Consider the following 144179-nt stretch of genomic DNA (forward strand, 5'->3'; position numbering starts at 1 on the left):
GAGCAGTTCATTGTTGTAATAACTAAATATAACAACTCTGTAACGAGCCACCGAGCACCACGAATAAAATGTCCCTGTACAAACTCCGCGACTATTTCGGTGTTCTCGTTCATCCCGTACACTTTCTCAAAGTTGAAATACGTCTGCGTTACACGTTACAGCAACCTTTGGTAATGAAAATGTCGAGAAGTTAATTTATTTTCTTTGTTTTCATTTGTCAAAGGATAACATGAATTGTCGGTTACCAGACTTGTTGTAGACAACTACAAGTGTAACATTTCTGACTTTACATCCATCATATTCAGGTACAAGAACAACTTCTTAGAGCAGTTGAGAAGGCAGTAGTGGCAAGATGACGTAATCTGGTGTGACGTACCGATAAGAGATGGTTTGTTCAACACGGGCATCGTGAGAAAGACCACCTAAACTGTTGTCCTCTCCGCGACTGGCTGCTGCATTCGGAAGTTGTGCACCAAAATGATAGTCTTCTGTTGTTAATATTAGACAAATTAAACAGTGTAGTTACTTGTATTTCAAATGAAAGCGTCTCACAACAGCGTCCTGTCATTCCATTATCTCACAAGAATTAATAATCACCAGAATAATGAACAACTGCTAAATGAAAAGGTAGACAAAGCACTTTGGTGATCTTCGGATCGCGCCTGATTTGGATGGCGGTGAAGTAGTTCGGCTGTAATCTCAGAGATGGTTTGGCAGTGTCGGAGAACAGACATGGTTGTCTGCTGCGGTATCAGTTAAAACTTAAGACTTAATTTGTAATGTCTACGGTTCGTAAATGTGAGAGCTGGTTGGATGGCTCGGAGGACAGAGACGTTGCGTGCCGCAGTCGGTGTTAAGACTTTGTTAAACTCTGGTTATTTGGAACATATAGTTGAGAACAATGTGACAGTAATTGCGGAAATACGCAGTTCATTATTTTGTTGAAGAATGACAATTATTTGTGGAACGTAATTGTGCAGTTTCTCGCGTTCTGCTAATACAAAACGGTTGTCATTCCGTTTAAACTTATTGGAAATCTAATTATTCATATGATATTAGTTCCTCGGTAAGACTCAAGATAACGGATTCAAGACCTACATGCTGTTTTCTGCATAGGAGACAACATCTGTAGAAGGTTGGAGATTGGTGATCATTTATTAGAACTTATGGATTCCACTCAGGACGGTGAATTGGTAGCATATAGGTAGAGGTCTGCGCGGATGCGGATATCCGCGGTATTTGTTACTTTGCGGATAAAATCGCAACCGGCGCGGATATCCGCGGGTCATCTGCGGATAATGAGCAAGGCATCTGCCCAGTACGTATGTTGCAATGTTAGTTGAAAACTTCAGTCTGATGAAATTCTTGGAATCTTGCAGGGCCCGGGTAGAGCGGATGTCTGTTGTTCTCAGCTCCTGGCTACGACCGACGTAGCTGTACCCAAGAGACCTGCGCCTAATCAGTTTCCGCGACCGCATCTTTCGTGTGGCCTGTGAAGTGCCCTCTGGGTGGCAAACCTGCCCACTGTCTACCAGACAGGTGCCCGTTGCAATTTTCCGCTGCCTTCAGTTGGCACTTTGTAGTGACCGAGTGACAACGTGCATCGTAGCAAATATCAGTGAGAGTTCTTTCTTCAAATGAACACCATATCGATGGATACAATTTCGTGTAAGGTGGAAAAAGGTGATTTCACATTAGTGAAGGAAAACTAATTGAAATCGCCAATTTGGGAAAAATTTGGATACGTATTTGATGGCAACAAAAAGATAAAAGATATAGTGGCTTGTTTTACATGTAAAAAAGTATATTCCTACACTGGACACAAAAGTGGAACTTAAAATTTGCCAAAACATTCGTGTGAGGCTGGACAAAGTAGCATAATTACTTATTTAAACACCAAGAGAGACGTGAAAGTTCCTGAAGTTCCGCCAAATTTGAAGACAGCCGCGACAGAAAAACTTATCAATCTTGTCAGAAAAGACATTTTACCATTCGAAGTTGAGTGTGGTTCTGGGTTTCTCGAGGCGGCACAGTTTCTTATTGATGTGGGGGCCAAGTACGTTGCAGTGAGTGCTAAGGAACTCCTACCTCATCCAACCACTATACCCAGAAATTCGAAGGAAACGGCCGATCGTCTGCTTGAAACTGTCTCCGCAGAAGTGAAGAATATATTCAGAGATATAGGTGGAGCACTAACTGTCGATTTATGGACTGATTCGAACCGTAATATAAATTATATGGGAGTGACTGCAAGTTATGTTAATTATGAAGACGTGAAACTTGAGGATCGAGTGTTGTGTACCAGAAATTTTGAGAGTGAGATTAAAAAAAAAAAAAACAGGAGAAAACATTAAACTTGAATTAATTAAGATACTACGGTCGTTCAATTTATTCAGTGCTGTGAATAACATCGTGTTCGTTACGGATAGAGGTCCAAATATCGTGGCAGCACTTCGCCAATACAGGAGGCTCTAGTGCTCAGCACACATTCTTAATACTGTGCTGGAGCACACGACTCGAGGAGACGCGAATGATGAGAAGAGTGAAGTGCAGCGACTAATTCCTGTCGAGCTGTCACAACTTTCTTTAAAAGATCTAGTCTTCAGAATCGCCTTCAGAAGCCATTGAAAGGAGGTATAGGCACACGATGCAACAGTAAATTGGATATATTTGAGTCTATTAATTCACAATGGTTTGAAGTTATGTCAGTTTTGTCAGAGAAAAATCAAGGTAATTTGATTGATTCTATAGACAAGAGGATGTTGGAAGATATAATAACCTTTCTGACACCATTTAAAATAGTTTCTTGTGACCTTGAAGTCTCCGAAACCCCTACGCTTTATTTATGTGTGTTGTGGAAGTAAAAACTTCTCTCCTTCCTTGAAAAACATGATGGCGACAGCCATTTCTGATAGATTTAAAGAGTACAGCCCAATCTATTTTAATCAGCAAATGGAACATAACAGTAACCCATAAACTTGCAACGCTTTTGAATCCAAAATATAAAAACCTAAAATTTCTTAGCAGTGCCGAAAAAGATGAAGTTGTAAAGGAAGCGAAAAATTATGTTGCGAGAAATTGTCCACAGTTAAAAGATAAGGAGGAAACAACATCTGGAATTCCTGCAAAAAAACAGAAGTCTAACGTACTTTTTAATGAATTTGAAGATTCCTCAGAAGATGAATCGACGAGAGACCCTGACTTTGCGTCAGATGAAATTCTCAGATATACGAATGATAAAGTCCAATTTTCGGAAGGCATCAACCTGATAGCTTGGTGGCATGGACATGAAAACATCTATCCGCGTCTTTCCAAACTCGCATACTTCGTGCACTGCATTCCAGCGTCCAGCGCGCCATCTGAGAGACGCTTCTCTACTGTGGGACAAATAATGAAGGACCGATGCACGTCTTTGAAGCCACAGACGATTGATGACATCATGTTCCTATATAGTAATCTTCCAAAATAAAAAGGTACTTGTACAGCTTCTCTTACTTCACTGTATTTTTTGGGCTTTTCTGAATTAGTTACAATTTTTTTTCATCTGATTCTTTCTTTTACAGAATTTGAATCAGAAGCAAGCAGAAGATGAAAATATTTAATCTGGAGCCTGTGAGTTTTTAATGTAATGCTTATAGTAAAGAATTTCATCGATATATTGTTAGTATTTTTACTATTACTAACAAGGAAATTTAAGTAGCATTAGGTAAAAGAAGGAAATATTTAACAAGCAATTTGTTTTGTTGTAATTTTCATATTAAGGAGCTCAATTTTAAGTTTTTACTCTTCGCAACAAGAACATTCAACAGCTAACACGCCAATATTATTAAGCTAGGTAATGATGATCTTATAAGTGCCTACCTAAATTTTAGCGTGCACTACAGTAACATTTGCAGCCGCCGAGCATTGTCGTACTTTGTGAACAGTGAAACAAACCGGCCGGAGCGGTGGCACGGCGGGCCTTGTAATTAATTACAAGTGGGACTTCAAACTACGGCTCATAATCACCAACAGGCTGTGACTGCGATAGCCCGTGAAAGATTATTCTGATCGCATTGAAAACTTACAAAATATTCAAATCATCCAAAATAATAGTGTGTGTTTTAATTTACCAGCCAATTAGTAAAGATAAGGGCTGAAATTCGTAACAAAATTGAACATTTTAACTGTACTCGGTATTCTTTAACAGGGAACAGTGCCTAACATTTCAAGTTATGGGACAGTGGTTTTTATATAGACATCTTGAAATCGTTTGAAGTTCCATTAAACTCTGAAAAAAATTATTTTTTAATATGGAAAGTATTAACTGCAAAATCTACTGCAAATTTTGTCTTAGTAATTTAGACCAATGTTGAGGATGTTTTAAAGTGTGAAAATCTTTGTTTAGTTGAGAATGAAACAGACATTTCATTTGTCGCTAGGTCTTAATTCGATAAATCAGCCAAAAGGTGAAGTTCGAGATTTCAATCGTATTTTTAGCTAAAGCTAAATGGCCTCCTAATTTCTATAACCACTAATTTTGTTGTCACTCTTCGGAAGACGAGTTCTTTCTTCCAGACAACGTCAATTGTTGCTGGCAGTTTAACTTTTTCACAGGTGCGCCACCGTTTTGCAGTGTAGGGCTAATACTGTAAATATTTTCATCTGGAAATGACGAGGACTGAACGCATAAGCTATAATATAATCATCAGCTGACATGAATGGCTTCAAAATTTGTCACATCCAAGCAGTGAGTACAAAAAAACTATCGGTAAATGATGCAATGTGCTAGTAACAGTTTAAAACCATCGTCATTTTCAGCTGCCTTGGCACAAGAGCAGCGAAATATAATTGTTTCTATACACGTATTTTCATCATTTAATACTATTACATTCAATTTTATTTTTTTAAATAGCGTTTCCAATCTCACGAGATCCGAGCGGCTACTGTATGTGCTCCGGAGCGCCAATGCTTTCCTGTTTGGAATGGTCTGCTTTAGAGAAGGTATAGAGCATTTCCTGTGATTTAAGAAGTCAAAAGCAGTTAAGTTATCGCAGAAATGGCACCCTAACAATAACAATGTCATTACATGCCATAATTCTAAGTACTGCTGTCTGTTACTATTAATTACTCGTTCAAAACTCAAATATATGCGGATGCGGATAAGGAACTTGCAGATACGATGCGGATTGCACTTTTCTTATCCGCGCAGACCTCTACATGTAGGCACCTCGTGTGCACTGCAGTCTTAGTAAAACTGAGATCAGTGACACATCATCTCTGGTAATACAGAGGAGGTATGAAGGAGAGAATTAATTGTCGAGGGAAGGGGTTTATCATACGCACACATAAATATCACTCCATCTCCCTACCTCTGTTTTTCAACTTGCCATACAAGGTGTCGCAGAAGGAAAGAATGATCAATATTCAGTGATATGACGAGAACGATCATTTGAAGCAAAGAGTGTTTAGTAAACATGGTTTCTAAAATGCATACCTTAAGAGCTGTCAGCACTAGTTCATCTTTGCTACCGTAGGTTTGCCATATGAGGGACGTCCAACATTGTCGATTGTGATCGTTTTGATGGTTCAGGGGCTGCTGTGTGTGGAGGCACGGGCGTACTGACTTCCAAATCTATGAACACAGTACTCTCACTGGTCAACGCTATTTTGACCCTGTGTTGTACTCCTCCCACATTAACGTCTTTCCAGGGATACATTCGGCCATGACTTCATTTTTATGGATGACACTGTGTGACCACGTTGAACGGCGCAAGTAGAATCTTGGAATGAGGATTATTTGGCGAATGGACTCGCCTGCCCAGTCCACTGACTTAAAATCGTATTGAGCACGTCTGTGATGCATTTGGTAGATGCATTGCAGCACATCCACATGCATGAACGTCTATCCAGCAGTTATCAGTCACTCTGGAGAAGGACTGGAATGCCTTAGCACAAGAACTCCTTACCAGCCATAGAAGCACTGTGCAGAGCAGGCACTGCCATCCGTGGTGATCATATGCCTATTAAGAACCATGTCTCACCTCCTGTAATGCTCAGCGCCTACCATTAAATCATGGTGACTTCGGTGTAATTATTGTCTTTGATTAAAGGTGTCATTTCCATTCGTCTCATTGCGATATCTTTCAATTATGGTCTGTACTGTACTGGAGTAATTATTTCTACACATGGTCCAAGATTTGTGGAGCGCACCAGTGTAGTTGACTCCTCTCTCTCTCTCACACACACACACACAGAAAGAGAGAGAGGGGGGAGGGAGGGAGGGAGGGAACGAGAGAGAGAGAGAGAGAGAGAGAGAGAGAGAGAGAGAGAGGCGGGGAGGGAAGGGGGGAGAGAAAGAGAGAGAGAGAGAGAGAGAGAGAGAGAGAGAGAGAGAGAGAGAGTAGCCTGCGACACATACATTGTCAGAGTGATACCACGACTCCATTGAATTCACTGTGACGTCAGAGCAGTGGTCATCATTTATGCTGCAGAGCCAAACCTGATATTATGGGGCGGCACGTCGGTCCGCCTATGTACCGAACTTAGCCAAGTACGCACCACGTTGGAAGGCCACCCAATTTTCAACCATTCTGCGCATCCCCCTCCGCTAGCCACTGGCAGCCAGTACCTTTCATTCTCTTTCCGAACGGTTAGCAGCGAGTTACAGCTAGACAGCAAGAATATCCCTCCTACATGCTGCACTGTTGCCGTACTTCACGACAATCGAATTATTTATTCAACTGTCAGTCTTATTTTTTCATTTCCTTTTTTTTTCTCGGAGCAGTATAGGTGTGTATGTGTATCAGTAAATGTTTAAGTGCGATTTTTTTTAAAAAAAGCTAAGTGACAGCAATAAATGTGAAGTGCTTCACATGCAGTCGGGGGGGGGATTATTTATAGCTTTTTCAAACGTGAATCTGAAATCAGGCCTCCTACTATTGACATTTGAAGACACATGAACGGACTCCAGAACCTTGTGGTGTTGGCAAGAGAGCTGTAAAGAGAATTGTAAGCAAAAGTGTCAGAGCTGTAGGAACCGTAGAAAAAGTAGGTTTCGTGTCGCCTGGAAAGCTTCGACGAGTAGACTTGCATTTATGTGTAAGAAAAACAGGAGTGACTACCATTCGGAAATGACGTTTCGTGACGTGATTCACAATTCTTGTCATAACTTGCTTCGAAGTCGGCCATTGCCACTTATTATTCAACTGCTACAGAGAAAACACCAAGTATAAACGCCAGAAAAGCGATATTTTTCCCTGGCTTAAAACTAAAAATATGAAGCACATTATAAACCAGGGTCGTACCGATCTCATGCAGCTCGTTAATTTATACAAGTCATGTGACAGAACGTACAAACTTAACTTCCTTGCATGTGAATGAGATCACACAGTTTTGCGTTTACCCGTGTGTCACTGTTAATGTAGCCCTATGGAATTAATTAGGTCAAAGGATAAGGCTATATGGGAGAAAAAAATTCTACAGTAACATTCATTGAATTGCTTGTGCATCAGGCAATAGACACCACCCCACCTGTAGCATGGTCATAGTCTGTGCAGAGTGCTGAAAAGCTTCAGAAAGAATAATTTGACGGGGAAGTGATGATGGATATACGCCTTGAACCTATCATCGTATATTTACAATCAGATTGTTCAGAAAACACTCAAATAGAAGTGATGGTGGTATTATGATGCAGACTTTGGAACAAAATAATAATATTTCTTAGTTATAAAGATTCGTGGTTTAAAAATTTGTTTGTCAACATATCAGCTGCACACATAATATTGAGAACTTCCTAACTTTTTTAATTGGGACTTAGTACCCTTTGAATTGAAACTAAGAGATGAATATACTAAGCAGATTCAGAAGGATGTAGGTTGCAGTAGGTACGGGGAGATAAGGAGCTTGCACACGATAGATTAGCATGGAGAGCTGCATCAAACCAGTCTCAGGACTGAAGACCATAACAACAACAACCCTTTCAATTATGCAGACTATAATGTTCAACATATTGCTCAAGGATAGGGTGACCAGACGTCCGGATTAATCCGGACATGTCCTCCATTTTAGCTCTTTGTCCAGGGTCCGGGCGGATTTTTACAGTGTCCGGCTTTTTCGCAAAGTTGAGCGTAATACGGTTAAATTTTCAAATCGTCCCGTTCTATTGCTCTTTTCTTCAATAGTTTAACTATTGGCACAGCCTTCGTGATAAACAAGCACGATGGCGGTGTTAATAGGTGGCACCAGGAGCGTCGATGTTATCGTTGATCGACCTACAAGCGAATGCCAATATCGATTATTTAAAATTTTCGTTTCGTATCTTCGCTTTGTATTGGCTTGATGAGCTAAACTGCAATTTTCCGATATCAGTGATTTCTGTGAATGCTACTTTTCAGTATCTGTTATTCTTAACTGTGATTTGTCGCAGTTAAGAGTTGCAGTTAAGGAACGCAGGTCGTGTAACCCTCCGCCACTGCTATTTCTGCTACTTCCACGATTTCTGTGACTTCTGCTACTTCTGTGATTTCTGTGACTTCTGCGATTTCTGCTACTTCTGTGACTTCTGCTGCATCTGCGATTTCTGTGACTCCTGCGATTTCTGCGACTTACCACCATATGAAAAAGTTACATCTGCCCACACAGAAAATTGCATCTCAACAAACCTGTCATTGGTAAGTAAGTTTTACGTTTGTTCTTCTGTTGGCTTTAATTATGTATTAAAGAAACAACTGTGAAAATATTAATAGTGTAATTAATATGTAAGTAGCCATACAGTAGCGTAATAGTTCGTGTTTAGAAAATGAATTCTAACATATTGTTATGTTCACAGGTACCCGAACGACATTTCAGTCACTCAGTAAATTGATAACTCAAAATATCATTGTCAACAGATCTGGAGAAATTGCCACTGCGTCTTTAGACTGTTTTTGTTAAACGAGAGGTTAGTTTCTAAGTGTTTCGATGGACTTAATCACTTCAGTAAGATCGTTCTTGCAAACGTGAAATATACACCATTGAGTGGCTTTCATTACAGCAAATATTTGCAATCTACTCTGTCAATTATATTGGTTGTAATTAGTGACAGCAAAAATTGTTGATAATCTTTGCGATTTTGCAGACACAATTCTGACTCTTGATTACTGGTTGCTGCACGTATCTATCCACATCAAGGCCATTGAGAGAGACTCGTGAAGATTCAAGACAGCTCTTAGAGGACTTGCAGTGACATAATTGTGAAATAAGTGTGCAGATGAGTGATTAAACTGTGTTTTATTGAAGCTGTTATGCGATTTTAAAGGAATAATAAATGTTAAATACAGTGAATGAATAATGAAAATCTCATTTTCCACATGTTAAGCCTTCCTATACCTGTAATTTTCCGCCACTTATTTATTGGTAAACACTTGTCGGAGCGTGACATGTCCCTTTTCCCCCCCCCCCCCTTTCTCCACGATCTTGATGTGACACTGACCTGTAACACTATGCATTTTGAGGCTGTTAATGTGAAAGTGGGAATTACAGATCTTCCAGTTAAATCAGGAATAGCTTAAGTGCAGTACTTGAAAGTAACACAGGAAAAGCTTACTTATGTAGGTGGTAGTAGTGTCGGCAAAAATTTCGTGTGTGTGAAGTTGCCATGTTGGACACCAGGTGCAAAACTTTCATCCCGAGACTTGAACTGTGTCGGAATAAAATTGAGGCATTCATATGACTCAATAATGCTGTTTGCGTTTCACTGCACTTATACAGATGTCTGAGTTCTGCTGTGTTAACATTGCAAAGTCCTGTAGGCATGTGGAGTATTAACCAAAACTGTCATATTGGAAGCAGAATCACATTTGTTACGTTACTTGATATTTTCAGGAGAAAAAGGCAATGTTGCTTCTTATTAATATAATACATTCAGAGCCACAGCTGTCTTTGACCAACCATAACTGATGCTGAATGTGCATGCCGTCATATAATGTCAAGGGCTTATTTCAATAGAGGTACAAGTCCATTACCTCCACTTTTCTGTCTATAATGCTTCTGAAATTAATGATCCAAACAAACATAAATAAAGGTTCACCTCTAGCAAGAAGCCAATGCTTGAATATTTCAGGTATCTGGACTGCAGATTTTTCAGCGCTCATTTAACTTTACGACTCTGTATCTCAAAATGAACAAAAATGGACTTGTACCACTAATGAAATACGTCCTTCATATGCACACACAGCACACCGATCTCGTGAGGCACAAGGCTCTCATAGCGAAGTACGTACGTCGTTCAACAGATGGCACTAGGAAAAGAATGTTAACTGCGCTTTTTAGTTGCGATTTGTTACGGAAATCGCAGTTTTACTCGGTAGCGAATAGCATAGTATGAGCTTTGCTCAACAGATGGCACTGCTAACTGCGCTTTTTAGTTGCGACTTGTCACGGAAATCGCAGTTAGACTCGATAGCGTGTCGCAGAGATGAGCGTAGTACGAACTTTGGCCAACAGATGGCACTGTTAACTGCGCTTTTTAGTTGCTACTTGCGACTTCTAGCCGCGACTTGTCACTGAAATCGCAGAAACCAGTACGGAATTCGGCCAACAGAAGGCTCACGGCGTTGAATGTGAAATGCTACTTGCGACTGCTAACTGTGACTGAAATAGCAGTTAGAGTTTGTAAAGTTGTTATTGTGATATCTGTGACTTCTCAATCACTGTGATTTCTAACATACACGATTTCCTGCCCACTACTAACAACTTTACAAACTCTAACTGCGATTTCAGTCAGAACAAACGTAAAACTTACTTCCCAATGGCAGATTTGTTGAGATGCAATTTTCTGTGTGGGCAGATGTAACTTTCTCATACGGTTGTAAGTCGCAGAAATCGCAGGAGTCACAGATATTGCAGAAGTAGCAGAAGTCACAGAAATAGCCGTGGCGGAAAGATACACGACCTGCGTTCCTTAACTGTGACAAATCACAGTTAAGAATAACAGATACTGAAAAGTAGCATTCACAGAAATCACTGATATCGGAAAATCGCAGTATAGCCCATCACTAAAAGTTGTTATCGTGATATCTGTGACTTCTGAATCACTGTAATTTCTAACAGATACGCAATTTCCTGCCCACCACTATTTGCAAATGATGATTAGTTGTTTGCGTGTTCAATGGAGTATAAATGCTGTCTCTCATTGTAATGTCGAACAAGTTAGTTTATACTCATAATGCCCATTAACAGAGAAAAATATGAGAACTTACTGACAATTTTTACGATAGTCTTTTCATTAGTTTTTTTCTACGACTAATTCTTTTTTACGCGCAGTGATTACACTTAACTACGTCAAACACATCAACACACACACACCTTATACACATTTATAAAAATTCTATTGAGCAGAAGCAGTTGTCAAGTAAATATGATGATTTCGGTTTGTGCTCTAATTTAATTTTGTTGTGTATTAAATTTTTAGTTATGAAACAGTTAAAGTCGAAGTAAAAGATAATTATTGCCAGTAGTTTCAATGATCTTGTTAGACTATTGTCATTTTGATAAAAATTGTACTTCACGTCTAAACAAAACTGTGTCAGATGCTGTTTCCTTCCAATGTCACACAGAGTAAATCTGTGGAGCAGTGGACTCAACATCGTTAAGACGTGAATTATTATTTTTCTCGTGACAACTGATCGAAATTGGTTTTAATATTTAATATTCCTCTGATAGATTTGAACATTAATACGATGTACTGTAGGCAAATGAGCCTGTCGCCCGCGGCGACGCATTTCGGCAATGTGGACTTCTTTGGCCACTCCCTGCTGCCGTACATGCGCAGTTCTTATCTATATTAGTGTTCTGTGGTTCTCATCCTTCCACCGCTCCACCTCTGTGCGCGAAAGCTTCGTCCTACGTGACGCAAGCTATAGCTAATGGCCGGCATGTGGTGTTATGTCTCTTTCAATGGTTTTGTATTTATTGGAAGTTGATACACATAAAATAAGCAGACATTTGTATATGTAGAAAACAAATGGAAGCCTAATTTCTTCGCCATTGCGTTGTATGTGAGTAAGTTTATTCAAGTGTTTTGGGATGTACAATGTTTTTGGTCTTAAATGTTGTGCAAAAACAAATTCTCTTTTTGTCCCACTGCGGAGCATGCAACATATAACAGACTCCACAGCATGCGATCGAGCAGCTCGTAAATGATGTGATTTGTTGCTTCCTTGGCGATCCTCGCTACCTTCGGAAGCACGCAATAGCTTTGCTTCTCCCGCCTGGCTGGTAGAACTATAAATTGATGTGTGTTACGGGGGCGTGATTATTTAATTCCCAGAGAAAGCAGCAACTGCACAAAGTTTCAGCTCAATCTGATGAATTAACTAGTTTGCGTGTATATAAAATTAGTGCACTGGCTACTCACTTTTGTTAAACAGAAGACTACCAACATCTAAGAGATCACAGAAGTCGCATCATATAGAAAATGCAATGTCGAAAATTGCAGCATTGTCTCTCTCAATCGGTTTTATAAGAAAACTGGTACATTGTTCCTTGTAAATTTATTTAGTCATGTACCTTCTCCTTACAATGGTGACTATTTTGCAAAACCGTGTGTAAATTGAGCCAATTCTTTTTCAGATGGGACGTTCTGAACAGATAGACAAACATTCATTTTTACTTAGACAGGGATTCATAACCTATATAAATTAGTACATTACAAGACCCCAACAGATTAGCTATACTAAAAGAATGGTAAGTTGGTTGCTGGCCCACAAGTACATTCGGAACACTTCGTGTCGACTTTCCTCTGTTTCAGATTGGCGATCCCAAAGTTGTGACACTGGAATTGCCTAACGAAGTATTGTAGTGTTGTCTGTACAAGCAGATGATTAATTGATTAATAACAATAACTGTACTTATATTTAAATGCATCATGTAATATGATACATGATCACAGATGTTCACTAAATGTTTTGAATAACAGGTTTCTTCTACTCACTGCATTGTATTACAACAGCCTTCACTAATTAAATATTCCTTGCTACAAATAAGTACCACATTTGAAGATGACATCTCTGTAAAATACATTTCATGAATGCATTTTACTTCTGTGTGGAAATTTATATCGTAGAGGCCGATCAGTACGAGTGACACATGCCGTTACATTGTCAGTATCGAAAGGCAAACAATAAAACACCCCTCACCCCCTACCACTTATATCCTTGAACTCCCCCACCCCTCCCAGTGGTCTACTACTGACTCCTCTGTCCCTGAGGTAAGTGGTCAACTTTTTTTTTAGCTCACGGACAAATTCAACAATGTCAATCAAAATCAAGCAAATCTTTAAATATTGCAGTCTTTCTAAGTAGTTTTGTTTCTTGCTGAGCATGAAAGATACACTCTTGAGAAGCTGTTAATGTTAGTTGACATTTTCGGATTCAGCTGTTAGTAGCTAGAAGCATATCATTATAAAATACAGCTGAGATCTGCAAACCACATGAATACTTGATTCAAACCGCATGCCTGTGGGCCGCAGTTTGATGACCACTGCGCTAGAGTCTAGCTGCACATGGTCCAAAGTATAACATTCGTATTACACCTCTGTTTGACAATGAGCCTGCAGTGGCTCAAAAAAAAAAAATAGTTAATGGTATAGAAGACAAATAATATCAAAATTCACAAAAGTGACTGGTTGCATATCATACCAACACAAATCGCCAATTACAAAGGGGGTCATTTTCACTCTGCAGCCGAGTGTATGCTGATTTTGAAACTTCCTGGCAGATTAAAATTGTGTGCTGGACCAAGAATCGAACTCCGGACCATTGCCAGTTTTCATCATATATATATATATATATATATATATATATATATATATATATATATATATTTTCTGAAAGCAGGTTGGTTGTATTCGGGATACTAACACGCCATATTATTCCCCACTCTTTTGGCTACCAAGCCCCATTCTTCAACATAATCTCTGTTCAATGCAGTAGCCTCACGCCACTTTACTGCAAGGGCCTGTACACCTGCATGGTACTACTATATTGGTCAACATCAGAGACAAAGTCTTGCTGCATCAATAACCTCCTTATCAACCACGTCCTGCTTCCTACAGAGTGCGTCCTTCAGTGGACCATAGAGATGGAAATTCGATTGTGTGAGATGTGTTTTGTAGGGTGAATCAGGAAGAACAGTCCAATCAAGTTTGGTGAGCTTCTCCCAGGTGCACATACTTGTGTAAGGCCTTGTACTGTGATGGCTAAGGAGAAGTTCGTTTGCATTTTTGTAGCGATGAACACGCTGAAGTTTCTTCATTTTTTTCAAAGTGTGAGAAATGGAGAGCATATTGCTCAAAAGCAGTAAGCGTCTCAACTTGAATGTCATTAGCATTTATGTTGGCAGGCAGTAACGTAGGAGTTAAGATGTGGGGGGTAGGATGTCTGGATTCTCAGTATGGCCATGGAATAAGGATGTGGTGATATTGGCATTGGAGAAATGTGACATGATGGACAGCATATGCCAACACACATGCAAATTAAAAATAATTGGACAACATTGCGTGTGAACATGGGCACAGGACTGCAGAGGGTGTGTCGCCCTCACTTCCCCACTACATGGACTTGGCATATGGCCATATGCGATCCTCAGGGTGTGACTACGCTGACATCAGTGGAAGTGCTTATTCCCACCAGAAACTGAGGAGACTCACTACTTACCTCTTCTATTAAACTGCCCTGGAAAGGAACCAACACTGATGAGTAAAACTCAAGAACTGGTTCAAGAAGTGTTCTGTAAGCTACATCAACTGTGGATGAATTACATTTTCTTAAGGTACTTCCAACGAATCTCAGCCCTGTGTCTGCTTTACCTCTAGTTTGTTTTATGCTGTTATTCACTTTAGGTCACTCTACATTGTTACTCATAAATATTTTAGGATAGTCACAGTTTCCAGTGATTCATCACCAATTGTGTAATTGTAGAGCAGAGAATTTCTTCATGTATTTATGCACAATGTGATACATTTGGTTACATTCAGAGTCAACTGTCAGCCCCTGCACCAATCATCGATCCTCTGCAGGTTTTCCTGCAGCTATACACATCATCATCATCATCCTCATCATCATCATCACCCATCATCATCCATTATATCATTTACACTTACTGTAAACCATAGTATCCCCCAAACATTCTCATGAGGTACGCCATAAATTTCCTATACATCTGTCAATTTCGTTGGATTAAGAATAACATATTGAATTCCATCTGCAAGAAAGTCCTGAATCCAGATAAAAATCTGGTCCAATACCTGGTAAGCTCGTACTCTGTTCAGTAAGTGACAGCGCCCGTGAGACTTCGAAAGACCATGCTTCTTATTATACAGTAGTTGATTCTAATGCTGAATAGACCTATTGGTCCCCAAGGTAAAGCAGATGATTATGATGACTAACTACATGATACAAATACTTCGAAGAGCAATATTTATCAATGATACAAGCATACACAGGCAATCATCTGAAGAAAGTGAAGTGATCGGACCAAGTGAATATCAAAGAGTCTGTTGTGCCAGAACTATGCTGATTGCAGTGAAGTTACCCCATGAAGCAGTGTTCCCATAGAGCCTCCTCCCCTAGTACAGAGCATGGTGAGAGAGGCTGTGTGGATTGCTGAGGTGGTGCTATGACACAGAGGCAAGTAGGCTAAGTCACCTGCAGTGTGAAGGGTGTTGAGTGGCGAGGTACACTGGATGGCACGCAAGTGAAAATCGTGGATGTGGGCTGGCATGTGAGTGTGCTGCAGCATCAATAGTAGTGAGTGCAGGCAGTGTGTCATGAGATGTGGGTGAGGTGATGTCAGTGGCATGTAGTGGCTGTGTGGGTGTCATGTGATCAGCAGTGTTCTGGACAGGCACAGTCAGGTGAAGGTATGTTAATGTCATCTCTCCAGCTGAGTGCAGCGATGTCAGATTCAGTGAGAGTCATCTGAGCTTGTGGTTGGCAGGCCGCTGCCTAAGCTGATGTGGAAGCTGTGTGTTTGCCTGCTGCCATTATTAACACACAGTTTTTGATGTACGATCAAATGAATTCAATCTGCAGGTTTAACATGACTGTCTCTGAGTTCACTTTTGTGATCGACCATTGCCAGTCATACTTGCACATGGAGTTCCACGAACCACAGAGTCCATAACATATGGTCTGTCATATGATGGATGTCATCTGTGCAAAAAGTCAGTGCCATAATTGTGATAAGGCTTTGTCACTTAAAACTTTATGATAAGTGATGTGGTGAATTTGCTGTTCCATCGACTGGGAGAGACAGTGGAGTATAGCATCTTCCGCAGTCTCGTATTTACTGTCTTTTTGGGAGGAGAGAGTATGTATCTCTTATTGCATATGTATTCTACCCCCCCTCCCCTCCCCAAGTGACACAGTAGAATGACAAACTTGGTGGCTTCACTGATTGTGTCACTCAGTGTGAAGATATTATCCACAATGGCAAACCACAAAGCAGAGTGGTCTGGCCAGAAAGTTGGTAGTTTGAGATGAGTCCTGTAGTTGAAAGATTACGATTGTGATGTTTGCAGTGGAAATTCAACCAGGCACATATTGTCTGTAATTGGGATGACATGATATGCAGAGGATGGCACAGTAGGCGATGCAGCCAGTTGCACGAGTTCCAGAGCAACTGTTTTTACATACAGTGCGGTTATCTGATCGAAATCAATTAAACGTACATCCAACTGGGTGGATTGCCGTGGCTTGGGTATAGCTTGGTCTGCAAAAGAAACAGTATTCAGAGCAAAATCATGGAGTAGATTGTTTGCTACATTCCATTGTTAGCACAGTTGCACAATAATGAAGCGCTACCTGACAGAGTGGCATGGTCCCCTTTTGTCACTCCAGTTGCATGTGAGTTGTTATGTGTGGAGTCGTGGGTGGAGAAACATTGACTACGAGTGAAAACTGTGCAGCACAACATGGACACATCGGCAGCATTGTTGTCATGCAGTAGTCAGATTTGTCAGAGGTAAACACTGTAGATCCACAGGAGACAGGGGATGATTACAGTGTATAACCACACAATCGTAATGCTCTCAAATGGCGTTAACATGGGGCTTGAGAAGGTACTAATGGAAGCAAGCATGGGTCACATTCCAGTGTTACCAGTTGAGTCTATCAGTAGATCAGGTTTCACTAGGCAAGGCCTGCACCTAAATAGGTGTGGGAAGAGGAGTCTGGCAAAGCGTATAGGTGACATTGTAGTGGGGGTTGGTGGGATCACTTATCGAGTGGTGTTAGAGCTGCACCTCTTTAGACTGAAATCAGCTGATAGGTACACCTGCTTAAAGGAAGTCTCTCTAAGTGAGGAATCACCTTCAGATGTTATGTTTCCAAGTAGAGAAGGCATTAGCATATTTCATCAAAATGTAAGAGGTATGAGAGATAAAGTTAGTGCACTGCTTACAGATTTGACTCTGAAATTACTGGTATATCGGAGCACCATTTATTTAATTCGACAATTCAAAGGGTTCCTTTACCAGGATATAGATTAGCTGGCTGTTTCTCAAGGAGTTCCTTGCTGGGTGGCAGAGTCATCATGTACTAAAAAAACAGTATTCCATTTGAGTTGATAGACATACTATGGCACTGCACTGAACTGATATTTTATTGTTGTGAGGGGGCAGTTGAATTTAATCAAACTAAACTTCTAATTTTTGTTGTTTATAGGTCCCCTCACTGATTTCAGAGAACTTTTGCTCAAGCTAGAGAGGGTTCTTGATTCACTTTATGGGAAGTACCAGAAATTAGTTATGTGTGGTGACTTATAAATTAATTTTGTATATGATTGTGTAAGAAAAAGGATGTTGGTAGATTTAAATTCATATGAACTGATGCAGTTTTTTTTTTTCCCAACAAGGACGCAGGGGAACAACAGTAGCACAGCCAGACAATATTTTTATTCATTCATAATTTCTAGATGGGTATTCTGTTAGTAAAATGGTGAATGGCCTTTCAGACCATGACACACAAATTAACACTAAAAGACTTTTGTAATCAAACATATGTCACATATAGTCACAAACTATGTAGGAAATTTAATCCAATGACAATAGAGATTTTTTTTAAAACTCTCCAAGGAACAAGACTGGCGGGAAGTTTATAGTGTCGATAACATAGATGACAAATATAATGCTTTCTTTAAAACATTTCTCATGCTCTTTGAGAGCTGAATTCCATTATAATGTTGTAAATGGGGTACTAGCAGTAAAAGGCAGCCTGGGGGACTGACTAGTGGGATGAGGATATCATGTAGAACAAAGCAGAAATTCTATCAACATGTTAGAAGTAGTCACAAGCAAGCTACAGTTGCACATTACAAACAGTATTGTATGGTGCTTAGAAATGTAACTAGGAAGGGAAAAGAGTATGTGGTACCCAGATAGAATAGCTAATTCACAGGGAAAAATTAAAACCGTATTCTCAGTTGTGAAGGAAGTGTCGTATTCTCAGTTGTGAAGGAAGTGTCTGGTCAACAGCACAAGATCAATGATATAAAGTCAGTTCATATTTAAAATATTTCTGTTACTGATAAATCAGATATATGTACAGTATTTAACATTCCTATTCTGAGTGCTGCTGATGAATTAAATAAAATTTAGTTTCTACAGGGAATCATAACTCTCTTGAAAAATGCATTTCCGAGACCGATGTCTGAAATATGCCTCTGTGACACTGACAATAGGGAAGATTGAGCCAATACTTAAATCACTGAAGCCTAAGCACTCTCATGGACATGATGGAGTGCCTAGCAGAATATTAAAGTACTGTGCTGCACATGTTAGGCCTGTACTTAGCCATATGTTTCCTTTAGAAATGGTCAGTTTCCTGAATGATTAAAGTACTCACTAGTAAAGCCACTTTATGAAACGGGAGAAAGGGATAATGTAGAAATTTTTAGGTCTATTTCTATGCCATCAGTGTTTGCTAAAGTTAACGAAAAGGCTGTGTATGCAAGGATAATTGATCATTTTATATTATATAATTTGCTATCAAATATACAATTCAGCTTTAGAAGTCTTAACAATTGAAAATGCTATATTCTCTTTTCGCTGTGGGGTACTGGATGGGTTAAACAAAAGGTTTCGAACACTAGGCATATTTTGATTTAACTAAATCATTTGATTGTGTTCATCATGCAATATTTCTCCAGAAGTTGGACCACTACAGAATACGGGAGTAGCCCACAACAGGTTCACCTCTTACTTTAACAACACTCATCAAAAGGTCACTATTCACAGTGTGATGTGGGGGTCTGAGTGGGGTACGGTCAAATGGGGGTGTGCCCTATGGATCAGTGTTGGTGCCACTCCTGTTCTTTATTTATATAAATGATATGCCCTCTAATATTATGGGTATCTCTAAGATATTTCTGTTTGCTGATAGCACTAGGTGGGTAGTAAAGAATGTTGTGTGCAACATTGGCTCAGTTTCAAACAGTGCAGTTCATGACATAAGTTCACGGCTTGTAGAAAATAAACTGTTAAGACTCAGTTTTTACAGTTTCTAACACGCAATTGAAACTGAAGAGTTTCCTCATGGGTCACTCCTATTCTGTTGTGGAGTTCCTTGAAAAATTAAGCTAATTCTTATGTTATATTGTTGACGGTGTTTACTAAAACTTATGGCGTGACCTTTTTTTTGTTCATAAACATTTTATCTATTATTACTTTTATGTTGTAATTTCATGTATTGGCACATTACATGACCTTGGAGGTTTGCTCCTCAATTTGGTCCTATGGAACTTTATGTGTAAATAAATAAAGACAATATTTATTAATGATAAGAGCACATACAGACAAACAGTTGAAGAAATTGCACAGAGAAGTCATCAGGCCAACTGTCTATCGAAGAGGCTGTTGCACTGGAGCTAAGTCGACTGCCAGCATATGTTACCTTCCAAAGCGGTGTTCCCACAGTCCCTAAGCATTTGGTGTTTTCTTTTAATCAGTATCACACAATAATGGATATACATTTAAAAATGCAACTGAAAAACAAACAATATTTATTTGGATGATTGTTGTTATTTTCACCAATATGGTTAATCTACTAAAACCTTGCTGAAATGATCCTGCTTTCAATACCATCTCTTACTATACAACACAAGAATGTAATACATTTCTATGTCTTCCGAGGTACAACTTAATTCTCCTTTTCTGTTCCAACTACTTTCATAAAACCAGTACCATTTTATCCTGTGTGTCAATGACTCCACTCTAGGAGTACGTAATGTACCCAAACTTTGCTGTGATAATATTATCACCATTGAATCAAAGAATGGTAAATTCAGGATGAAATTTAACAACATTATGAAAAGGATCCTTTCCATAATATTATTATCACTGGGTGCACTGCACCTGTACCACGTGGAATATAAGTGTGGAAACTCTCATGCTTCACAACAGTGCACTCTCGGTAAGACAATAAAAGTACGATCTGAACAGTGACTCTGGCCAGCCTAACCAGCTCACAAGGAATGTTAAAGTCACATCATAGATCATAAAAAACTAGCCTCCTCACTATACTTTCACCACGTAATGGTACACAGCACAGCATTGGGGAGGTGCTGTGTGTGTTTATTTTACTTTCTCATGCTTCTTCATATTTGCATATTCCTTCATCTCTCTTAAACGTACCTCCGTTTTACAAATTAGCTGTCCTGGATCTACTTGCTTAAACCCATCAGTATGGCTGAGCACATTAAAGCAAACACTTCCCAGACAAGGAGGAAGACACAAGCCCCAGAACAAATCTGCCAGTCAGATTGGTGGTGTGCTGGCCAACCTGGATGTGGTTCTTTGGCAGTTTCCCACATCTGACAGGGTTAATACAGGCCTGGTACCCACTTCCTGTTTGATACAAGGTATGCAAACGTTTTGAAAATGTTTTTGCACTTGAACATGAGGTTAATGTAGATATCAACAGATAGGGTATGTGAATTCCACCCTGGGAAGAGTAGCGGCATCAGGTAAGGCATCTGGCCAACATCGACAGCTAACATTGTGTCGAATTTATAACAGTGCCGATCTGGCAGAGAATGGGAACAAATGAAGAAGAAGAAGAAGACAATCCGCATGCATGAAGTTGACCAGCATGTTTCCTCTCCCCGAGTTGTGGTTTACAAACCTCATGGTTGTGCTTCCCACCTTGATTTGGTAATGGTGTGGTGTTACTCCAGATTATTGCCTCGTTTTGCTCATTGTTTCCACACTGTTAACAGCTGAAGGTGTTTGGGATTGGCCACTGTTGAAGTCTTCTCATAGAAGGCACAGACTGTGTCTGTGTCGTCAGGCGCAAAGACTGGACTCCTACCGTGTCATGTATCTGTACTTGCAGCCATCTAACCAGTCTCTAAACATGAGGGAGGCCCAGATTTAAGCACAGGCAACATAAGATACATCCAATGGGTCTGCACCATATGAACTTAGTTTCTCATTTTTAAGCCTGTGGTGCGGGCCCATTTTATAACTGTAAATGACTTACCTTGTAATTCCTCATGCCAAATTCGCAGTGGGACGCAACTAAACATGTGGCACTAATAGCGGGGTTGTGTATGTTCTAGGGCAATCTAATTTGTTGCCAGATCTCAGGACAGCCTGCACTTATGCCAGATCTCAGGACAACCTGCATTCTTGGCAGATCTGCCTCAAGATCAAGGTCACACCGTCCCTTCTAGGCCAACTAGGTAATGTACAAATGGTGAGAAAAAAAGGGGGGGGGGACACTACGGTGTTGTCTTGTTGGCTGGGGCACTGCCACAGCCCTCACAGTTGCCATATTTCCAAGATCCTTATTACTATAATTTATGACCTGGATTTATTACCCAATTAGTATAATTTGCAATTCAATATGACCACTAAAGATTTTTGCACCACTACCACCCCCACACCAAAAGGTGTGTGTTCCAATTAATGTGACACTGCAGTCACCTACCTACCCACCCACCCACCCACAGCACTCATATGGGAATGCTAAAAATCTGATGGACTTGTCACTCACACTCCATATGCTATAGTGAAAGGCTAATCATCATCAACCATCAGCATAAATCTGCAGTCACGTAAAGAAAGAATAAAAAGAAATGACTTGCACAGCCGAATGAAAGTTATTAATTGTTTGTCATGTATGTGTGTGTTTTTGCAAATACTTACAGGTTTCTTTTAATTCTCCCCGAGTGCAATGGCTCCCTGGTGCATTGGAGCAGAAATCAACAAATGGACTACGTGATATACTTAAGCAGGACACACAGGTGTTCTCGAACATTGTATTTCCATTGCGTGCACACACAACACCTAGTTGATAAACAGCTAAGTGTATCTACTGCACTGCTCTTTGCCACCACTTATCAAGTAACTGCCAGTGAATCGAAACATGTGAATGTAGTCATAGGACCAGCTAGTTATGTTGACACAGTAAATGCAAGTGAGACAATGGAAAATCCTGGATGGAATGTAATAATATAATGAAAAGGGAAGTTGCTACTCACCACATAGCGGAGATCCTGAGTCACAGATAGGCACGACAAGACTCACAATTATAGCTTTACGTATGCACACACACACACACACACACACACACACACACACACACACACACACACACACACACACTACCACAAACGCAACTCTCACACGACTGCAGTGGTGGTGGTGGAATGACAGCTGTGTAGTGGTGGAATGGGACCAGGGAAGAAGCTGTATGGGTGAGGAAAGTGACTATCAAAGGATGAGGACAGTGACTAATGCAGGATGAGGCCATGAAGGTTACGGGAATGTAGGACATATTGCAGGGCAGGGAAAATACCCATTTGCGCAATCCAGAAAAGCTGGTGTTGGTGGGAAGGATCCATATGGCACAGGCTGTCAAGCAGTCATTATAATGAAGGATATCATGTTTGGCAGCATGTTCAGCAACAGGGTAGTTCACTTGTTTGTCGGTGGCCATTCATGCATACAAACAACTTCTTGGTAGTCATGCCTACATAGAATGCAGCACATTGGTTGCAGATTAGCTTGTAGACCACATGACTGGTGTCACAGGTAGCCCTGCCTTTGATGGGATAGGTGATGTTAGTGACTGGACTGGAGTAGGAGGTGGTGGAAGGATGTATGGGGCAGGTCTTGCATCTAGGTTTATTACAGGGGTATGAGCCATGAGGTAAGGGATTTGGAATACGGGTTGTGTAAGGATGGTTGAATACATTGTGTAGGTTCAGTGGATGGTGGAATACCACTGTGGGTGGGGTGGGAAGGATAGTGGGCACGACATTTCTTATTTCAGGTATCGAAACCCTTCCCTGTTCCCATTCCACACTACACAGCCATCACTGCACCACCACATCCAGTCTTTTTATTTGTCTCCTTTTTTGCTACTCCCCCACTTCCCCGTTCCCTCAGTCGGGCATGCAGCACTTCAATGCCTGCCGCCCCCACCATACTATCCATCACCCATCCCTGCTCCAGTCTCCTCAACTGCACACAGCTCACAGCTGCCACTCCCATCAAGCACTACTGCTGCTGCTTGCAGTGTGGTTTCAGTTGCCTGAGAGTGCAGTCATGTGTTGAGTTGCCTGTGTGTGTGTGTGTGTGTGTGTGTGTGTGTGTGTGTGTGTGTGTGTGTGGTGTTGACGAAGGCCTTAATGGCCGAAAGCTTTAATTGTGTGTGTCTTGTTGTTGTGTCTATCTGCACCTCAGTGTCTCTGCTATATGGTGAGTAGCAACTTTCCTTCTCATAATATTGTTACATTTCATCCTGGATTTTCCATTGTTTGATTTTTGCCTGACATCTCTTCTTCAGTCCAACCCAATACTATTTACCTTCGTTACTCTTTTCATATGCATTTCTTCTTTCTCTTCTTTCCTTTGTTTCTCTTGTCATCTTACAAACCGCACTGCATGCTATACTTACGAGCCACACTGTATCGACCGTGCACAACAAATTGGCTACAAGACCATGCTGATTGTTGGTGCAGCATCTTATATCCCACATTAGTCCCATCAATTTAACTAATCCTATACTTTCAAATTGATCACTCACCCTGCCCATTTATATATATTAGTAATCCTTGTGACTTCTCACCAGTTCTAGTGAGTTTTCACCTTTCACTATCGTCGACTCCACAGATTTCATATCGTTTCCCCCGTTTGCATCCATTCATCAATTTTGTGAATTTTCGTACGTATTTGGGTGTATTTTTGTGAAATTTTTCCAACGTAATTCTACATTAGTTACATAATTTTAAGCATTTTTCCATCACCATGGTTTCTTGCTTCTTGCATCTGCGTCAATACAGAAAAGTTTCCTTATCCCTAGCCAGATCCCAGTCCTGCATACTGTTCCTGCATTGTTGCTTGGCTCAAGGAATCCCACCTAATGGCCTTACCATCAAAATATCTATCTCTAGCTGTCACCCCTTCTTCAATGACCTCCACCAGTTCAGATTCTGCCAATTCTTAGCCCTCACCAACATAGACCTGTAAAACTATATCAACCAAGCCCAAACCTCCTTTCAGTACCTTCTCTCCATCTGCAAAATTCTCCTGCTTTGCAATCCCAAATTCCTGGAACCCATAACACACACAAACCCTTGCCCTGCAGAAACTTGAGCAATGTGCACAACGCCACCTCAAGAAGCTATCCATGCTTCTCAATTCCTACTCCCACCTTGGAGTACCACTGTCCACCACCTCTACAACAACTTCCAAACCTCTCCAACATCCCCTCATAGCAGACAAACCCTGTCTCATAGACCTACAACACTTACCTCACCCTCCAAAACTGCCTCCCATCACCACAGATAATTCAGAACCTAAACAGACCCTCAACAGTGTCATGAACCTTTTCTCCAGAAGCCTTAGCCCCACAGAAATATCAGTCTTCCCAAAGGGCTCGCCTTTTGCTCCGTTCCCAAATTCAATCATGCAGGATTTGTTAAAGACCTTCTCTCTTTCTCCTAGTCCCTACAGTGGAAACACTTTTTGCTACCAACCCTATCAATCAGACTCAACCAAAGACCAATACTGAACCTTGCCTAACTCATTTCACTCCTCCATCCAACTGTGATCCACCCCTACTGCCTCCAAACCACCCCCTGTTAACTTCCCAGAATTTTTTAACCTCGAACCTTGCCTCACCATCATTCCCCAGTCTGTCAACATGCAAACCAACCTCACATCTGCAGAAAGAACCATAGTGCACCATCTAAAAACTGATCCTGATCCTACCTGCGGACAGAGACTACACCACTGTTGTTTTAAACGGCAAGCTTTACCTGGCGGAAGGATTCTGCCAGCTGTCAGATACTTCTACCTACAAACCTTACCATGGTGATGCCATTCCAGTAAGCCAGCAACATCTCCACTCACTACTCAAATTCTTAGGCCCATCCCAGAACCTCTCGCTGGAGTCCATCTCTCTACACACCCCTACCACCCCGCGCACTCCAGCCTTCTACATGCTTCCTGAAGTCCATAAACCTAACCACTCAGGACACCCCATTGTGGCCAGTTACTGTGCCCACACAGAGAGAATCTCTGCTCTCGTGGACCAACACCTCCAACCTTTTACCCAGAACCTACCCTTCTAAATAAAATATACCACTTATTTCCTCCCCCAACTCTCCACAGTTCACGTCCCTTTACCTCATGTTGCCCTACTTATCACTGTTGATGTCACTTCCATGTACACTAATGTTCCTAATGCCCATGGCCTTACCGCTATTGAACACTACCTTTCCCTATGCCCAATGCATTCCTAATCAACAACCTCTATCCTAGTCACCATGACCAACTATATACTCACCCACAATTACTTCTCCTTTGAAGGGATTACCTACAAAGAAATCCAGATACAGCTATAGACACCCGCATGGCACCAACCTATTCACGGGCCATCTAGAGAAATCCTTCCTAAAAATGCAGATTCCTAAATGCCTTACATGGTTCAAATTCACTGATGACATCTTGCTATCTGGATCAAAGGCGAGGACACCCTATCTGTGCCATGCCCATGCATTTAATTTCATGTAATTCCCTGCAGATTTGCAATCCATCTGGTCACAAGAGCACTTGGAGCGTTCCTGTCACCAATAGAGGGCGGGTCAGAGGAGAGGGTAGTTACAGGCTGCGGTGACCTGGAGAAGAGTGTAGTCTGACACGGATGGAAAGTGCGGCAAGTGAGGTGGCGTGTTGTGGCCAAGTGTCTGCCGTGGTCCATTGACAAGAGTGGTGCCTTTGCTCCCTGCGGGTTTGGCAGGGCCGAGTGTTGGTCACAGCTGAGAACATGGCTCTTAAAAAGTTACTTCGGCGTGTCCTCTGCTATTGAAGCTGCAAGTAGTTTGTATCCACTGTGGTGCCGGGTTGGAGTCCAGTGTGACCTCTGAAAGTTCTGGATGAGGCCGTGGGTAGCCAACTATGAGTAATCTTTGTTACATCCTTCTCTCGGTGCTCTATAAGCAAGCGTTTGTCAATGGGCACTGGATTTTACGAGAAATCACGGTGAGCATCTGATTAGTGTGCACATCACTTGCTGTCATGTGGTGGCTATTTTGACTCCATATCGTGTTTGCCCAGTGTTTTGTGTATGAATGTGTTATTTTGGTACTACTTGAGTCCAGTCCTGTCAATGTCTGTGGGCTTGTGACTGTCACTGTTCCAAACTGATTTTAGAATCTAAGGGTATAGAATGCTGATGTAATTCTTCTGATTTACGAATTGTACTTTATAGTGAGTGAAAATTGTTGAATCTAGCTAACTTATTTCTGAGGCATGTCTATAGTTACCTGTTAGCTAGTAACACGAGCTCAAACTGTTTACTAAATTGTTTGTCTCCACAAAAAGAACTAAAGAAGAATTTCTGCATTTGTAGCATGTTAATTTTTACTAAATAATTAATGAGTTGTCTCTGTTACAGGCTAGGCGATTGTATCTCTTGCTAACTGTGATCTGACTACCATGACTGAAATTTTTAATGAAGGTTTCTAGTACTGTGGTAGCTGCAACCAGTGCAATGGAGTTTTGATAATTACTGGCAATAGCCAATGGTTGATATTTGTGATATAATCATTTGATTATATGTTTCGCAATTTGTGAAGTAAATGCACTTTTTTGGTTCATTTAACATTCTTTACAAAAAGGAAAAGATTTTATACTGTTGCCTTTTCGAGGTGTTTGCCGTAAGTTTGTTATTGAAATTTTCAGTTAATGTTGTTCTTGGGTGTCTGCTTTTGGAAACAAATTCACTAGTGTTTTTGGAGACATTAATAAATTTATTATGGATTAGTACCTTTCCACTCAGCACCGGCCTCTTACTGCAATTCACTATGCATATTCCTCCAGAACCTCAACAACTTTTCCCCCATTTACTTTACCTTGTCTTACTCAACCCAACAAGCCACCTTCTGAGATGTTAACCTCCACCTCCACCGCTACATCAGTACCTTCGTCCATATCAAACCTACTAACCACTAGCAATACCTTCACTTTGACAGGTGCCACCTGTTCCATACCAGGAAGTCCCTTCCATACAGCCTAACCACCCTTGGTCATCACATTTGCAGTGACAAGCAGTCTCTCTCAGAATATACCAAGGGTCTCACTGAAGCCTTCACTGACCATAATTATCTTCCCAACCTTGTACAAAAATAAATCTCCCGTGCCTTATCTTTCCAGTCTCTGACCACCTCCCAAAGTCCCACCATCCGGACACAAAGCAGCATTTCCCTTGTAACTCAGTACCACCCAGGACTGGAGCAACTGGATTACATCTGCCAGGGATTCGACCACCTCTTGTCATGCCCTGAAATGAGAAATGTCCTGCCCACTATCCTCCCCACTCCACCCACGGTGGTATTCTATTGCCCACCGAACCTGCACAATATACTCGTCCATCCTTACACAACCCCTGCTCCCAATCTGTCACCTCACGGCTCATACCCCTGTAATAAACCTCGATGTGAGACCTGTCCCATAGATCCTCGCACCACCACCTACTCCAGTCCAGTCACTACAATCACCTGTCCCATCAAAGTCAGGGCTACCTGTGAATCCAGTCATGCTGCAACCACTGTGCTGCATTCTATGTAGGCATGAATGCCATCGACGAACTGTGGCCAAGAATCAAGTGAACCACCCTGTTGCTGAACAGGCTGCCAAACATTATATCCTTCATTTCAATGACTGCTTCACAGTCTGTGCCATACGGATCCTTCCCAACAACACCAGCTTTTCTGAATTCCTCAGGGGGAACTTTCTCTGTAATACATCCTATGTACCTGTAACCCTCCTGGCCTCAAGCTTTGTTAGTTGCAGTCCTCACCCATCCAGTCCCTTCCCTGTTCCCATTCCAGCACTACACAGCCGTCATTGGACTGTCATATCCAGTATTTTTATTTCTCTCCTTTTCCACTACTCCCCCCCCCCCCCCCAAAACCCACCTCCCCCTCCCTGACCTGCAGCACTTCAATGTCTGCTAACACCACCATACTATCCCTCCCCCTCCCGCCCCAGCCTCCTACTTACACCCACCCAGTTGCCACTCCAATCATGTACTGGTGCTGCTGCTCCTCGCTGTGTGGTTTCAGATGCCTAAAACTGCAGTCGTATGTGTCTAGTGTTGATGAAGGCCTTAATGACTGAAAGCTTTAATTGTGAGAGTCTTGTTATTGTGCCTATCTGCGACTCAGCATCTCCGCTATATGATGAGTTGCAACTTTCCTTCTCATAATATTGTTACATTTTTATCCTGGATTTTCCATTGTTTGATTTTTGCCCGACGTCTTTTCTTTGATCCGACCCAGTGCTGTTTTCCTTCATTACTATTTTCCTTTGCATTCTTTCTTTCTCTTCTTACCTTTGTTTCTCTTGTCACCTTACAAACCGCACAGCACGCTCTACTTACGTCTTGGCTGCACAATAGATGGCTACAAGAACACACTGACTGTTGGTACAGCATCTCATATACCCCCTATTAGTCCCATCAATATAATTAATCCTATACTTTCAAATTGATCACTCACCCTGCATCATTTCCCGTATTTTTGTGTGTTAACTCCCCCTCCTTGTTAGTGCCACATGATCTTGTATCACATCTTACAAACCACTCCCCACCCCCCACACTTTCTCCTTTCTATCCCAGTTCACACCCACTAATTCCACCATCCAGTCACATCTACCGTCCCCCTTCTTCACACTCATCCACCCTCAGACCTGCTATCCACAGTAATATATATATATATATATATATATATATATATATATATATATATATATATATAACAGAAAGAAACTTCCACATGGGAAAAATATATTAAAAACAAAGATTCCAAGACTTACCAAGCGGGAAAGCGCCGGCAGACAGGCACATGAACAAAACACACAAACACACACACAGAATTACGAGCTTTCGCAACTGGCAGTTGCTTCGTCAGGAAAGAGGGAAGGAGAGGGAAAAATGAAAGGATGTGGGTTTTAAGGGAGAGGGTAAGGAGTCATTCCAATCCCGGGAGCGGAAAGACTTCCCTTAGGGGAAAAAAAGGACAGGTGTACACTTGCACACACACACACACACACACACACACACACACACACACACACACACACACACACACACACATCCATCCATCCGCGTGTGTGGATATGTGCGTGCGCGCGTGCGAGCGCACACCCGTCCCCTCCCTCCCCCAAGGGAAGCCCCCCCGCCCCCGGGACCGGAACGACTCCCCACCCCCCCCAAAACCCACATCCCCCCCCCCCCCCCCCGCCGAAGCAACCGCCAGCCGCGAAAGCTCGCAACTCCGCGCGTGTGCCCGTGTGCCCCGCTCACGCGCCCGCCCGCCGGCGCCCGCCCGCCCGGCAAGTCCTGCCAAATTAGCGGAGGTTGAGGCCTGGCGGATATCGAGAAGAGAGGATATACTGAAGGGCGAGTTCCCATCTCCGGAGTTCGGATAGGTTGGTGTTGGTGGGAAGTATCCAGATAACTCGGACGGTTTAACACTGTGCCAAGATGTGCTGGCCGTGCATCAAGGCATGTTTAGCCACAGGGTGATCCTCATTACCAACAAACACTGTCTGCCTGTGTCCATTCATGCGAATGGACAGTTTGTTGCTGGTCATTCCCACATAGAAAGCATCACAGTGCAGGCAGGTCAGTTGGTAAATCACGTGGGTGCTTTCACATGTGGCTCTCCCTTTGATCGTGTACACCTTCCGGGTTACAGGACTGGAGTAGGTGGTGGTGGGAGGGTGCATAGGACAGGTTTTACACCGGGGGCGGTTGCAAGGGTAGGAGCCAGAGGGTGGGGGAGGTGGTTTGGGGATTTCATAGGGATGAACCAAGAGGTTACGAAGGTTAGGTGGACGGCGGAAAGACACTCTTGGTGGAGTGGGGAGGATTTCATGAAGGATGGATCTCATTTCGGGGCAGGATTTTAGGAAGTCGTATCCCTGGTGGAGAGCCACATTCAAGGTCTGATCCAGTCCCGGGAAGTATTCTGTTACAAGTGGGGCACTTTTGGGGTTCTTCTGTGAGAGGTTCTGGGTTTGAGGGGATGAGGAAGTAGCTCTGGTTATCTGCTTCTGTACCAGTTTGGGAGGGTAGTTGCGGGATGCGAAAGCTGTTTTCAGGTTGTTGGTGTAATGGTCGAGGGATTCAGGACTGGAGCAGATTCGTTTGCCACGAAGGCCTAGGCTGTAGGGAAGGGACCGTTTGATATGGAATGGGTGGCAGCTGTCATAATGGAGGTACTGTTGCTTGTTGGTGAGTTTGATGTGGACGGATGTGTGCAGCTGGCCATTGGACAGATGGAGGTCAACGTCTAGGAAAGTGGCATGGGATTTGGAGTAGGACCAGGTGAATCTGATGGAACCAAAGGAGTTGAGGTTGGAGAGGAAATTCTGGAGTTGTTCTTCACTGTGAGTCCAGATCATGAAGATGTCATCAATAAATCTGTACCAAACTTTGGGTTGGCAGGCTTGGGTAACCAAGAAGGCTTCCTCTAAGCGACCCATAAATAGGTTGGCATACGAGGGGGCCATCCTGGTACCCATGGCTGTTCCCTTTAATTGTTGGTATGTCTGGCCTTCAAAAGTGAAGAAGTTGTGGGTCAGGATGAAGCTGGCTAAGGTGACGAGGAAAGAGGTTTTAGGTAGGGTGGCAGGTGATCGGCGTGAAAGGAAGTGCTCCATTGCAGCGAGGCCCTGGACGTGCGGGATATTTGTGTATAGGGAAGTGGCATCAATGGTTACAAGGATGGTTTCCGGGGGTAACAGACTGGGTACGGATTCCAGGCGTTCGAGAAAGTGGTTGGTGTCTTTGATGAAGGATGGGAGACTGCATGTAATGGGTTGAAGGTGTTGATCTACGTAGGCAGAGATACGTTCTGTGGGGGCTTGGTAACCAGCTACAATGGGGCGGCCAGGATGTTTGGATTTGTGAATTTTAGGAAGTAGGTAGAAGGTAGGAGTGCGAGGTGTCGGTGGGGTGAGGAGTTTGATGGAGTCAGGTGAAAGGTTTTGTAGGGGGCCTAAGGTTCTGAGGATTCCTTGAAGCTCCGCCTGGACATCAGGAATGGGATTACCTCGGCAAACTTTGTATGTAGAGTTGTCTGAAAGCTGACGCAGTCCCTCAGCCACATACTCCCGACGATCAAGCACCACTGTCGTGGAACCCTTGTCAGCCGGAAGAATGATGATGGATCGGTCAGCTTTCAGATCACGGATAGCCTGGGATTCGGCTGTGGTGATGTTGGGAGTAGGATTAAGGTTTTTCAAGAAAGATTGAGAGGCAAGGCTGGAAGTGAGAAATTCCTGGAAGGTTTGGAGAGGGTGATTTTGAGGAAGAGGAGGTGGGTCCCGCTGTGATGGAGGACGGAACTGTTGCAGGCAGGGTTCAATTTGGATAGTGTCTTGGGGAGTTGGATCATTAGGAGTGGGATCAGGATTGTTTTTCTTCGTGGCAAAGTGATATTTCCAGCAGAGACTACGAGTGTAGGACAGTAAATCCTTGACAAGGGCAGTTTGGTTGAACCTGGGAGTGGGGCTGAAGGTGAGGCCTTTGGATAGGACAGAGGTTTCGGATTGGGAGAGGGGTTTGGAGGAAAGGTTAACTACTGAATTGGGGTGTTGTGGTTCCAGATTGTGTTGACTGGAATTTTGAGATGTTGGGGGGAGTGGAGCTGGAAGTGGGAGATTGAGTAGATGGGAGAGACTGGGTCTGTGTGCAATGAGAGGAGGTTGAGGTTTGTTGGAAAGGTTGTGGAGGGTGAGTGAGTTGCCTTTCCGGAGGTGGGAAACCAGGAGATTGGATAGTTTTTTGAGGTGGAGGGTGGCATGTTGTTCTAATTTGCGGTTGGCCTGTAGGAGGATGCTATGTACAGCCGGTGTGGATGTGGGAGAGGAAAGATTGAGGACTTTGATTTGGGATAGGAGTTGACGGGTGTGTTCATTGGCCGAGTCGATGTATAGGTGAAGGATTAGGCGGGTGAGGGCTATGGATTGTGCTGCTTGGAACTGGTATAAGGACTGATGGAAAGAAGGATTGCAGCCAGAGATGGGAACTTTAAGTGTGAGGCCTTTGGGAGTAATGCCAAATGTCAGACAAGCCTGAGTAAATAAAATATGGGAGCGTAATCTGGCTAGGGTGAAGGCATGTTTGCGGAGGGAATGTAAATAAAATTTAATGGGGTCGTTGTAGGGATGTTGTGAGGTTGACATGGTATTAGTAGGTGGAAAGGGTAATATGAGGTTAAAGTGAAAGTAAAGAGAGATTTGTATAGGGAGAGATAAAGGTGTGAAAAAAGTCGAAAAAGTGTTGGTTTGAGATGAGCTATGTTGATCATGTGCTGAACTTAGGTTGGTGAACAACAATGGGTGCAAAGGTTGGGTAGTTAAGTTGTCTCCAGATCACGTTAAAGGGTGGGGAAATTCAAGAAAATTTCGAAAAAAAAATTTTTTTTGTTTCGAAAAAATAATTTGCGGAAAAATAAAAATAAAATTCAAAAAAAAAATTCGAATAAAATCTCGAAGAATATGTGTGTAAATGTATTCAAAGGACTGGTTATGTACTGGCAGGTTATGATAATGAGGCTAACAATTGTTTGATGAAGAAATAATAGCGTGTAAACCGGTGGGAAGCTGCTAAAAAATGATCGGTTTTGTGGGAAAAACGGGAATGGAAATAAAACGAAAGTTGTTGGAAAAAAACTGAGATGGTTGTGTAATGGGTGAAAGGAACTGAAGCTGTGAAATAGTATTCACGAGTTTACACGAAATGTTTGTAAACTTGGAACAATGGATTTTATAGCAGCGGTTATGTTGAAAGCGTTGAAAATTAATTACGTTTGTTATTGTCTCTGTTGCATTTCGAAATCTTCTCTATCGTCTTAGTTTCTCTTTTCGTTTGTACAAGAAGTTCCACTTTGTATTCATCTTCCATTTTTCCGTAATCTACCATACATTTTATCCTGCCTAATTATACTCAATAATACGTAATTTACTTCCAAACCATAACCTAAAATTTTCATGAACAAAACACACAAACACACACACAGAATTACGAGCTTTCGCAACTGGCAGTTGCTTCGTCAGGAAAGAGGGAAGGAGAGGGAAAAATGAAAGGATGTGGGTTTTAAGGGAGAGGGTAAGGAGTCATTCCAATCCCGGGAGCGGAAAGACTTCCCTTAGGGGAAAAAAAGGAAAGGTGTACACTCGCACACACACACGCACACACACACACACACACACACACACACACACACACACACACACACACATCCATCCGCGTGTGTGGATATGTGCGTGTGCCCCGCTCACGCGCCCGCCCGCCGGCGCCCCCCCCGCCCGGCAAGTCCCGGAATCTTTGTTTTTAATATATATATATAAAACAAGCAACAGTACCTCCATTATGACAGCTGCCACCCATTCCATATCAAACGGTCCCTTCCCTACAGCCTAGGCCTTCGTGGCAAACGAATCTGCTCCAGTCCTGAATCCCTCGACCATTACACCAACAACCTGAAAACAGCTTTCGCATCCCGCAACTACCCTCCCAAACTGGTACAGAAGCAGATAACCAGAGCTACTTCCTCATCCCCTCAAACCCAGAACCTCTCACAGAAGAACCCCAAAAGTGCCCCACTTGTAACAGAATACTTCCCGGGACTGGATCAGACCTTGAATGTGGCTCTCCACCAGGGATACGACTTCCTAAAATCCTGCCCCGAAATGAGATCCATCCTTCATGAAATCCTCCCCACTCCACCAAGAGTGTCTTTCCGCCGTCCACCTAACCTTCGTAACCTCTTGGTTCATCCCTATGAAATCCCCAAACCACCTCCCCCACCCTCTGGCTCCTACCCTTGCAACCGCCCCCAGTGTAAAACCTGTCCTATGCACCCTCCCACCACCACCTACTCCAGTCCTGTAACCCGGAAGGTGTACACGATCAAAGGGAGAGCCACATGTGAAAGCACCCACGTGATTTACCAACTGACCTGCCTGCACTGTGATGCTTTCTATGTGGGAATGACCAGCAACAAACTGTCCATTCGCATGAATGGACACAGGCAGACAGTGTTTGTTGGTAATGAGGATCACCCTGTGGCTAAACATGCCTTGATGCACGGCCAGCACATCTTGGCACAGTGTTACACCGTCCGAGTTATCTGGATACTTCCCACCAACACCAACCTATCCGAACTCCGGAGATGGGAACTCGCCCTTCAGTATATCCTCTCTTCTCGATATCCGCCAGGCCTCAACCACCGCTAATTTCAAGTTGCCGCCACTCATACCTCACCTGTCTTTCAACAACTTCTTTGCCTCTGTACTTCCGCCTCGACTGACATCTCTGCCCTTACTCTTTGCCTTTAAATATGTCTGCTTGTGTCTGTGTATGTGCAGATGGATATGTGTGTGTGTGTGTGTGTGTGTGTGTGTGTGTGTGTGTGTGTGTGTGTGCGCGAGTGTGCACCTGTCCTTTTTTTCCCCTAGGGGGGGTCTTTCCGCTCCCGGGATTGGGGTGGCTCCTTGCCCTCTCCCTTGGAACCCACATCCTTTCATTTTTCCCTCTCCTTCCTTCCTTCCTGGCGGGGCGGCTGCCGGTTGCGGGGGCTCGTGGTTCTGTGTGTGTGTTTTGTTCGTGTGCCTGTCTGCCGGCGCTTTCCCGCTTGGTGAGTCTTGGAATATATATATATATATATATATATATATATATATATATATATTAAAAACAAAGATTCCGGGACTTGCCGGGCGGGGGGGCGCCGGCGGGCGGGCGCGTGAGCGGGGCACACGCACATATCCACACACGCGGATGTGCGGATGGATGTGTGTGTGTGTGTGTGTGTGTGTGTGTGTGTGTGTGTGTGTGTGCGAGTGTACACCTGTCCTTTTTTTCCCCTAAGGGAAGTCTTTCCGCTCCCGGGATTGGAATGACTCCTTACCCTCTCCCTTAAAACCCACATCCTTTCATTTTTCCCTCTCCTTCCCTCTTTCCTGACGAAGCAACTGCCAGTTGCGAAAGCTCGTAATTCTGTGTGTGTGTTTGTGTGTTTTGTTCATGTGCCTGTCTGCCGGCGCTTTCCCGCTTGGTAAGTCATATATATATATATATATATATATATATATATATATATATATATATATATATATATATATATATAATTTTATTAGTAATTCTTTACTTTGGTCCTTGTGACTCCTCACCAATTCTAGTGAGTTTTCACCTTTCACTATTGTCAACTCCACAGATTTCATCTTGTTTCCTCCGTTTGCATCCATTCATCAATTTTGTGAATTTTCGTATGTATTTGAGTGTATTTTGTGAAATTTTTCCAACGTAATTCTACATTAGTTACATAATTTTAAGCATTTTTCCATTACCATGGATCCTTGCTCCTTCCATCTGCATCAATACAGAAACGTTTCCTTCTCCCTAGCAAGATCCCAGATCCACATACTGTTCCTATCCCAGATCCACATACTGTTCCTGCATTGTTGCTGACTCATGGAATCCCCTCTAATGGCCTTATCATCAAATTACCCATATCTGGCAGCCACCCCTCCTTTCAAAATGACCTCCACCTGCTCAGATTCTGCCAATACTTAGCCCTCACCAACACAGACCTGCAAAACCATATCAATCAAGCCCAAACCTCCTTTTAAGTCCCTTCTCTCCACCCACAAAATTCTCCTGCTATGCAATCCCAAATTCCTGGAACCCATAACACACACAAACTCTTGCCCTGCAGAAACTTTGCAACATGCACAAGGCCACCTCAAAAAGTTCTCCATCCTGTTCACTTCCTACTCCTGCCTTGGAGTACCACTGTCCACCACCCCTACAACTTCCAAACCTATCCCAAATCCACTCATAGCTGACAAACCCTGTCTCATAGACCTACTACACTTACACCACCCTCCTAAACTGCCTCCCACCACCACACAGAATCAAGAACCTAAACAAACCTGCAACAATGTCATGAACCTTTCCTACAGAAGCCTTAGCCCCACATAAATATAAGTCCCTTTCCAAAGGCCCACCTTTTGCCCCACTCCCAAATTCAATCATGCAGGAATTGTTAAAGACCTTCTCTCCTTCTCTTGGTCCCTACAGTGGAAACACTTTTTTGCTACCTTTGAACCTTGCTAACTCAGTTCACTCCTCCATCCAACCGTGATCCACCACAACTGCCCCCAAACCACGCCCTGTTAACTTCCCAGAATTTCTTAAGCTCAAACCTTGCCTTACCATCATTCCTCAATCCCTCAACATCCAAACATCCACCATGTTAAGCTGTGCTGCTTTCTATGTAGGCATGCCAATCAACAAGCTGTCTATCCACATGAATGGCCACTGAAAAACTATGGCAAAGAAACAAGTGGACCACCCTGTTGCTGAACACGCTGCCAAACACGATATCCTTTGTTTCAGTGACTGCTTCACAGCCTGTGTCATATGGATCCTTCACACCAACACCAGCTTTTCTGAATTGCCCAAGTGGGAACCTTCCCTGCAATACATCCTACGTCCAAAAATCCTCCTGGTCTCAACCTTCATTAGTCACTGTCATTACCCATCCAGCCCCTTCCATGTTCCCATTCCAGCACGACACAGCCATCATTCCACCACCACACCCAGTCTTTTTATTTCTCTCCTTTTCTGCTACTTCCATGCCTCTCCATCTGGTTGCAGCACTTCAGTGTCTGCCATCCCCACCATACTATTCCTCACCCTCTTTGCCCCAGCCTCCTCCTCACCCCCACCTAGTCACCACCCCAATGATGCACTGGTGCTGCTGCTCAGTGTGGTTTCAGTTGCCTGAGACTGCAGTTCTGCATATGTGTGTGTGTGTGTGTGTGTGTGTGTAAGCTTTATTGTGAGAGTCTTTATGCTGTGCCTATCGGCAACTCAGGATCTCCGCTATATGGTGAGTAGCAACTTTTCTTCTCATAATATTTTAGCCGCAAATTAGTGTGTCCAGTGTGGAGCTATAGTGTGGGTTACATAGATTCAATGGGCTATGTATATTATGGAATATTGTAAGAGTCATATGATGGGTGGGTATAACTCATCTCATATTCCTGTAGACACCCACATTCAGCAGGAAAGAATCCATCATTGACATATATGACACTCCAACAATGAGGTTAATATTTGGAGACCTTCTGCAGTGCATTTGTCTACAACATTTGAGTGTTGTGGATTAAACAGTAAGTTATGGACTGTGACAGACAGGGGTGTGTGTGTGTGTGTGTGTGTGTGTGTGTGTGTGTGTAGTGCAAGTGAGGAGGACTTACAAGATTGTACAAGTTCTGTAGTCAAGGTGTCTTGCAGCCTTCATATAGTTGACAAAAGATATTTTTATTTCTGTATATAATGACAAGCCTCCTGGGTTTTAATATTTTTTCAATTTACAATTTGTTGACAAAGATGCTAACAAAATATGTCACTCATATTTGAAAGCACGATTTGCCTCATTTATAATTATATGAGAGTGTATTAGTAAATACAGAAAGTTAATAGAATATCTGCAAAAAAAATATGACAACTTAAAAGTAAAATATAAGAACACTGATGATGAGAATGTGCTCGATACCAGAACAATAAATTAGAAAAAAATAAAAACCAGCACCCTATTCTTATACATACATATAAAACTGTCTCATCAAAAAATGTACAAGTTCCTGAATCATTGCAGTTCTAAAATGTGTTACTATTATTCCCATAGGTATTAAATCCATACAAGTGGAATTTGCAGATGTATTTTGATGTTCTTATTAGTTTGAATGTAATATAGGGTGAATTTAAGGTGAAAAAAAAAATATATTGCTGTGGACGATGGCTATATCCCTTTCAGTCTGAAAAAGAAATTAGTACAAACGCTTATACTCCCAATCATTGACTACAGCGATATTATCCTACAAGGCCTCTCTCAGGAAAATTCCTGGCGTCTATAACTGGTCATGAATGCCTGCGTCCGATATATCTGTGACGTTCGACTTTTTGATCACATTTCACCATCATATGCAAAATTGTCCTGGCTGCGTGCAGACAAACACAGATTTCCATACACACTGCCTCATCTACTGCCTTATAAATGTAAACTGTCCCTCATATTTCTCCTCATCCCTAACGCTCATGTTGGAACAACATGACAGAAACACACGTTCCCATTATAATAAAATCCTCTCCGTTCTACTGCATCGCTCAGTCACCTTCTCCAAGTCCTTTACAGTACCGGGAACCCGACTCTGGAATAACCTCCCTTGTTATGTTAGAGAACTTGAAAACATGTCCAGCTTCAAAAAACAGTTAATGACGTATCTACTTAAGCAACAGTAATGCCTTCCTCTGTACATGAATGCACTTCACCTCATTACTTCCCTCTTTCCCCCCTCCTTAAATCTCCATTCCCCAAAACACGCTAAACTAGTAAACATCTACTTTACACACCAAGATATTATGTACATCTGCACAAAACCTTCTTTACTATTGCCAATCCTTCTCATGTTTGCCATTATTATTTGATTTTTTTACTGTTATTATTATTGCTTTTATCATAATCTGTATGTATAGCACCTGCTGTAAAAATACTACCAGCATTTAATTTATTAGGTCTTAGTCATGTTTATCATTACATTTTTTTTACTGTTATTATTATTATTGCTTTTATCAGAATCTGTATGTATAGCACCTGTTGTAAAAATACTGCCGCATTTACTTTATTAGGTCTTAGTCACTACTCTTTATTCATGTTGTCACTAGAGTAAGCTAATATTCTCATTTAAACTATGGTCATGATGTAACTCTGATGTGTGAAATGCTGCATGTGTGGAACACTGGTCCGATGTAAGAGAGGGCCTGATGGCCCTAATCTGATCAGGTTAAATCAATAAATAAATACTGATAATTGTATAAAAATACATAATAAAATAATAATTTCATGCAAAATTGTTTTATTCACCTCCCCCCCTCCCCCATCTTGCTCCACCCTCTCAGTCTTTACTTCTAATGTGATTCAAAAGTTTATAGTGATGTGCACTCATTGTAGGTCAGTCAGTAAGGAAATTGCAGACATTTATACAATATTAGAGTATAGTCCCATTACTATTGTTCCCCTAACTGGCTAAACTGTAATGGCTGTGTATTTTTGTACTGATTTTTTTTAAAGAAAGGATGAATATAACACATTGAAAAAAAAAAACCAGATTATTATTTTCCTTTTACAGCTCTCACATTGTGGTTTAACAGAAGATAATCTATCAGTCTGACACTCACCATCCAAATCAAAATGCTTATTACCATAACCATAACTATAAATAAATGTATCATTCTAAAACTCTTGAGGTACCTCATGAAATCTCTGTGAAATATTATATCAAATGGGAATCAGTTGTTTAGAATCAAATAATAGTCAGTCCTGTTCAGATTGTGGCTTTCTTTTGTAAGTTTTGTTATAAATTTCAATAAGCAGCATTTACACAGTTTTACATTTAAGCCAATTGAACAACAAGTAATAAGCATAAACACTCTTCTCTTTCTCATTGAATTCATATCTTCCAGTTGCAGTATCTGGACATATTCATGAATAATTTGTTCCAGAATACTTGGGACAACTGGGAATAATAGATTTCTTCAAAACAGCAGTGTCTTACAGTCATCATACTCATTCAGCAGTGACTTGATGGATGAGTTCAAAGTACTGAGAAATGCCCCAGTGTTCAGAATTTGCCATATATATTCGTTGCTATCACTTAAATAAACAGCTACTAATATTACTCTGTTTTTATCAAATTTAATGTAAAGTAACATAACCTTATTCACTTTTTCAAGAGCACTTATGCCTATGACATAAGTGACAGCAATGTACGGGCTGTAGAGCTTCTTTTATACCCCAAAGCAGAGATGATATACATTAATGAGCCACAACATTATGACCACCTACTTAATAGCTGGTTTGTCCATCTTCGGAATGAAATTCATAACTGAATCCGCATATCAGAGATCTGACAGATTGTTGGTAGGTTCAAATGTTTACACACAAGTCATGTAATTCGCGTACATAATGGTTTAGTGATTTGCGTACAAGGTGATGGTGCCAAATGGAGACCCAGATAGGCTCCATAGGATTTACATCAGGCAAATTTGGTTGCCAAGATATTAATGTGAGTTAACTATAATGCTCCTCAAAACCACTGTAGCACAGCTCTGGCTCCAAGACACGGATAATTATACAGCTGAAAAATGACATCACTGTTGGGGAAGACATCAAGCACGAAGGAACGTAGAAGGTTTGCAGCTGTCACTGTTTCTTTGATTATTATCATAGATCCTATGCAAGCACAGAAGAATATCTCCCATAGCATAATACTGCTCCCACTAGCCTGCATGTAGTGTGTGCTGCACGTTTCGAGCCACCATTCACCTCAATGACAACGTTTGTGGAGATGACCACTGAACTAGTGCAGCAAAAACGTGATTCATCCAACGAGCCAATAAGTTCCCTTTGATTGATGATAAAATCCTGATGATCCTGTGCTCACTCTGATTGTAATTGAAGATGTCATTGGGTGAATATGTGAACATATAGGGTTGGTCTGCTGCACAGCTCCATTATCAACAATGCATGATGAACAGTGCACTCAAGCATTTGTGTGTGCACCAGCATTGTACTCTCTTGGTAGAGATGCCACAGATCACCATCTAGCACACTTTACCAAGCAGACAAGCCTCTGAATCCAACATTCTGTGAAGAGTCGTGGATGTCCAATTATGTAGCACCTAGTGGTTGTTTCACTGTCCTCCTACCTCTTTCCCAGTTGCTCACAACAGTAACATGTGAACATTAGACCAGCTTTGCCCTTTCTTAGATACTCTTTCACGGGCTCTGTGTAATAATAATCTGCGGTGGGTCAAAATTGCTTATCTCTATGTATTTCCCTACTTGCAGCCCATACCTTCGCTAGGGTCACCCCCATCCATGTCTGCTCCACTCACATACTTTTGCTATCACATCATGTGCCCACTCCACCACCTGTTGGCATCCAATATCACAATGGGCAGTGGTCATAATGTTTTGACATATCAGTGTAGCTATACATGGTTTTGTGTTGTTAAAGTTGCATACACTTCTGCGAATGCTACATATTAAAAACTGCCCAAAAGGCACTTTTCCTGGTCGTATATGAACTCTCAAAGGGTGAACATCTCAAAATGTACAACACAGCTGACTTCCCCAGTGCTGCCAACATGTAACTATTAGATAATGATAGTGGTAGTGGTAGTAGAATGTTTAAATCATTATCAGCATTTTTTCATCCACAACACCATATGTGAAAATTAATGTTGTTTAATTCAACGTACAGTTTTAACAGTAGTGACTTAACACATTACTGTGGGGATGATATTGTGTCATGAGTTCTATCTGGCACAGGCTTTCAAATATCCTCCATATAAAGATATGAAAGTCATATTATCCCTGGGTGAGTAGATTCAACTAAGTGATACTTCAATGCAAATTTCTACAATGTTCAGCCCACATTTACAAACCTCCACCATGATATTTGGTGGCCATATGATCTTACAGCGGACTTTCCATGAACAGTTAAACTTTTTACAAGAAAAAGTGCACTCATCTGCAAGAGCAGACACTTAAAAATTTAATGTATGGCAGTTACACACCCTGGCATGCTCTAGACAACCATTAGGCCGGTATCCAGATGGTTACAGATGCTACATGAAAATACTGATCAATTTTATGGAGTTTTTACACCAAACTTTGCAACTATCAGAGGACATAATCACTCAGCTTTATGATGTATACTGTGTATCATTATTTGGACATATATATGAACCTGTCATGCCAGATGTACGCACAGAACTACGTGCTTATTTACTGATGGATATACAGGGTGTTCCAGCCATCTTGTCCACCCAAAATATCTCTGGAACAACAACAGCTATTGGAAAACGACTTTCACCGGACCTCTTGATAAGTATGGAGGTGTGATTACACATGTCAATCACATTGCGATTATGGGCAGCATGGGGTTCATGCCTGAGCCTCAGGACGTGCGTTAGCAGCGCATGTCGGGTGTTTCAAGTGTCGACTTCGCATTTTAATATCTCGATATGTAATGGGAATATTGCGATGCAATCAACGCCATTGTGTATGTGCTTTGTCATGCTATGGATTGCTGAAGAAAAAATATAGGAGGCCCATTAAAAAAAAAAACCACATAAGTTTGTGTTAAAAAACACATATGCTTTCGTTTTAGAATGTTTCCAAATATGTACATTCATGGGCCCCAGCCCTACATTGATACCGGTGAAAGTCGTTTTCCAATAGCTGTTATTGTTCCAGAGATATTTTGGGTGGGCAAGATAGCTGGGGCACCCTGTATATATAACTATAGGTAGGAGTTTATAAATAAAATAGTGTAAAAGTTATATGTGTACTTTTTTGTCTACAGAGTCCCTTGTATGCTAATATACATGTATAGTCATCACTATGGCTGAGTTCACGAAACACCATTGTCACCATGACTTCATAGTGATTGCCTGGTTCTGAAATACTACTAAAAATCAGAAGGAGAAGAACAAGAATGGAATGCTCATGCCCAATAACATGCAAGTGGTAATTCTTGGTTCATCACATTGCATCAAGACGAATGTTATTATGCAATTGCAAACATACCCCAATGGGTTCGAACAGTCAACGGGTATACTGCCGATTCATAGTGTCCAACAGGCATAATATTTCGGTGACCAGACATGTCGCCATCATCAGGTGTGCTGACGAACTGAGCTCCTGAGGGCGGGCGGCCGATTTAAATCCCCTTGCCCCGCGTGCCACTCTCTTCGCCTTCGCAGAGACGTGGGCGTCAGAATCTGCCGTAGCGTCGATGTGCTTGCTACGTCCACCCTGATCGACAGTTCGTACTTCTTGCGGAAAGTCTTTTTAATTACATTCAATGGAGTCTTCTTAGTTACATTCAATGCTGGGTACCAAGCCTTGCTGAGATTGTAGCCGCAATCTCAGTTGATAAGATCTCCCCTGGTGCGAATTTTGATTGCCTCCCTTATAACGCTGTCCCAACATTTAGAAGTCTGAGCCAGGACCTTGGTACACTCATAATCCATCTTGTGTTTCTCAGACAAACAGTGCTCTGCTACTGCCGACTTATTTGGATATTTCAGTCGAATGTGCCTTTGATGTTCTCAGCAATGATTTTTGATGGTGCGTACTGTTTGTCCGATATAAATCTTCCCAAACTCGCAGGGAATTTGGTATATGAGGGGCGACCCAAAAGAAACCGGATTGTTGTCATAAAAAATTTATTGATGAACCTTTTCACAAAATTACTTTAGTCACCTTCAAAATACTCTCCATTACATGCAATGCACTTGTCAAGTCTCTTTTCCCACTGTTGGAAGCATGTTTGAAACTCTTCAAGTTTGATATTGTCCAGTGCCCTTTGCGAAGCTGTTTTTTCCGCCTCCACATCATCATAACACTCCCCTTTTAGCTTTTTTCTTCATTCGTGAAAATAGGAGAAAGTTGCACGGGGCTAGGTCCGGTGAATACGGAGCGTGGGGAACGACAGACCACCCCTGAGATGCTAAATAGAGGGTCACTCGTAAGGCCGTGTGCACTGGAGCATTGTCATGGTGCAGAAACCAGTCACCAAATCGCCAAAGTTCCGGGCGCTTCCTCCTCACATCCTCTTGCAGACGCCTTAAAACATCCAAGTAAAAGTGCTGGTTAGTTAACAGTCGGGCCAGAGGGTACGAATTCCCGATGCACAATTCCACGAACATCAAGAAGGACAATGATAATCGTCTTCACATTTGACCTCACTTGCCTTGCTTTTTTTGGTCTGGGAGAGTTGGGAGTTCTCCACTGGCTTGACGCTTGCTTGCCCTTAACATAAACTCTCATCCCCTGTAATGACTTTGTTCAAGAAATTTGGATGACGTGCAATCTCTGTTTTCAAGTCCTGCAGACGGTTTTTTGCTCCTGTGTGAGAAGGCGCCGAACAAATTTAACAGCAACACGTCTCATGTGCAAATCCTCACTCAAAATCCGCTGGCACAAGCTCCACCTGATTCACACACTCTTTGTTCTTTTAAAGTTGCCATAACGACTTTGCAGAGGTAACCCGCCAACAGTCAGAGAAACACAATACCACACTTGCACGTTCAGCTCTACACTGACGTTGTCTGCACAGCTGTTCCATGAAGGTCTCTACTAACACCATCTAGAATGAGAACCCTGCACTACATCTACGAGTTGCAGAGCCCTCAGAGTCCGGTTTCTTTTGGGTCCCCCCCTCGTATGCCGGCTTTCCTCAAACTGAGGTCATCTTTCACACTTCCCACTAATGCCCGTGTTTTATTGGGCGGGCAAAAGACGGTTTTAACTCGGCGTTTCTTTAATATACAGCTGATTTTTCCTGATAGTGCGCCATTGTACGGAATAAAGGCAGTGGCTACCTCTTCTTCCGTGACTTCATACGTTTCCACAGGTTATTGCAGTCGTGGTGGGACAGAGAGCGCGTCTTATCTGCCATTCCGAGTACCCAGGTGTTCCAAATCCTGGGGCAAATTCTCTGCATCTGAGATGCAGCGCACCCTGTCTACTAGTGATTTTAGTACTCCATTCCTCTAAGAAGGGCGGCAAAGAGAGCGCCCCGCAGGGGGAGGGGATTTATATCGGACGCCTGCCCACAGGAGCTCATTTCGTCAGCGCTCTTGACGATGGCGACATGTCTCATCACCGAAATATTGTGCCCATTGGACACTATGAACCGGCAGTATACCTGTGGACTGTTCGAGCAATAAATACACCGGGAGAAACTGAAGAATCACATACCCCAATGAGATTCACTTTGTGCATGTGCACATATTTTCAAAAACACTATTTCAAGCCAAATACGAGCTATTACAGGAAATATCATCTGGAATTGGTGTGAGATACATAATACTCAGGGAAAGCAACAATACGCAACCACCGAAAAAAGTAAAGTCGAACACTGAGTTTATATTTGATGATGTTACTGTCAGGATCAAATATGGAAATATTTCTGTTTTGGTTTTCATATGGGGATTGACATCCTTTGAGTCAAATATATTCTAGGATTGTGAAGCAGTAACTAAGGCATAAAGCAAATCTTATTCTCACTTTCAGACAAGACAACATGAATTTAAAATATGTTCATCGAGCACATACGGGAACTGACATGACATTCAAAGAAATTATAACCAGATCCAGGGATTGCTGGAGTCATACACAATACAGGTTTTTGGTTATTGGTAGAACAAGAAAATTGAATGATGGATGATATAAAGAAAATTTCCAAGAGTTCTTTGTAAGATAGCATACCAGTATGTAACTATCACTATATTTGGCACAGAGAAATTCTGCAAGACTGTGGCAGTGTCTTTTAAATCCTGATGTTATAACACTGATAAATTCTTTAGTTTTATAAACTCTCTCAATGACCCCTGATCTACAGTCTGCTGCTGTTATTGTGCATTACAAAATTGTGCACACAATAATAGTTTTAATTCTGAGACATGCACAGGACTTTGTCAGGCAATAATAATACACCAATTGCTGCTTTTGTTCAGAATTCCCAATTAACTGAGCAACATGTGTCTATGAATATCCCCAGTTTAACTGTGTAATGTGCCTTGGAAGAGAAAAACAAGCTGCTACAGGAAACATTCCATGCACCAACAGTAGATGACTATCCTCTGTAATTATAGTTTTCTTTCCCACTATGACAGAGCAACTATTCTAACTTATGCACTTTCTTGTTCTGAATAATGCCAATTGTAAACTACAACTGTAATGGAGTTGATAAGGACAACTGATTCACTTACTGTGTTTGATTTTGTGTATATAACCCCATTAAAATATGCAAAAATCAAACAATGGAAAATCCAAGATGGAACGTAACAATATTATGAAAAGGAAAGTTACCACTCACCCTATTATGGAGATACTGAGTCGCAGATAGGCACAACAAAAAGATTGTCACAAATAAAGGCTTTCACCCAGTAAGGCCTTCGTCAAAAATACAACACACACACACACACACACACACACACACACACACACACACACACAAAGTTAAACAAAATTCTGTAGAAAACTGTCTTAAAATAAAGTATGGTAGTACCAGACATAACTTCCACACATATCCTTCAGTTACTTGCACAATAAAGATGTAGACATATCTCGGTGTATGATATCTTGAAAACTGATTACAATGTAATAAACTGTACCAACTTTTTCAACTGAAACTCAATTTTTCTCTCTCAATCATTGTTAATGTTGCAAAAATTGTGAAAAAGTTCACATTTTATGTAAAATAGATGAAACATCTTTCAGCAAAGATCTAAATACGCTACAGATGTCCCGAGATTAAGAAGATTCCTCACTAGGTATTATAAGAGTCTTAAAACATTCTGCAAAGTTTTTGCAAAGGTTTTAGTCAATAAATTGTCTTTTTTATTACATTATTTAAAATTTATCAATGGCTGCTTTTGGATACACCCATACAGCCAGCCTCCAAAAAATTTTTTAACATTTAAGTGTGTAACAGCCTGAAAGCATTAAAAAATGACAATTATCAATTAAATTCACTGAACCTGAAATTATATCCATGATCAAAGAAAATTTCATTAGCATCAAATGTAAGTTAACAACACAAATCATATTTATCCATTACTATATTACATTGTAACAAAAAATCAATTTCCTCTATTTTTTTTTTGTCCATCTGCTATAAAATCACAAAATAATTGATACACTTATGTCGTCTGAAACTAAAAGAGCTTGAATGTTTGCTGGTACTTTATTGTCAGAGGGCATCAGATGCTGCATTGGGATCATAGTTTCTTGATATGTCACAACGGAAGAAATTTTAGTTAACAACTTCCTTACTGTGGCATTCACTTGAAGAAAATGGGTCCATGTCGAGGCAGTAGATATGATGTTGGAATCTACAGTGATTAAATTGAAGACATGCTACTGTTGAGCTGTATTTGCCTTTCTGGTTGCCCAGGACGTGATGGAGTAGGTACCACTGTGGCATAGTATCTCCTTTCAATTCAATAATATCTGCATTCCATCGGGCCGTGTTGCTAATCCTTTTGGAGGAGATCACTAGTGGCACTATACTGCTTTTCACTAAGCCAGTGCACACAGCTTCCTTGGCCAGGGTAGCTACATCTTCATTTCCCTTTATTCTGCTGTGCACCTTCATCCAGAACACAATGATACTATTATCTAGGTAGAACACTCCTCAGTTGCTTCTACGATGTTGTATCTACATCTATATGACTCTGTTACATTCCACACTTAAGTTCTTGACAGACTGCAATACTAGATAAGTTTAGGTATTGTCAGCATTGTAGCAATACTAGATAATTTTAGGTATTGTTAGCACTGTAGAATTTTAACAGCAACAATTTTGATTGTGGATCTGATAAAATAAGAATTGTTTCTTACACAACTATTTTTGCTTTTATTCAAGTCCCTCTAAGATTACTGGAAATTCTGCAGTGAGAATAGATACTACCTCAGGGAGCTAGACTTTCCTCCCTTGATCAGTTTTGCCATTATGAATGCATTCCCTGCTCTGTCTTTGTGTTTAGACTCACCACCGTAAATCTATCTTGTGGGTGTCTATGTTGCTAAACAATCTGTCAGCTAAACTTTTCTCATTCATTACACCTTGGGTGTATGGAATATGTTTCGCTAAGATGATAGCATAGGGTGCGCTGAAGTAGCTCAAATTTGTGGAAGTGATAACGCATTCGCACAAACAAAAGGCGTGTCTCTAAAAATCTGGCAAGGGCTGTAGTTTCTTGTTATGCCAAGACCTGTCTGCATACCACTTAGTTGTGAGTTCTCTAACCTTTGTTAGTAAACTGTCATGTAAGAAGTGAAAAAGTTCAAACAGGAATTTGGCACTGATGTATTTCCTGCATAGCTCTAACAGCATTTCATTTGGTTCAACTAGCAAAGTATTAATTAGAGTAGATTTGAAGGCTCCAAAACAGATTCTGATGGCTTTGTACTGTCACTTATCTCATTTTTCTAGGCTTTTTTGTGTTGCTGATCCACATCAGATGCATCCATACTCCACATAAAGTCTTATTAGATCATATATATGTCAATGAAGATTCTCAGGTCTGCATCCAACAAAAGCCTGTCACAGCATGAGGATATTTGTGGCGCCTTCACATTATATACTTATGTAAAACACACACACACACACACACACACACACACACACACACACACACACAGAGAGAGAGAGAGAGAGAGAGAGAGAGAGAGAGAGAGAGAGAGAGAGAGAGAGAGTTGATTTATAAGGAAGTTGTCAAGTTAGTTCTTAGTCCGCCACTCATTAAACATTATCATGGCATTATTCATCTGCTGCTGACTCAGTAAAACTAACCCTTCATTTATAAACACATAATTCAGCTACACAATATGATACTCGAACACTTGTGGTTAACACTGAAAATTAGGGCCAATGAACCTAGATTTAATAACATGGTGACAACACCAAAGGCTTGCGATAACCCTTTACTTGTTCTCCTTGACCCTGCTGCTTCACTGTTCCTTATGATGCTCATGCTTCTGTCTATCAACAGACAGGGCATCACTAGTGGATGAATTATGATGGAGTGTCATGATTTTTCAACTTATTCACCAATAGGGGGCATAAGGACACTATCATAAGCATTTGCGATATCTTTATATACTGTGTTGTGGTATGGATGGAGGACTGCGAAGCCAAGGAAATTCAAGACACAGAGTTCCACTTACCACCCTGAAGCATGTGGCTGATGACACAGCTGATTTCCAAAACATTCCACATGCTACGTCACAGTGTGACAAGATGCTCATAATCATGCATTGATGTAGCACTGCAACAATCATCGGTGGATGCCTCCACTGCAAGACAGCCAAAGCAGTCACCAGGACATCATTTATATACATCAAAGAAATCGTTGGGCAACTGTAGTCAGGAGATATCTGTACTGCAGGATGCTCCAGCACCCATTGAACAGCTGTTATCATCGGCCTGCAAATTCAAACGCCGAAGTCCAGAATTCCGGTTTCTGCACCACCCTACCTCCACACCACAATCTATGGTTACACACCAAGCACAATCGTCCTAGGTTGTAGGAATGTAGCACTGGCACCAGCTGTTTGTTGATGACATCACTCAGTGCCTGGTCATCATGCTGTTTCCTAGCAGAATGCATTACCTTCAGGGGTGTCGACTGCCTCAACACCAATATGAAGAAGACGTGGTTTGATGCCAGGCAGTGTCACTGCATGAGAGCATGTACTATTATCTGACCTAGCTGAGTTGTCCTAAATGCCGCCTGTCCTCTGACAGATTCCTGTTACCTTTGCCAACCCATTCAGTCCACAATGTTGAAGTGGAAGAGTCTAATGCCATCCTGACAAACCAGAAGAATGGGTCCTTTACCACACACCATAAAGGCCAAAACGTCTGACATCTGTACAAGTGACACCACAAATGGGACTGGCAGAGGTGCTACTGTCATTACCAACACTGTCAGCAGCAAGTGGCACCATGTGTATATTATAATTGCTCGAGGGTTCCTTGTTTCTAGTTCTGTGTGTGTCTCTTTCCTTGTATAAATACACCATAGGTAGTATAATAGGAATTGAGATGGATTTTTGTTGAGAAAGTACAAGCAAGTTTAAATAGTAGATAAGTGTAGACTTAATTAATTAAAAGTAGCACTGTCATGCAGATTTTTAAATTTTGAAGTTCTCCAGGAATCTATGCTAGCAGGTATTTGGTTTGATGTCCACAGAGTGAGAGTTGTCATGCAGAACATTTTCTCTTCCTTTCTGTTTCTGTGCCACGTTCCTAATTCCAGCAGTGATTTTATTCTCTAGTGAGGTAGTTGAAAGCCGTGATACAGTGCTCACGGGATTAAAAATATAACACCATATTACCGCCCCACAAAACAATGTTGTGAAGCACTTCAGTGTTGCATATTTCAGGCCAGTAAATCATTTCAGAATCACCTTAAGATAGGCCCATTTCCGTTTTTCTGTAAATATAAAGTACATTTATTAAGCACATAATAAAACACTCTTGAGGTCTAAAGACTGTGCAGATACTAGAAAGAAACAGATTTCCTGAAAACCACATGGCCTGTAACAATATGGCAAGACAATCACAGGGGTTCAGAAATCTTCATATGGTATTGTTAGTGAAAAATGTAATCATGTAACAGGATCAATAAATTTAATTTTTTCACGTATACACAACACATTCTAATATTTTTTTTTAAACAGAATAAATGAGGTAGAAATAAGCTAGATGTCAATCGTAAGATACTCTGACAACATTTTATGTGCAGTGTAAATGGTAAGAACACACAGTTTTTCGTAATGCAGTAAAATGAGAAAGTATGTACTTGCTCTTAATTAAGCTGTTAAATCGTATATATACAGACTTCTTCCAATGGTTAATGTTGTGCATCTGCAATAAAGTTACCTGTGTATAAATTTTCTCTCTTCTTGGAGGTAAAACGTAAGAACTTCTGTGCCCATGATCATGATTCCTGTGACATTATCCTATGGTCCCAAAAATTGTAGGCAGCATTCAAAATTTCACTTCCCTTCTCTTCATGTTGCCCACCTTTAAGATATGGTGGAGTGAACTCCCGATAAGCAATACACACCCTTCTTTCTGAAATGTCTTCACGTAAAACACAGTGTTCCCAACCATACCGTGCTGGACCATAAATCACCAAGAGAGATCGCCTTGGCATGGGTACACGAACTACACAATCTTCTTGTTCACAACAGTCTAGAGGACCAAGGACAACTGGACGATACTCAAATGCGCAGCTCAAATTATATCGCTTAATATCTCCTCTGTATTTTGTAAATGTCAACATACTGTCTGACAGAAGATTAACAGTAACAATACGCTCACCCCATATCCAGCAGTCATCAATATGAGGATCAATTGCTGCACCACGTATTGGATCATATTCCAAGGAGCACTGTTCAATTGTTCTATACCCTGATAATAATGGTACAGTCTCAAAACGCTCTTGCACAAACTTTGTGAATTCTGGGAAACCATTAAACTCACTCAACTGCAGACGCTTCTTCTTAAAATTACACTTTGGTCCAAAATTCTGTAAAATAAAAGTAAAATCAGTATAAGTATGGAGCAATGAGCATCTTATATCTAAAAAATAAATAATTCTGATGAGTGACTAGGTATTTATTAGAGATAAAAGAGAATCTATAGTTTATACTAATTCAATGAAGAAAACTCAACAATACAATGTCACTATGAGACAAAGTCTGGTATGTCATTATAAATATATTCTCTCAACAAACAGAACTTTGATAACCTGTATATGCAGTTAATCACATAAGCTATTAATATTAAATATTTGTGGAACCACTGCACACATTAAACCTCTTAACAAGTGATAGTTTACAAAGAGTATGTTTTATTGTTTGGTTAACATTCATAACTTTGTATTTTACAAAATATGAAAGTAGTTATGATGCTTTGAGTAGAGTTAGGTAATTTTAGTAGCCTTTGAGAAATCTTGAAACCATGGGTTTAGCGATATGACACCTTTTACAGTTAACTGAGAAACTGTTTTCAAAAAGAAATAAGAACGTCACTACACACCAGAACTTTCAACTTATGGACTACCAGAAATGTACTTTGGACCCCAGCCCACACAAATAAAGACTACTTAACAGTTTCATGACAATGAGAAGATAGCCAGGCCATCATTATGAGAACACTGGCAGATTTATTGGCTGCTGTTGGTGTGAACAATACATGATGTACTTTGTTGGCTTTGTCATAATATCATAGTGGCTGGTCATGCACCGTAGCTTTACAGCCCAAACATTCTTTATAGAATTGTTCCCATTATGTAAATAGACAAGTCAATGAATAATACATTTTGACACTGTAACCAGAATCAAGTCCAAATCTGAAAACAGGGTCTTCAAATTAAGTACAACTTAGCATTGTAAGTATATTTATTATGAACACAAAAGCACATTCACAACAGATGGAGAGAAAAGCTATTAGCATGAAACATTATTTTCCAGAATGCAAACACCGCAAACATAAGAAATTTTGAGAACCTTCCAGAATTGAGAAACACTAAATGATAAGTAACTGTAGGGGGTCAGATTTGAAATGGTAACCAGCAGGATGCCAGCGAGCAACATTAACTATACCACACCGCATACACTATGACTCACGGAACTATATAAATGAGTGAAACAATTGGGCAAATACTGTAGGATTAATGACATTGACGGAACCAGAGGATTATAGTTTAAATCAAATACATTTTTACTGAATAATGTTCACAAGTGTGAATTGGGGCCTCACATAAACCGTCGATTCAAATAAAATAAATAATGTGCGCAGCACATGCAGAAACACACTGAGTGAGGTTCATTAAACTGCACGTCAATTTATGAAAAACAGTAAACACATAGTCAAAGTACAGTTTCTCGCTATCAATCACTATGTACATCAAAGTTTGTTATCCTGACTAACCACTGTGTGAAAAATGCAATAAGTCCCTCATGCATGAACATAAATATGAACTGTAGCAAATAATTACAATTCACATCTGCCTCAAATATCATAAAGAAAATTAAAGTTCTTAGAGTTGTGCAAAATTGATTACCGTAAAGACAGCCAAATAATCTAAGTCCAGCGAAAAGTTTAAGTATGTAACTCCTGTTCACACAACAATCTGAGTTCAATGAAAAGTATGTAATTTATGTGCTTGCACAGTCCTCTCAACCAGCTCACCAATGACCACAGTGAAGATTGACAGCAAAAGGCCAAAGTCCAAAAGACAATGTGTGCCCTAAAACTATCATCATCATCATCATCTTTTTTTTTGAGGTCAAACATTACTGAATCTATGTTGATACTTAAATAATGACCACTGTTCATATCTAAGCTAATTCCATAGATGTATTTGATACAATGTTGCAGTTAAAATTGTTGTGGTCAGTTTGTGACTTCTTACTAAAATAGCAATACATTAACAAACAAGTTATAAATAAAATTTACGAAAGATGCCTACATCCAGTTTTACAATGAGACAAAAAGTACATAAAATTATAAATATGATGTGCGATCAAAAAGTAAGAGGATTTTTTTTTATTTTGCAGGGTTTATATATCTTATTTTCAATTTTAGCTTGTTGGTACACATGTTCCTGATGTATGTTTGCATTTTTAGTTGTTCTGAATATTTAGTTTTTTGTTGACAGTTGAAAAGGTTATATGTCCTTTTGAGTGCTTGGCAATTTTTTGCTTTTGGAAAAGAGTGATCATAGAATCTGCATTAAGTTTTGCTTGAAAAAATTGAATACTGTGCAGCACTGCATTCAAAATGCTGACTATTGCTTTTGGCAAATCTACTATGACTAAGACAAGAGTTTATGAGTGGTATAAATGTTTCACAAAGAGGGTCAAGAAGACAGAGATGACAACTACCCTGGACACCCTAGCACAACAGTTACTGACAACAATGTGGAAATAGTACAGAAAATTGTTCTAGAAAATTGCCAAATCACCATCTGAGAGGCTGCTGATGATGTCAGCATATCCTTCGGCTCAAGCCAAGCAATTTTTTTCAAATGTTTTGGGCATGAAATGTGTAGCAGTGAAGTTTGCTCTGAAATTGCTGAATTTTGACTGAAATCGAATTGCAGAGACATCGCTTAGGAATTGGTGAATGAAGTCGACAATGATTCAGAACTTCTAGAGAAGGTTATACCAAGTGATAAAACATGGGTGTATGGGTATGATGTTGAAACCAAGGACCAATCAGCCCAATGGAAAATGCCTGAAGTGTCAAGACCGAAAAAAATTTGGCAAATTCAATCTATGTGAAGGTTCTCCTCACTGTTTTCTTCGATTACAGTTCAATAGTTTCTCACAAGTTTCTGCTTATGATTGTACAGTCAGTGAGGAATACTACTGGAAGTTATGTGCAATATGTGTGACAGAATCCAAAGAAAATGACTTTAACTGTGGCAAAACCACTCACCACAATTGCATCACATCAATGTTCCTATTCACACCTCAATGCTTGTTTGTGGTTTTTTGGCAAGAAGCAAAACTATTATGTTGCCTCAGCTGCCGTATTCATTAGACATGGCCCACTGCAGCTTTTTTCTATTTCTGAAGCTGAAGAGAATCATAAAAGGAAGTGTTTTACCACCACTGATGTGAGAAGAACAGAATCGCTGGATGAGCTGAACACCATAACGAAAAGCGAGTCCCAGAAGGCTTCAAAGACCAGAAAAAGCGCTGGCACCAGTGTATTACATCTGAGGGGGATTACATTGTAGGGAATGAAGTGGGTGTTGATGAATAAATGATCAAGTATGCCAAGTTTGAAGAACAGGCGTCGTCCTACACTTTGGCTACCATGTCTCCTACATGTTCATTTTATTCATTATAATTTGCAACTCCAGGCTGTTTTATACAACTTTTATTTATGGCCCTTAACATAACTAATCAATCAAAGCATATAAAATAGTATATTGTGGATAACCATCCATTAGGAAGATTAGGTAAGGATCTAGGAAACCAGCACTCCCTTTCAACTTTGTGTAACTGTGGATGATTTGCATATAAACTTAATGAAATTCTCTGTAATTCTTTATACACATGCACAATTTTAAAAAAGACTTGTTGGAACGTTTACCGACACTGTCAGTTTCCATTTGACATTGCATATGATTGGATTGCTCCAGATTCAGTTGTTACCAATTTTATACTCTACTGTGAAGAAATTATTTTAACTTTCTTAATATTTATCCCAGAATCATGCTTAGAATTGCAATGAGATTGTTCCATTGCAATTATTAATTATAATTATTAAAATCTGTTTGCAGGGACTGTAACATAGATTCACTGAAAATATAAGTCATATTTCATATCATCCATCGTATCCATCACTGTGTCATCTCCACCTTTCTACTAAGTACACACAGTCCACCATCAGAAAAGACTCTGAGTTCCAGTATTGACCACCAACCTACACACATTCCTTGCCCGCTCAGTCACCGCAATCTGTCAAATCACTCACTGCTATCTCTTGTTCCACGAGCTGATTCTCGTAATGTCACACTATGTTATAAACGAACAGATCAATATCTCCTGTCTGAAACACATAGTAGATACATATTTTTTGTATATGCTTTGGGACAGCCATTTTCAGGCACTGCAAAAAAGATATTATTATCTAAAAGGTGAAGTGACAGCTTCTCCAATGCTGTCGCTGAGTGACAGAGGAAAAGGAAACACCTGCAAGACAGCATTAGAAGGAAACATAGAACATTAATATTTTATAGTGCCATATTAATGTAATATAGTTCAACGGCTGAAAGCAAGGGGAAACTACAGCCATAATTTTTCCCGAGGGCATGCAGCTTTACTGTATGATTAAATGATGATGGCGTCATCTTGGGTAAAATATTCCGGAGGTAAAATAGTCCCCCATTCGGATCTCCGGGCGGGGACTACTCAAGAGGACATCGTTATCAGGAGAAAGAAAACTGGCGTTCTACGGATCGGAGCGTGGAATGTCAGATCCCTTAATCGGGCAGGTAGGTTAGAAAATTTAAAAAGGGAAATGGATAGGTTAAAGTTAGATATAGTGGGAATTAGTGAAGTTCGATGGCAGGAGGAACAAGACTTCTGGTCAGGTGGCTAAAGGGTTATAAACACAAAATCAAATAGGGGTAATGCAGGAGTAGGTTTAATAATGAATAGGAAAATTGGAATGCGGGTAAGCTACTACAAACAGCATAGTGAGCGCATTATTGTGGCCAAGATAGATACGAAGCCCACACCTACCACAGTAGTACAAGTTTATATGCCAACTAGCTCTGCAGATGATGAAGAAATTGATGAAATGTATGATGAGATAAAAGAAATTATTCAGGTAGTGAAGGGAGAAGAAAATTTAATAGTCATGGGTGACTGGAATTCGTCAGTAGGAAAAGGGAGAGAAGGAAACATAGTAGGTGAATATGGATTGGGGGGAAGAAATGAAAGAGGAAGCCGTCTGGTAGAATTTTGCACAGAGCATAACTTAATCATAGCTAACACTTGGTTCACGAATCATAAAAGAAGGTTGTACACATGGAAGAATCCTGGAGATACTAAAAGGTATCAGATAGATTATATAATGGTAAGACAGAGATTTAGGAATCAAGTTTTAAATTGTAAGACATTTCCAGGGGCAGATGTGGACTCTGACCACAATATATTGGTTATGAACTGTAGATTAAAACTGAAGAAACTACAAAAAGGTGCTAAATTAAGGAGATGGGACCTGGATAGAGTGAAAGAACCAGAGGCTGTAAAGTGTTTCAGGGAGAGGATAAGAGAACAATTGACAGGAATGGGGGAAAGAAATACAGTAGAAGAAGAATGGGTAGCTTTGAAGGATGAAGTAGTGAAGGCAGCAGACGATCAAGTAGATAAAAAGATGAAGGCTAGTAGAAATCCTTGGGTAACAGAAGAAATATTGAATTTAATTGATGAAAGGAGAAAATATAGAAACGCAGTAAACGAAGCAGGCAAAAAGGAATACAAACGTCTCAAAAATGAGATCGACAGGAAGTGCAAAATGGCTAAGCAGGGATGGCTAGAGGACAAATGTAAGGATGTAGATGCTTATCTCACTACAGGTAAGATAGATACTGCCTACAGGAAAATTAAAGAGACCTTTGGAGAGAAGAGAACCACGTGTATGAATATCAAGAGCTCAGATGGCAGCCCAGTTCTAAGCAAAGAAGGGAAGGCGGAAAGGTGGAAGGAGTATATAGAGGGTTTATACATGTACTTGAGGACAATATTATAGAAATGGAAGAGGATGTAGATGAAGATGAAATGGGAGAAGATACTGCGTGAAGAGTTTGACTGGGCAATGAAAGATCTGAGTCAAAACAAGGCCCCGGGAGTAGACAACATTCCATTAGAACTACTGACAGCCTTGGGAGAGCCAGTCATGACAAAACTCTACCATCTGGTGAGTAAGATGTATGAGACTGGCGAAATACCCTCAGACTTCAGGAAGAATATAATAATTCCAATCCCAAAGAAAGCAGGTGTTGACAGATGTGAAAATTACCGAACTATCAGTTTAATAAGTCACAGCTGCAAAATACTAACGCGAATTCTTTACCGACGAATGGAAAAACTGGTAGAAGCGGACCTGGGGGGAAGATCAGTTTGGATTCCGTAGAAATGTTGGAACACGTGAGGCAATACTAACCTTACGACTTATCTTAGAAGAAAGATTAAGAAAAGGCAAACCTACGTTTCTAGCATTTGTAGACTTAGAGAAAGCTTTTGACAATGTTAACTGGAATACTCTCTTTCAAATTCTGAAGGTGGCAGGGGTAAAATACAGGGAGTGTAAGGCTATTTACAATTTGTACAGAAAGCAGATGGCAGTTATAAGAGTCGAGGGGCATGAAAGGGAAGCAGTGGCTGGGAAGGGAGTGAGACAGGGTTGTAGCCTCCCCCCCAATGGAATTCAATCTGTGTGTTGAACAAGCAATAAAGGAAACAAAAGAAAAATTCCGAGTAGGTATTAAAATTCATGGAGAAGAAATAAAAACTTTGAGGTTCGCCGATGACATTGTAATTCTGTCCGAGACAGCAAAGGACTTGGAAGAGCAGTTGAACGGAATGGACAGTGTCTTGAGGAGGATATAAGATGAACATCAACAAAAGCAAAACGAGGATAATGCAATGTAGTCAAATTAAATCGGGTGATGCTGAGGGAATTAGATTAAGAAATGAGACACTTAAAGTAGTAAAGGAGTTTTGCTATTTGGGGAGCAAAATAACTGATGATGGTTGAAGTAGAGAGGATATCAAATGTAGACTGGCAATGGCAAGGAAAGCGTTTCTGAAGAAGAGAAATTTGTTAACATCGAGTATAGATTTAATGGACAGGAAGTCGTTTCTGAAAGTATTTGTATGGGGTGTAGGCCTTGTATGGAAGTGAAACATGGACAATAACTAGTTTGGACAAGAAGAGAATAGAAGCTTTCGAAATGTGGTGCTACAGAAGAATGCTGAAGATTAGATGGGTAGTTCACATAACTAATGAGGAGGTATTGAATAGAATTGGGGAGGAGTTTGTGGCACAACTTGACAAAAAGAAGGGACCGGTTGGTAGGACATGTTTTGAGGCATCAAGGGATCACAAATTTAGCATTGGAGGGCAGCGTGGAGGGTAAAAATCGTAGAGGGAGACCCAGAGATGAATACACTAAGCAGATTCAGAAGGATGTAGGTTGCAGTAAGTACTGGGAGATGAAGAAGCTTGCACAGGATAAAGTAGCATGGAGAGCTGCATCAAACCAGTCTCAGGACTGAAGACGACAACCACAACAACAACAACAGTTCTTCATTGCATATCTTTTTATGTTTATTGCAACACCTGATGATGATTTTGCCAAGCACATAACAAATGAAAATCTCTTGAGTGATCTAGACAGGAAATATCAACTGAAGTGCAATACAATTACCGTCTCATACAAGGGATGTTTTTCTTTTTTAATACGAGAACGGAATAGATTGGTTCCCTTTGAATGAAAGAAACCACCACAGTCAGTAAATGGACAATGCATGGTCTTGTCTACCTAGTGAGTCAGGGAAGTAAGTTAAATGATGTTAGCAGTGGGGTCACAGGAAGAGGGGTAAAACAGCTTTGAGTTCAGTTTGGATGAAACATGGGAACCAAGGTGGCTAGACAAGGCATCTATACAATAGTAGGAGCTGTGATATAGTATTAAAGTGGCCTGGACAGAGAAGGCATCAATGGAGAAACGTAGATCCAGCCTGGTACAAGTTGGGAAAGTAATTGTGTTTAAACAGACAAAGATACATGGAAAATGATGACTATTTTTATTTCCTTGCTGAGTATGGGCTAAGTGAATTGAGGCCATCTAACACGTAAGAAAACAGTGTACCCCATTTTCTCCACATACAAATGTGCTTGCTTGTATCTCTGTAGAAATTTTCCAGCATATTATTCTTGAACATGCACATGTTGTCTGAAAAGTTTTTTTTTTATTTTTTTTTACTCCATAGGCTTGTGAATACAATTTTTAAAACTGGCAGATGAGATACCACTATACAAGGTAAAAATTAAACTATCAACAAGAAGACTGCAAGAACTTTGCAATGTACAAAAAAATAAAGGAAACTGACAAAAAATTACCTGCTTTCTACGGCCACTCTGAGATAAATCCCAAGGCATTTCATCAATGCCATTAATTAAAATTGCTTCTTCTTCTGGTGTCAAGAAATCAAGCTGTAATGTAGGTTTCATTAGTAACAATCTTCAGTATCGTAAATCTGGACATTTGAGGAAACACATTCTACCTGTATATATATTCCTGGGAATTCAATAGCATCTCCTTCATGGGCTGAATGAGTTTTGTAGTCTTTCATACATGGGCCTTCCCATGCTTTGTTACAGAAAGCACAGTATATGTAGCTTTTGCAGCCCTAAAAAAAGAAAAACTAATTATATAAAAAAATTATTCAAAAATTCATTTAATTCGCACACACAGACGGAATGGCTTAAAATTACCTTCATGAGACAATTCCTACTGCAGCTGGTAGAAACAGATAAACAGAAAAAAAATGTCCATCTTTAAGAACCATATTTTTTTTCTTCTGTGGAGGAAAGAGAAGATAGTTGGGTAGTATGGGAAAAGCATACTGACTAGGACATTCAGAATCTCCTCTAAACTGATCAACTTTACTTTGAGATGAACCTCTTGCAGTTAAGTAATGGCCTTTCTTGTGTGTTTCTCTGTGAATGCAAACTAACTACCTAAAAGAGGGTGGAGGGGAGAGAAAAGGTAGGTGTGTGTGTGTGTGTGTGTGTGTGTGTGTGTGTGTGTGTGTGTGCGCGCGCGCCTTTCTTATAACTCCCTGTATAAGTCATCAGACTTGAATTATTTTTTTCAACACACATGTTTTTATGATAATAAATGGTTGCTTTGTTTATTTTGGGATTTTAACAGCCCCAACAGATAGTTCAAGAGATGACTGTGAGAACAAGTGATAATCACCTCCTTAATAAAGATAAACATGGCCGAAGAAGAAGAAGAAGAAGAAGAAGAAGAAGAAGAAGAAAAGAAAATTACTAAACAAGACAGTGAAATCTCATATAGACAACGAGTGCTCCAGGTGCAAAAGGTTTTTTAATGCTTACGGAAATAAAAGAAATAAAAATTTTAAAAAATCATTTTCTAGCGTAGCACATTGAAAAATGTATACACAGTATGAATTAGTATTTAAAATTAATCTAAATTTGAAATGCTGCATTGTAACAGAAAATATGTAATAATCTATTATGAGTCTGTAAAATGTAATCTTGTTTTCTTTTATTGTACATCTATTTGATATTCATTGTAATTAAGGCTTGACATAATGTAAAATGGTAATTGCAATCAGAACACAGATGCTGCATCTTTCATTAGCCTATCAGCATATAAAAAATGTATGCTATACCCAATACTCTTAGCTGAGAATTATCTGCTAGAATCCACAAGCAAGGACTAAATAAATCTCAAAGCATATGATAATGTCAAAAATATTTCAATGTATGTAGGTCACTATCTGAAGGTTTCCAAATAATTAACAAATGGTAATTTATCATACTAATAAAATGAATAGTGCATGTATCGTGATTGCATGAGTGCATTTTATGAGATCCTGTTTACAAAACTGAGGAAGCTCTTTTTCCTAGAAGTGGCTAAGATGCCAAAACAAGGTGTCTAAAAATACTGAGGGTTGAGGATTACTTGTGAACCAAGTAACTGTATATGTTTTCATGAATATACAGACTATGGGACCCTTGTTCCAGCTCAAAGGTAGCACTGGTTAAGCAGTTTTAATAGGACTACTGTTGATCTTTTATTTTTTGATTGCTTTTGTTTCTTCCCTCATAATTGCCAGTACTACTACGTTGACTCAAGCTTTTTGAATCTAAATACATTGTGAAATACAAATTTAATAATCATTCCCTGTTAATAATGGGAAAGTTAGATCATAATTTTATTAGTGCAAGTAAATTTGTAGAACTCTTGAAAGCTGGAGCTCCAACACACTAATATCACATGCAGTTACAAGAAATCTACATCTACATATATACTCTGCTAGCCACCAAGCGGTGTGTGGCAGAGGGCACAATTTGCGCCAAAGTCATATTCCTCCCCCTCTGTTCCACTTCGGATCGCGCGAGGGAAAAACAACTGTCTGAACGCCTCAGTACGAGCTCTTATTTCCCTTATCTCTGAAAGATGATCATTACGCGGTTTGAAAGTTGGTGGTAATAATATATGCTCTACATCCTCGGTGAAGATTGGATTTTGGAATTTAGTGAGCAGCCCCTTCTGTTTAGCACGTCACCTATCTGCAAGTGTGTCCCTCTTCAAACTTTCTATGAGATTTGTAATCCTCTCGCGATGGCTAAATGTACCAGTCACAAATATTGCCACTCTTCTTTGGTCCTTCTCAATCTCTTTAATCAGACCCAACTGGTAAGGGTCCCATACAGATGAACAATACTCTAAGACTGGACGAACTAACATATTGTAAGCTATTTCCTTTGTTGAAGGACTGCATCGCTTCAGGATTCTACCAATAAACCACAATCTAGAGTTCGTCTTACCCGTTACTTGTGTAATCTGATCATTCCATTTGAGATCACTTCAAATAGTCACAGCCAGATACTTGACTGATGTTACCGCTACCAAAGACTGATCATTTATTTTGTACTCATACATTAATGGGGATCTTCACCTTGTTATATGCAATAGGTTGCACTTACTAATATTGAGAGATAACTGCCAGTCATTACATCATGCATTTATTTTCTGCAAATCCTCATTGATTTGTTCACAACTTTTGTGTGATACTACTTTCCTATAGACTACAGTATCGTCGGAAAACAGTCTAAGGCCATTGTCAATACAATCAACCAGATCGTTTATGTAAATCGTAAAAAGCAGAGGACCTATTACACTGCCCTGGGACACACCTGAGTGACTTGTTTCTGTTGAAGTTACCCCATTCAGGATGACATACTGTGCCCTGTCTGTTAGAAAACTTTCTATCCAACCGCGTATGTCATTGGACAGACCATAAGTGCACACTTTTTGTAGCAAGTTACAGTGTGGAACTCTGTCGAAGGCCTTTTGAAAGTCGCGAAATATGGCATCAACCTGGAAGTCGGTATCTAGAGCTTGTTGCACTTCATGCACAAAGAGGGCCAGCTGTGTCTCGCATGACCGCTGTTTCCTAAAACTGTCCTGGTTTCTGCAGATGAGCTTCTCAGAGTCTAGAAAGGTCATTATGTCTGAACACAAAATATGTTCCATGAGTCTACAACAAATCGACGTCAGTGAAATTGGCCAGTAATTATGTGCATCCGATTTTCTACCCTGTTCATGGATTGCTATGACCTGGGCCTCCTTCTAGCCCCATGGAACTTTCCGTCGTTCCAATGGTCTCTGATAGATGACGGATAAGAATGGAGCTATATTTGTAGCATAGTCAACACAAAATCTTGCGGGGATACCGTCTGGCCCAGATGCCTTTCTGGCGTCTAATGATCTTAACTGTTTTGCAATCCCAGATACACTAAACACTATGTCAGCCATCCTTTCATTTGTTCGATAATTGAAAGGGGGAATGGTGCTACAATCCTCTATTGTAAACGAGTTTTTGAAAGCTAGGTTTAGAATTTCGGCCTTCTGTTTGTCATCATCAGTTACATTACCCGTACTGTCAGCAAGAGAAGGTACTGAATTATTTGTAGCGTTCACAGATTTTACGTATGACCAAAATTTTTTGGGGTTATTGTTAGAATCTGCAGATAAAATATTGCTTTCAAATTCGTTAAAAGTGTCTCATTGTCCTGACAACTGCTTTCATTTCGCATAATTTCTGTTTGTCAGTGGGGCAGCGACTATGTTTAAAATGACTGGAAAATTCTCTGCTTTCTCAGCAACTTCCTAATATGTTTGTTGTACCAAAGTTGATCCTTTCCCTCGCCTATACTTTTGCTAGGCACAAACTTCTCTAGCACATGGTGGGCAATACCTTTAAATTCCGACCAAAAATGCTCAATATCTTTGTGTCCTGCGGGGAATGCTTGGAGCTGACTATGAAGATATTCATTAATGACACTTTTATTTGATTTCCCAAACAAGAAAACTCTACACTTATGAAGTAGACTCAATTATTAAATAATTAAAGAGTAAATATTCCTGTAGGTGTGATGAAATTTCAAGTAGGATCATGAAGATCAATGCACCAGATAATTAATAGGGCTGTACTAATCCACCTGAGCAACTTGTCTTTAGGTGTGATTAATTTGTTTACAGACTGAAATACTAATTAGTGAAACCATTTTATAAAATGGGTGAAAGATATAATACAGACTGTCTGTCAGTTTCATTGTTACCTTTTTTTTAATTTTGAGAAAGTAATGTTTAGGAGTGCAGTGGCACATCTCACTATATAATTTGCTGTCAGTCTTGCAGTTTGTTTTCAGGGTAAGAGTGCACACAGAAAATACAATTTATTCTGTTGTGTGTGATGCATTAACAGAGGTGAACAATAAGTTGAGGAAAGGAGATATTTTCGTTGATTGAAGAAAAGCATTCGATTGTGTGGACCATGAAACATTTTTTCATAAGTCCGAACTTTACGGGATTAGAGAAAAAGTGCAACAACTGTGTACTTCTTATCAGAAAAGTAGGAAGCGGAAGGTTGTCCTCCAGTGTCAACAGGGAAGAGGTTTGACTCTGACTGGTGTCATTTACAATGGGGTTTCTACAACTAAACATGACAGAACTGAAAATATTCTCTCTTCGCACATAGCACAATTAGTGTCTTAGGTGATATACACAAATGAGAAGCTAATAGGGTGGCAAGTACCATCAGCAAGCGCCTTTCAGATAACAGATTAATGATTAATTCTAACATTCTATACAGATCCTGATGTAGACGTCTGGTACAAAAGAAATTTTATCGTCCTGAGGTAGTTAAACACTGAGTTATATTCTGAAGACTGAAAGTAGCTGGAAGGTTTTCTTAGAAATATCACAATTAAGAACTTGTGCAGAAACCGAATGCTGGCATCTTCACTGTAAGAATGATCCACACTGTCCCTGACACTGGAAAGCTAAGGCTTGTTTACTTTGCTTACTTTAATTCTATTATCTTGTATTTTGGTATACTTTGGAGCAACTCTGTGCACTCACCAAGCATATTCTCAGCCCAGAAAAGGTAGGTCAGACTGATTCGTGGTGTCAGTTCATAAAATCCATGTAGGCTGCTGTTAAGGTGTCTTGGAATTCTACCTCTGCCATCCCTGTACAAACACTGCTTAAAAGAATTTGGGGAATTTGTATATCAACATCTAGTATGTTCAATCTATACTGAAGCAGGCAGTACCTGTGGTCTTATAGCATATCTTGAGATCTTCACTTTCAATGTAGGCAACAATTAAAGCAATTCACCATCTATCGGCCGTGTTGTGCATCACAGTATCAGCTGACCCCTCAGAAGGAAGTGAGTTCCATTGTACCAGGGTTCTCTAATGAGGTAGGCAGATGACAGTGTCACTTGTGGACATTGTAATCAACAGGCAAAGTAACACCTCAATGCAGTGCAAGTTGCTAGGGTAATCTGTTTGATCCAGGAGGAATGGACTTTCGGTCATGTTTCTGCAGATGACAATGTCTCTCCATCTGTCATCCACAGGTCATGGACATGTTCGAGGGAGACATGTCAGTACACAAGGCAAGTTGGACAAGGTCATTGATGCCTTACAACCCCATGTGAAGACCAATATCTGTCCATCTATGTTATGGCGTTTTATGGCTACCACCAGAGCACTGCAAGACTATAACAGAAGGACCATTGGAGCTGCTGTGTGTGATCAGACTGTTCAGAAAACATCATATGACAACGTCTCACCTTCAGTTATGCCGTTCCCATGTCAACTGGCAAATATGTCACTGGCAAAATGTATTATTCATAGTCAAGACCAGATTTTCTCTGACATAAGGTGATGGCTGTGTTCGTATGTGGACTCACAATAGTGAGGAGTATCTGCCAAATATTGTCCAAGAAATAAAAACATTCAATCAAGTTTCTGCAACAGTGTGGGGAGGTATCAGTGTTGACAGCCACAGGGATCCTGTCATCGTACACGGTTGCCTTACTGCCATTCAGTGCATTGAACAGTTGTTGGACCACATGGTCACTGCTGCATACTGGTTTCTTTCTTCCTTTTAACAACCGAAATCATAAGTGCCCATGCCATAATCTTAGAACTCCAAAAATTAAAAGAAGTTAAATGTAGCTATATGCTAAGCCCAATAAAAAGCAGGAAAGATAGCTAGAAACAAGATATTCTCATTGGAGAAAGGTCCACAAAATACACCATGGAGACACAGAGGTCCCTACCCAAAGATCAAATGTCCTTCACTATATTGCTACAAAATACAAAAAGTAAAATGTGATCAACAGCCCTCATATGCTGTTTGCTAAAACAGACGGGGTGGGGGGTGTAGGTATTGGATCAGGAAATGGTAACTGTCAAATGTTGGTGACAATGAGCGCAATGTGGTGGGAGATCACCATTTAACAAATGGCGATGGCTAAAAAGACAGTGCTCTATACGCAACATAGCTAAAATGATCTCACAACGAGAAGACCGAGGAGGAGGTTGGCCAAGCCGTTGGAAAAGCTTTAATTCCCTGGAGCTTGTTCCCATGAAGAGAACACCAGCGGTGATGTCAAAGTGACACCATCTGCTGACATATGGCAACACAAGATCATCCGGAGGAACGGAAGAGCTAGCAGGCCGAGGTGAAGGAGGAGGACTGCAGTCTTTGCAGCAGCATCAGCAATCTCATTTCCCATTAGATCGAAGTGACCAGGAACCAACATGAACATTATGGTGGCTCCCTCAACAGCGAGCAAATGGAAGCTTGTGTTGATATGTTGTAACAAGGAACGGACTGTGCACAGCACACAAAGGCTCTGAAGGTCACTGGGAGAATCACAGCATATGACAATTAAAAAGCTTGTGTCACCAGATGTACTGGGTGGCCTGATAGAGGGTGAAGAGCTCTCTTGTAAAACTGAACAGTGTTCTGAAAGCTCACACCAAAAACAGTCAGTACCGATCACAAAGGCACAACTGACACCACAGTCAGTCTTAGAGCCATCAGTGTACATGAAGGTGCTATAGCTAAGTTGCATGCAAAGGATGAGAAACTTACAATGATAGATCGAATCCCGATTAGTTTCATTGGAAAGTGAACGAAGTCCAAGATGAACATGGGCTCCTGCATGAAGCCAAGACAATGAAGGGTTCACACTCATCCGAACATAGCAGGTAGCATGAAGTTAAACTGCCAGAGCAGTTGCCAAAAGTGAGGTCCAGGAGGTAAAAGAGAAGAAGGGCATGCCCCATACTGGGGGTCAAGGGAGTCATTGAAAAAGGTGGCACAGGATGGATGGATGGCATGGAAGATAAATGGCATGTATATCTAGCAAGGAGAACAACATGCCAGTATAACAGTGATAGTTCTGCAGCTTCTGCACAGAGACACTCACCTGGGCTAAGGTAAAAGGTGCCAGTGGCCAAACATATTCCATTTTGGTTGATTGTGTTGTGATGCATAAGATGGACAGACATGCAGATGAATAAATAAAACACTAGCAGTTCTAGGCGCTCAGTCCGGAACCGCGCGACTGCTACAGTCGCAGGTTCGAATCCTGCCTTGGGCATGGATGTGTGTGATGTCCTTAGGTTAGTTAGGTTTAAGTAGTTCTAAGTTCTAGGGGACTGATGACCACAGATGTTAAGTCCCATAGTGCTCAGAGCCATTTGAACCATTTTTTTTTTAATAAATGAAACACCCACAATCTAGTGTCGAATGGACAAGGGATCAGTATAACAGGAGGAGGATGGTCTGATCCATTCCCCAGGAAGTACCTCTTAGGACATGTAGGACACAGACGGACCAGGTGCAGCATGTGGACAGGTAAGAAGCCCAAGTTATTAAGATGGTGGAAGAAACCCAATACCACCAGAAATTCACAGAAACGGTTTTGTCAATGGAAAAGCAAAAGCCATTATCGATACTCTATGGATCAAGATGAACGAGACATTGCTGAAGACACTGCTCAAGGAGACGAGTCCATGGAGGACTGGAATAGATCACAAAGTCATTGATGAAAAGAGCTGGAGATGCCTGGTGGGAGATAGTCCATAATAGCATTAATGACTACAGCAAAGAGAATGATGCTCAGGACAGAGCCTTGAGGCACCCCATTCTCCTGTATAAAGGTGTCCGCCAAGGTCAAATCCGCAAGTACCTTGAAAATTTGGTCTTTAATGGCAAAGGCAGCTTTGTGAGCCCCACGTCCTCACGTGTATAGAGTACGGAGGATACCAGTCCTGCAGTAGAGGTCGTAGGCTTCCTACAAATAAAAAAAAAAAAAAAGGTATTTCCACAGAAAATTGTTCGTGACACGGGTTGGCAAAGTGACGAGATGGTCAACTGCAGAAAAGCATGCACAAAATCAACATTGTGCAGTGTATAGTAGACTGCGAGGTCAAGCCACCATACTAGCCTGCCTTTACTCATACGTTCCATCACCTTGCAAACACAATTGGTGAGGGAAATGGGGCAGTAGTTGGAAGGAATGTGTTTGTCCTTACTGGGTTTAGACATGAGTACGACAGTGGGTTCATGCCAGCTTCTGGGAAATGTGCGATCTGCCTAAAAAGGATTATAGGTTCAAAACAGAAAGTGTTTGCCAGCAAGAGAGAGATGCTGCAACATCTGAATTCCCAGTGGCAGAAGGTCAGGATGAGGAGAGAGTTCCCACATGGAAAAGATGGTATTAAATAAAGCATTCATGATTTTGAGAGGAGAATACCAGCTGACTCTCTTCCACTAGTTTCTGAGGGAGGAATGGTGGTTGATACTGAGTGGAGCTCAAAATCCACACAAAATACTGGCCCATGTTGTTGGGGGCAGAGGAGGAGCTGACCAATAAGCTGGAATAAGACTGCCTTGGTGACAGTGAATGACAGGATAATGTAGCCTCTATAAAGTGAAAAGGTGAAATGACTAAGGAAAATGTGGACGGCAACAACTTGCAGCTGAGTGTTCAAAGGGGCAGTTTAGCTATGTATGTCATCCTGAATGAGCAGCATGACCAACCCATAAGATGGAATGCAGTCCTCGGGAGGAGGGGGGGGGGGGGGGGGGGGGGGAACGAGGGGGGGGGGGCTAACAGCGAATCTGAAGGAAACATGAGAGGTAAAAACAGTATGGAGGACACAGTTTCATTTATTGGGGGAGAAAATAACCTGACAATGTGATTCCAAGAGCAGCCATAATTCCTCCTTGTTGGATCTAATGCCAAAAATGTTCCACTGGAGAAGATTCATAACAGGGAATGGGCAGGAGGGAACAAATGAAGGGCAGTCACTTGGCGGCTGCCAAGTGCCAGCCTTTGAAGACTCACTGATACAGGGTCAGCGACTGGAGGCATTCTCCCTGAGCTGATCTGCGGACTCCTGAGCAGAAAAATGGTAGGCAGTGAAATGGACATTGGCCCGGGTGAGGGTATCATGCAGCGACACCAGTGAAGAGGATCTTTGAGTTGCGGAAGGAGAAGACTGTATGCCTTTGCTCTATTTCTTAGAGCCTTTACAGTTCACAGACAGACCCAGACATTTGTTTACTGGAGGGATGAAGAAAGTCTTTGTCGGAGTGGAGTGTTTCGTTCTTTCCGGACTGCTGGTTGTGTAGCAGGTGATTGCACCGCTGGGGAGGGGGGGGGGGGGGGGGCAGAGATTTGGTGGCTTGCTGTACAACTGTAGCAGAAGGAGATGGGGATGCTAACATGATATAGGGCAATTTCATGATTGCAGTACTGAATTGGCAGTCGCAAGTCTGCGCGGCCATGTCCTTCATGGAGCGAGGCATAGCAACGACAGTACTGTAAGTGCCAGATGGTAAAATTCAGGGATTTTGACTAGCCATCAGCTTGTGAGTAACAAGATAGAGTACTTTTTCCTTCACTCAGATTGAGATAGACAGGACACTCATGGGATGAGGCATCATGGTTGCCATTACAACTGATACAACGGGAGGAGAAGGCGGGCAATCACTCTCAGATCATCTCTACCACAAGTAACACATATGGCCATGATCTGCGAGGGCACACAAATGTGGTTATAATATTGACACTGGCAGCAATGCATTGGGTTTGGAATGTAAGGCTAGACCGGGATGACTTCATAGCCTCTCTTAATCTCCAGTGGAAGCACTCTTGATCAAATGTGAGAAAAAGAGAACATGTAGGCACCAAGTTTGCATCAACCTATTTTGTTACCCAATGGACTGTGGTGGTGCCCTAATCAGAAAGATAATGTTGGATTTCCCCCTCAGTCAGGCCATCAAGCAGCTGAGTGTAAATAACACCACATGAAGAATTAAGAATGTGATGATCCTCAACCTGAACTGGGTATCCATGGAATAGCTGTAAGCAGTTGTTGGGCTTGAAAATCACAACTGGTCTCCAGAAGCAAAGCCACATTAAGTAAGTGAAGCAGGACTTCACAGGGCCTGCAACTGCATCAACATCCTTCTGAATAATAAATGGGTTAACTGTAGCAAAAGACTGACCTTTGGTATGTGACACCACAAGGAACCAAGCTGCAGCTGGGAGAGTCACTGAATCCTTAGCTTCATTCCATGTATCAGATGTAGACTGAGATGAAGATGATTGGTTCACTGCAAGAAAATATCCCTCTATTGCTAGTGTCTCAGATGGTGTGCTCCTCCTGATTGGGGGCCCCTCTCAGAGATGGCTCACTTGCCTTATGTGATTGTTCACACATCAGGTCACACCTCCCAGACTCCAGACAGAGTGACCAATTGGCAATTGGGAAGGTAACAGCTAAGGCAATCACCCCTTCCTGGGCCTGACCTGTGCCAGGGGTATGTGCAAACCCTATTTTTAGATGCGGGGCGGGGAACTAGGCATTACTCAGTCACTTGTTACGCATCGAACATCTGGGCTGGCCTTCAGGAGCACACAGGAAGGATAAAGAAACCAAGAGACACCTCAAACACCAAAGCAGAGGAAGGGGAAGATGTAATGATGAAAGAAGGAAGAAACAGATGAAGGACTGTTGCTATGCCAGGCTTCAGAAACACATTCACGAAAATACCCAAGATGTGTTCCCCAAGAGAGGAGAAAAAGAACATATGATGGTGACCCTGAATGCCTTCTCACACTCAATGATGTGGCAGAAATGACCAGTGATGTCTTGCAAAGCCTGGACATTGAAGTAACAGACAGGCCAGAGACGTGTGGCACGTGCTTGACAGACCCATTTCTAGTCATTCCAACACAGACTCTCCAAGAACTGTATTATGGACTCTTCTGAAAAATGGGAATGGGTACCACAGATGAACTCTGTAGACTTGTATGAAGCATGACATATACATATCAGACAGTGATAAAATGCTCACAAAAGGTGTATATGTTGAAGCTCTCAGGGTACAATGAAAATCACTCAGTACAATGGGATGAACATTTGTTTCCACATCAGACATTTTGGTTCTTGTTATGTAAATGAATGAAGATGTAATGATGTTCTGTTGTGTACTAAATTTGTGAAAGCTAAAGTTATAATTTGGTAACAAACTCAGACCTCAATTACTGCTCAGTAGAATATGGCAGACGTCCAAATTCAGTTTTCCCTAATTCTTTTGAGCATTATATATTCCACCACGAGACCTGTTATTGAAAATACTTACCGATTCAGAAGAAACTAACATTCATTCAGTGGAAACTAGAAAGAAAAATGGTACACATTTGGATAAAAATTCCTTAGTATTGTATTCTTATCTTAATTGTTTCTCATCCATGTTTCACTTAAATACAAGGCTACACTCCACACAAATACCTTCGCAAAATATTTCCCCACATTTAAATTTATATTTGATGTAACAAATTTTTCTTCTTCTGTAACAAGCTTATTGCCACTGCCAGACTACATTTTAGATGTTCTCTACTTCGACCATCATCAGTTACTTTACTGCTCAAATAGCAAAACTCTTCTATTTTTAGTGTCATTTCCTAACTGAATTCCTTTAGCATCACCTAATTTAATTTGACTACATTCCATTACTATTGTTCTGCTAATCTTTTTCAAGGCACTATACATTTTATTTTACTGCTCTCCCAAATCCTTTGCTATCTCCAGGAGTCACAATGTCTTCAGAAAACCTCAATGTTTTTATTTCTTCTCCCCAAACTTGAATTCCATCTCAGTCTTTCTTTGGTTTCCTTTACTGTTGCTCAAAGTAAAGATTGAATAATATCGGGGACAGGCTGCAACGCTGTCTCTTCCTTCTCAGCCACTGCTTCCCCTTCTTGCCCTTCAACTCTTACAACTGCCATCTGGTTTCTGCATTTGTAAAGAACCTTTTGCTCTATGTATTTTAACCCTGCCACCTTTATTAATTCAAAGACTGTAATCCAGTCGATACTGTCAAACGCTTTCTCTAAGACTATAAAAGCTATAAATATAGGCTTGTCTTTCCTTAACCTATCTTCCAAGAGAACTTGTAGTGTCAATATTGTCTCACTTGATCCTACATTTCTCTGGAATCCAAACTGATTTTCCCCGACATCAATTCCTACATTTTTCCATTCTTCTGGAAACAATTCGTGTTAGTATTTTACAACCATGACTCAAACTGGTGGTTTGGTAATACACCGACCTGTTTTTGGAATTAGAATTACCACAGCCATCTTTAAGTATGAGGGTATTTCGCCACTGAAATGTCTAGTACACTAGGTAGAATAGTTTTGTCATGGCTATCTGTCTCAAGGATATCAGTAGTTCTTATATAATGTTGCCTACTCCAGGGGCCTTGTTTCAACTTAGGTCTTTCAGTGCTCTGTCAAACTCTTCTCACAGTATAACATCTCCCATCTTCACTTACTTCCTCTTCCCTTTCTATAGTATTGCTTTCAAGTTCATTTCACTGGTACAGCTGTTCTATATACTCAATTCATGTTTCAGCTTTAACTTCCTTGCTTAGTACTGGATTTTCAACTGAGCTCTTGATATTCATACATTTGTTTCATCTTTAATTTTCCTGTGTGCAGTATCCATCTTTCCCCCACTAATAGCTGCTTCTGTAGCCTTGCATTTACCTCTAGCCATTCCTGCTTCACCATTCTGCACTTTCTGTCAATCTCATTTTTTGACATCTGTATTCCCTTTTGGCAGCTTCACTTGTTATATCTTCTCCGTTCATCAGTTACATTCAATACCTTACATTGTGTCCAAGGATTTTTACAAAGCCTCATCTTTTTACCTATTTGATCCTCTGTTGCCTTCACCATTTCATCTCTCAAAGCTAACCATTTGTTTTCTACTGCATTCCTTTACCTAGTTCTTGTCAATAGTTGCCTGATGCTCCCTCAAACTTTCAAAAACTTCTGGCTCTCTCAACTTAACCAGGTCTCATCTCCTTAATCTCCTACATTTTGGCAATATCTTAAGTTTTAATCAATAGTTTATAGCCAATACACTGAGGCAGGAATCCACACCTGCCACTGGGAAAGTCTTAAAATTTAAAAGCTGGTTCCAAAACCTATGTCTTACCACTATATGATCAATCTGAAACCTTTCTGCGTTCTTTTGTTTGAAAATTTTATTTAATCAGCACTCTGTAAATCGTGTACTGTCTTATTCCGTGACCAAGTACCTAGATCAACAACTGCATGTAATTCAGTTTAAGTGCTCGACGTTGAAACATCCAGTCTAAAAACGAACATTCACTATAGACTTATGTACTATTAGTTTTTACTACATTTACTATATACTTCCAGAAAACTACTGAACTCTTGTCACACGCTCCACTGCAGATCCAGAAATTCTACCAAGAGTAATAAGAATAAGGGAGTTTATATCTTGAATACCAAACAATAGACCTTATCTTTTTAAAATATATATAATCTTGAGAGGCTTTCTGGTTGTGAAACATACAAAGCAAGAATACAGTCGTAACTGTAGCACTACTCTATCATTAGTTGTACTGTTTTATGATAAGAAACGTACCTTGGGGGGGTTAAAATCCTTCTTAGGAATTCCAAATTCTCTCTCACATATTAAGCAAGTTCTGATCCCTTTACAACCACATGGCCTAGGTTTTTCCATTGGTTACGTATTCCACGTGAGCAAAATTACGACGCATACCACGTCAGTAACATTTGTTGGGAACACGATCACATTCCAAGCCTCCTTCCGTCTCTAATTGCCCCACTGCCACTCGCTGATCGCTTCATCACTATAATCCAGCTGTTTACTGACTAATGTTATCCATCGAATAAATAAACGTCGATATACCATATCGACTAATCGATACAAACACCGTAATTTGTCTAAAAATTTTGCGAAGTGTGTCTACTTTACTGTACCACTCATTGGCATGTTTATTTTGGCTACAGCTGGGTAGCTTGGGCGTGTAGACCTCCTGGGAAGCTAATTCATGCCCGTTAAATATCACAGTCAGAGTGCTCTTTAACCCAGAAAAATGAAACTGAGGGACGTTTTTCATGTCAGTTTCTCCTTTTTTAGTTTCTTGTTTAGTGCAGTAACATTCATCCAGCTGATATTTTTCTTGTCCCACTTACCGAAGGATGAAGAGAGTCATTTAAAAGGTACTATAGTGTTTTAGAATTTCGAATATTTCGTTCTGTTTAAAACCGGTCGATGGTGGAGCATTTGCGAAAGAGTTTTTAGTAACAATGAAGTTCTGTAAATAATGTAAAATTCTCAGAGTTGTTAAAGGCATTGATTAGAAAGCGCAGAAGTTTTACAGCTGCTACGGAAAATTCAATTTCTAGCGTATATAAGGAGCCCATCACCTACTTCATCTATATGTAAAGTAATGTCTTGATTCTGTTACTCAGCCTTGTGTCGTAGTGTTTTCTATCAGTATTTTGCATTATTGTTCTTCTGTTTACTGATCTCAGCACTGTTATTTGCTTGCGTCATCATTTTAAATAGCCGCTTCTGGTTTTTTTTCCCCCTTGAGGTTTCATTTACAGTTACCCTCTTCTCTTGCCATCCCTCCTATCCCTTTTCCTTAATATTGTTCTGTTTGTTTTTTTGTTTCCGTTAAATATTGTTATTATTATTAATTTGAGTTCACATCTTTTACATATCAACAACCAGTTGTTTGGATCATCTTGAAATTTTATTCTTTGCAGTGAGTCCTATGTTACTTGTCAATCATCTCTTGGTTCCTTAAAACTAACATTTGCCTTACAAAGGGAGACTCTGGTAGAATCTCAACCTACATCTCCATAATCCCAGTACTGGCCAAGGTGGGAAAAAAAAAAAAAAAAAAAAAAAAAAAACCACTAAAGTATCATGTTTTGAATCCTCTATTTTGACACAGCGTAAGTTATGGAAGTCCAAGTCCATGGAAATGAAGTCCTGGACTTAATTACAAACATAAGTCACACTTGTGAACTAAATTCGCTACACTACAATAAGGTAGAATGTTATCATATTAAGAAAGGTGCCTTGGTAGCCATTGAATTTTTCATGTACAGTTAACCGACGACAAATTGTTAGTACAAGGAGCTGTCACATGTGAAGAGAGCTTGCAGCATGGGGTGCCACAAGGATCTGTATAAGGACTTCCATTTTCTTGATTTTTCTAACTAACCAAAGCTTAAATGAACATACCTCTACAGTTTGCACATGTTCTCAAGTGGTAAGAATGACTTTCAGGCAGCAGCTGGGCTTGAATGTGGTAGTAGACCCTCTTGAAATGTTGTTTGTGATGAAAGACTAATCTATAGCATAGCTCGGAATCTAGGTTAGTTTGAAAGGTGATTTTTGATTGTGAGTTGCAGAAGCCAAATAATGTGACTGCCAGATAATGAGGCAAGCAGTGGTTAATGTAAATATATGAAAATAAAGTAAATAAAGAGAATTACATGTAGCTTCAGTGACACTGCATAATTGAGTGTGACAAGAGTTGTTAAGCTTATGAGTTCTTCATTGATTGTAAATTAACTTAGAAAGAGAACATTTTAGATGTGGCATTAAGTTTTCGTGGAGCCCTTTACCTCTTGAGGAAACTAAAAACCATAATAATAGGTAATTCTGTGGTAAAAGTCTACTACAAATTATTTCATGGCAGTGTCAGCTGCTACTGAGAGACTGCTATGCAGACAGCAGAAACATGCTATTATTACAGAAAAAAAGCAATAACAATCATTACTTCTATGGGGAAAACAGATCACTGTAAAGTTGTATTCACTAAATCTTAAGTGTCGATTGTTTTCAGCCAATATATGTTCCTCTGCCTACCTATTCAAAAAGAGTTGCATGCAGTGCACTTACCTGTGAGATGGGGAGTTGAGCCAAACCATGATTGAATCTGTGCATCAGATTAATGACTGTGTCTGGTCCACCTGAGTGTGGTTTTTGGGTGGTTTTAGGTGCTCATGTAGGCAAAAGCTGGGGTGGTTCTCAATTTCTGCTCAGAAAAAGCAGTTAATCACAGAGAACAATGTTTACACATTTCGCAGACAGGTGGTGCATATGACTTCCCTAAGCAGCTGACAACTGTGGCGACAGGAAGGGTCCCAGTAGCAAAGTTAGAGTAAATTTACCAAACCTAGAGTACAGCTGCTCCCTACTTGATGGGATTAACACTAAGAAGTAGGAGTGTGCTCATTTGCCTCATTCATGTGAATTTCAACTAGTAAGAGAGAGAAAGCTCACAGCACTAAGTATAAGCACAATGTAGATGGGTCAAGATGTTGATTTATGAATACACAAGATGGATTTCTACAGGTGACACTGACAATGTTCAGTGTACTATGAAGCAGTACTCAGTCTCTGGCAATGGAATTTTTTAAACAATGGTTTTGTGTAAGCTAAGAAGAGCGTTCATTTTATGCTGTGGATTTTTCCCCCTGGTGACAGAACAGTCACTCTCAGAGTTGCCATTCAGTGCTAGAATACTAGCAGCAACACTTTTATTGTATTCTGAATATTGTTATAGTAGGTCTATGCATTTTATTGTTCTATGATCTTGTAGTTTAATATAGTCCTGATGTTATCCAGCCAGGTCTGACTGGTCAATAAAGTAGAACTAGCAATGGACATAATAATAAATTATTTGTGACAACTTTTCCATCTTTTCACAGTTCATAAAAGTACATTTTCTTTTGCCAGTTCCTGTCTATATCCTGAAGTTTAAATAATAATTGTAAACACTATAAACATAACTGCATTATTAAATGTGTGTGCCTAAAATTTAACGTGTGTTCTTCTCAACCATTTTTTAAAATTCCAACAAACCTACAAAATCCATTCGATATAAGTAAAGTTAAAACTGCAGAAATCCGGAAAAGGATTGCCCTATATAGCAGCTATCTCTCTCTAGTATTTTCTTTTTTCAGTCAGTCTTCTGATCGATTTGATATGACCCACCACAACTTCCTCTCATGTGCCAACCTCTTTATCTCGGAGTAACATTTACAACTAACATTTTTAATTATTTTCTGAATGTAATCCAGTTTACTATTTCAGTTCCGTGTAGTACCGTGGAAGTTATACCATGAAGTTCCATTTTCTAGTCAGTGTGTCCCACATATTTCTTGCCTCATCTGTTCTGTGTAGAACCCTCCCATTTTTTTATCTCGTACTTAATGTACAGCATTCATCTGTAACATCTCATCCCAAACACACTCTTTTCTTTTCTTGTTTTTCCAGAGTTCATGAATTATTCTCATATAAAGCAGATTCAGAAGGATGTAGGTTGCAGTAGGTACTGGGAGATGAAGCAGCTTGCACAGGATAGAGTAGCATGGAGAGCTGCATCAAACCAGTCTCAGGACTGAAGACAACAACAACAACAACATTCTTAGAATTTTGATCCTCAAATTACGGTGTATATTTGATACTAGTAGACTTGTTTTGGAAAGGTAAACCCTATTTACCTGTACTAGTGTTTGTCTTATATCCCCCTTGCTTTGTCTGACATTCATTGTTTTACTTCCATGCTAGACAAAGTCCTTCATTTCATTCCCAAATCTGATGTTAGGTTTATTGCTAATCTCATTCCTAAGATGCCTTATCACATTTGTGTTTCTTTGGTTTGCTGTGAATCCATATTCTGTCCTCATTAGACTGTTCATTCCATCCAACATGTGATTTGTTCTCAATTTCATTGAAGATAACCATGCCATCAGCACATGTTGTCATTGATAGCTTTTCATCTTGAATTTTAATCCCTCTGCTAAACCTTTCTTTTATTTCCATCACGGCTTCTTCAGTGTCCAGATGACATAGTAGGAGAGAAAGACTGCATCCCTACCTTGCATTCATTTTAATCTGAGCACTTCTTTCTCTTTCTTCCATTATTATTGTTTCCTCTTTGTACTTGTAAAGATTTTCATGTGTTTTAAACCTATTGTTATGAGAATTCAAACCTCTTGCACCTTTTGTAGTATCAAACACTTTTTCTAGGTTGACAAACCCTATAAAAGTGTTTTTTCTTCTTTTTTAAGCCTGTCCTTCATTATCAAGCACTCTTAATGATGATTCCATAGCCTTTAATTTTATCAAAAGTTATTTTGGCACTGCTATAAGCTGAATCTGTCCTTTTGACAACCATTTCCTTTTTTATACATGAAAAGTATTCATAGTTGCGAATATGGACAACCATGTCAGCAAACATGTCAACTTTATAAGCAAAAGTTGGAAGATGATGAGGGAGGGAGGGAGCGAGCATTGGTATTACTATTATCATTACTACTACTACTACTACTACTACTACTACTACTATTATTATTATTATTATTATTATTATTTTTAAGTAACAATTATTAATGCATAGGATTTTATTTTCATAACACTTTATACCTAGCAAATTAATTCTGATTGTAAACAAGCATTTTTTTCTCTTGCAGATGACATACGTGGTTTTGAGGATGCCATATGGCCTTTGCTGGTTGATTTAGCATTACTTTATTTGTTTGTTCTGCAACATTCTGTAATGGCAGAACCATATGTAAAAGATTTTTTTGTGTCTCATGGTGCTTCAGTGATCCAGCGAAGCATTTATGTTCTTCTGTCATCTGTGGCTCTGCAGGTAAGTTTTAGCATAGTATTTTGTGTAAAGAAGAGTTTGAGTGGTTTGGTCATGTAATCTATGTCATTTGACTTTCTGACTTAGGCAGTGTTCTTAAATCTGTAATGAAAGGTGTACCCAGAATGATACTACAATCAAATAAAGCAAGAAGAACGTGATACATACAGGTACAGAAAATCTCATAAACTAAAGCTTCAACAACCAGAAACTTTATGTTGTATAAAATTGTAAAGGGTTGGACAAAATTAAATCATTAAAACCTTTAAATATGAAAATCATTCAATACTGCAGATTGAGAAAAAGGCTGCAGGTCATGATAAAAAGGAAATCATCTATGGCATGCTAGCAACAGACTGCAGTTGCTGCTGTTTTGTGTTGAATCCATTCTTATCACTTCTGTCTCTTCATATTGGAATTATACATTATTTCCTCTTATTATACCTTGCTTTTAAATACCAATAACATTTAATCTGATGTAAATGAAAAGTATCCCAATAACAAAAAGAAAATTAGAGGTACAATACGACACATGAAAATCCATAACTAGAACAAGAAGCAGGACTCGTGGAAAAATAAAATACTAATGGTGTTCAGTCTCAAGTCATTGGGACTTGGGATTCATATTTCAAGAGCAAAAGAATAAGCAAGGAGTAGTGTAATAGTGCAGAACAGTTGTGCAAGCAGCAGAAAGAAAAGGAACTATAGAGTTGTTCATAACAGAAAAAATTTCGTCTATAGTTTAAAACCTAAAGTATTAGTAATGACTTGCAGGCAGCCCATAAAACAAAGGTTAGATCCAGTGAAGTATAAGTAGCAGAAGGGATAGAAAATAAATAAATAAAAATGTACTCTTTGAGATGGTAAAAATAGTTCTTTTACAATACACCTAGTGTAAATTAAATTTTGCAGTATTGAAATATTTTGTGGACCACCAAATTATAAAATAGTTTTTCATTTGGTGACTATAGTGCAAGATCTTTGATTTTTTGTTATTTTTGTATTACTCAAAAATTGCAGGTCCCCAGCGTCATCATGCAGTGAAGATATTTTAGTATTTTAAAGGTTAAAGAAGGAGAAAGACACTCCCTTTTGAAAAAAACTGCAGTTGTAAACTCTCTTTTATTTAGAAAATTTATTTACCTACATTTGTTATATTTCCTCCATTGTACAACTGCCAATTGATGCTCATAAATTCTAACATTGAATCCTTTCATATATCACAAAATCTGTAACCCAACCCCCCGCATTAGGAAACCAAAATAGGTAATTTGATAAACCTGTTATTCTACGTTGCTACTGTTTTGTGTCCTACCACTGCTAACCTTAGCAGCCTAACACTAATTATACTTGGAATAGCACTGTAATAGTCATAACATTGTGAATGTCATGTTGTGGTGGCAGTCTTTTTGTTTGAAAATGAGTGGTGAAGTAGTTACAGGACCCAAATGGTTGATACATGTGACTCTGCAGAAGAGGGCTCTGCTCCACATAGAGAAGACATTGCGTTACTTCTACATTTGTGGGTGCTTGGTTCAAAACTCTATCAAATGTAGTACCACTACAGTGTTTGGAAGATGGATCATTTACCTTCTACATTGCTCCTTTCTCCAGAGCTGTCCCTGTGGTGTGCAGTTTGCACCCTCCATTCCCTACATTCCCTTCCCTTATCAACAAAAGTATTACAAATAGTATCCTGAAACCAAGTGCTCAAAAAAGCATACTAACTACTCATTGGTAATATTTAAATACTTTAGGGTTATAGGAGACCGCTCACTGAAAAGCAGCAGCATTTAGTTGCCGACAGGCACACAAAAAACAAACACACACACACACACACACACACACACACACACACACACACACACACAAGTGTATGACCTTATGTGGTGTCAGCTAGACTGACAGTGCCAATGCTATTTTGCAGTGGGTGGACTTGTTGTAGTAGGGGTAGTTTCAGTAATTTCAGGTGGGTGGTTGATTAGAGGGAAAGAGAAGTGGGAGGCAGGGAGAGGGACTGGGTGTGAGTGGCTCACAGCTTGTTGCTTCTGGATCACGGAGTCCCAGGTTTGATTCCTGTCTGGGTCAGGTATTTTCTCTGCCTGGGGACTGTATGTTTGTGTTGTTCTGATTATTCAATCATCATCCAGGAATGTGGCATGACTGGACTGTTAAAAGATTGGGAATTTGTAAGGGTACTGATAATCATGCTGTTGCGAGCTCCACAAACCAAAATAATCACCATCATTGTCATTTCCTTTCCTGTTCCACTTGCAAATAGAGTGAGTGAAAAATTACTTTCTGTGTGTCTCTGTATGAACCCTAATTTTCATTGGTGACAGTAGAATTGTTCTGCAGTCATCTTAAAGTGCCAGTTCTTTAAAATATTGTCAGTAGTGTTCCATGAAAAGAATTTTCTGTACATGGATCATGAAGCACCTCTATAATATTCACATGCTGATCAAACCTACGAGTAACAAATCTAACAGCTGGCTGCAGAATTGCTTTGATGTCTTCCTTTAATCCAACTGGTGGTGATCCCAATCACTTGAGCAGTGCTCAAGAATGGGCCCCACTAGTGCTCCATATTGGTCTCCTTTACAGATGAACCACACTTTCCTAAAATTCTTCCAATGGACTGAAGTCATCTGTTCGCCTTCCATAACTCAGTCCTTACAAGCTCATGCCATTTCATATCACTTTGCAACATTGTCCCGGGATGTTTAATTGAAATCTGCATTACATACATTTTTCTACATTGAGGCCAAGCTATCATTCTTTACAACAACCAGAAAGTCAGCCTAAGTCATTTTGTATCCTTTTACAATCTCTCAACAACACCACCTTCCCATATGCTACAGCATTATCAGCAAACAGTCACAGATTACTGCTCACCCTGTTTGTAAGAGCATTTATGTACATAGAGAATAAGAGTGGTCCTATCACACTTCCCTGGGGCACACCTGATGATATCCTTGTCTCTCATGAACATCCACTGTCAGGGAGGACAATGTACTGGATCTGTTACTTACGAAGTCTTCAAGCCACTCACTTGTATGGGAACCTATTCTGTATGTCCATACCTTCGTTAACAGTTGGAAGTTGGGCACCTTGTCAAATGTTGTTCCCATCTAAAATGAGAATATCAATGTGTCATTTTATTCATTTCTTCAGTTCAGCTTGTGTATTTCCTCATTTTTTCCTCCTATCTAGCACTTCCTTTAATTACTCTCTGTAACCCATCAATCAGTTTCTCCATTACTTCAGAATCAGCTTCCAACTTCTTTGACATACCCTGTTCATTATACTTTCTATCACATTAAATCCAAGATGAGTCAACATTCTTCATTACTCTGATGTTTGTATATCACTTCACTTTTTAAGTTATTTAAATTATCCCATACTTTCACTCACAGTAGCTATAAATTTTCGTTCATCTTGTGTTGTAATTTATTATTTGAATTTCAAATTTTGTGTTTTAAATCTTTGCAAATCCATCTTAATTCAGTCTGCAACAGATCAAAGTGGTGATGCAGTCTCTCATATTGCAATTCTTCTCTTTGTGTGTTGAACCTACTCGTTGTGAGGTTTCTTTGCATTTCGCTGTAACTTCTTCATACATTCTGTCATTTGGTCAGAAAGCAGCTTAAATATCTACATACTTCCAAGTTTCAGAGATACAGATTTTTGTTCGCTTATCACATATAAACTGCTTTAAAGTAATTCTACACCTGGATAAGAATAGCAAAGTGACTGATAGCTTGTTGTTTACAGAACAGCTACCATAGCAACAACCCGTCTGTTCACTATTCTCATAATACTCTGTTGCCATAACTGCCAATTGCCGCAAACTGTCGTAGGCGCCAGATGCAGCCAGTAACACAGCAATTCTGATAGTTTTCCTCATTTCATTGTGCAGTGTGTTTGTTTTAGATGGCAAAATGTCCCAAAGCAGTTACAAAAATACGCAGAAAAGTAATGACTGTTGCCAGCCTGCTAATAAAAACTCAGCAGTGCACACACACAGTGTGTGAGTGCATGAGGAACATAAATGTCCAGCTGTTGCTGCCACCATGTTGTGTGTGCATACAGATGGGAACTAACATCATCCTCATGCTTGCCTGTCAATGACAAGCAATATAAACTTTCTTCATAAGTATTTCATATTAGCTGTTATTTAAAAGTACACAATTAACAACCCTCAAAATGAGAATTACTTACTGTGTGAATTTCATGCCTTATTTAGTTGTAGAGCGACATTTTCCTTGGTCTTTACGGTATAAAGTTTGTTAAAAAATCCTATTAATGAGAAATTCTTGTCATTAGTGACAAATACAACTACAAAATAGGCTTGTGGATGCTTTAAAAATTTCAAAACATCATCCTACACGAGAATTCAACAGCAGTTATAAATTGATATGCTGTCTGTGTCACCTGAAATCCAAATAAAAGACTTTCAAAGTTGAGTTCCTGTGCTGCAGATTTAAATCACCAAATCTGAGTGCAGATGTTAATTGTAACAAAGTTGAATTTCACATACTGAGTTCAGAAGTCAGCAATGAGCAGTGCTGTTGAAAAGGAAGACAGACTATCACTCAGTGAAAGAGCACTCGTCATGCCATAAGGGAAGGCGACTGTCACTATTTTCTTGTTTATTATGATTTTGGACACTTTTTCACTCCTAAAATTCTGTCTTTCAGATAAGTGTTTAATGGCAGAAATGAGTTCTTGCTACTGCAAACAGTGGGCTATCAAAGTTACAATAGAATGATCTTGAAGGTAATTTTGTAATCAGATGTATTGCATAAGCACATATACTTACTTGGCTGGAAATGATAACAAATGTTGAATAGTTAATTCATCAAACAAAGTCTGTGGGATTTCAGGTCTTCATAAACCCGCAGTGTGTGTTTTGGTAGTAAGGGAACTGTTATAGTTAACCTGTGTTTAGATTTATTCAATCGTAAAATATTTTTGGACTTTCAGGTTGTTTTCCACTATTGGCAGTATGTACCATGGCTAACGCTTTGGCAAATTGATACTACACAGAGCAGTGTAAAACTGTGGTGTTTTGCAGTGATTCACTGTTGTGCTTGGATAATGACATATGCAGGAGTGATCAACATGGATGTGCTGGATTTGTTGGGAGTGAAGCAGGTAAGATACTAACTACATATTGTGGTCAGAAAGGAAGAGAATTAGAAGGGTAGAGGCAAATAAAAGTTTAAGTATGATAAGTTGAAGGTATTGGTGTAAGAGATGATATAATGTGCAGCTAATAAATATTACAATGTCGACATATAAGACCAGCATATTAAAAATAACTGACAGTGACACTCATTAGAATCTGTGTCCTTAGTGCTTAAAGTCGTTTCCTTGACTGTTGTATTTGATGTAGCAGCTTTTTTCATCATATCTTGTTGAGAAATTCATCAATTTTGAAAGTACTCTGTAATTACATGACACAGCTCCTTTAATGTGTGCTGTTTTGTATACAGCATCCCTCCCTCAAGCCATCACAAGCCAAGGACCTTGCTGCCATGGAATGATTTGCATACATTGATGATGCATATAGCTGTTCTGTAGGTGCAACTATGTTGGAGGGCTATATGTGGAGAGGCCAGACTATAATATGGTTCCTGAAGAAGGGCAGCAGCAGCCTTCTCAGCAGTTGCAGGGCAACAGCGTGGATGAGTAACTGATCTGGCCTTGTAGCATCAGACAACATGGTCTTGCTATGTTGACCATGTGAGTGGCTTAAAGCAAGGGAAAACTACAACCAATATATTTTATGAGAACAAGCCACTTTATTGTATAATGATAATGGCATCCTCTTGGGTGAAGTATTCCACAGATAAAGTAGCCTCCCATTTGGATCTCTTGGTGGAGACTACTCAGGAGGATATTGTCACCAGGAAAAACAAAACACATTCTACAGTTTGAGAACCTTAATCAAGTGGGTAGGTTAGATGATGACTACCGATGACACTGCAGGTCCTACAGAGAAGGCAAAGGACTTGGAAGATCAGTTGAACCTCGTGAAAAGAGGTTGTAGGACAAATATCAGCTAAGGTAAAATGAGGCTAATGTAACGTGGTGGAATCAAATTGTGCGATACTGAGGGAATTAAATTAGGAAATGAGACACTAAAAGTATTAGATGAATTTTGCTACTTGGACAGCAAAATAACAGATTGTGGCCAAAGTAGAGAGGGCATAAAATGTTGACTGACAGTATCAAGAAAAGCTTTCATGAAAAAGAGAAATTTGTTGACAACAAATGTAATTCTCTTCTAGAATACACAGAGAGCTTTTTATGCTACATCTGGTGGCTCAAAGAGTTGTTTTACCATCCCCCCCCCCTTCCTCCCCACCCTTTTAACAGTAAGATAGTGTGGAAATGAATAAAACATTTGATTTTTTTTCTATTTTTATTTTTTATTTTATTTTTTTTATTTTTATTTATTTATTTATTTATTTATTTTTTTTTTTTTTTTGCAAAATGCCCAACAGTAAGCTATTATCATCACTAAATATTTGTCTAAAATTTCCCTTTCCTTACAGTTATATATTATCCATAGCCAAATTTTCATGGAGCTACATTTCATACGCTTCACATTTTTTAAAGCTGTTACTGTTGCCTTTACGCCATAGGGTGCTTATGTTGGTCTTACAGAGTGCTTTGTTTACCCTTCAGATGCTTAATAGTTTCTCACTTTTGAGAAGTGTTGAATAAGATTATTCTGGAACATTCTCAAAAAACTGTAATGTGGGCACTAGAAGATCACATGTGCCATAAGTTACTGGGCTTAGTGTTAAACTTGGCGCCCTGTGCTATTGTCCAAGTTTTCTGTCTAGTATTTTGCATCACCCTGTCTGAATACAGAGTGGCATGACTGCAGCAATGTATGTCTGCTCATTACCCAACATAGTAATCGAGTAAAGTGATGCAGAGCTTAAGACATTGCATTAGCCTTGTATTCAAGCACAGCAGGATGCAAATCACTATTCAGTGACTTTCTGTTGTATCCCAACATCATGTAAGGTGTCTTTTGTCACGTTCTTGCACATGTCCCATTCTTGCCCTCATCCACCATTGTTAGTGCTCCATTTCTAACGACTCTGAAATCTAGTCAAAGATGCAATAAAGTAAGTTAAAACACAGTTATGAGGCCAAGGTGAAAAGTACTCAGCCTCAGAAATGACACTGATGCCAGTAAAGCTTTAGTGCAATGGAAAAACCAGCCAAAGTTACAAATTTCACTTACTTATTTATTTATTTATTCGATGATTAGATTCAGGGTGGGACACATTTTCAAATCATCATAAAAGATAGTCAAAATGATATTTCTGAAATTACGAAAATGTGCAAGTATTATTAAGTGCAAATGGATGGTAATAAAGCATGCAGGCAACTGTAACTAATTGTATATATTATTTGACATGGTTTTTGCATGTTTGTAAATACCATTTTGACTACCTGTTACAATGATGTGAAAATGTCTCCCGGCCCAAAACTAGTCATTGAGTTAATAAAAAATTTGCAACTTTGCTTGATTTTTGTTATACTGATTAACATAAGTTGCTGATCTGCAATTGTTCCAAAATGCTGGAAGTAGTAAAACTATTTTTATGTTGTTTGACATTGTCCAATAATATAAGTAAAGTGTCAACTTGATGTGAAGTACTATTTTATTTACATGGCTTCCCAAAAGCAATCATTTTGTACATATGCATGTATTTTATCCAGATGGATAAAATGAAGCAACCAGCGGTGGCGTATTTGTCGCTGTCAGTAGTAGTTTATCCTCTAGGGAAGTAGAAGTGGAATTATTATGGGTGGAGGTTACACTCAACAATTGAGCTAGGTTAATAATTAGCTCCTTTTACCGACCTCCCAACTCAGCAGCATTAGTGGCACAACAACTGAGAGAAAATCTGGAATACATTTCACATAAATTTTCTCCGCATGTTATAGTCTTAGGTGGAGATTTCAATTTACCAGATATAGACTGGGACACTCAAATGTTTAGGATGGGTGATAGGGACAGAGCATCGAGTGACATTATACTGAGTGCACTATCCGAAAATTACCTCGAGCAATTAAACAGAGAACCGACTCGTAGAGATAACATCTTGGACCTACTGATAACAAACAGACCCGAACTTTTTGACTCTGTAAGTGCGGAACAGGGAATCAGTGATCATAAGGTTGTTGCAGCATCCCTGAATATGGAAGTAAATAGGAATATAAAAAAAGGGAGGAAGGTTTATCTGTTTAGCAAGAGTAATAGAAGGCAGATTTCAGACTACCTAACAGATCAAAATGAATACTTCTGTTCCGACACTGACAATGTTGAGAGTTTATGGAAAAAGTTCAAGGCAATTGTAAAATGCGTTTTAGACAGGTACGTGCTGAGTAAAACTGTGAGGGATGGGAAAAACCACCGTGGTTCAACAACAAAGTTAGGAAACTACTACGAAAGCAAAGAGAGCTTCACTGCAAGTTTAAACGCAGCCAAAACCTCTCAGACAAACAGAAGCTAAATGATGTCAAAGTTAGCATAAGGAGGGCTATGTGTGAAGCGTTCAGTGAATTTGAAAGTAAAATTCTATGTACCGACTTGACAGAAAATCCTAGGAAGTTCTGGTCTTACGTTAAATCAGCAAGTGGCTTGAAACAACATATCCAGACACTCCAGGATTATGATGGCATTGAAACAGAGGATGACATCCGTAAACCTGAAATACTAAACACCTTTTTCCAGAGCTGTTTCACAGAGGAAGACCGCACTGCAGTTCCTTCTCTAAATCCTCGCACAAATGAAAAAATGGCTGACATCAAAATAAGTGTCCAAGGAATAGAAAAGCAACTGGAGTCGCTCAACAGAGGAAAGTCCACTGGACTGGACGGGATACCAATTCGATTCTACACATAGTACGCAAAAGAACTTGCCCCCCTTCTAACAACCATGTACCGCAAGCCTCTAGAGGAACGGAAGGTTCCAAATGATTGGAAAAGAGCACAGGTAGTCCCAGTCTTCAAGAAGGGTCGTCGAGCAGATGCGCAAAACTATAGACCTATATCTCTGACGTCAATCAGTTGTAGAATTTTAGAACATGTTTTTTGCTCACGTATCATGTCGTTTCTGGAAACCCAGAATCTAATCTGTAGGAATCAACATGGATTCCGGAAACAGCGATCGTGTGAGACCCAACTCGCTTTATTTGTTCATGAAACCCAGAAAATATTAGATACAGGCTCCTAGGTAGATGCTATTCTCCTTGACTTCCGGAAGGCATTCGATACAGTTCCGCACTGTCGTCTGATAAACAAAATAAGAGTCTACGGAATATGTCTCAGCTGTGTGGCTGGATTGAAGAGTTTTTAGCAAACAGGACATAGCATGTTGTTCTCAATGGAGAGACATCTACAGACATTAAAGTAACCTCTGGCGTGCCACAGAGGAGTGTTATGGGACCATTGCTTTTCACAATATGTATAAATGACCTAGTAGATAGTGTCAGAAGTTCCATGCGGCTTTTTGCGGATGATGCTGTAGTATACAGAGAAGTTGCAGCATTAGAAAACTGTCGCAAAATGCAGGAAGATCTGCAGCGGATAGGCACTTGGTGCAAGGAGTGGCAACTTATGCTTAACATAGACAAATGTAACGTATTGCGAATACATAGAAAGAAGGATCCTTTATTGTATGATTATATGATAGCAGAACAAACACTGGTAGCAGTTACTTCTGTAAAATATCTGGGAGTATGTGTGCGGAACGATTTAGAGTGGAATGATCATATAAAATTAATTGTTGGTAAGGCGGGTACCAGGTTGAGATTCATTGGGAGAGTCCATAGAAAATGTAGTCCATCAACAAAGGAGGTGGCTTACAAAACACTCTTTCGACCTATACTTGAGTATTGCTCATCAGTGTGGGATCCGTACCAGGTTGGGTTTACGGAGGAGATAGAGAAGATCCAAAGAAGCGTGGCGCTTTTCATCACAGGTTTATTTGGTAACCGTGATAGTGTTACGGAAATGTTTAGCAAACTCAAGTGGCAGACTCTGTAAGAGAGGCACTCTGCATCGCGGTGTAGCTTGCTGTCCAAGTTTCGAGAGGGTGTGTTTCTGAATGAGGTATCGAATATATTGCTTCCCCCTACTTATAACCTCCGAGGAGATCACGAATGTAAAATTAGAGACATTCAAGTGCGCACATAGGCTTTCCGGCAGTCGTTCTTCCCACGAACCATGCACGACTGGAACCAGAAAGGGAGGTAATGACAGTGGCACATGAAGTGCCCTCCACCACACACCGTTGGGTGGCTTGCGGAGTATAAATGTAGATGTAGATGTAGAATTTGGCAAAAAATAACATTGAAATTGGCATAAAAAGTAGCACCAAAATTAGAAAAAAGATTGGAAAAAAATAAGACCAAATTTGAAAAAAAGTAGCATGGAAAAGGAAAAAGTAACATAGAAATTGGCAAAACAAGATAATAATGAAATCAGTAAAAAAATAATTTGGCAACAAAATAGCATTGATTTCGACAAAGAATTTCCGCGTCTTGGCAACAGATTCTGGCGGTGGCATGTGTGCTGACACATGTGTATGCATAATCTGCCGTTTTGTGTATTGTTCGGCACAATAAAAGTCAATATCAAACTTGTCTGCGTATCTCTTCTGTATGCCCTGGCATGATTCACTGCCCCCCCCTCTCTCTTACTCTCCCTCCCTCCCCCCTCTCCCCCCTCCCCCTCACCCCTCCCCCCTCCCCCCTCTCCCCTCCCCCCCTCCCCCTCTCCCTCCTCCTCATCCTGGTGTGATATGCCCCCTGAAGCTGGGGTGTTGTAACAGTCTACATCTTCAGCTACATATATTCTCTGCAAATCACTGTGAGGTGCATGGCAGAGTGTATGTCCCATTGTACCAGATATTAGGGCTCTTCCCAAAACATTCACATATGAAGCATGGGAAGAATGATTGTTTGAATGCTTCTGTGCATGCAGCAATTATTCTATTCTTATCCTCATGATCCATATGTGAGCAATACATAGTGTGTTGTAATATATCTGTAGAGTAATCATTTAAAGCCAGTTTTTGAAACTTTACTTTTCAGGGTAGTTTACATCTATCTTCAGAAGTCTTCCAGTACAGTTCCTTCAGGACCTCTGTGACACTCCCATGGATTAAACATACCTGTGGTCATTCTTACTGCCCTTCTCTGTATATATTCAATATCCTCTTTTAGTCCTATCTAGTATGTGTACCACATGCTTGAGCAGTATTCTAGTACTGGTCATGCAAGTAATTTGTAAGAAATCTCTTCTGTAGATTGATTGCGCTTCCCTAGTATTCTACCAGTAAACTGAAGTCTACCACCTACTTTACCCACAACTGAACCTATGTGCTCATTCCATTTCATATCAGTACAAAGTGTTACACCCAGGTATTTGTATGAGTTGACCAATTCCAATAGTGACTCATTGATGTTATAGGATACTACAGTTTTTCATTTTGTGAAGTGCAGAATTTTCCATTTCTGAACATTTAGAACAAGTTGCATGCCTCTGTACCACACTGAAATCTCATCAAGTTGTGACTGATATTTATGCACCTTTTCTCAGATGGCCCTTCAGTATAGATAACTGCATCATCTGCAAAAAGCTTGATTTTACTATTAATATTGTCTGCAAGGTCGTTAATATACAACATGAACAGTGAGAGTCCCAATACTCATACCGGGGGTGCAACCAAAGTTACTTCTACATCTGATGATGACTCTCCATCCAAGATAACATGCTGTGTCCTCCCTACCAAAAAGTCCTCAGTCCAGTCACAAATTTCCCTTGATACCCCATATGATCATACTTTTGACAGTAAGCATTGGTGTGGTACTGAGTCAAATCATTTTCAGAAACCAAGAAACACTGCATCTCTCATTCTGTTCATTTGAGCTCAGAATATGTTCAAATATTCTATAATGAATCAATGTCAAGGATATTGGACAGTGGTTTTGTAGATCGCTTCTACTACCCTTCTTGTAAATGGGTGTGACCTGTGCCTTTTTCCAAGAACTGAGCATGGTTATTTGTTCGAGGTACCTACAGTAGCTTATAGTTAGAAAAGGGGCTAACTCAGCTCCAAATTCAGTATGGAATCTGATAGCGATTCCTTCAGGCCCTGGATTTTTGTTTAATTTTAATGGTTTCAGCTGTGTTTCAGAACCACTGACACTAATGCTTATTTCATTCATCTTTGCAGTGGTATGAGGATTAAATTGGGGCAATTTTCCTGCGTTTTACTTTGTAAAGAAACATTTGAAAATGGAGTTAAGCATTTCAGCTTTTGCTTTGCTACCCTCAATTTCAGTTGCTGTCTCATTCGCTAGGGACTGGACAATAATTTTACACACAACCTGAATTTCTTTGGATTTTGTGAAATGTCATTTGACAATATTTTGCTATGGTAGTTACTGAAGGCACCATGCATAGATCTCTTGACAGCCAAACACTTCATTCAGCATCTCTCTACCCATAGCCCTACACTTTGTCTTACACCTATTATGCAGTAATCTCTGTTTCTTCAGAAGTTTCTTTACAGTCAGTGACTATATAGCATGGGGGTTCCCTCCCATTATGAACTCTACTGCTTACATATCTAACCATTATGTGGTTAACTATTCTTGTAAACTCAAGCCAGAGTTGTTCTACATGCCCCTGATCTGTGCTGAAAGTTTCACGTTCCTTATTGAAGTATGACACTCCTGATCTTTTATCTAATTTAGTGAACAAATATATCTTTCTGCTTATTGTAGTTGTTCAAATGGTTCTGAGCACTATGGGACTAAACATCTGAGGTCATCAGTCCCCTAGAACTTAGAACTACTTAAACCTAACTAACCTAAGGACATCACACACATCCATGCTCGAGGCAGGATTAGAACCTGCGACCATAGTCAGCCTAGCTTGCCATAGAACTGTCAATGTCTCTGGTTCAATCCTTCCACTCAACTCGGAACCATAGGGCCATGATCAATTCTGGGGACAGTGCTGCAAATTGTGAGCTTTGTTGAAACTCCGTATGCAAGGCTAGTCTTCTCAGCTTTCTCTGCCAGTCGCTGTAATGATCCAAGGATGACCTCATAACCCAGACGACAGACATAATATGTTCCAACATGCGCCACAATCTGCAATTGTTTGCTCCCTGTCCCCTCATTAGGTGCCATAATAGCCTCTTCAACATGTTGAATGAGGCCCCCAGGCATACACACTGAGTGCACATGGTGTCCTTTCCTGTCCCTTTCTGCCTTCTCTCTAAGGGGTACCATCATTTGCCATATGTTTGAACAGCTGACAATTTAACAGATCGGTACTCTTTTGTGTTTGCCTCCTCCTGACACCAGGTTTCCCCGAAACAGGTGAAGTGAGTCCCACCAGCTCAGTTTCAGTGAAAGGCAGCAACTCGAACTTGTTTGTTAGGGAAATTGGTACAACACCCTTAGTCCTCCCTGGTCCTCCCCCATTCTGTACAGGATTCCTAGATCTACCATTGTCATGCCACTTGCAGTCAATTGGTCGGGTAATGATAGATCCTGTACTTTCTGCAGAGGAGACAGGATCTAAGGAGAGAATAGTACTTGCGGTACCTCTGGTACAGGTATCATAGGTACACAACACTCGGGATCTCTTCCAACACACCGATTCACAGCAGCCACTAATCGTTTGACCGTAGTCAGGGCAATTTCCAGCTGCTTACAATTGTCAACCAACTTATCCCCTGTTTGAGACGAGCACAATGGTGCTGCATTTTGGCTGGTGCAATGTGTTACAGGACAGTGAACAAATAACTTCAAATTAAACCTGCTGATTATCTTTTAGTCTGTTGAGCTAAAAATTGGCTAATTCTGTATATTAATTGAAGCAAAATACTATTAAGGCAACACAAAAACCTGTGATAAAAACTAGTAGTATCCTAAAACATTTTGATGTTAAGCATAGTTGTTAGCAAACTCGAAAACAGAGTTAATTTATGATAAATGCAGATAATATGTAGGGTTCCTCCTCTTTAAGGGAAAACTAAATGTAACAGTTAGAAAATCTGCTACAGTAACTAAATCACAAATGCCGATTTGTTGCAAATTGCTCATAGATTACACAAAGGACAGTGGTAGCTTCCGAAAATGTGTATTATTTGCACTGATATACAGTGAAATTCTGGGGTGTTGTATACTATGGCTAAACTGTGAAACACAAACACTGATTTGCTACGAATTAAATTACTTATCCAAAACACTCATACTGCTAATTTATTAAAATGTAGTTTTGCAAGTGTCCAAAACTTCTGAAACTAACATATTTCTCAAGTAATTGTACAATGAAATTAGAAAAAGATGGTTTTGAACAAGGATAGGCCTACTGTCCTCAAAAATTTAAAACATCACAATTTAGTTTAAGCCTACAATTGACAATAATAGTACTAGTTTATCGTGGCACTCGCAAATGTTTGAAATTTCACAATATATCACAATACAAATGGCTATTGGTACAATCAATGAAAGATTACACAGAAGTAGTGACGTGAACAATAAAATATGCAAATCTAGAACTTTAAATCGACACATGATCTTGTACAAGCGGTCTCACACCAGAGAAAATTCATAAGTTAGCTTTTATGTAATAAATAAATGTGCATATGGCATGGATTTTTCACTTAGCTGATTCTGTGCACACTTATACATTGGCGTGCCGAAGTATTGTTTATTTTGATCAAAATGGGAATGTGCGTTTTTGTAAACAGGTGATTGAATGTAGGAATAGTGTATGCAAAATGGTGGAAACCTGTGTGATTTCTAACACAGAAGCAATTGCTGCTTTAACTCAGTGAGTCCATATGTTAACAGATGAATTAGAGCATGAGAGGCAGAAAAATTTTGAACTTAATCATGAGTTAGAGGCTGGGAAAGCAAATCAGGCTCAGTCACAGTTGGAGTCAGGCAAAAGTAAGTCTGGATTGAGAGGCCCTCCTGTTCCATATGACCCGACAGTGGTTGCATTAATTAATCCTTTTTGGGCAAGACAGTGGTTGATGTGACAGTTGTTATTAAGGATGTTAGGGACACTGTGGAAGCACTTGGGTGGCCAGATGAAATAACGTTGGATGTTGCTAGTATGGATTTGGCTGGGGATGCCAAAGCATATGTTGTATACCATGAGACATTGAGTAAAATGCAAATGTTTCAGGAATGAGCCACTGGACTGTGCCAGTGGTGCCAAAAGCAAAACAGTGTTTTTTTTTTTTTTTTTTTTTTTTTTTTTTTTTTTTTTTTTTTTTAGGAACGAAGAACTTTGTCAGTGCACTGCAGCATGCCTTTGGAAGCATTCTCAGATATAATCTGTAAACTGAAGATAAAGACATGTGTACAGATTCAGAATGCAGAAGCTACTAGGGTGTTATTACAAAAGGTAGAAAACAGAGCAGTGGAATGGAAAATCTGGAGGACATAGCATCAGCTCTTAGGACCACAATGTATTTAGAAGAGGTGGATATTGCAACAGAGCAAAGAATGGGCCATCAAGTTCTCACTTGTGAAATCGGGTGGTGTAGAGGGGCATATGAGGAAGCAGTGTAGACAGCCAGAGTGCTATGTGTGTGGCACAGTAGACCACATGGCATCTGATTTTAGGATTAGGAAAGGTGGGAAGCACCAGCAGCGGAACCAGCCATTAAATACAAACTAGAGTGCTTCAGCTGTCAGAAGGTATCCTGATAGCCTGTAACACTGCAGAAGTTGGTGCACATACGGAATGTTGCTTGGTGGGTGGCAGGAAATAGATTTTTGGTAGACACGGGGACACTTGTCCATTACCAGTCTGGACCTTGTGGGGAAAAAGAAGACAGGGCCACCATGGTATAGGTTATGTGGGGTTGGCAATAATAGTGTGGAATCATTGGGTACACTTGGAGGTATTGCCATGCATAGACAAAGGTTATTCAGTGATTCCCAGGCTAGACTTTCTCAATAAACATCATGCTGATCTTTTGCAATGCACAGTAGAACTCAGTGGAAGTTTGCTTCAATTGAGGGAAGCAGTTGCAACTGAGGTGATGGTGCAAGGTTCACCTATCATGGTAGTGAAATCAACTGAACTGCATATCTCTCCAGTAAAGAATGCTTAACAGGATAAAATACCAGCAGGTATTGGGAAAATAGTGTTAGTTTCAGTGGATACAAGTTTACAAATGTCATATGTGGTTGAACTCCTCTTAAGCCATGAAGTACTAGGTAGTGTAAATTGTTTTGTCCACAGGAGTTTGGCACGTGTAAGTAACAGTAATGGGGAATGGATAATTCCAGTCAGTGTGAATAACTTTGGCAGAGGGGAGGTGACTATCAAAGGGTGCAGTAATAGCCACTCTGGAAGTCTTGGAAGACAAGGACTTTTATAGGTCAAGTCTAGAGGAAAGCGAGAAGCAAACCATTGATATCGAAGTGTTACAAGGGAAAGTGGATCATTTGAAATGCAGTGATTAAAAGGTTATGGGAAACTTGTTGTTGAGGTCTAGTGATTTATTTTGTTCAGATGAGGCTTTACTAACAACCATGGTAGCACATCATTTTATACTGACAGGGAGTAGCACACTAGTTTATAGGAACCCATACCATATAGCAAGGCAACTGCAACCATTAGTAGAAGTGTTTATTGAGCAGTAACTACAGTATGGGATCATGGATATCCCCTGGAGCACAGATATAGTGGTTATGGTGAAGAAGTCTGTGAATGGAGCAAGGAAATAAAGTTTGTGCTGTGACTACAGCTATCTAAACGGATAAACCATTTCAGACGCTTTTCCGATTCCAGACGTCACTTTAATCCTGGATAATCTGGGTCAGTGTCGGTACTTTAAACCTATGGATCTCAGGAAAGGGTAGCATCAGTTGGAAGTGGTGTCTGAGGATAGGCCAAAAACAGCATTTATGATACCAGGTGGCCACTTTCATTACAAGCGTAAGCCATTTGGAACTAAAGAATACACCGGCAATTTTTCGGAGGTTGTTACATGAGGTATTGAGAGGATTAAAACTTAAAACTTGTATGGTGTACCTGGATGACTTTTCAAAGGATTTACCAGAGCATGTGATATGTTTGGAGTATGTCTTTAATAGACTACACTCGACACATTTCTTGTTAAGTATGGGCAAGTGCAATTTTGCGCAAACTCAGGTAAACCCTCTGGGGCTCATGATTAGTGACTATGGCATACAGACCAATCCTCATCTTATAACAGACACAGTTCAAAATTTTCTAACGCAATGAACAACTAAACAGGTACAGTCAGTCATCAGCCTTTGTAACTGTTATAGCCGTTTCATGAAGCGCTTTACAAAAATTACCCAACCCATGGACAAGCTACTGAAAAAGAAGGCGAAATTCCATTGGTTGCAGAATGTCAAGAGGCATTTGAAAAACTAAAAGAAAGATTAGTATCAGATCCAGTATTGGTTTCTCCGAACATCAAGAAAGAGTTTATCCTTTCATGTGACACTTCAATGAAGCATACAGTTGTATTTTGGGACAGAGAATAGATTGTCAAGAACATCTGGTAGCATACACTTTAAGGCAGCTAAACAAGGCAGGGTGTAACTACTCAATGATTGAGAAAGATATATTGACAGTTATATGTGGTGTTACATATTTCTGATATTACATGTATGGTAAGAAGTTGAAGGTTGTGACAAACCATTCCTCATTGAAGTGGTTACTTGTTTTAAAAGATCTGCCAGGAAAATTAACTTGGTAGGCACTTAAGCTTAGTGAATTCACGTCTGAGGTAATCCATAAGTGAGGAAGACCGCGTGCAAACACAGGTGCATTCAGTTGAGGTAGTTATGGAGGAGCATGGCAAAGTGTCAGGGGGCACAGGGAAAGGACAAAGAGTGCCATGCCAAGCATTTGTGTTGTAGAATGATGAGGCGTGGGTTCTGGCACTTTTCGGAAGGAAGTTTTCCTGCAAGCTCACGACCATATGTTGTCAGGTCATGAAGGGTGGCATATGATGGGTAGAGGTGTAGCAGAGCAGCTTTGGTCAGGAAGCAGGAAGTATGATATGAAGCAGTATGTTAGGGATTGAGTCCTATTTGTGCAAAGAGCCAACACTGAGTATCAGAAAGTGCAGTGCAAAGATCAACAGAGGCACACAAGCCACTATTTGTGTTAGGGCTGGATGTCCTCGAGCTATTTAATAAAACAGCTGCAGAAATAGGTATGTTCTCATGACCAGCGATCATTTTTCTAGATTTTTGATAATGGTAATGATGTCAGACAAATGGTATAGTACAGCAGTGAAGGTGTCAGTAAATGACTGGATATTGAAGTTTGAGGTACCTAACACCATAGTTATGGATCAGGGTATGAACTTTACCATGGATTTAATGAAACAAGTATGCTGCATGTGTTTATGCGTAAGTTATGGACAAGTCTGTTTCATCAGCAGGCGAATGAGAGAACCGAACACGAGCACACGACATCTGTCAACATGTATTATTAAGTTAATTCCAGGCATGATCATTGGGACACCTATCTTCCCCGTGCCCTATGCACTTGTAATTTGAAGGTCCATACTGCAATGGGCTTTTCGCCATTTGAGGTGGTGTATGCCAGGAAGACGTTGTCTCCCTTTGATATTTTGATTCCTAAATTAGGGCTGCATGGCAAGTCAGTAAGGACATTTTCCAGAAGAATGAAGTAAGCTTGGAGGAATGAGTAGAAGACAAACATGAAGGTGCTACAATGGCAGGAACAGCCAAACAGTTCCATAGGCAAACTGTCTCACTACCGCATATGTCAGTGGGTAATGGTCGTGAATCCCTATATGCCAAACGGGGAAACAAAGAAATTTTTAACTACAGGTAAGTACCAGGGACATCACCAGGTCAGGGAAATGGCCTCATCAGTCAGTGTGAAGCTATAGTGCCCTATTAAAACATTTGCTATACACATCAGTCATGTAAAGCTGTTTAAGGGAATGGTAGAGGGGATACTGCAGTTGTCAGGAACCAACTAGGAAGAGGAAGTTATCAGGGGTAAAAGAGGGAACCTGGAATTGGTGAGCTACATAAGGTGCAAGATGTGCCTTATAGATTAAGGTCACGCAAGTAAGTTGTATGATTGTAATTTGTTGAGATTTCTTTAGGTTAGTGCATTGGAGAGTGTGTGTAACCTTTTTTTTTCTTTTTTTTCTGGGTTGTCAGTTTTTAATCATGTTGTTATTATTGGTATTGATTGATTGATTTTTATTATTTATTTATGTATTGTGCTTTCTTGGAAGGAAGGAAGATCATGATCTGTCCACATGGAGAGGAATGGGCTGATATGTGGATACATTAAACGAATTTGTTTCTGGGGGAAGTAAATGGGACAAGCTGTGGGAAGGAGCTTCTGCTAGTTTGGATGAGAACACATTGGTTATAGTCAGTTTTAATGCTGGAAACTGTATGGTTTAATCCCTGTGAAGTATTAAGATCAGTAGGTCTAAGAAAACTAGAGCTTCAAGAAAGTGGAATGATTATTAATGGTACGGCTTGTGATATAATCGGAATGGACTTTCGTTTTCTGGCTATGTTCACATGCTCAACTGTTATGACATTGTTGTATTGGCCAGAAGGATGTCTGAGGGTATTGCCCGGTATTACCCATTCAAAATTTAGCCTATTTAATTAACAAACTCAGTCCTTGGACAGATTAAGTCCCAGCAGAGGAGAATTTTAGTGGAACACATGTGGTAGTATATACATCGTTTCTAGGAATGAAGTGTTAGGAGTCAGTGTATCAGCTACCAGTCATAGGGTGTTTCTAGCAGACTTATGCTTACTATATTTCTGGGTAAAACGCAGGTAGGCACAGGCTGTAGATGTGCCAACACACCAATTACCAATAGAATGTTTGACCAGCACTGGCTAGGGAAGCGATTACTTTTAAGGACTTAATTAGTATGTGAGAGTATGATAAGGGTACATGGTAGTTAGTTAGTTAAGGAGGACAATAATATGAAGAAAAGTCCCTTGTCGAGACATTACTTTGTGAATTGGGGAGATTGTCATCAGTATATAAATTATTAGAGTTAAGGTTGTTTAGAGGGAGCCCAATATTAAAGAATCAGGACAAATATTTTCGGAAGGGGGAGGTATGATGCACCAAGAATAAATACAGGCATGGATATGGGGAATTCATGACAATTTTGTGCAGCTGTGGCTGGAAGGTAGAAGTTAAGGGACCAATGGACACATCGATTAGCAGGCACTGGCAATGTTGTTATTGAGCAAATGGTTCTGTGAAGCAGGCTTACGACACCGCTGGCAGGCAAGAAAGCATAGACTGGTGCACAATATAAACAACTGTGGAGACAGAAGTGGAGATATCAGATGCAACATAGGGGACTGACATGCTGTGAAAAACCCATATGTTGCAGTTACAAAAGTACCTAGCAATCTGTATTTGGGGGCCAAAATGGGATAGAAAAGCTGAGGCCATAATTATTAAGGAACACTCCACTTGTCCCCTCAAGAGTGACTACGAGAGGGGCATAGGAAAAGGAGTATAAATAGGGGAGCCCAGAATGTTCAAGGGAAGCAGTCATATTGTCATTCTGCCCTTGTCTGGAAACAGAGAGAATGATGATTGTTTAAGTTGCAAGTGAACCGTTATGACCAACTGTTGATGGGTTTTTGTGGCCAGCCATGGCGAGGCAGGTCTGAAACTTGATGCTGCATGGGTGCGAGGAGCAGGGGGCAGCCAGCCTCAACCAAATTTGTCTGTGTATCTCTGCTTGCCACAGCATGATTCCACCCTCACTGTCAAACCATATCTCTGTCATCCTGGCACATTATGCTCCTTGAAGCTGGGGGTCATATCAGTAAAAACTGTTGGATTGCATCTTATTGACCAGAATTAACATCCTATAACTTGCACTTTGGATTAAGAAGAAATTTTAATGTGCAAAAGATTTTGAGTACAGTGAAGAGATTTCAGTAACCATAGATAAGTGTTTTGCAGATCTTTCAGAATTTCTATTCTGGCATGGAATCAACTCATTGGAAAAATGTTAGTGCATAAGAATTATTGCACCTTTACCACAGAATCTTTGAAGTAAACTGATAGCACATGCAGTCTTTTGCCACCTACGATGGTGGCATTCAGATGTTTAACTAGTGATGCCTTACTGAAAACCTACAGTGAATCTTTCTGAGATTTGAGGACAGTATGTTATGGAAATTAACACATATTTATAAAAACCAGGGGATTGTTTTGATGCAAGAATGTTACCACAGAACCTGTTAGAATGGCTTGTAATTTTATACTTATATAATCACATTCATTCCTTCACCATGTTCCATACAACCCATCAAGAAGGAGAACCTTCAGGAAAGTGGAACGAGTTAAGGTATTCTTCATCAAAAGACAAGGAAATTATAGAGACTTAATCTTTATAGCCTCTTAACAGCAAACTGTCACTGGACTGCTTAGTGCTATTCATTCTTATGACTGCTAAGTATAATCAAGTAAACAGAAAGGAAGCTGCTACATTGAAAAGTTGCTGCCTCTTCAGTTATACTGTATATAATTTACTATTTACTTGACTTCAATGGAATTTTCAAGGAAAATATTTACCTATATCTGTATTGCTACTTGACATGCAGCTAACTGAACATTTCAATCACTGAATGTAGATATTGAGATAATTTGTATAAAGGATGGCTAATGATGTATGTTTTTAATTTTCTTTTAAACTGATTAGGGTTCCCAATTTATTATTTTATTTTAGACAGGAGTTTGTTGAGTATTTTTCTGCCAGAGTACATAACTTTACTCTGAGTACTGTGTAAGGAGGAAAAATCTACATGAAAATTATTTTTGAGATTGTGTGTCTTTAAATCACAGTTCAGCTAAAATTTATTTTTATTACCAGCAACAAAAGCCATCAAGTACTAAACATCTTGGAAAGTGAGCATACGACTGCCAAGATCCTTCAAAAGGCATCTGCAAATTGTATGGTTATCTACCATACTTTGCTCAGTATTGTTACTATTCACTTCTGCTGAATGAATACACTTTGCTCTATATTGTTACTATTATCTTCTGCTGAATAAACACTTTATTTACTTTGGGTGCACCGTCTCAGAATGTAAGTGCATTGGACAACAGGGAGTGAAAATGAGGAAACTAAGCCAACACTCTTATCTTTGGGTCAAAAAAATAAAAAATGTTTCTAAGGACATAACTGAGCTTCCTTAATTAGTTTGTGTTGATTCAGTTTTAAAATGTCATCAACTAGACCCCCAAGAAGTTTTACATAGTGTTTCATTTAGCATCTGACCATTAATGTCTCCTTCTGATGCAAAAAGATCATTATTGACTTTTTGAAATTGAATAAGATGAATCTCTGTGTGAGTGAGGTTTCAAATGTTAGCTGTGATCACTGTAGGGCTACTCAGCTATCATCTGAGCCATGTGTGCTAAGATCGAGTTTAGGTCCTTCATTAGTCTGCTTGAGTCATCAGCAAATATTACAGTTTCTGAACTGCCCTTTACAGTTATTGAATGATCATTTAAGTAGATTAACAACCCCAGTACCGACCCTTATGGCACCCAATATTCTCCTGTTCTGAGGTTAGTTCGATGCATAATGGATGCCTATTAAGAGCCATGCAAAGACTCTCTAATTGTGTTGTGTGGCATGATGAAGATTTTATTATGACATACCTTCACAGCGTGAGAAGTTTGAGATATCTTTTCTTGACGGTAAATTTAGTTTTGTTATCATTTACCAGAAAAAAAATGTGGGTAATATATTTTTTAAAATACTCTTAACTCACAACATTTTGTGGGCATGTCAATTGGAATTTTACATAATTTTTGTAGTTTACTGCATTACCTTGTTGAATACTCTCAGTAGTTGTGTTACATTGTTATAGGTCAGTTTTTGCTCTAAATTCTGGATTCAGCCCCCCCCCCCCCCCTTTCCCTCCTGGCCCCCACCAGTGACACACACACACACACACACACACACACACACACACACACACACACACATACAAACAATGCACATACACCCGAGGAAAAATATCACTTCAGAGACACCCAGTATGACCATCACGAGTGACTTAATATTGTTACAAAGGCAATGAATTACGATTGGTGTAATGTGCATGATATACTCTAATTGCTATGTGTGTTGTCTTGTAACAAAATTTTCATTTTCTTTCAGGTTTATTTTGACATTAATGGCTGGGGGCAACCAGATATATACAAGTCAGCAGAGCTTAGACGTTTTTACCAACATATGCGACATCCAACATTTCTGGGGTTTTTGACCATTTTCTGGTTGTATCCTATAATGAGGTACAGTATTTGAAATAATTTTCTGCATAGTGCTATGCATTATCAGCAAATTTGTGCACAGTAGTGTTTAATGTATACAGCAGCCCTGGCTAAGATTTGCACTCCCGGCACTCACACTCCAAGAGCGCAGTTGACTCTGCTCAGTGCTCTGGTTTACCTTGCCACTGTGCTATTTGAACAGATGTCTGAGTCAGGCAGCCATATGCTAAAGGCTGCACAAGCAGGAAACATATGAAGACATGTTTGCAACACAGTGAGACTGCTTCTAAGATGCGAATATTGCAGCATATACTTAGAAGCAGCATTTTATGACTAATGTCTATTTTCAACTTTCTATTTTTCTGCCGAAGCAGGAACTTTTTTACCTAATTAAATAAGTGTTAATATGATGAGCAGAACTACACATCCTATTTATTAACAAAACACTTTACATAAAGACATTTAGCATGAAGTTGTGATCTTTGTAAATTTATGCATTTTGATTTCATAAGATGTAATGTATCAGAACTATGGCATGTGATATACCCAAACACATGGAGAATTCTTGTAAATTCCTTGACTGGAGAAACAGGTCTTTGAGCCAGGTTCTACTGTGTAAGCCTGTCAGATCAATTGAAGGTAATGATGTACATCAGTAGCAAGTGCGAGATCAGTCTGACATTAAATCGAAATTGATCTTCAGTCACACAAAATCTTTGAACTGTTTTGAAAAACGATGAAGTGTTTCAGTTAGTGAAATGTAGTCAGTCATGTATGGTCCACAAAAGGCTACTTTGAAATCTGGGAAATGCTCTGTGCCATGAACTTGATAGCATCAAACTTGTCCACAATATTTGTTATCAAATGATTCTTCCCTTGCATTCAGAGACTTAGAGAATTCAAATAATTGGTGATATCAACCGTCCAATCCAGTGAGGATCACAAAGACACTTATCCTCTTTTCCACTAATCTTCACAAATGCATCCATCTCTTCCTGCAAATTAAAGACCTTCTTCAGGACTTGTTCATTTCTTAAAAATGTAATTTTGGAGGTGTATGGGACAGCAGCATATTTGGTTTGGACGTGAGCCTTGAATTACATAAATGCATGGTGTCTCAATCCACATGGCCAAACATAGTTCACTGTATGAACAATCACTTCCATTATATCATTTAATTTAAATGGCCTAGCACATAATACTGCTTGATCTAACAGGCAATGAATTGCAGCTGTCACGGAGGCCCCAGCAGGATCAGATTCCTCCCTTATCAAATTAGTAAGACCTCTGTGCTCTTCTTTCATTAATAATACATCATCTGTTGTGATTACTGACGAGTTGTCTCCCCTCCCTTCCAAAGAAATGAATTACTATCTTCAAGTAATCAAAAATGTTCCTGCTGGTAATAGAGTTCTTAAGTGAGTTTAAACTCAGAGGGTCCGCCATCACCTCTAGCTTGGCATTTACTCCCTGCATGAAAATCACATACTGGAGTGTGCCTGACATGTCAGTGGAATCAAGTGTAATGGAAAATCCTGTGAATGAGGGTGCCCTCTGAGTCAGATGATGTTTACGTCTGCAGCCATGTGAGCAATGTAGCACTCCACTGTATGATGCGAAAGTGTGACTTGATCCAAACTCCACTGCCTCTACTACACATTCCGTAATGTACTTTCCATCATAAAATGCCTCCCACTCCTTGTGATTTTGAAAGCCATTTTGTAGCTCACTTCTGGCAATGGGCTCTCAATGTCATAGAAACAAGGTGTATATTTTTAATTAGTTGGAAATTGTACACAAAACAATGATAATCTTTCATTTATGTTGGTATCGTTCTTCTGTTACTGGATTTAGTTAGTTATGTAATTCTTTCTTTAACTTTTCATAACATGTCATTTATAAGATTTTATCACTTTTTTAATTACTCTGAACTTAATTTTTTCCCTAAGACCCCCTTAATTTCAGCCAGCATTCTGTCTCGTTCATCGGAATACAAGGCTATCATATCACTTTTTGTCTTGGTGTTGTAATATATTCTAGTGGTTGTTATTACCAGCTCATAATAGGTCATTCAATACCATGTTAAGCACTTGAAATGATATGAAAAAATAAAGCAAGTCCCATTCCAAACTGTGCAATGTGACTTCCCCACTTTTCCTTTCTTAGGTCAAATTGCTATATTGTTCCTCATGCTGAATGTAAATCTAATTTAACACAATCGGCATTGCTAATAAACTTCTTGGCATGTAACACAGTGACTACCTTGCTCTAGATTCTAGTGGTGTCTGGCTGCAGATTTTTCTTTTCCTTCTCCTCTTCATCCCTGAGCCACACTAACACTTGTGCTTAGAGTGTTAGACAGGAGCATTGTGAAGTCCTCAACCCTGTGAAGCACTGTGTGGCCAGGTCTGGTATACAGTATATGAAACATAACTTGTAAATTATTTTATCACTGATGGCTATAACAATGATTGTAAAATTGTCTAACAGCATTATATATCTTGTTTCAGTATTGATCGATTACTTCTGGCATTTGTATGGACAGGTTACATGATAATTGGTTGGAACGTTGATCGCAAAGACTTGTTGTATATTAAAAAACAATTTAATAACAAGATGGTGGAGCTTTCTCCAAATAAATGCCTTACTTTTTATGAGAGAAGCAAGCTTTCATAATGATGCCTGTAAGTATTTTACAGCATATTTTGAATGTAACACATAATTAGACCACTTTTGTTTAGTTTTGCTGCAAGTGAATAATTTAGAATGAAGTGAATAATTGAGATAACTACTTCACAATGGTAAAATTGCATGGAGTGTTGTTTGTGCACAGTGGTCTAAAGCAAAGTGTGGGACATAACTCCTGTGATACTCCTGGCATTAGTTCACCCATTAAAATAGGCTTTTCCATTTGCACCAAGTATGTCTGCAATTGTAATTATCACGTCTACGTGATGTTATGTTGTTGCTGTTGCTACTGATCAAAGTACGAGAAGGCCAAGGGAGGGGAGGGGGAGGGGGGAAAATACATGAATTGAATGATTTAGATATATACCCTATTGCTTTCTCTTCAACAAAGAAAGCCACGTCTGTAAGTTTCCCACATTGACGAATTACCATCAACAGTATTTTATACTCTCACTTTCATAAGGTTTTTGGATTAGTTTGTGATTATATCTATACACCAAAGCATGGCACATGTAATCTTACCCTCCCACACATCATTATTAAAATTCTCTGTCTCTGCACAAGTTTTGAAAGTTTCATGAGGCGTAGGTATACAAAAGAAAAACCTTTTACTTATCTTCATTTTCTCTTCTTGTTGTTGCCAGCAGTTATTTCACAGTGTGTAAAAAATTGATTTCTTTTTAATACATTTTAGTTTGAAATATAATACATCGTATACAAAATCACATGAAGCTCTTTTAGTTAAAGAGCTGAGATTATGTTCACCTATACAACTTTCTTGGTATCGACTATTTCTATATAAATAAAAAAAAGGGTAATGTTAGAGGAGGTGTCCTATTAACATAGCAATTGTCATCATCAGCCCAGTCACTAAATATACTTCAACAAGTCTTGTCTGCTGACTAAACAACAATTATAATGAAATTTTTCCATCACTGACATTTGAGCAAGAGCATCTTGGATAAATCACCTACTATGCTGTAGTTGTCAGCATTAGAATTCTCTGCACCGCTTACAACTGATGTTATTGTGAAAATTACTCTCAATGAACAGTTTTCGTGCAGAACTGGATCCTTAAGAGTCTGTAACCATGCGGGATGGTGTGATTGATATTTCATCCAATGCATGACAATCAGGCTGATTGTGTTGAACACCTCGGGACTGGCTGGTAAACAGTACCATGCATCAGCCTTTCAATGGTGACCTATCAGCTTATATTGTATACTGTAAAGAGTGTCCATTTCTGCAGTTCCTGTACTGTGCAGTGTGCCAATGACAATCTGGGGCTGAATAGTGTCAACGGAGGATTGTATTTGGTAACTAAAAGGAATTTTACCACATAAAGGTGAGTGTGAAATTTGTGAACTGCATATATGATAGTCAAAGTCTGCTCAATTTTTACATAGATGGTGTATGCTGAATTCAGAGTTTTTACAAATGTAATCAGTCAAGTGCTTCACTCTGGTCTTGGTCTTGATTGGATAACTCTATTAATACAATAATTTGATATGTTCCCAGTAAGAGCCAGTGTTTCATCACACAAATGTGCTACAAGACTTACAGGCAATTGTAATTTCTGTTGTAGACATTGGAATACTTTTCTCATATTAAGACATTCATTTATAAGGCATATTTAAGGGTTTAGAGACTTGAGCTGCATTTGACAGAAAACAGTTTATTTTGTGTATAAAAATTTGTAATTTTTTTCCTTTCTTCCAGTTGCAGTGATAGTAATATTCCCTTTTTTTGCTGTTAATGAAGCCCAGTTACTGTAACAATCTTTTTAAGAATTGAAATTTCTTTAAACTGCATACGAGAGGTAGTCATAAAATTTTTATTACCACATAAATATGCTAATTGGTTGTTTATTTGCAGGTACATCTGCTATCATGTAACACATTGAAATCCCCTAGCCACAGAACCATATCACACAGCTAGGGGAACAGAAACAAAACACTGCAGTCTATTGATAAAATGGAGATTTGTGTGGGAATTTTGTAGTGGAAATGTTCAAGCTGTCAGGCCAATCCAGAAAGTTACAGAAATCATCTAGGTTGCCAAAAACAAATGATACAGTATTGTGGTGTTGGGATTTCTATGCGCAACAGGTCAGCAGGCATGTACATGCAAATGAATAAAAAAATAATTATGTAACTTTATTCTTTCTAGGTGATGGACAGAAATTTATGACTACCCCTTCTACAAATTCTACAGATTGCGAAGTTTCAGACAATGTCTATAATTTTTCTATATACAGGCTAGTCATCAAGAGGGGATATTGTCAATGAGTTTTTCTAAAGTAAAAATGGAAGAGGCATTGGAAATTCCAAGACACAAACAAAGGGATTGTTACAGTGCAAAGTTTTTGTTCGGTATAAAAAAAAAGCTTTTGTTCGGTATAAAAAAAAAATCCTGTGATGATGCACTCAAAGGAACAGTAAATAATTGTCTGTTAAATAAATCTTGGAAAAACAGTCATCACCAAGCATAATAAATCTTCACAATACATAAGGAGTATGCTCATGAGCTTGTTAGTACAGGCACAGTCGCATTCTGATTCTAGAAATGATCCAGTTCTGCCTTCGTGATATCTCGCATCATGTGCAGATGATCCACGAGTATAAGAAATGTGGTACTGCCATCAGGGGCATGTGAATGTGACTTGTGCTGTCCTAGTCCAGGGGAAAACAGTCCAGAAAAGGACAAAAATGTAACTGTCTCTGTTGAGAAACAAAAAGTTTTGAAACTGTTGAGTTCAAAGGTATTTTGTGAGTATGTTGAGGCTATGACTAGAAATTGAATTTATCATGACATATATATATATATATAAGGGTCTCATGGCCACCATAATTTATTAGAGGTGCTGAGGCTTGAAAAGTCAGTGTGGTACTGAACAATTTTAATTCAATAGTCACATTATTTTACATATCAGTGAATGAATTTTTCTGAGCTTGGACATGAAGAACAAGTTAATTTGTCTTTGGATTGCTTAGTTTTCAAGAGTGACACACATTTGAATGTGGCCTAGTTTATTGTAACAGAAACAAATCACCTCTCTTCTGGCACAGTGATGACATGGGTGCTTCGCAAGACAATGACAATCAAGCCAATTTTTGCAAAAACCTGTAAGATGATAAAGCATTCAGTAAGGAAAAATTATGCCCAGTGTCACCTGTGTAAGTAAACTATAACCTGATGTGGCATCTTTCTATTTAGCCTGTGTGGAGAGAAATTTACTGTTTGACATGAAAGGGGGTTGTATTCGGTGGTGAGAACTGAGCTAGGTGAACTTGTTCCCGTACCAACCATTACTCTGTAGACAGTGCTGTAATTTCCTGATCCAAAATGAGATGAAGATCTGCTGCCTGTGGAAGATCAAAACAGCAAGTGATTTTTAGACTTTGTTTTAAAGGAAGATTCTGAAAAAGAAAAAGTCTTCTCACTTCCCTGTCTGTGTCCATTGGAATGACACATTCGCTGGTTAACAATAACTTCACATAAGATGGCTGATGTAGAGGATTTGAACAATGGGATTGTGTTGACAACTCAGTCCACATACACCTGTTACACTTGCTACGACTCTGATTGCAGCCTACAACACTGATTGAACTGTAGTCTTGGTCTTATGTTGATAATGTTCCAGGACTTCATGCACTTTAGGCAACAACAGTTGTACAATAGCTGAATCACTTCTTATGATGACAAAGACAACAAAGTGACTAAATATTTAGATCCATTACACATAAGTATTTGGAAATGCTATTGCAACCATTTGAAGTGCAAATACCAATCCTCATTGTTACCATAATGGAAAGCCCTGTTTATCTCCTCCTGTCCATCCATATCTTTCCCTATATTTTCCTTCTCACTTTTCTTCCTCTCCTCATATTGCTCTTGTCATCAGATCACGTGAGGTAGTGGAACATTTTATCTCCTAGGCTATCTACCCCTCTTCCCCACATTACTCTTGTCATCATTCCACATGAAGCAAATTATTTTCCTATACACAATTGTCACGAACAAATATCAACACAACACAGAGACACCACAGTAAAATTTGCTCCTGCATTTTAATTTATCAAACTCTCAAACTGTTATCCATAGATTCCTTTACTGCTGTGCAATGTATTCATTTGTCCATGTTCCATCTCTGTTTTACATGTTTACTTTGTGTTTTTTCTTTTTCCCTCTCATCAATACCATCCAGTTTTATTGCCAATATTCCCCTATAATGTTCATGCATACTTAAAAGAAAAATATCCCTATCCCTAGCTGAAACAAAGTCCCACATTCTGTTCCTTAAAGACTGCCTAAGCCATAGACTCCCCTTCCTCCCCCAATTGCCTAACCATAAAATTTTCCCTGTCTAATAACCACTCCTTCTTTCACAATGACCTTAAAATCTTCAGATTCTGCCAATTCATATCCATCATTAATCTGATACTATAGAAACAAATTTTCATGGTGCAGACATCCCTCAACCATCTTTCTACCTCTACAAAATAATGTTACTGTGCAACCTGAACTATGTACACTTTATCTCCCAAATTGAATCCCTTGCCCTCCAACACATGGAAGAGGACTTCAGACAACCACATCCAGAAGTTTTCAAATTTATTGAAATCTTAATCTCACCTTGGAGCACCACTACCCATAAAATACCTAGTCTACCCTAGTGAAGCCCCTCGTCAAACCTGGCTTGCTGACTTTTTCTGTCCACCATGTCCTCTAAAGCTCATTCCCAACACCCCACAAATCCAAGTATTTTAACAAACTAAAAAAACTGTAACCAACCTATCCCACAAAAAAAATCAACCTATGCAAGTTTCACCCCTATCTAAAGGTCTCACCTTGATCCCCACACTCAAGTTCAACCCCAGACTATCTAAGACCCACTCTTCGCTTCCTGATCCCTGAGCTGGAAAACTTTATTGCCACCAATCTCTCCAACCAAATCTCAACACTGAATCTGGCTTATCTAAGTCCATACCACTATTCAAGCATGAACATCACAGACTCCCACTTAATCCCTACATGGTTACCGTTCAGGCATTTGGCATCTCCAACTTGGCCTCACTCTCTTCTCCCACATTCCTTCAATGGAACATGAAACTCACAATGTAGAAAAGAACGGCCACCTATAACTTCAAGACAGGTCTTATTTAACCATTGTCCCTGCAGATAAAAGCTCCACCACCATCCTGATGAATCCCTGCAGACAAAAGCTCCACCACTATCCTGATGAATCTCAGTGATTATCTGACTAAACGAGTCTGTCCACTGATTCCTCCACCTACAAGCCTTGCCTTGCCCTAGTGTAATCTCCTACTCAAATCCTCAGGCTCATCCCAGAATCCATCTCGTCTCTCTTTCTTAATGCCCCCTATACATATACCCACAACACTCTTGGACACCCCATTGTTGCTGGTACTGTGTTCCTACTGAAAGAATCTGTTGGTGGTGAACATCACCAACCAGTTGCCCAAAACCATAGCTTCCCATATTAAAGACATGAATCACGTCCTTTAGTGACTCTCAACCATCCTCACTCCATTACCTCCTGGGCCCCCATTCATCACTGTTGATACCACCTCCCTATACATCAGTTTCCCCTGTAACCAAGGCCTTGTAGTTACCAAACAAACCTCTCCCAAATTCCTTCCAAACCCAAACCCACATCACTAACAATGTATTCAAATATTACAGGATTGCCTTTCCTACTCTGCTGCTTTAACTGACACTTTTCTGCATCATACCAAATAGAAATTCTATACAAGTCATTCTGTCTTCTTGTGCAGTCACTCAACAGTGATACTTTCCCATACATTACAGCACCATCGGGAAACAGTTGCAGATTGCTGCTCAATGTATCCATAAGATAATTTATGTAGAACAAGAGCAGTACTATCACATGTGCCTGGGGTACTTCTGATGATACCCTTGTCTCTTATGAACACTCGCCTTCAAGGACAATGTAATGGGTTCTATTATTTAAGAAGGGTTCTATTATTTAAGAAGTCTTCGAGCCACTCACGTATCTGGGAACCTATTTCATATGCTTGGACCTTTGTTAACAGTCTGCACTGGGGCACCATGTCAAATGCTTTCCAGAGACCTTGGAATATTGAATCTATCTGTTAACCTGCATCCTCAGTTCACAGTTCTAGCTGTATCCTTGACCATTAACTTCCAAACACATTACCCTAACTATTAGGTGAAGGAAGGGCACAGTAACTGATACGAATGTTATAGGTTCTGTTCGTTATCTCGTGAGTAAATAGACAATAATTAATTAAATAATAAATTAAGAACCTTCCCATGTGCTTCAGTTAAGCACACAACATGTCACTGAAGTGCGATAAAGTTTGCAAATTGGTTGTCATTGCCTATATAGAAAATGGAAGCTTTCAGCTCAGAAATTACTTGATCTAAAGTTATGCATCTTATCCAGAAATTGAGACCAATATAATCTCCCAGATGCCAGCCTATTCAGTCTTTTGTTACAAACAATATTTGTGCGGATACAGTGATGATGCTAAATTCTGTTTAAGCACTGTTTAAACAGTGACATTCATATTAATAGTGCAGTAGGATTTATAGTGTCCATAAAAATTCAAAAGCTCAAAAACAGTTTCAACAGAGGAGGGGGGCTGAAATTAAGAGGAGTTGTGGGCCTTAGGGCATAGTGAAACAGCTACCAGTTACTCCCTGTTACTAACTCCATAGCAAATGTCAGCACAACTCTGAAATCTTAAGCAGCAATCTGATGATGCATGGATACATATAAACAGTTTGGCTTGCTGAATTGTTAGAGTCTGTAACAGCTTTCTGAGATATTAGAACCTCTGATTATGTCTGTAGCAATGTTAGGCAGAGGATTATGCCTTGGACCATGGCCTTATTCCCATAAATCAAGTATCAGTAATATCAGGCTGCCTGTCCACATGAATGGCTGCCGCCAAACTGTGGACAGCTGGACCACCCAGTTGCTGAGCATACTTCACAGTCTGTGCCACCAGGACATTTTCCACTAACACGAGCTTTTCTGAACTGCACAGGGGGAAACTCACTTTGGAATGTACACTGCTCAAAAGAATTAGGGAATCATGACTTCGGGTGTCTGTCATACTCCATTGAGCAGTAATTGAAGGCTGGGTACCATACCAACTTATATTTACCTTTCACAGATTAAGTGCACAACAAAACATCAATCATTTACATAAAAAGAACTGAAATGTCTGACAGACATTGAAAAAAAGTGGAAACAATCATTCATTCCATCATCCCGAGTGCTTTTAATTGGACTTTGTGAGCTTCAGTAATGTGTATGCCCTCCGTGAGTGTTTATCGCTGCCTGACACCTACGTGACATGCTCTGTGTAAGTCGGATGAGGCCACCCTGTGGTATCCATTCCCATTCTTCAAATGAGAACCCACAAGAGTCGTTGGAGAGTCTGTGGTTTAACAGGACGACCTGCAGAGAGGGTCAGATATCGGTCTTCATAAGGGGTTGTAATGCGTTGGTGAACATGCCCAACTTGTCTCGTGTACTGACCTGTCACCATTTAGTGTGTCCACAACAAATTGATGACACAGTGAGAGGCATTGTTATCTGCAGCACCACAACCGAAAGTCTGTCCTTTTTGGATCAAGCAGATTGCCCTTGCAATTTGCACACCATTAAGATATTGCATTGAATGTGCTTGATTGAATACAACATTCACAAATGATAACTGCCATCTGTGTACCTCACTAGGAAGCACCGGGACATCAGTTCTCACTTTGTTCTGAGGAGTCACCTGACACTGTAATACATAACTCAGCTAGCAGATGGTGAACAATTTTGCTGCCTATATTGAAAGCAAAATCTCAAGCCATGCAATAGGCCTGTATAAAAATAGATTTAACATACTGGACACTGATACATATTTACCCTAATTCTTTTAAACAGTGTATCTTTCATTCCTGTAACACCCTGGTCTCAACCTTCTATAGCCCCTTCCCTGCTGTCACTTCAGCCCTACATACACCTTCTCTCCTGCCAATGCACCTACTAGTGCTTGCCCCTTCTCTACTTCTCTCCTCTTTGTCCCCCTCCTCCCTAATCCAAGCACAGCCTCCTGATGGTGCACGTAACAGCCTGCTATACTCTGCTAGCCATCCCTCTTATGTACCCACCTCAGCAAAGATTACTGTTCACTTCACTTCACTTCACAATTGGATACGCAGGCCCAGTGTTGAGAGTGGCCATTTGTGTCTGTTTTCTCTACATCTGGTGAAGGATTTAGTCTGGCAGCCAAATAATATCCAACAGTACTTTTTTTCAATATGTCTGTCTGCTACTTAAAGCTGTTTTTCTTGTCTATCCATTTCAAACTGGTTTTATTCCATCCCAGATTTTCCATTGTTTGATTGGTTAAATTTTTATCGCGAAAATAATATTGATGGAGTGTTACGCAGTAAATTTCTGACAATGCCAAACAAAATATTTATGATAACCATTGTTGACATATATATTGAGTATTACTTGTTAAACACCTAAGCGTATTCCTCCCTGTTACAGGTTTTTTGTAAACTTGGCTGCTAATTTATACAAAAAAATAACAAATGGATTCCGCTGATAAGCATATAAAACCAGAAACATCAGTTGGCCTGCATCCTTTTTTGTGGTGACTTACTATTGCATAAATTATCCTCTCTTAGCACTGTTTGAATAAGGTTATCCAATGAAGTATAATAGCACATATTTTCAGAAATGCTTACCATTGTGTTATCTTGATGTAATATTATAACTTTCATTTTGAGAATGTTTACAGTAATTATTGGAAGAGAGTTAAGTTATATGAGATAGTGAAGAGAGAAATAAATATACCCATTCTCCCAATGGTCTTTAACCATTGAAAAGAATTGGCAATTGTCAGTACATATGTAAAAACCGCATATGTTTTCACAAATTGAGGTGTAATACTTAAAACACCAAAGCAATACGAAGTTAACATTACCCCATTTTACAAATAAGTACAAAATTTACATGTGATGATCTCATAATATATTTTTTTTTGTTTTCACATGTCATGCTTCTCATATCAGTGTGGTGTGTTTATTAATGAGTGATTGATTGTAAACTTTTCATGTGCTAGTCCTCAGCGCTTTAACAGATACACAGAGTTGCAAGAAACTTGTAGCCTTTGATAAATGAATAATTACTTTTCTCCCATTTATTTCAGTCTGTTAATGGATACATTATTTATAAACAAAGCAATAATAGTATCAGATTGTTGTAGCATAATTACCATCTCATTATGCTTCAAAGCTATAGTTGTGCTGCATTTAAGATTATACTGTGCATGCTACTTTAATTTAGGAAATTGTTTAGGATATGAACTATTCATTTTGAATTGTATTAATTCCAGTAGTAAAGGCATAAATTTCTAATCTTTTTAAACTTATTTGTCAGTATTAATAACCATTTAACTTTCTATCACTTACATTTTATATATATGTGCCACCAGGACCTTTTGTAATCCCATCAAGTCATTATACTCTTTGCTAAATAAGTTTGCCCTACAGTGTGCAACACTTTTTTTTTGTTCTGAGCAATGATGATCACAAGTCAGTGTACTACTTTTATTTTAACGATGATTCTTGAAACATGCATTTTGTATGACTGTGACCATTACAAAGAATTTGATCATGTAAATACCAAGCAGTGTAGTGCAATAAATGGTGCTTATTGACAATCATATCCAGCTTATCACAGCCTTAAAACTTAATATCTGTATTTTATTATAAATTATACTTAACACTAGATCTGCAATAATAATTATAATTATGCACAGATCAAGGAGTTTCTGTGCTAAGGATGTTAATGATATGCTGTTGACTTTTTTATGGTGTTATTTAATATTTTTACAGAGTATATTTAAGAAGAGTTATTTATTTTGTAATGTGTGTGTATTTCTAATAAAAATATTTACATGGAGTTAAATGTCTCATTACCACCTCTGAGCTCTGCAACCATATTGGCTATATAGCAAAAACACATTTCATGGTGATGGAAGTCTACATTTCTTTTGTAGACCAATCAAAAGCTGTAGGTATTTGTCAGTTTCACTGTATTTTAATTACTGTGTCTTTAAGAATAATCTGTTAAGAACTCAGTTTCCTGTGTTAAACTTATTGCACATTGTATCATTTCGTCAGCTGCTCTTCAGAGTTGAGAATTATTTTCAAAGACCTTGAAAATTTACCCAAGTTTGCTGATTGCTGCTGATAAGCAAATGACAGGTGGAAGTACACAACATCTTAAAGATGAAAGAAATGATAACTACAAACTGTTGCTCTTTTCTGGTATTTGTTTGAGTACACACACAGTGGGCAAGACTAATTGACTGCAGCTCACTGCGGTGCAGAAATTTAGTTACCTTGCTGGATGTTTATCTTGCATCTCCTTTCATACCATATGCCAAGTTATCTGATTCAACTAGCCTTGCCAAAAGAGCCTTTATACAGAAATTATTGTATGCAATTTATAGAAAATCTAAATTTGTATGACCAGGCAGGGACTGAACTTTAGTCCTGTCAAATACAATACCTGAGCCTAAAACAAGGTAATATTGAATTTTGAGTGGAACAACTGCACTTTAACTATAGATGGGGTAGAGAAAAATGTAATTGTCAACACTAGAGAAGTGAGGAGTTCTAAAGTTACATAGGTATATGCAGATCAAACAGTCCACCTGTTGGTTGACAGTGGAAATGGTGTGCTTGTGTCAATTTACATTAGTTGTTCGATATTTAAGCATATGGTAGTGGCTGGATTCAGATGGCATTATCTTAGTAGATTGAGTTTTGAAAGGGCATTTTGCATACTTTGAGACCAACAGTTTACAATTCCTTCATTAACAGTGACCAAAGTCAGAGGAGATGGCTTATATATGGATGCTTCGATCATTACCTTGAAATCTTTGCACGATAAGTTTAAATAGTCCAACACTGGGAATGTGATGTTGATCTACAGGCCACAAATTTGATTGGGAGTTACATAATTAATGAAGGTGAAAACTTAAGTATATATTTTGACCAGCAGCAGAATCACAAAATGTAAAGGGGGTCCCAGGACGAACAATCAGTCAGAGCAAAAAAGGCTAGTAAATGTGTGCTCTTAAGTGCCTGAGTCCATCTTCACTAGTGTGAAACACTTCTACTGAAGAAATGCTCATAGCTCTTAAGGTATCAGTATGCATTTTATAATCCATGTTTGCTAGACTTTTTTAGCTGCAAGTGATTGTTCTTGTGATATCCCTGAATATTGACCATTCTTCCTGGAACACTGTGTATAAAGCTCTTCAATGTCCTCATTCAAGGCATGTGTGAGGAAGGAATGACCTCACTTCATTTACGGTCTTATTCACATTGTATTCAAAATAAACATAAAAAAAGGATTTGTCTCTGGTAAGAACATGGATATTGAATGACTATATCAGAAGTCGATGTTAAAAATAAATGTTGTTAGTTGCTATATTTGGAAGAGTTATGCGGACAGGAACCTTTTTGTTTTTCCGTGTTTCCAGTGTATTGGGGGAAGAGATTGCATCAGAAATCTATCTTCTCTGCTCTTTTGTGACCAGATGACTTGCCCGTTTCTTTCCCCTGCAAAACTGACTTACGTGATTCTTTCCCCTTACAGCAAAACTTTGATTCCTCACATCTTTGGGCTCACATAGTTTTCTTCCAGTTTTAGCCTCTCATGGTCATTCTGAACTGAGCTGTAGCACTAACTCAAATTTTGAAAAAAGTTGACTTACCTGTTTTTTTCCCCTGACCCGAGTTTGGAGGCAAGGGGTGTGCAGTAAACTCATGCTGGTAGATGCTATCATGCACAACGATCCCACCTCCAGCCTGGACCCTTCCAGTGCTTGTAGCACAGTGTTTGCTTTCAGGCGTTTTGTGTCATACATGGCAACAGCCATCTGTCCGAAGGAAGATATAACTTGAGTCATCTGGAAAGGCCACCTGTCAAGCACTCAGTGGACATCCATTGGCATGCAAATTCCAGCCTGCATCATCAATGAACAGCAGTCGGCGTTAGTGCACCCACAAAGAGCCTGCTGTGGAGGCCCATTCATAGAAACGTTCACTAAAGGTCATTAAGGAGACATTTGGTAGCCTCTTGGTTCATCTGGGTAGTGAATTGACAAATAGTAAGACATCTATTCAGCCATACAAATCTCCACATCTGTCATTTATGGCATCTGGTGCACAGCAGTAGTTGTAGAGAGTACCATTTTGACACCCATGGTATAGTTTAACCACTGTAGCATGCAAAGAGTTTACAAACTTAGCCATTTCAGAAATGCTTCCACTCTTGACCCAAAAGCCAATGATCGTGCCCCTTCAGATATCAGATAAAATGCTCCGTTTCTGCATAACAATGGCTGCACTGGTTTCCCTCCCACCCTCAACACACCGCCACCTGCTGTCTGCAAGTGGGCGTTGCGCACTGACGTCTAATGAGTTCTAAAGAACACTATATGAAAAATAAGTAAATTGTTAAATGAACTCAGCATGAAATAGTGAGTAATATCAATTCTGTCAATTGGTCATTAGACATTAACTGCCAACTGTGTTGTAACTAAATTATGGTTGATATGAAGCTTTGCTATAGTACTGTGTTGCATTTCAATCTACGATCATCAAAATAACAACAGGCAAAGCTTTTTTTCGCGAGAGTTACAGTAGGACATTCACTGTGCACAGCATGCTGTTAATATCACACTAACACACAAATATAAATCACCAACTGTTCATTTTTTAATGTCTGTTTTTCACTGCACTGTTCATAATCTAATCATGTCATCTGAAATGTGCATGATATTCCCCTAACTCCCTACAAGAGGTTTTTGTCTCAGCCTTTTGCTGTAGCTTTTGGTTTCGTTCTATGATTTTTTTATTGGTCTATGTTTAAACTCAACACCCACATCCTTTTTAAGTCGTCAGGAAAATGCATTCCTGTTTCAAATATTCCTATCCTCTTAATTAGCAACAAACTAAATGACACTTAGTTTTGACTGGTCCTCTGCATCATTTATTCCATTGTAAGTGCTGATATGCATAATTTTCTGTTTCATCTCTTACATGTTGTAGAATTCACTATTAAACTTGCAGTTAGCAACCACAAGGACAGAAACAAAACAATTACTGTATTCCTGCCAATTGTAAAATAGCATAGCAGTTCTACCATCAGCTTTTTAAATGGAAGTACTGGAGGCCTGAGAATATTTGTATCTTAGTATATGTCAATAATAAGACTATAAGAGTGTTTATCAACTGTCTAAACATTTGGATTTCCAAAATAGTTGCAAAGTTAAATTTACTTGCTAAAAGATAATTAGTTTCACTGCAGAAAAATTACAGAAGAAATGGGATTTTTTTTCTTTTTTTTCCACATCCTTAAATGTCTGAATAGTTTTGAGCTGCAATCTCATGAGTCATTCCATGTCACCACCTAATTTCAGAACATTTTTCTGCTCGACCATCATGGGTCGAGGCAAAATTTTATGTGAGTGTTGACACGTGTCTCCAACAAACAAAGTTCAATGAGATATAGTCACTGGTTTGACTCCACATGCAACTTGACCCAGAGTGTGAATTCCTGGAAACTGAACTGTTATCACTTGGGCAATATTTTGTTGAAAGAAATGAAATCTGGCGAGCTTGTAAAGCTGTACGCATTCTCTTAGTGATAATAATGGAAATAATTTTACAACCCATATTCACCCAGACAATTTGAGACAAAAATCACCTGAAAGATCAGTGCCTGAAAAGATTTCAAAGTTTGGCTTCTTGTATCTCAGGGATTAAAGATATGATAAATGAGGAGCTTCGCATGTAGTAATTTAATAACACAATGTTCAAATATGAAGTTCCACTTATGTACCACTTCCCAATACTTAACAAATGAAGTGCAAACAAAGATTTTGTAAAAGGGTAAAAAACATGTTCCATAAAACTTTCAGTGCTCATTAGAAAGACTATGGTTTTAGCCAGCTAAAAAAGTGTATTTAATTATCAAAGTTGGGCGTGAAAATTGTGGAATGAAGAAATGTAAACTTTGGATTCTTATATCTCGTACAGTAAATGCTATTTTTTTTTGGCTTGAAAGACAGGATTCTGCTGACCGTATCAATTTCCAGGAAATGAAGAGTAGGAAGTGGCTAAAAAATGTTGAAAAATATAAACTGCAATGCTGAGAAGTTTAAAATCAAAACTGACATTACTTTTTGCTATATGAGATACTCCTAGACTGGGAAATCAGAGGTATGGTACTTAGCAAATGGCTTCGTAAGCAGACGAGTATCACAACAAGGCTTTGGAACCTAAATCAAGAAACCAAATTACAGGCTTTGGGACCTAAATGAAGAAACCCTACTGTGGCTGATATTGCACAGCTGTTGGGAATGACCCCTATGGCTATGTGGTTGTTGGTTTATGTTTTTGAACGGGTAGTGATGATGACACCATTGATCAGAGCAATACAGTGAGATTTACAGGTCAATTTAAAAATAAAAACCACTGCAATGAGACACAGACAACAGATTGCTACAATGTAGCGTATTGCTATGGTACATACCCTCAAATTTGTCCGTCATTTTCAGGTATTATTTACAAAATTGAACATGATTTTCTGAATGCTTGAAAACTTGCTCTTTCCAACTGTGATTAGTTTGAAATAAATTATGGAAAACAGATTTACTAAGAGCAAATTGAATGTCGTTTATTTTTGTAATTTTGATGAAAACCAAGTTAGAATTGATTTTGTAGAAATTTAGAACGCAGTACTTTTTATATATTTGTTAAAAACAAAGATTCCAAGACTTACCAAGCGGGAAAGCGCCGGCAGACAGGCACATTAACAAAACACACAAACACACACACAGAATTACTAGCTTTCGCAACCGATGGTTGCTTCTTCAGGAAGGAGAGGGAAAGACGAAAGGATGTGGGTTTTAAGGGAGAGGGTAAGGAGTCATTCCAATCCCGGGAGCGGAAAGACTTCCCTTAGGGGAAAAAAAGGACAGGTGTACACTCGCACACACATATCCAAGCAGACATATATATGTCTGTGTATGTGCGGATGGATATGTGTGTGCGAGTGTACACCTGTCCTTTTTTTCCCCTAAGGGAAGTCTTTCCGCTCCCGGGATTGGAATGACTCCTTACCCTCTCCCTTAAAACCCACATCCTTTCGTCTTTCCCTCTCCTTCCTGAAGAAGCAACCATCGGTTGCGAAAGCTAGTAATTCTGTGTGTGTATTTGTGTGTTTTGTTGATGTGCCTGTCTGCCGGCGCTTTCCCGCTTGGTAAGTCTTGGAATCTTTGTTTTTAATATATTTTTCCCATGTGGAAGTTTCTTTCTATTTTATTTTTATATATTTGAATATTTTACATTTGAAAACCTTATGTTGCTAAGATGTTTTGTCCAAAGTTTCATGTTTGTCATGCCTTTAATCAAAGATAAGTTAGAAGCCAGAGTTAAAATCTTACGAGGCTTTCTTCACTGCTTGTTTCACTCCAGTCTATGTTGGAAATTTTACCCACTGTTCGGGGGAGGCTTAAAACACATTGTTTCGAATGAGACTAGTTCGGAGGTTTTAACAGAAAATGGTACAAGTAAAATAAGTGTCAAATATGCACTGTTTTCACCTTCTAACAAAATTTGTCATCTTTTCGATGAGACGAATTTGCACATTATTGGAAAATAGTGGGTGAATGAAATTTTGTACACCAAATCTTTGCGCAACTGATCTAGTGGATATTATGTTTCACATTCAGTATGCATTCACTCCACAAGATATAAGAATCCAAAGCTTACATTTTTTCCATTTTGCAATTTTGGCACCCAACTTTGATTCAAATTATCTAGCACTGTCAGCCCGCATTGAATAATTAAATACACTTTTCAGGTGGTTAAAAACATGGCCTTTGTAATTAGCCCAGTTTTTAAAGTTTTATAGAATATAACTACTGCAAAATTAGTTCGGAAATACATCATTTTTTACCTTTTTACAAAAATCTTTGAACTAGTGCTTAATTTATTCAGTATTGGAATGTGGTGGATAAATGAAATTTTACATTTGAGAACCTTGAGTTGTTACGTTACTACATGCCCAGTTTCACATTCATCATACTTTTAGCCCGAGGTATATGACGCCAAACTTTGAAATTTTTTGGGCAATTTTTCTATCATCATCATCATTATCGAAATGGCAAAATGCAGTTGTACAAGATGGTCAAATTTCCAAAGAACTGACCAAGCTATAACAGCGCAAAGTCACCAGAAATTCACGCTTGCACTACGCTGAGTCGTGGATGGAGTCAAAGAAGTGGTTTTCTCTGCCAGTATTGCTTCAACAAACATTAAATTTCACGTGTTCATCAGGTAAATGTGTGAATGTTTATAAAACTTTGTCGAAATCCATGAAAGTCTAGCAGGGAGGCCTAAGGGAGCTGAGATGGAATGACCTTTATTATACCAACTCCTTTACACATGTAGGAATTTAAATGGGGTGGTTCTCTGGATAACATAATCTTATATGGAATTGTCACCAGTTAAAGCCTTAGAAAAAAATAAATAAATAAATAAAAAGCACACATATTTAAGAATGACAAATAAAGCTCTTGTGTCCACTGAAATACCAATCAGTTTATATAGGTTGGGGGTAAGAATATATCAAGACTGTTAATCAGACTTAATTCAAAATCTTTACTTAAAATCTTAGTGGCAAACCAAGGGTGTTCCCACAGATATGCTATAATGATAAAATTGAGAAGATGGCATGACAGTGGTTGATGTGGGGGAACATGAGTAACAATGATTTTACAGTCTCTTCATGCAGGTAATACCTTTAGAATGCATAAGACTACAAGTCACATTATTTACATTCTAGTTACATTATTCTGTGCAAACTAATACAACATATGTACAAAACCACAAGCACAAACAAATGAAGGAACAACATACGTAATTAAATAAGTGAAGTAAAGAAAGCTAGTACAGCATTTCAGTACTTATTCACACCTGCAAAACGTGTAGTTGTGATGCATTAAAATGCTTTTTTTTTTCTTCAAAGCTTCATTGTTTCAGATTTTGTGCAATCAATGTATGGAAAACAGAAATTTTACGACACTATCAAAACTTGGCATCGGAAAATTATCGTTAAAATTTTACACTGAATCGACATTTTACAAGACAATTTGTATACATAAATAAGGACTTTACACTAAGCCACTAAACAACTGGGTTGCCAAACAACTAACACTTGATAGAGCTTACAGTCAAGGAAAAAGTTTTTATTTTGGGGTGGGGTGATGGTGATGACACTTGCACACGAGAAATCATTTTAACAGGACTGTTTGATTACTTTGCCATAGAAGTATGACAGTCTAGAGCTTTTAGTGTCGGTACACAATCCTTTGTTGACAACACACGTACAAAATTGCAATCCACTTTCATTTCTGATTTCCGGATGAAGTGGTGAGATCATACATCTTGCAAAATAATTTCACAACCTTTTCAAAGTTCTCTTCTTATCTTTCAGCAGCTTCTTTTTTTCAGCCACTTTTTTGTCTCCTGCATGTTTCTTTGCCATTGGTCCATCGCCGGAAGAGGCACCAACTTCCAGACCAGGTTTAGGCATCTTCGATGACTGAAAATATATTTTTCCTTCTTTTACTAACTGATAATACAAAATAAAAATTTTGACACAAGTATCCAATTAACAGTCATTATGTATCAATGTTATTTTATGATCTAGCAGTTGCTACCCAAACACTGCATTAGATGAATGTGGTTACATAAAACACCACCTAAGACTTATCCACTAGAAAACAAAGCAGAGAAAATGTAAGGAAGGGTGACAGATACAAATGAAATACAAAAGAATCTAAGTAGAAAATATAACCATAACAACAAAAAAATTACATAAATTTCAGGAAGGAAACTGTCAATGGGAGGGTAAGGGTATTTTATTGACAGCAGACATTGATGAAATATCTCGGATTAAAAACATTAAACCCACTTTTCTTTGTCTTGTTTGTTTATATTCATGTGCAATTTAATGAGAGATAGCTACTATGTAGGGGTGAAATGGCAGTCTTGTTACCAGAAAATGAGTAATTCAACATGTCACATGACTGTCATTTCATCACACCATGTACTGGCTGTTGATCTGAGAGTGAGATAAGATTACAGCATAATGTGGGTTTCTGATTCATGAGACATACTATCACTGAACTCAAGCAGTCACTGGCCTGTCACACACTGTCACAATGAGGGTAATGCACAAAATATCTCAATTTGTTGAAAAAGCTGCCATTGCTGTAGGTGGCAATGTAATGACATGAGTGGTCACAGTGCCACAAATCTCTAAGTTTAATGCTGGGCACCAACAACCAGTGAGGAACCATATAATCAAGAACCTTTTCTTGCTATAGCATACCTTCTCACTGCACATTACAGGGTTTATAAGCATCACCTACAACAATGAAATCAAGGCACTTGTTGGTACATGTAGATGATAGGGCAAGATTATATTGTGAATCACACAATGTGACGCATCCTGTTATTCAACAAAGCACCATTCAAACAGCTGCTGGTAATGGTAATCTTCTGCCGTGGATATTAGAGTGGGATGAATTGTGGCCCCTGATATGTCAGCATCCATTTATTCAGCTATAGCAACTTGCAAGCAAACTGGATCTGTATTGTTACAAAGACAGTGCAACTCCTCCCCATTTTTCTGTAATTTGACAAAGTGCTTTGAAGAACAGTAAGCAGATATGGGAGTGCTTTCATAGCCAGCCTGAACACAAGATCTCAATCCTATTGGGCACATCTAGGATGACAATGAGGAAGATGTGTATGCCTTAGATACCTCTCCAATCAATCACCGTGAGTCACAAGTGGCCATCTGCATGGTGTCTTGCAAAATTCTTTTCATTATGCACTTCTGCTGTCACCATAAGAAGAGACAAATGCTACATGCCACTAAGTATTTGTCTCTAATTAAATTATTCTTTAGTATAATTGCACATAAAAGAAAATTAACATGTAGTGTCACTTCCAGAGCAATATGGCCCACAAACACAGAAACAGTAAACGAACAAACAAGAAATCCCTGTGTGTGAATCAACCACAGCACATTATTTACTTTGAGAGACCATCTCACATAAATGTACTTTACAATAGTGTCCTGAATTCGATGTAGCCATCTATTTTGCATCCTTACACATTCCTGAGCCTATTTGTTTGGCAACAAATGTTTAGATATATCAGCCAGTTTATTATCTGCAACAACATACTTGGTATACTACGTACTTTTCTTTTCAAATGAAATTATCAATCAAACACGTCAAAATTAAATTCCAAGCTTTTGATGCACAATGTAAGCTATAAACTGCTTTATTAAGGTTACCTAGATACTACTTGGTCATTCACTAAATTCAATTAGTATTTTTTCTCTCTCTTTTGTTTACTTCATTAGAGAGATCATCTTTCATGCTCACATAGTTTTCAACAGAAGTTTCAAGGTTTATAGCAACAAACTGACAATTATCTTTCACTTATACTTGAAAAGATTTAAATTCACCAACTTCAACACAACTTCATATCAATTTTTCTTTGGTGTATCTAACCCAATCTAAACTTTCAGTTTCAGAACCTTCAGCATTTAACCATATGGAATACATGTAACCCTGGCATTTACAAGTCCCAATGGCATTCTGTTTACAAAGTGAACAGCAACCAATAATGCTTCTTACCATAAAGATTTTCCCATGTTATAATTAACGACACTTGAGACCAGTGTACTCTAGTTCCACTGGTCATTTTGCTGTTGTCATTTTCAGATTATATGGATGTTTTGTTTCCTTACCTTCCACTGAAGCAGTATACAATTCTGGTGTTTTCCTCTCCTCAGTTTTAATTACTTCCACATATTTAGAAAGCAAGTTAAAATATGCATAATTTGAATATCCTATCATTTGATGTTACTGGAGAATTCTGATGCATATATTTTACACAGCTTTTTTTCTAACAACTGCAACTATACCTTCTATCCTTTCAATAGAGCTCTTACACTTTAAAAATATATCTCTGAAACCACTATTATACAATCTGTGCACTAGTAACTTATAGTGACTAACAAAAATAGGCCATGTCAGTAAGTAGGGATAAATGACTTGCCTTGTGTAGGTGTGAGGGTGAGGGTGAGGAGGGCAGGGGGTGGGGCGAGGGAGAGAACCTTATTAAATGTCACAATATACCGAATTTGCATACCCTTTCTCATTTGCTTCTTTTGTCTCCCTGTAATGATATCAATGATAATGCACCCAAATCTTTTGTGTCCAGAGCCATCAAATTCAAGACATTTAAAACCAAACTGTTTTTCTTCACTTTAACTATGGCATTTTTTCCCATTTTTAACCAATTCTATTTCTCTCATCACTTCCACTGTTCCTTAAACAAATTATTGTGTTCTAATCTTCTGCAAGTGCTTCTTAAAATTCACTTTTCATTTTACAGTCTACAGATCTACTGTTCAAAATTTCACATTTTCTACTGAAAAGTCAACAGCAGTTATATTGCTCTTATATGTGAGGCAATACTAGTAAAATAACACAGAGCGTCTTTCTCCAATCATTGCATCAGTCAATTATAGATCACTTATGAAGCTGTCAAATTATACAAAATGATTATTTAAGATATCTTGTGCTGAAATAAAGTTCATATGCGATAACCACTTCTGTAGAAGTAACCATCTAACCATGCTTTTTGTGTGTTCAAATGAATCGCAAAAGTTTTCCTCTTATTTGAAGTACAACATTGCAATCTTTTATGTATTCCAAATGACAACTTATTTCCATTATTATTGACCAGCAATTTTATATACCTTCTCAAGATTATTGTGTTCCTTGACTTTTTTAGTTTATTTGTTCCAGAAATTCTGTTTGTTTCATACATCCCTGCGAGTTATGGTGCATGCAGTGTGTCGTAGAGGTTAGCGTTGTTGGCTTGTCAGTTCAAACCTGACCACTAGCAACTATTTGTTATTTAGAATTTATCAACTGTGGAAGTTTCTTGTAATATCCTATGTTTGTAATGCTGGTAGGTTCTGGAGTATTCAGTGTCTGTATAAATAAGTGCACTCTATCCAGGTAGTAAATTCTGTTCTGGATGTCCTCTGGTGTTCATGATACATGTGCCTTCAGTGCTACACATTTTATTTCATTGACAACCCTGCTTTTGGATTTGACTTAACTCTGGTTACAATACAACCTTTTTTTGGTGGGGACACCTGATATATCAAAACATTATGTCACCATGGCTCTAATCAGGCAATGCAAAATCTGTTGCCTACATGAACAGTAACCAGAACACAAGCAGTACATTGCTCTGAAGGTCCATTAATTCAGGAGACCAATAGATTCCGTGGCAGTAGTAAGTCTACTGCAAATGCGGTATCAGTATTTTCTGGAGGCTCTGGTCAGGACCTGACAGAACAGCTGAAAGGATTTGACAAGCTAGCCAAATTCAATAGGTCGGATACTATGATGCGTTTGACAAATGTGTAATTTTACCTGGAGGGCACAGTCCAGCAATGGCTCAAGAACAATGAAGAAAAGCTCAGCAGCCGGGACAAATTCCAGGCCGAACTGAAGCAAAATCTTGGCGACAGTTGACAGCAAGTCTGCTTAGCAGAAGAACAATTGAAGTAGAGGTCCTAAGGTCTTGGTGGAAGGATACATTAATACACACAGCATGTTTTGGTCCTTTGTATCATACTGAATCTGAATATGACAGAAGGTGAAAAAATCTCACATCTGATGAAGAGTTGCAGAAGACATGTACCAAGCTTTTCTGGGAAAGAATATCACAACAACAGAGGAATTCATCAAGTGGTACCACAGCATCGAGAAAATGTGCCACAGTATGACTGCTAACCCAAATGTGGTTCCTATAATAGTTGTGGAAGACTGCCACAACCTCACTTCTCTCATACTTCAGATATTAAGAGAAGAGGCACAGCATTTTAAGACTGCCAGAACTGTTGGTCCAAGTACATAAGTGAGATATAGCAGCCAAACATGTTGGCCATATATGTTGTGAAGAAGCATAAAATGTTGAAGAAGACATGTGAGGATCTCTAGCACCAAGCTCCACCATCAGTTGAACTAATTAGGAAGAATGGATTCGGCCAGTGTAGACTTATGCTGCAGCCAAAAAACAATGATGCAGCAGCCAATTAAAGCAGATACAAACAACTCCAGTGCCAAGTTTAACACCCCACAGAAGAAGTGACATTTGGAGGGCAGAGGACAACACACTGGTATGTTTTCACTGTGCACACCGTGGACATATTGTACACTAGGCAGAGAAGGAAGACTACTTTTTGATGACTACTATCAACCATCGTAACAGTTTTACTTACACCCATCAACTACAGATTATTATAGCTGTCCTGTAGGACGAAATCCATTACTGTAGCTATTCACTGTATCAACTGCTAAGCTAGGCAACGATCCATGGAGGTGAGGCCATCACAGATGAATTTCCTCCATAGACAGTCTCCAAGATGTCAGGAAATCTCACCGACATCAATGGTTGATTCTTATTAGCACTGATGGTTGACTCGTATTAGCACTAGTCAACTACAGAGCTGAATGTTCATCATCATCAGCAACAGAAGGCTACGTTCCATAACAAAATGCAACAGAAAAAGAGACACAAAACCAGTATGATTGAATCCTGATAACATTGCTTCTCTCACATGCCAGACTGTAAGAAAAGATATATAGCACTTTACGGCAGGCAGAACTATCAAACCAATATACAAGAGATGGTGGCCATGAATGTTTGACCCCATATGTCAGGAGGTAACACAGAATGTTGAATAAGAGGTTTATTGATCTTTGGCACCAGTCTCCAACACGATGATCAAGCCATGAAGAATGTACGTGGCCAACCCAGACTTCTACCATTGCTGTGATATGACAACCCAGCACACAACTAACGCAGGTATACGCAATTCCTCTACCTACTTAAACTCCTCGCAGAAGAACAGACATATGGACGATAGAGGACAAGATGCTAGCCTGTTTTCACTGTGGCTGCCTAGACAAGCACACTACTGCAGAGTGAGAACTCTACTGTTTGTTGACTACTACACCATAAGACACCAACTGTCACAACAGTTCTATTCACATCAGTCAACTGCTCATCACCATAGCCTGGATGAAGTCATTGCTTGTCATGTCACAGCAGTTCCCCTATCACTGTGCAGAGGTACCTGCCACTTGCATAGTTGCTGAATTCCAGAAAACTAAGCAAAGCAGTCATCTGTGGAGGCGAGTCCAACAAAGATACAAGGCCTCCACAGACGACAGCCACCGTGTCACAAAATCTCACTGACACCGTAATGAACAGCCAACCTGTCTGTGCACTTTTCTGAACTGTTAGATTCTTATTGTCATCAACTACAGAATACAAAGTTCCATGATACAAGAGAGATTATGCTGAAATTTGGAAAAGGGAAATGTTCAGTGAACAGGAAAATGTACTGTAAAATTAACTATCAATGACAGAACACAGGCCTCTGAATAGTGATTTTAGTAGAATGCAGATATAACATTATTCTCAATCAACAAAAGAATCATGCTCTGCTACTACTACAGACAATACAGGGGAGGACAATATCACATTACCAATAGGATCTGCCTCAACTGAGGAAAAACATAAGCTAGAGATAGCCAATCTGCGACAATTTTCAGTCTCTTTCATACCCAGAATGGAGAAAAAAAAAGACCAAGTGACCCACAGTAAAACACCATATCAACACAGGGGATCATCCAACAATTAGCCAGTGTTCATACAACGCATCGCCAACTGAAGGATGGGTAACCTGGGAGAAAGTGGAGAAGATCTTGCAAGATAGCAAGAGCCTTTAGAGCATCCCTGGTACTCTCCTATGTACCTTGTGAAGGACAGCAAAAAGTGTTTCTGCGTCTACTACTGATGACAGAACGAAACCATGAAGAATGATGTCTATCCATTGCCACACATTGATGACACCCTACACTGATTGAAAGAAACAAAGTATTTCTCCACTATGGATGTTCAGGCAGGCTACTGCCAAATCGAATCTGAAAAGGCTGACCAAGAAAGGACTGGCTTCGTAACTCCTGACGGCCTCTAGAGTTCAAGTTATGCCATTTGCACTGTCCGTTCCAGCCCCTTTCAAATGTATGACTGGAAACCTGCTCCAAAACCTTAAATGGTTGACATCTCTTTCCTATGGGTTACAGTCATTTTTTCAAAAACATTTGAAGAAACTGCAATAAAGTTTGTTCAGACTGCAGGTGTCTGCCTGAAAAGTGCGAATACCACCCAGAAATAAAAATCTTGAGTTCCCTAGAGAATGGTGGTGGACTGCACCACAATCCAGAGAAAATAAGAGCCGTCACAGAATTTCCAACTTCCCAGAATGTCTGTGAAGTGTGATGTCGCCTCAGAATATGCTCATACTATAAGAGATTCATAAAGTACTTCTGAACCAAGGCATGACCCTCGCAAGAACCTCCGCAGGGAGACGCCAGATTTTCCTGGAATAAGAGGCACAAGAAAGATTTTCCCTTGTCCTTAAGGAAGCACCAACATATCCAGTCATAGCACTGTATGACGAGAATGCCGAGACAGAACTTCACACCGACACTAGGAGTTCTGGAATAGGGACAGATCTAGTACAAATTCAGGAAAGTACTGAAAATGTGATGGATAGTTTATTACTCCAGAGCACTCTCCAAGTCTGAGATGAACTACTCTGCAGCCTAGAAAAAGTGTCTTGCAGTTGTTTGGGCCATCAATAAGTTCCAGCCACAATGATTTGGCAAACCGTTCACCACTGTGATGGATCACCATTCTTTGGATGACTAGCCTGAAGGATACATTGGGTTGAATGGCAAGATGGGCACTGAGGCTTCAGGAGTATACCATCATAATGAACGCAAAAAAAGGATGTTCACTGCCTGTCAAGAAATCCTTTAACAGAACACAACAGCGTGGATGAAATTTACATCATCGTTGCATTAAATGACATTGCTGCTGAACACAAGGAAGATCCTGCATTGCTGAAAACCATAAAAGCCTTCAATAATGAGAAACCAACCACAAAAGGATTCCAATTAATAAATGGAACATTGTACAACAGCAACTACCATCCAATGGGCAGAAAGGGTTGCTTGTCATCCCAGAACATCTGCAGCCAGCAATCCTGAAGAATTTTCACGACAGGCCAATATCTGGTCATCTGGGATTAGTGAAGACTCTAGACAGAATTGGATACAGGTATCACTGGCTACATCTCTACCAATCTATTAAGACGCTACATGAGGCACTGCAAAGGATCCCAATGATAGAAGCATGTACCGCAATTCCTATGGGTCAGCTGGTACCAATCCTGCCTGCAGCTCCATTCCACCAAATTGGAATTAACCGATTAGGGTGGTTCCCAAAGTTGATAACAGAAATCAATGGGTAACAGTCGGCACACACTACCTTGCTTGCTATGCTCTCACCAAAGCTGTATCAACCATTATATTTCCAGGAATCCAAAATTTCTTGTAGACATTGTCATCTGAAGCACAGTGCACCTGTTGTGATGATCCTGGATGGTGGAAAAGTTTTCCAGTAGAGACCACTATCGGAGAATTTCACATTGCGACATCACTCACACGATAATAGCCTACCGCCCGCAGACTAACAGTCTCACAGAATGCCATGAAGATATGCTACCAATGTACTTAGATGTACAACAGAGAGACAGGGATACAAGACTGCCTGACATTCGCAAGCAATGCAATGAAGCACGATACTACAGGTTTCACACTGTTCTTTCTAAGCCACGCTCACAGGGCTGAAATGACATGGATACACTATTTCAACTCGATAACGACCAGGATGACTACATGAAACCCCTCATCACCAGAACCAAAGAAGCAAGGTAGCTGGCTGCAATATGGACCCTGAACACCCAGTAGAAAGACCAAAGGGGTTATTACTCCCATGTGCAAGCCAGTGAGATACAGCCGGGGAGACTAGGTATGGATTTTTACTCCTGTGTGGAAAGTTGGACTATGGGAAACTATCATGAAGATTCAACAGTAGGGGCCACATTCAATGCACATCACTGTGAAGAGGATGTAATGAAACTACCAGAATCTGAGGATCCATCAGTGCCACCATACAGAGGGCCCTTGACCAGATTTTGGTCCAGGGTGCTGTAATTGACTTCAATGAAATCTCCTGAAACGACAGGTTACTTCTTCAGGAGAGGGAGTAATGCTGCAAACTTTGGTGCATGTGTTGCAGTGTGGTGGTTAGAGTCGCTGGCTGATGCGCTATGGGTCACCAGTTGAAATTCGACCCTCAGCAGTTAATAGCTGTTTTGAGTTTATCACTTCTGGAAGGTTCTTGAAATACTGTATTCTATGTATATAGAAATATATGTATATTGTGAATACATAAATAGCTGCACTTTCCATCAAGGTGGTCATTTCTGTCCTGACTGTACATTGGTGTCCTTGACTGACATGTTTTCACTGGTAACTGTTGTATTTCACTGACGATTCTGCTTTTGGATTTGGACTCTATTCTAGTTACACCTTGTCAATATTCATCAGTAATAAATTTCAAAAAATCATTCACCTTGCATGTTGTTGTTGTTACCTTCAATCCAAAAACTGATTTGAAGCAGCTCTCCATGCTAATCTATCCTGTGCAAGCCTCCTCTTCTCTGAATAACTACTGCAAACCACATCCATTTGAACCTGCTTACTGTATTCATACCTTTGTCTGCCTCTACAATTTTTACTGTAACACTTCACTCCAATATCAAATTGACAATTCACTGATGCCCCATCTTGTGCTCTAACAACTGATGTATTCTTTTAGTCAAGTTGTGCCACAAATTTCTTTTTTTCCCAGTTCGATTCAGTAACTCCTCTAAAGTTATACGATCTATCCATATAATGTTCAGCATTTTTCTATAGTACCACATTTCAAAAGAATTTATTATCTTCTTGTCTGAACTGGCTTATCATCCATGGTGCGCTTCCATAAAAGCCTATACTTCGGATAAATACCTTCAGAAAATAGTTCCCGACACTTAAATGTATATTCTCTGTTAACTAATTTCTCTTTCCCGAAAAGATTTTGTTGTTTAGCCAGTCTCCAATATTACATCCTCTCTATTTCAGGTACCATCAGTTATTTTGCTGCCCAAATAGCAAAACCTATCACTACTTTTCGTATCTCATTCTCTAATCTTATTCTCTCTGCCTGATTTAATTGAACTGCATTTCATTACCCTTATTTCGCTTTTTATGATAACCTGTTTTTCATAAATTCCTTCCAGTGGTAAGTGACACACTATCTGCTGTAACTTTCTTTTTCATATTTCGATCTTATGATAAAATATGTACACTTAGAAGACATTGTGCTTATGATGTCTAACTCCAAAATCATCTTAAATATTTGCCAGTAACATATATTGTGATGCATACTGCAAACACATTGCATTAATAGGATGGAATATATAGAATTTGAGGAGTGGAGGTAACAACTTCAAAAATAGTCCAGGTGCTGAGTTGCAAACGCACATATACAAAAGATTGAGAACATGAATAGCTTTCGGGTGAATCCCTTATCACTACAGACATATACACCTACATGTCCCACCTGACTACAATGAGCAAGCACTGGACAACTTCAGTTGTTGCGGTGCTGGCTCATTGGAGTCAGCTGGCACAATGGAGCCATACAGGTGTGTGTGTGTGTGTGTGTGTGTGTGTGTGTGTGTGTGTGGTATTGGTCAGGAGGCGGGGGTGAAATTGAAGAGGGAGACCAAGATCTTCAGTGAACAGGTTTGCATGGAAACTTGCATCCAACCAGTCTCCAGAATGAAGGCAACAAAAACATGAGTTGAGTAATGTTTAGGCATACAAGTCTGTTACCATAATTTTATCACTCTTAACACTTAGGAGCTGACACCTGTAAAAATAAGGGCACACCTGACCAGCCCGAAAATCCAATGACGCCCGTAATTTTATGGGCGCGTGTGCTCGATCTTCCCCTTCTTTCCTTCACATGTTTGTAGAGCTCCCAAAGGTCTGGGAGGCACAGTAGAGGCTATAGTTGAAGTATTTGACGCTAGATGGTGTGATCACGCCGAACAAGGGAGAACCACTTTTTTTTTGTGAGGCTCTGCGAGTGTGAATATTCTGCCATGCGCATGCTCAGTTGCGTCGACATGGGATGGCGAGATGTGGTTTGACAGATGATGAAATCACTCTTGAGTTACCACACGAGTTTGAAGAAAGTGATGTTGATTTTTTGGAGGATGATGATTTGCTTGATTCTGATGACGACGTAGACTATATTCAAGAAGAAGTTTCCGAGTCTTCAGGTAAGGAATCCAGTTAACAAAATACACAACATTTTTATTTAGATTTCAATTGAAAGAGCTTTCAATATGTAACTACCGTAGTAAGTGATTTTATATGCAAATACTACTTTTATGGTAGATTCAGACGAGGAGAGCGATCATCCAAGTTCTTGCCATTGTTCCTGCTGATACCACACTTGAAGTGCGTGGGCGACCAAGAGTGTGTGAGAAATCAAGAACTTTGTGCTGTACCGATTCTGAGGATGGCTACATGACTAATGATCACGTGCCAAATACCTATCCAGTCTCAGGACACTCTGGAAAGTGCAACCTTACCAGTTTAGACCAGAACAGCACACCTCTACATTTCTTTTTGTGTTCACTTACAGATAGTATGGTGAATCGTATAAAGCAGCAAACTAATCTTTATGCACAACAAAGCATAAGGAAATTACGAAGCACAAATTCGCTTTCCTCTACCTGCTGGCTATCAAAGTGGAAAGGAGTTACTCTCATAGAAATAAGAAAGTTACTGGCAATTGTAGTCCATATGTGTGTAAGTGCGAGATCCTGTATATGAGAGCACTGGCCCAAGAATCCTGTTGTGTCATGTAATTTCTGTCCAAACATCCTGAGTCGTCACAAGTTTCTTTCTATTTTGAGAAACTTTCACACCAGTGACAACTGAGTTGCTAAGGAAAAAGGTGAAGCTGGCTATGACCCACTGCCCAAGGTGAGACCCCTCCTGGATATTGTGTCTATTAATTTCCAGTGAGCACATACACCCTCTCAAAACATTACAGCTGATGAAGGCATATGCAAATTTCGTGGCCGTGTGTATTTCAAGCAGTACATGCCACAGAAGCCAAATAAATATGGTATTAAACTGAACATTTTGTCAGAGTCGGAGAGAGGTTATGTCTGGAATTTTTCTGTTTATGCAGGTGAGAGGCCGGATGCAGTGATACTCGTGAAGACATGACTTGGGAATCTGTCAGGAAAAGGTTACACTTTGTTTACAGACAGATTATACACCAGTCCAGTCCTTGCTTCAGAACCGGAACCTAGAAAAACAGCTCTTGTGGGAACTACAAGAAAATCTAGACAGGGATTACCTTCTGCTGTAAAAGATCTGAAACTTCATCAAGGTGAAATAATTTTCTGGCATAAAAGAATTATCTTGGCATTCTGTTGGAAGGACAAAAGAAATGTGCACATAAGTAAGTACAAGGCACACTGCTGAGATTGAGACATATATTGTTGAGAGAGACAGAGAGAAGTCAAAACCCACCTGTGCGGTGGACTATAACAAAAACAAGTTGGGTGTTGACTTATCAGACCAACGACAATCATACGGGGCTTTTGAGCATCAAACTGTAAAGTGGTGGAGAAAGTTGTCATTCCACATAATACTAATAGTGATGATAAATATATAAATAAATAATATAAAAAATATATAAATATGTATATTGTGCAACGAGGTGACTGGAAAATGCCTCACAACATCACAGTTTATGACAACTATCTGTGCAGGTCTTGCAGACAGCAGAGATCTCTTAACCACAACTTAGTACATAGGGACTCTCCAGACTATCGACATTTTCTGGAAAAGATTGAGACACATAGGCAAGAAACAGAAGCAAAAACAATGTGTAATGTGTTCTCTGAGAGGCAAAAAGCTTACTGGGAAAGTGTGGCACAAAGACACAAGCTACCAGTGTAGTGAATGCAAAGTGGCAATGTGCAAACTACCATGTTTCAAAATTGCAAACTACTGTGTTTCAAAATTTATCATACAAAGACCAAAATTGCATCTTAAAATAAAGCCAAAGGAGGTTACAGTAGATAAAACAAGCAGTATGAATAATTATTAAAATTCTTGTTTAAAATAATGTAGTTTTCCTTCTGAGCATGAAGTGCATATATCCTTGATGAATTTTTTCTCTTAAAAAAGGAAGCTATAATTGAAAGTTTCATGGCAGCAATTATTAATAAAAAGAAAAAAGTATTATACATAGCTTCAAACTAGAAAGTTCAGGCTTTTCAGTAAGGATAATGTCATTACCATGACAAAAACCATTTAGGAGTTGTAGTAAATTAAAATACGCTAAAAACAGCTAGGCCTTGTGGTACAGCTTCATGCGCTATGGCTCAGGGCCCAAAGTGTTAAAAACACATTTCTAAACTGAGCCCATAACTAGCATGTCCTGCACACAAAGATAGTAAACAAAAGATTTGCTTCTGTAAGCAAACCAGACTCTTAGCTGTTATGAAAAATAATAAGATTATATTTCCATTATAAAATTGTTCTTACCAAAGCATGAATTTCAGTCATCATTTTTGCTCTCTGGGAGTAACATTCGTATTGTTCAAGCAGCAATTTCCCTGCTTCTTCATTAAGTGCAGATTCTGCATTTGGCACAATCAGCAAGCATTTCACTGTCTGTAAGACAATAACAATGAAATAACAAAATTATAACACATGCATAACACTATCTAATGCAATCTGTAATTCTAGTGACTAATATAACAATTTTTTTGACAAAGTGGTAGTTACCAATAATATGTGCTTTATTCCAAGGTCTGGCTTCCAGTCCTTCTTCAATGTATTCACACATATTTCTCCATTTTTCGCAACATTTGGATGAAATATCTTTGTGAGAAAGAAAGCCTTTGGCGGTGCTTGTGGGAAATCTTTCCCAAGAGCAAGCTTCACACGGAACACACCACCAGCATATGGTGTACCAGCTGCAAGATTTAAAAATAAAAAATCACCGTTGTTTCGACCATACTAGATTGCTGACTAGCAGTACAGGTGAAGTGAAATGGATTTCTGGGCTTCATCAGTGCAAGAAGTGTTATCTCAAATATGCTTGTGAGAACTTAAAACATCCTACTCAAACATTTATTGGTGACAAAGTTGATGAAGGAAGTGAACATTAGCTCTGTACCACACTAATGGGATCAAAAAGTGTTCCAGATATTAAAGCGTAATAGATTTAACCTGTCTAGTCTACTTTATTTCTGCATCAATAACTTGGTTTACTAGCACCACCTTTCTTTGAAATAGGAATTACTACATTCTGGGAAAGAAAGAAAAAAGGCAGAGCACAAAGAAATTTCTGAATAAGACATAAATGAGTAAGTGTGATGCTTATGTACAGACAACAAATGATTACAATATCAGAAAAAATGGACAATTTATTCAAGAGAAAGAGCTTTACAAGTTGGCCTTTATGCAAGCATTGCTGTTGGATGTCCTCCTGACGTGTGTTGTGTGCAAATTCTGTCTAGTTCGCACCTTAAGTCATCAAAAGGCTAAGCTCGTTAAAGGGCCCTGCCCATTCTAAATTGGGGAAGAGGTCTGGTGATCTTGCTGGTCGAGATAGTGTTTGGCAAGCTCAAAGACATGCAGTAAAAACTCTCACCACATGCAGATGGGCATTATCATGATGAAATGTATGTCCAGGATGGATTGCAATGAAGAGCAACGAAATGGGACACAGAATATCATTGGCATATTACTGTGTTGTAAAGTTGCCACAGATGACAAACAAAGAGGTCCTGCTATAAAACAAAATGGTAACCTATACCATCACTCCTGGCTGTCGGGCTGTACGGTTGGTACCCCATCGCTGACCGGGCCTTTTTCAGACACATTTGGAATTCCACTGACGAGTCCAACTGTCTTCAGTGATGAGTCCTGTTTCGAACTGAGCCCCAATGACCAGCGAAGACATGCCTGGAGATGCTTCGAACAGCAGTGGGATACCAACCTGACTGTCACTAGCCATACAGCCCAACAACCAGGAGAGATGGTCTGGGGTGCCATTGCATTTCATACCAGGACCCCCTTGGTTGTCATATGTGGCATTCTTACATCACAGTGGTCTGTTGACAATATTCTACAACCAGTTTTGTTGCTCTTAGTGGCAATCCACCCTGGCTTTACATTTCAGCAACATAATGAACACCCACATACAGTGAGAGTTTCTACTGTTTGTCTTCATGCTTGTCAAACCCTACGTTGGTCAGAAAGGTCACCAGATCTCTCTCCACTTCAGAATGTTTGGAACATTCCAGCTCCGGATTTTTATGATTTAAATCATCAATTGTACAGAACCTGGCATGACATCCCGCATGAGGACATCAATAACTATCAGTCAATGCCAAGCCAAATAACTGCTTGCATTAGGGCCAGAGGTGGACCAATGCATTACTGACTTGCTCAATTTATGAAGCTCTTTCTATTGAATAAATCATCCAATTTTTCTGATACTGTAATTATTTGTATCTGCACATGAACATCACATCTTCCTTTATCAATCCAATTTAGATAATTCCTTTGTAGCACTTTTTTTCTCCTTAGAGTGTATATCTTGCATAAAAGATGGAACTGTTTTGTCATGACTGGCTCTCTCAAGAATCTCAATAATTTTGAAGGAATGAGGTTTACTCCAGAAGTCCTGTTTAAGTATTTCAGAGCTTTGTCAGATTCTTGTTGCAGCATTGTCTCTTCTATCTAATTTTCATTCACTTCCTCTTCTCTTTCTATAATATGTCTTTAAATCTGTTTCCCTTATATGCAACCACTATGTAGTCTTTCTGATGTTCTGCCTTCCTTTCTTTAGTTCACACTGGCTTTTCATCTGAGCTATTACTATTCAAGCAGATGAATCCTCCTCCTTTTTTACGTCTCTAACTTTCCTACACACTCCATCTATCTTCCCAAAGTCATGCATGTTTTTACAGCCTTGCATTTCTCATCTCACTCCTGCTTTGCCAGTTTCACTATCATATCTCTCAAGGTTACCCAATTGTCTTCTATTGTGCTCCTACCTCTGTTTCACATCAACCATTGGCTGATGCTCTCTTTTAAATTCTTAAGAACCTCTGGTTGTTTCAACTTTATGCCCCATCCCCTTAATTCCCTGCCTTTCTGCAATATCTTCACTTTTAATCTGCAGTTTGTAACCAATAAATAATGTCCAGAGTTTACATCTGCCCCTGGAAATGTTTTCAATTTAAAATATTGTTTCGAAATTGTTTTTCCATTATGTAATCTATTTGAGGCATTTGGGTGCTTCCAAGATTCTTACATGTAAACAACTTTCATCATTTTTAAACCAAGTATTAACAACGACTAAACTGGGCTCTGTGCAAATTTCCACCAGAGGTATCTTTAATTCCTCCTACTCTCTCCATATCTATGAATATTCCTTCTTGTCCTTTTTGTACTACTGAATTCCCATCTCATCACAACTACATTTTCATCTCCCTTAAGTCTTTGAATAATTTTTTTATATCGTCATACATTCTTCGAATCTCATCTGTGGAGCTAGTAGAAATATTAACTTTTACTACTGTGGTAGATGTGGCGTTGTGTCTATCTTGGTTACTATAATGTGCTCACTATGCTGTTCATAGCAGCTCACCCTCATCCCTATTTCCTCGTTCAATATTAGACCTATTCCTAAATTACCTATATTTGATTTTGTGTTGATGACCCTGTTCTGACCTGGCCACAAGTCCTGTTCTTCCTACCATCACACAGTACCAATTAGTACTATATCTATCTTCAACCCAGCCACTTCCTTTTTTAAATTATCTAACCTACCTACCAGATTAAGGGATGTAACATTCCACCCACAGAATACCAGTTTTGTTTTGCCTGGTGACAATGTCCTCCTGATTAGTCCCCTCTCTGATATTCAAACGGAAGACTATTTTATCTCCCAAGTATTTTACCCAGGTGGATGCCATAATCATTAAACCACACAGTAAAGTTTCGTGTCCTCGGGAATTATAATGTCTGTAGCTTTCCCTTGCTCTCTGCCATTTATAGTACAAATATTGCCTGGCCATGCTGGTTAATGTCAATGCAAGATAAGCCAGGCATTGACATTGGCAGCTCTATCTCCTGGAAAATGCTGCTGCTGCTGCTCCTCTTCAGTAACCACATGTTTGCCGGTTGTCTTCTCTAATTCACCTCCATTGTGGTTGAACCTACGGCCTGGCTATATGACTATCTCTATCATACCGGAACACAAGACCGCTCCACCTAGAAAGGACCAAAGGGGAGGGGAGGGGAGTGGGGGCAGGGGGACAATGGTTTTGTGCAACCCCAATCATTATGTATCTTTATGCTAAATCTATATTTTTGTTTGTTCATATATTAAAAAAAAAAAAGATTCCAAGACTTACCAAGTGGGAAAGTGCCGGTAGATAGGCACAATGAATAAAACACACAAACACACAAACCCACATCTTTCCTTTTCCTTCCCTCTTTCCTGACGAAGCAGCCGCCGGTTGCGAAAGCTCGAAATTCTGTGTGTGTGTTTTATTCATTGTGCCTATCTACCGGTGCTTTCCCGCTTGGTAAGTCTTGGAATCTTTGTTTTTAATATATTTTTCCCATGTGGAAGTTTTTGTTTGTTCACTGACACACACCTTTTCCTATAAAATCTCGTCATTCTACATTCAATACTTAAATATTATGAAAAGGGTGGAGTGCTACTCACCATATAGAGGAGATGCTGAGTAATAGACACGTAAAGCAAAAAGATTGTTATAGATCTGAGCTTTCGACCAAAAGGATTTCTTCTAAACAGAAAAAACACACGCACGCAGACAAAGGACAATTCACACAACCTCAAGCCACTGAGGGTAGTCAAGACAATGCCCGTTTGTGAATGTTTTTTTTGCGTGAATGGGTGTACATTTTCTAGTTTAGAAGTCCGTTTGGCCAAAAGTTCACAACCACAGCAGTCTTTTTATCGGGCCTGTCTATGACTCAACATCTGCTCTATATTGTAAGTAGCAATCAATCCTTTTCATAACAGATTACAAATTCAGAATTAATATTGTCCAACCCTGAGTTTCCATTGTTTATTTCCACACCTAGTGTGCTTCGTGTTATTGATAGCCATACCATAGTTGCAACCACAATGGAGGGTATCTGAGAAGAGATCGGACTAAGCTGTGGATCTTTAAGAGGGGCAGCCAAGCTTTTCAGTAACTGCAGAGGCAACAGTCTGGATATCTGACTGAACTGGTCTTATAACATTAGTCAACAAGATTTTCCTATGTTGGTATTGCAAACAGCTGAAAGCAAGGGAAAACTACAGCATTTAAAAAGAGAGATGGATAGGTTGAAGTTAAATATAGTGAGAATTAGTGAACTGTGAAGGCACAAACAAAGAACATAACTTCTGGTCAGATCAATACAGGGTTATTCGCACAAAATCAAATAGTAGTAATGCAGGATTAGTTCTAACAATGAATAAGAAAATAGGAATGTGTTTAAGCTAAACAAATTATTGTAGCCAAGATAGAAATATAGTCAACATCCACCACAGTAGAAGTAGTTTATATGTCCACAGGCTCTATAAGTGAAGAGATGGAAACAATGCCTGCCGAGTGAAAGAAATTACTGATAGTTACGAGGGATTAAAATTTGATTGTGACAGGGGTCCGGAATTCAACAGTAGGAAAAGGAAGAGAAGAAAAAATAGTGGGACAACATGGACACGGAGGAACAAATGAAAGGGGTAGCCAGATGACAGAATTTTGCGTAGAGTATAATTTAATACTTAATTGATAGCACTTCATTCCACAGTCATGGAAGATAACAGAATATATACACAGTAAATAAACTTTAAGATAATATTAGTGAAAGAGAAGAGGAAGTAAATGAAGATTAGATGATATAGGTATGATATTGCAAGAAGAATTTCACAATGTACTTTAAGACCTAAGTAGAAACAAGGCCCCTGCAAGACCCTCAGAATGACTGAGATCCTACACAAAACAATTCCACCTGCTGTGCAAAATACATGAATTATTTGCAGAAGAATGGAAAAGCTTGTACAGGTTGACCTCAGGGACAATCAGGTTTGGATTCTGAACAAATGTATGACACGCGAGGAAATATTGGCCATATAACTTAACTTAGAAGATAAAGGTAAACCTATGTTTATAGCATTTGTAGATTTAGACAATGCTTTTGACAATACTGGCTGGACAACACTCTTTCAAATTTGGAAGATTATGGTGATAAAATAGCAGCTTGAAAACAGTTTCCAAGATGTACATCAGCAAAACAAGGATAATGACAGGTAGCCAAATTGAATCAGGCCATACTGAGAGAATCTAATTAGGAAATTGTAGACTAAAGGTTGCAGAACTTTTTGTCATTTAGGAAACATAACAACTTATGATGGTCAAAACAGAGAACCTATAAAATGCAATCCAGCAATAGCAAGAAAACCATTTTTGATAAAGTACAATTTTTTAAAAATGGAATAAAAATTTAAATGTTAGTAAGATTTTTTTTTTAGAAGGTATTTGTATGGGGCACGGATCACACCTCCACTTCCAATACATGCCACATGCATCCAGCCAGCACATAATAGTCTTGTCCATCACAGGCAATTCTACGCTGTCAGAAGTAGGGAAACACGTGAAAGCAGAAATATCAAACATCAAGTCTGCTGTAACTTTAGCATAGATCCTTATGTGAACATGAACACAAAGCAGTTGCCCATACAAGTAAATGGCTACCAGCCAACTTAGTTCTTTCCAAAAGTTGGCAACAAGGTTAATGATGACTGTCTTCCAAGGCAGCTTTACTATCCATACTATCTAGATGTCCCCTCAATTTAACTTCACTGACTGCGTAGGTGAGAATTGCCCATAGGAGACTTCTTTCAATTCTCTAACTCTAATGCCTAACTTCCCCAATACTTTAGTTTGATCACACACACTTACTTTCAAGGTCTCTCTCTCTTTCTGTATTACTCCCCCCCCCCCCCCCCCCCCCCCCCCCCCCCCCCCCCCCCCCCCCCCCCCCACCTACCCACCCATTTTCACCGCAATTCCCACTGCATGAAAGGTTGGCGCTCGCCAGTACACCACATTCCTATCATGTACTCCTTACTGACTTTACAACTGCAGCCAACATTCTATTTTCCTTGACCCCTCCCATCTTATTTGTTCCTCTCAGCTGACACAACCCATTGCCCCAGTTGGCTGCAGCAATAGGACAGAATGCGAGTCATGTTTTAATCTATTAACTCCATAAATGCACATTGTCTTTATCTGTTGACCATTCAATCTCACGACTACAAATATATCATCAGTGATTCTCTTTACTCATTTCACTTCTAGTTTTGCAAGTTTCATTTTTAGTGTCTATTCCAAAAAATTTATTAGACTGTCTACCATGTAAAATCTTAAAAGAACGATACAGTGAAAAACTTAAAACATACTATTTCCATAAATCATTTTCCTACAACACACTATCTTTAGCCTCCATGTGATCATCTGGTTCTATAAGCATGTATCTGGTGTTTATCTGTTTTATTTTAATGTTGCTGTGGGCCAGTTTACAGATATATAATATATTTTTTGCTATACGTAATATTACCTTATGTACCTACAAACAAATCATAACATGATTGCTTTTAAGTGTTAGTATCATACCTGGACCTTCAATATATGCTTGGATGTCAGTTACATCTTCATCATTAATATTAACTCTTATTCCTTCTGGAGGGTCATTAGCTAAATCATTGAATCTCCTTAGCAACACGTCTTATTATCTGTGGTGATAAATTCTCCACATTTGACATCTGAAACAGCAATTACATACTTTTTGTATAAGTGTGCAAAAGTGTGAGCATGCACTAAAATGTAAACAAAAGAAGTTCTGCTGGAAATAAAAGGCCAATACACTACAAAATAGTAAAACAAGCAACATTTGAACAAGATGAATTACATACAAGAAATAAAGATTTTTTTTTAAAAAAAAAAAAAAAAAAGGATGACACCAGACTACTCAGTATTAAGTATGCATCTGTTTCAATGGATTATATGTCACCTAACTACATTTATGGATGACAGTACCACAAAAATAACTCTTACTGACTTCAGTGTACCTTCATTCCAAATTACATTTTTCAAACAAAATACTGTACCTTCCAATTCAGACCTCCATGTTTAGTAACAGTGACAATATTAGCACCCATTTATTTAATTTTTGTTTGTGTGAAGTCCCAATGGGAGTGAGCTCATCACAACGAAGCTTCAAGTTAGTTTTGACAATAGAGAAAGAAACCAACCTCATTGTTGTAAAACAACCTACTCAGGTAGATATATGTTGACTAGTATCAAACATTACCTTATGCTGAACACAGAACTATTAAAACTATTAATTTAGCACAGTACCAGTCACTGTGATAGGGTACAGTCACCATAACAGGGCACTAACACACAAATATACAAAAATACTCCTAAAAGTATGTTATTAAAATTTATAAACTGCTTCAAGTTGAATGACACTTGCAGCCCTCTACCACAAGAAGGCTACAAATTGTATCGCTAACAGGGTTGTGTGTAGTTTAATTATGTTGGTGCATGAGAAATAATGTGCTCTAATTTAGTTTCAAATTCAAGGAGTTAGTCCCACACACAGAGCAAGTCTCCTTCAGAATAACAATGCCACACCACACCAAGTGCTGTGACATCTGCAACAATATGATGCCTTAGGTTACTATCACTGATCATCTTCCATACAGTCTCGAATTGGCCCCATCCGATTTTCATCTGTTTCCAAAACTTAAATAACACCTTTGAGGACTTCACTTCGATAGTGACGAAGCAGTGCAAGCAGAAGTGAGGTTGTGGCTCCATCAGGAAAGTAAAAGCCT

The 144179-nt window shown here is 39.5% G+C and overlaps 3 protein-coding genes across 5 annotated transcripts; 1 reads left to right on the forward strand and 2 right to left on the reverse strand.

The window, feature by feature from the left end:
- Positions 1-50810: 50810 nt before the first annotated feature.
- LOC126355066 (alpha-ketoglutarate-dependent dioxygenase alkB homolog 4-like) lies at positions 50811-74106 on the reverse strand. Of its 2 annotated transcripts, none has more exons than XM_050005238.1 (4): positions 73838-74106; positions 60019-60144; positions 59855-59947; positions 50811-51731 (listed from the first exon to the last, which is right to left on the reverse strand). In XM_050005238.1, the coding sequence occupies exons 1-4, from the start codon at positions 73934-73936 to the stop codon at positions 51138-51140; spliced, it is 912 nt and encodes a 303-aa protein (XP_049861195.1). In that variant the 5' UTR covers positions 73937-74106; the 3' UTR covers positions 50811-51137. The 2 variants fall into 2 exon arrangements, with proteins under 2 accessions (XP_049861195.1, XP_049861204.1); XM_050005247.1 differs by lacking the exon at positions 73838-74106 and adding an exon at positions 60230-60299.
- Positions 74107-74180: 74 nt separating this feature from the next.
- On the forward strand, positions 74181-114954 carry LOC126355077 (nurim homolog). Of its 2 annotated transcripts, none has more exons than XM_050005269.1 (6): positions 74181-74439; positions 78718-78899; positions 83883-84053; positions 102172-102305; positions 104795-104968; positions 106848-107787. In XM_050005269.1, the coding sequence occupies exons 1-5, from the start codon at positions 74313-74315 to the stop codon at positions 104958-104960; spliced, it is 780 nt and encodes a 259-aa protein (XP_049861226.1). In that variant the 5' UTR covers positions 74181-74312; the 3' UTR covers positions 104961-104968; positions 106848-107787. The 2 variants fall into 2 exon arrangements, with proteins under 2 accessions (XP_049861226.1, XP_049861218.1); XM_050005261.1 differs by lacking the exon at positions 106848-107787 and adding an exon at positions 113536-114954 and having other exon boundaries at positions 74210-74439.
- A 6762-nt stretch (positions 114955-121716) lies between these two features.
- Positions 121717-143102, reverse strand: LOC126355088 (ubiquitin-conjugating enzyme E2 S-like). The gene is given in 5 exon segments (XM_050005283.1): positions 121717-122679; positions 135785-135913; positions 136028-136218; positions 142954-143044; positions 143046-143102. Coding segments are annotated over 5 exon segments (612 nt in total). The 3' UTR covers positions 121717-122535.
- Positions 143103-144179: the final 1077 nt, after the last annotated feature.

This window comes from Schistocerca gregaria, chromosome 1 (genome assembly GCF_023897955.1).
Source record: "Schistocerca gregaria isolate iqSchGreg1 chromosome 1, iqSchGreg1.2, whole genome shotgun sequence".
In the NCBI taxonomy this organism is placed as follows: Eukaryota; Metazoa; Arthropoda; class Insecta; order Orthoptera; family Acrididae; genus Schistocerca; species Schistocerca gregaria.

What these genes read in the sequence shown, in the direction of transcription:
- LOC126355066 (XM_050005238.1), bottom strand. Translation starts at nt 73,936, where the DNA reads ATGGAAAAACCTAGGCCATGTGGTTGTAAAGGGATCAGAACTTGCTTA. An exon ending in AGGATTTTAACCCCCCCAAG is followed by an intron (nt 60,145 to 73,837) that starts GTACGTTTCTTA and finishes TTCTTTTTTTAG; the next exon opens with GGCTGCAAAAGCTACATATA. An exon ending in TCCCAGGAATATATATACAG is followed by an intron (nt 59,948 to 60,018) that starts GTAGAATGTGTT and finishes CCTACATTACAG; the next exon opens with CTTGATTTCTTGACACCAGA.
- LOC126355077 (XM_050005269.1), top strand. Translation starts at nt 74,313, where the DNA reads ATGAAACTGAGGGACGTTTTTCATGTCAGTTTCTCCTTTTTTAGTTTC. An exon ending in TGAAGAGAGTCATTTAAAAG is followed by an intron (nt 74,440 to 78,717) that starts GTACTATAGTGT and finishes TTTCTCTTGCAG; the next exon opens with ATGACATACGTGGTTTTGAG. An exon ending in ATTTGTTGGGAGTGAAGCAG is followed by an intron (nt 84,054 to 102,171) that starts GTAAGATACTAA and finishes ATTTTCTTTCAG; the next exon opens with GTTTATTTTGACATTAATGG.